A 144,179-nucleotide genomic window follows, 5' to 3' on the forward strand; every position below is an offset into this window, starting at 1 on the left:
GCAGCAAACCCCCCCCCGGTGCATCCAGAAAACCTGCTACAGCCATACCTTGCAATGCAGTAAACCTGCTGACAGCAATCCCTGGTGCATCCCGAAAACCTGCTACAGCAATACCTGGCACCAAGACGCCCTGTTACAGCAATGCCTGGCCTGTGCTCTGCTGCTAGCCTTACTCCTGGTTGGTCCCTGTCACCCTGTAAACCTGCATTGTGTCACCCTGCCTTTCTTCCTGCTGTGGATCAACTCCTGCTCATTTTACCTACGTACTAGCTCAATGAACCTAAATCCCAAACCTACCCATTCCTTCCTGAGCCTGTACTTCCCAATTATCCAATCCAGCCTGCACCTGAGTTCCAACCTTTGTCACAGCATTTCTGGATCACCCTGTTTAACCCTTGTCTCAGCATTAGCTGATTTCCCTTCAGCCATTGTCACGGTATTCCAGTCCAGAGTCAAGTTCCTGTCATATCAGTTTTATCCACGTTGTTCCATTCCTGAGTCAAGTTCCAAGCTCATCAGGGCAAGCCATGTAGTTCCAGTCCAGAGTCAAGTTCCTAGTTCATCAGTTCAACTCAACAAGTCTTCCTGCCGGTCCCAGTCCGGTTCCTCCACGTTCCTGTCATCTATCATCAAAGGCAGTTTTCACTGCTACACAAATCTTGCAAATAGAGCTATTTATGTCACCTGTGGTTAGTCATGCCGGTCTCCATTGAATCCCAATCACCACCTGAGACAGGTAACTCGCAGACACCATTTGTGACATGTGGTTTGTTTTTCCTCCAAGTTCCTTTTATTCATCCAGATACGACAATATCCTCCAGTGAGGCTCCCTCCATGGTCATCCCCATCTTTCATCCTAAGCCCGGCTCCCAGTGTCACCACATCTCACTCCTTACTCCCTGCTGTCTCTTCACTCCACTCATTGGACACTCTGACTCCCACTCTACATAATGGAGATGGGAAAGTCATTCACAATTGTATTTTAGATATGTCATTTTATAGTCCAATGTTTCTATGTATGACATGCAAATGTTAGCTACTAAAGTATTTTTTTTTAAATGTCAATAAAAACAAATATCAATTGGAAGCATTATTTTTTGGGACTGAAGTAATATAAATTTAAATCTGGTTTCTCAATTCACTAGAAACCACCACCTCATGCATATAACTTGAGGCACATATTTAAAATGTTATTTTAATGTGAATAATAGAAAAATAAATACAATCACAATATCACTAGTTCATTCAACATATTTAAAATCAGTAATGACTTTCAGGCATATGATCTGTTCATCAGTTGTGCTGGGTCGGTTGTGCTTTAGCATTAGATGAAATGAACCATTGGTAAATTTACCCTTCGTTATCAGAGTGCACAGTTCAATGAAGTTAAACGGCAAGAGACAAAATTGCTAAATTATCAGTGCCACAAGCTTTCATTTTTCATTATTGCTTAATCTGGTCTTAAATACTTGTTCCTTCACACAGTATTGCATTGTTACACTTTATAAAGGCATAATCCAGAGTTCAGGAATTGGGCTTCTTGGTCAATCATTGTATATTTGTTACTGTTGTTGTTTTCTTTGTGCCTAAAAGAGCAAAAATAAATAAAGAAATATTATCAAAATACATGGGACTTGCTAAAAGTCATATTTTAAAATTATATTACCACATCAAATTCTACTTATTACATTGACTTTTTTCTAATGCTGCCCATCCACTAGCCGACCATAGAAATGACAGCACAATTAGGACATTGTAATGGTGCTGTTGTTTCTATGTCTGTGATAAGCCTATACTGAATGAGCAGTCGTTCAGTGCATGCTCATCAATCATTTGGCAACATGCTGAACCTGACATTACCGTCAGGTTGACCAGCATGTTTGCTCGATGATTGATGTCAGAAACGACCAGCGGGCGCGTGCATCACTGGTTGTTTCCGACTATAAAGTGCCCGATTTGCAAGCGATTGCACAATGACAACGTCTTTATAGTGCAATTGCCTATCAAAATCGTCTAGCGGATGGGCAGCAAAACACTTTCAGTGCTATAGATTTGAAATTGCCTTCTGTGTTTTAATGCTTGCAGAGGGCCGCAAACATACATTTTCTTCCCTGCAGTGTTCTTAGGGCCTGATTCAGCACGGATCGCAGCTGCATAATCACATGCAATGAAGCTGCAAAAATATGCTACTGTCTGCCACCATTGAGCCAGCATAGAGACACCCAATACTGCCTTCTCACATCCTTAATACCTTGCAGTCCTGCATATACATCTGTAACATCGGAGAATATTGTCCCCTCACGCACAATTACAACAGGTCTGACCTGTCGCGGAATTTGTAAGTCTGGTCAAACGCAGTGAGATCTCAAGCTGCGAAGGCAATAGCACCGGCTAATTTATGCACGTCCATGCAACGGCTTTCAAATGCACGCCTGCGTTTCTGCAACCACTCCCGCATCACCACCCCCAAAAGCTCACTCACTCGGAAAGAGTGTATAGCACAGCCAAGAACCTTTTGCGCGATAGGCGTAGTAGGCTACTTTATAAAAGCGTGGAAAAACTGATGTTCATAAAAAAAGAAACTACATATTCTGAGGAAGACCTTTGCCACCAATTACAACAAAGTACAGAGTTCTGTAACAGTGGATTCCAGTGGGGATGAGCTACTGTAATATGGTGATGATATTATTAACAACACTGATGAGGGTGGAGGTAAGGAGAATGACATCTTCCAACTGTAGACATGATTAACAACATAGCCGCCCTAAGCCCAGTGGTAGCTTGTTTTGTGGTGGCCCAAACAAATCAAGCACTTCAACCACAAAAGTGACAGTAACTGTCACTAAAGTGTTCAGTTTAAATGTACATGTCCTTTTTAATATACAATACACCACTTTAAATTATGGGCTTTGCCAAGATTGTGTGTGTTTGACAGGCAGTGTTTATTACTGTACTTTACTGGGGCATTCATGTTTTTTTGTATATTGCAATGCCTGCCTTCACCAGCTTCTCATCCAGGCTTATAGGCCCCGTTTCCTGCAGCTTCTCAGCAGATACATATTATTATCATATAATCATATAATTAATTATTCAATTTGATTAAGTTGTTACTCTGGCTTGGATCCAGAGACCTGTGTTTGCAATTCAAATTTACTGTAGTTTCCACTTTAAAAATCTCCTTGGGATATTGGATGCTTGTTCTTTAGTATCGTTTTCCATTTCTCCTCATTTATTTTTTTATAATTAAATCTAACTTGGATTCTTGTTTTTTAATGGTTTGTTCCATTTATAATTTTTTATCTATTTATAGTTATCATGTAATCAGTCAACCTCATTGAGATTTTTGGACGCTTGTTTAGGAACAGTGTTTTCCATTTCTCTGATTTATTTATTCTTAATAGTTATTTTTAACACTATTCACTCAATTTATCAAGAAATCTCATTTGGATTCTTGTTTTGTAATGGTTTCTCCCAGATTATCAACATCTACTTATTTATAGTTATATTCTGTAATCAATCAATCAAATGCTTTACCTGGCTTCCACTAAGTACTACACCTCCATTTACCTGCCTGACCTCAGAGTTCTTGATTAACTAAAACATTCTATAGCATCATATAGTTTATATTAAACTGCCATTCTGTCTGCCAGTGCAGTGTCACTCTGTTTCCTACATGTGCTATATTCTTTTTTAAATTGCCTTGTGTTTGTGCAGCTGCACTTTTTTGCTTAGTTTAGCCAGTCAGCTTGCTACAGCCTTTGGCCAATATGGGTGAAAACTGAAAACAATTTGTGAGCTGAGGTGGACAAAATTGACTGGAAATTAATGTTATTGAGGTTTATAACACTGTAGGAACAAAATCAGATTTAAATTGTTTCTATCAATTTTTAAAGACATCCAAATCCAAAACCAAAGCACTTGAGGGTGTTTTTAGCAAAACCAAAACACAGGAACTGCACATTTGTAGTTCTCATGCAATCTGACAATAGTAAGGGTGCGTTCATGCATATGAGGCTTTTGCAGATCTGCACATAAATGAGTGCCTAAAGGCTAGAGCAAATATATTAGAAATTCTTTAAAAATAAGACACCATAACTAAATAAATTAATAAAAAATCCCAACAGTGATGATGAACAATTGGTTATAGCTTAGACTAGATTGACAATATTTAGGGGTCCCCCTGAAAAATGTGCTTATAAAACTTTTTATGACAGGCTGTGTTGAGGACAGTTTCACAGTGAAATCTGCAGTGTGGAGTCCCCCCATAATAATGTCAACCAGACCTAGTAAACATAAATAATCTATTATATTTCCTTAATAAGAGCCATTAACAATATTAGTTAACTGAAATATGGATATGTTTGCTCTCTGCTTTCTCAAGGAATAAATGTAGCCAGCGAAGGAAATGCTTGATAAATGGCAATGCTCAACTTGTGCAGAAATTTGTCACATAAACAAACAAAGAAGCATTCAATCACAGTACAAGTACCTGTAAGATTTCATTTAAATCATATTTTAAACACATTTGGACAATCTAGTCTACAGGGATTTATAAGAAAACACACATAAGAAATTATCAATATTGACCAGATGGGATTTACCCACAAAAGATGAGTCCTGATCTCATTGTCTTTCGGAATGAGGTCCTAGGAACATTTCACCTCATTCTGTTTAAAGGGATCCAGATAGCCTCATCTGCAGAGGGATTGGGTACAGGATGCCGACACTCAGGATCCCATCACTCAGACTCCTGACTGGGTTAGAATGCCGACATTTACAGGTAAGTACCCTAACCCTACCACCTAAACCTAACCTTCCCCCCCACAGCCTAAACCTCCCCCTTTGCAACTTAAATCTACCCCCCTTGTGCCTAACCCTCCCCCTTGTGCCTAATCCTAACTCCTAACCCTCCCCCTAACTATAATACTTACCGTTGGGATGTCCGTTGCCCCATACATAGACATACTCTTGCAATTTCATCATCCGCCTGTTCCTAAGAGGCAAAAAATTATCATCTCTTTATTGTATTAACAACTACTGTTGAACAGCAGTGTGGTATTGTAGAAAATGTGTTTATTACTCATAAAATGCCTTTTCAGGTAGATTATCAAAACATTTTTCATCATATAAACTGTGGTATTTTTTTCCCTCTACTTTTTGGGTTTCACATTACAAAATATCAACTAAGGACACTGACCCAAGTTACACATTTATTATCACCAAATCTTTCTAATACCAGTGGAACAGATTTATAAAGTGGAGAGAGATAATGTACCAACCATTCAGCTCCTGTCATTTTTTTTAATACAGCCTGTAAAATGACAGTTAGAAGCAGTTTGGCAAGTACTTTATCTCTCTTCTCTTTATCGATCTCCAAGCTTTGATAAATATCCCCCTGTATGTGAGTGGGCAAGATTGCCCCACCTCAGTGACATCCGGATCATACAACTGTCCAAGTCATGCCATATTTTTATATCTATAACTATCTAAAGCAGGCATGTCAAACTTGTGGCCTAATAAACATTTTCTGCGGCCCCAGAGTGTGGGCTCACAAATATATAATATGCAGCCCACATCCCTGCCATGATCGGAGCACAGCTCCGATCCGCACAATGTTTACTTTACAGGCTAGCAACGGTGGTCTCTGAAGTGATCAGAAGCATCTGATCACTTTAGAGGCCAGCGTCCCCAGCGATGTAGCGCGCGGATGACGTCATGACATCACCCGCGACGAGTGGAGCCTGCGTCTGCCGCTCTGCATCTAATTAGATCCAGTCAGCAGCAGCATCTATGTGGGATGGTGTGGACTGGAGTGGTACCCAGCAGCCGTCGTGAAGAAAGGTTTGTACTGCACAGACAGGTGAGTGGGGCCTGTTCTATACAAAGAGGGGGCTCAAAGCTTGGAGAGCGATAAAGTGAAGAGAAATAAAGTACTTGCAGAAACTGCTTCTGTCATTTTACAGGCTGTATTAAAAAAAATGACAGGAGCTGAATGGTTGGTACATTATCTCTCTCCACTTTATCGATCTCCAAACTTTGATAAATCTGTTTCATTGGTATTAGAAAGATAAGGGGTATTACTGGGGGCACAACTTAAGTGGAATTACTGGGGGCACTACTAAGGGCATTACTGGGGCTCTGCATAAAGGGGCTTACTGGGGGCACAACATAAGAGGCATTACTGGGGGCTCTTCATAAGGGGCATTACTGGGGGCTCTGCATATAGGGGAATTATGGGGGCTCTGCATAAGGGGCATTACTGGGGGCCACAACATATGAGGAATTACTGTGGGCTCTGCATAAGGGGCATTACTAAGGACATTACTGGGGGTTCTGCATAAGGGGCATTACTGGGGGCTCTGCATAAGGGGCATTACTGGGGCCACAACATAAGGAGCATTACCGGGGGCTCTGCATAAGGGGCATCACTGGGGGCACTACTAAGGACATTACTGGGCCTCTGCATAAGGGGAAATACTGGGGGCTCTGCATAAGGGGCATTACTGGGGGCTCTGCATAAGGGGCATTACTGGGGGTTCTACATAAGTGGCATTACTGGGGGCTCTGCATAAGGGGAATTACAAAGGACATTCATATGGGTTCTACATAAGGGGCTTTACTAGTGGCACAGCATAAGGGGCATTACTGGGGGCTCGGCATAAGGGGCACTACTAAGGACATTACTGGGGGTTCTGCATAATGGGCATTAATGTGGGCTCTGCATAAGGGGCATTACTGGGGCCACAACATAAGGGGCATTAATGGGGGCTCTGCATAAGGGGCATTACTGGAGGTTCTGCATAAGGTGCCCTACTAAGGACATTACTTGGGGCTCTGCATAAGGGGGATTACTGGGGGCACAACATAAGGGGCATTACTGGGGGCTCTGCATAAGGGGCATTACTGGGGGCACAACATAAGGGGCATTACTGGGGGCACAACATAAGGGGCACTACTAAGGACATTACTGGGGGTTCTGCATAAGGGGCATTACTGGGTCTATGCATAAGGGGCATTACTGGGGTCACAACATAAGGGGCATTACTGGGGTCTCTGCATAAGGGGCAATACTGAGGGCACTACTAAGTACATTACTGGGGGAACAACATAAGAGGCATTACTGGGGGCTCTGCATAAGAGGCATTACTGGGGGCACAGAATAAGGGGCATTACTGGGGTCTCTGCATAAGGGGCACTACTAAGGACATTACTGGGGGTTCTGCATAAGGGGCATTACTGGGTCTCTGCATAAGGGGCATTACTGGGGTCACAACATAAGGGCCATTACTGGGGTCTCTGCATAAGGGGCATTACTGAGGGCACTGTTAAGGGCATTACTTGGGGCTCTGTATAAAGGCGCATTACTGGGGGAACAACCTAAGGGACATTACTGGGGGCTCTGCATATGTGGCACTACTAAGAACATTACTGGGTTCTCCATAATTTACATTACTGGGGGCTCTGCATAAGGGGCATTACTGGGGCCACAACATAAGGGGCATTACTGGGGGCTCTGCATAAGGGGCATTACTAGAGGCTTTGCATAAGGTGCACTACTAAGTACATTATTAGCGACTCTGCATAAGGGGCATTACTGGGGGCTCTGCATAAGGGGCATTACTGGGGGTTCTGCATAAGGGGCATTACTGGGGGCTCAACATAAGGGGCACTTCTTAAGGACATTACTGGGGGTTCTGCCTAAGGGGCATTGCTAGGGGCTCTGCATAAGGGGCATTACTGGGGCCACAACATAAGGGGCATTACTGGGGGCTCTGCATAAGGGGCATTACTAGAGGCTTTGCATAAGGTGCACTACTAAGTGCATTATTAGCGACTCTGCATAAGGGGCATTACTGGGGGCTCTGCATAAGGGGCATTACTGGGGGTTCTGCATAAGGGGCATTACTGGGGGCTCAACATAAGGGGCACTTCTTAAGGACATTACTGGGGGTTCTGCCTAAGGGGCATTGCTAGGGGCTCTGCATAAGGGGTATTACTGGGGCCACAACATAAGGGGCATTACTGGGGTCTCTGCATAAGGGGCATTACTGAGGGCACTACTAAGGGCATTACTGGGGGCTCTGCATAAAGGTACATTGCTGGGGGCACAACATAAGGAACATTACTGGGGGCTCTGCATAAGGGGCATTACTGGGGGCTCTGCATAAGGGGCACTACTGAGAACATTACTGGGGGCTCTGCATAAGGGGCATTACTGGGGGCTCTGCATAAGGAGCATCACTGGGGGCACAACATAAGGGGCATTACTGGGGGCTCTGCATAACGGGCACTACTAAGGACATTCCTAGGGGCTCTGCATTAGGGGCATTACTTGGGGCTCTGCATAAGGGGCATTACTGAGGGCTCTGCATAAGGAGCATTACTGGGGGCACAACATAAGAGGCATTACTGGGGGCTCTGCATAAGGGGCACTAAAAAGGACATTCCTAGGGGATCTGCATTAGGGGCATTACTGGGGGCTCTGCATGAGGGGAATTACTGGGGCACTGCATAAGGTGCACTACTCAGGACATTACTGGGGGAACAACATGAGGGGCATTACTAGGGCACTGCATAATGGGCACTACTAGGGCACTGCATAAGGGGCATTGCATAATGGGCACAAATTTAGAGGGCATTGCAAAAGGGTTTCAAATACAAGGTGGAATTGCATAAGGGGCACTATTACAGGGGGCTTTGCATTGGTTTTTATTAATAGTAAACCTTGCAAAATTGCATATAAGACTTTTTTTTTGTTGCGGCCCACACACTCGGTTGGTATTTTGAGTTTGACATGCCTGATCTAAAGTGTGCAATCACAATATTTGTTTTGAACGAAGTTACAGAAATCATTCAACTGGCATGGGCAGTATATAAAGATACATTTTTAATTTATTATCTGAGCATGCTCAAGAAGTTCAGTTGTTGTTCTTGCCAAACACCAGTATAGGGAAGGTATGGGATCTTAGTGACTTTGACTGAGGAATTATTGCAGGTGCCAGACATTGTGGTTTGAGTACTGTATATCAGACACTGCGGATCTCTTCAGAATTTCCCTCACAACAGCTTCAAGAGTTTACAGACAGTGGAGAACAAAACAAAAAAATATCAAGTCAGTGGCAGGTTGTTAATGTACAGTAGCAGATAGAGGACAATGGCCAGACTAGATGGGGACCACACTGGTTTCCTCACCAGTCAGCTAAGAACAGGAAACTGATCCTGTAGTGGGCACAGGCTCACCAAACCTAGAAATTGGAAGAGTGGAAAATATTGCCTGGTCTGAGTAATCTCAGTTTCTGCTGTGATGAGTAGATAGTATTTGGTATAAACAACATAATCTGGTAGACTTCCGGTTCCGGGTTCATGAAGTAAGCAGCTCCGCTGTGAGAGCTCCGCTTAACTCCCGGCAACATTACCTTCTCAAGGCTATTATAGCCTCCATCCCAGCACCTACCTACACCTCCCGACTCACGGCTCCAGCAGAGAAATCGGCGGAGCTAACCGGCCCACTGGAAGAGACAGAACAGCCTTCACTAATAGCCGCAGGGCTGCAGGCCACGTGGGTGACGCCATCCGGTAACAGCAACAGTGTAAGATCCTACTATTACAGCCTCCCCCCCGGCACATGCCTGCTCCTCCTGAATCCGGGTTCAGTTAGTAAATCAGTTGAGCTGACTGGCTCGCTAGGAGAGACGGGCTCCCTCGCTAGTAGCCGCGCTACAGAAGGTAACACGGGAGATGCTGGGCATAGCCGAAAACAGAGACAGGCCTGCCATCACAACCTCTCCTCTGATATATACCTCTCCTGGCTATTCAGATAGAGAGCCAGCTGAACTATTCGCGGGACATGGAACACAGTGAGAGGTTTGCACAGTGTATTGCTCCTGCACTCATTCTCAGAAAGGGTTTGGGGTCCCTGGTACTGTACTTCTCTTGAGGTGTTCAGTCAATAGTCAGCCCTTTAGCAGGTGCCACTAATCATCTCCTGTATGCAGTATTATTACAGCTGACACATCCTGCCTTACTATTTACGGAGATGATGCAATTCAGTTCTACCCTTTCCCTGTCTCCCTGATTGGGCTTCCTGAGGCTGTGATATTCATGACAGAAATTTGGTGCTGTTTCACTCATGCATAAGTTTCCACAAGTGTCTTGTACTTTGCCTCAGTTTTGCAGCTTGATCCTGGATACCAGGTTTATAGTTAATACCCTATTATATCCATATGTTCCTGCACACGCAACGTGCAGAGCAGATTAATCTCAGTACATATATTGACAAAACTCAATTGTGCTTGTATGAAGAAAACCTGCAGACCCAGGCCTCAGCTATTCCCAAACCCTCATCACAAGAAATACATTGTGTGAATAACAGTATGGCACCTGGTGAGGAACCAGAGGTCACTCCACCAGCCCACAAAAAGGTTGTGGCTCATATTGAGGATCAGGCCCATAGTCCTGCAGATTCTATTACCTGTGGAGATGTAGTGGAAGCAATCAAAAGCACAATGACTCCTCTTCTACTCAAGCTGTATCTGACATCAAGGATCAAATTCAGCAATTATCAATAAGGGTCTCTGAAAAAACTAGGGGCCACGTTCCAGGATGTATTTGATATTAAAGGGCAAATGCAAGTTCTACAGATGGATAATTATTACCTGTGAAACAAGATAGATGACATTGAGAACCGTTCTCGACGCAACAACATAAGATTGGTTGGTCTTCCTGAATCGGTAAAAGGCCCGGAACATGCTCATTTCATTAGGAACACTCTCCCTTCTCTCCTAAAAATCACTGAGGTCTATACGGATTTAGTTATTGAACGAGTCCACAGAATAGGTCCCAATCCTAAACCAGCAGACTCGCGTCCCAGAGTGGTGTTGTTCATATGTCTCAATTATTTGCACAAGGTCGCCTTCTGGACAGCCTCACAAGCAAATAAATCCATCATTTGGGAAGGCAAACGGCTATATATTTTCCAAGACTTCTCGGTCGAATTATCCAGAGCACGTAAGGCATTCTTGCCAATTCTTCAAAAATAAGCACAAATTTGCACTTATCTACCCTGCTAGATTAAGGCTCTATGAAGGAGATTCCTACAAAGACTTCACAAATCCAGATGATGCGGCTGGCTACCTCAATGAAGAAATCCAAGCCTCAGCTGAAGATATTTCGGACTTCACTCCACCTTGATATCTTTTGTTGCTTGTAGTACTAAAAGATACGTAATGGTGATTGTTCTTTTCTATGCTTGTGCTTTCATCCAGCTCCACATTTTCAGTCTGGATTCTAGTATTTCTTTTAAGTATTATTTTCAAGTTTAATATTACGCTAGCAAGGTCTTCACATACTTTTTTTTGGTTTCACATATAATTAAGTGATTTCTCTTTCCCTTTTTCTTTAATACCTTCCGCATATATACCTTTCATGGTTGATACTTAGGTGCTAGTTATTATTACTGTTCTATATTACTGATACACATGTTGTCTGGGATGTTGTGGAGCCCTCCTCCCGACATTTCTTATAGATAATGTTGCTACATTTAGCAATATTTACTGTCTCAAATTTCATTCCCCTCATAATATTCAGAAGTTCTAGAGACTGGAGAGTCTCCCTAACCTCATCTGAGAATTTGGTGTCGGGATTCTCTCCTATCTCATTGTTACTTAATAGCTTGCTATTTATAGTTATGTGCATTTCTGTGTTTGATGTGTCCCCTCCTAGCCCTTGTGTTTCTGCCCTCACCCTCTTTTTTTTTTCATGGAGTTTAATGGATCTTCGCCTGAAAAGGCATGGGACAGACATTTCATTCGTTGTACTTAGAGTAGGCTCCTGGAACATTGGAGGTATCAATTCTCCAGCAAAACATCATAAGATATTTCTATATCTTTCTAAATTACACACTGACATTGCCTTCTTAATAGAAACCGATCTCACACCACAAGAAATGACCAAGTTAGAAATGCTGGGGTGGACAATCCTTGCAGCTGCCCCCTTTAATTCAAAAGCTAGAGGGGTTGTGATTTTATTCAAGAAAACTTGGCAGTTGGCTGTTTCCTCTACCTACTCAGACCCAGAAGGTAGTTATGTAATTGCTTCAATTTCCCTCTCAAATGATAATTTTACACTATGTAATATCTACGCTCCAAAACAGTATTCTAGGGCTTTTATTTAAAAATGATTAGCTGCATTGACGCCATATTCCCATACATCCTTAATCCTATGCGGAGATTTTAATTTAGTCTCTTCCACATTCCTCGATAAATCCACCTGAAATGCCCGCTCCACTTCTCTTTCTAAATTAGGAATACCCTTTCTCTCCAAACAGCTTTAGTTGGTAGATGCATGGAAAGCGCTTCACCCTACAGAAAGAGAATTTTCCTGTTTATCTGCAGCCCATCATACTTTTTCAAGGATTGATTACATATTGATCTCTTCCCCTTTACTCCCTAGGGTTAGTGTATCCGATATGGAACCTATAGCAGTGTCAGATCATGCTCTGGTATGGACTGCTCTGCATATATCCACTGACAGTAGCTGAACTCGCCAATGAAGATTCCCTGCCCACCTATCCAACTCTCTCACATTTCATAACCAATTAGAAGCAGCATGGGAGAATTACAAAATTAGTAATGCCTTGCACACTATATCCGATCCTTCCCTTTTTGGCAAGCTGCAAAAGCAGTATTGAGAGGATTTATTATCTCATATGATTCCTCCCATCGTAAACAAGCAGATAATTATATAAAATTACAAACAGAACTTTTGGACTCCTTCCAAAAGTATAAACTATCCCCTTCTCTTTCTAATATGCAGAAGTACTTTACTGCAAAGACTCATTTTGAAGAACACAAGTGTTATGGGTGATAGGCTGTTATTTTCGGTAAATTACCGTTTTCATAAATTTGGTAGCAAAACGGGTCATCTTCTAACCAATATTTGAAAAAGTAATAGATCCCCTATGGTAGTACATCCCCTCAGAACATTAAATGGTATACTAACGACTTCTAATTCCCAGATAGCCATTATAATGCACTCTTTCTATGAATCTTTATACTCCTCCCCATTACCTGAATAGGCCCCCTTAGACTCAACTTCTCCCTCAGATATGGTTGACTGGAGTTCACTACCCTACCCGCAAATCCCTACTGACTTAATCTCCTCATTAACAAACCCTATTTCTATAGCAGAGGTTACTGATGCGATTAAACATCTTAAACTGGCAAAGGCACCAGGGCCAGATGGACACAGTGGGGAATTTTATAAACTATTAGGTCCCAAAATATCTGACATCTCGACTTCCTTCTTTAACCATATATTATCACAAAACGCTATTCCCGTTCATTTTTATTCAGCTACAATTAAGGTCTTACCAAAATCGGGATAAGATTTAGCTTCACCAGGCTCTTACAGGCCAATATCTTTGCTGAATCAGGATTACAAAATTCTAAAAAAAATTCTAACTGATCGTGTTATATTAATTCTTCCACACATAATACATCCAGACCAGACTGGATTCATCCAAGGTCGTCATTCGGTTGTTAATGTCAGAAGAGTGATCTCAGTCCTTCACACATCATCTCAATCAAAATCGCAAATTCCAGGTGCTTTTATTTCTTTAGACCTTATCTCATGGCCTCATTTGTTTCACTCCCTTGCTAAATTTGGTTTCCCTGATTGCTTTATCCGCTATCTTAATCTTTTATATGCAAATTCACAGTCTCAAATCAGATATTAAACACCTTCACTCTCTTATGTCTCGCTTTTTGTGGCAAAATAAAATGCCCAGAGTCGCTACCTAAAAATTAATGACTCAACGCGATAGTGGAGGCATGGGTATCCCAGACCTTACGTCTTACTCCTTAGCAATTTTCTTTTGGTATATTCTAGATTGGCTAAAGGAATACTCTACACTACTCGGAATCCCAGTTGGATCCTGCTTTGTTTGCCCCTTACTCCCTGGGAGCTCTATTACACACTAAAGCATCAGATATTCCGCCTCATCTATTATCAATTATATGTTTCCGGGATACCTACTTCTCTTGGCTTAAGATAAACAAAAAATGGGATGAAACCAACGTATATCACCCTTTATCCCTATATGGGGGAACCCGGCGTTCCCTCCATCCCTATCTAACACACAATTTTCATCGTGGAGAGAAAAGGGAATACGGATCACAGCAAAGTTTTTGACCCTGGAGGCTCTATTATGCAGTTCTTGACCTTACAACATACTTACTAAGTGCCTAACCATCAGTTTTATATGTTTTTACAACTACATCATTATATTAATTGCTTACCCTCGGCAATGCCCTTAACATCTCAATCTGACCCATTTATCCCTCTTTTTAATTTTCTTTCACATAATCCAATCCATTTAAACCATATATATTCTGATTTAGTCAACAGTCCTTCTGAATCATATAAACAGCAGTTATTTAATTCATGGAAACAAGATATACATACTCTTGATTCAGCTGAATCACTTTTCATGTGATATAGTTCTACTTTTAAAATATTACAATCTTCTAATTTACAAGAGGTACATTTATGCACTACTTATCGAATGTATATTTCATCGGCACAACGTCGGCATATGATTTCCTCAGAATCGGGCTGTTGCCCCAAATGTCATGTCTCAACAGCCAAATTTCTACACTGCTTTTGGGAATGTGGCAAACTTAAAAAAATTTGGTATAAGCTACAATCATATTTAAACAAAACATTCTCTCTTTCTCTATTTACAGACAAGTTGGCTTGTCTTTTGGCTAACTTCTCTAGTTGGGACCTGGGTGGGCGGAGGAAGCAGCTAATTCCCTTGCTTACACTTTTTGTCACTATTGCAAAAAGATTATTTTAATCCATTGGGTATCAAGCTCATCACCCTCTTTAACAGAAGTTCATCAGAAAAGGCTCCAGTTGCTATATTTTGATAGAAGATCTACTATCCCCGATATCCATTCTGGAATAAAACGATTCCACCAGAAATGGGGTATTTATATTAGCAGCTTAGAGGAATCATCTCAGGCCAAAATATACAAAATATATGAATCAACAAACTGGTTCTTATTGAGAAATGTGCAGTGAGTTGATTGGTTGATTGGTAACCCAGTGTATTTCCTCTCTCTTCTATTGTTCTCATTTGTCAAGGTGATAACCGCACCACTAATTTGGTTTCGCATTTGTCTAGATTGTTGAGATACTCCAGTGTTACAAGCAAGATATATACGGCTTTTTATTTGCTTTGATTCTCCTTCACGTATAATAAGTCCTAGTCCTTACATCCAATATATTCCTTCATTCCTATCGGCTATCCTCTTGTGTTCTCCCGATGTACTACACCTTCCCTTGTCTTGTTGAGTCTCGGTCCGTCTTGTCTTGTCTATGTTTTATTTGTCTTTCTTTGTTCTTTTTTTGTTTTCTATTCAAACTTCGTGTTTCTCATTCATTTATTGAATTTTTTGAATTTGATGGGTTAGGTAAAGCTATAATGACAGAATATTCTGTATTATGGTCCTCTACACTATATTAGTTTTCTCTACTAAGATGTAAGACCATTATTATCTTCTAGTATATTTTATAAGCTGTTGATAGATATTTTTGTTCTTATCTAACAGTTGTCACTATTTTTTATGGATAACAAACTTTTACTTTATACGTAATACAAGATTTATATTGTATTCTCTGTTTTGTGATCTGCCTTTATAGATATTATTATATCATTGTTTGATTTAGTGAACAAGTTTTCTGTCTAATGTATAATCTGAAAAACCTAATAAAATGTATTTAAAAAAAAACCTACAACATAATCCATGGATCAATATCACCTTGTGTCATTGCTTCATACTGGTGGTGGTATAATGGTCAGGAATGTTTTTTTTGGCACATACAGTTTTAGACCACTTAATACCAATTGAGCATTAAATACTACAACCTACCTGAGAATTGTTGCTGATCATGTGCATTGCTTTATTGCCACAGTGCAAACATCTAAATGCTACTTCCAGCCGAATAATGCACCTTGGTTCAGTGTAGTCAAGTAATCGCACACATCAAGAGGAACCAAACTGAATGCATTAAAAATAAGCTTATAGTTACATAATGCAAATCTAATTCAGACCGACTTGTCTAAAACACTTTGTAAACACAATACCAATAAAATAAGACATAAAAATCAATTAAACATAAGTAGTAGCAGCTGTACACACTAATAAATATATATATATATATATATATATATATATATATATATGAGAGAGAGAGAAAAAGAGAGAGACTGATTTCAATCTTTTAAGACCTGCATTTAAATATTTGGTATACCATGTCTATCCAAGATCCATAACAATCATAGGGCCTGATTCAGAGCCGTTCGCTATTTGCGGTCGTTCGTTCAAAAACAAGGGGTGGCTATTCAAATGATCCGTTTGCAAATTGCAGTCTGTTCACACCTCTAAGTCTGAACGAGCGAGCAAAACATACGCTCGTTTATTTGATAAAAACTCCCCCTGGCCGCTCGCACCATACGTCATGTCCGCTATTTATTAAATTAATCGAGTACATCGTACAGCGTATGAACTGCTCGCTATTCTTGTGGTTGGTTTTTTCAACCGCTATTTTGCGAGCAGTTCTGAGTTAAAAAAAAACAAGTGCGTGGTCAATGACGCTGCTGTATTAATTATGCACTCCCTTAAAACGCCCGTTTTGACCTTTAAGCACGCCTGCATTCGAATTCCACTCCCCCGTTTTCAAGCACCTTCCCCTGTTACCACCCACATACGCCTCATTCTGTCACTCAAAATAGCAGGCACTCGCTATATAGCGTACAAACGATTTTCGGCCGCACTGACTGGTTCGCGCATGCGTACTAAAAACCGTACGCATGCGCAGATGTGCGAACATCGCTCGGAATGAGCGTACTGCCGCTAGCGAGCGGCTCTGAATGAGGGCCATAGTCTTAGGGCTGATTCAGAGGTGCACGCAAAACCACACTCAATGATTATGTTCACGTGCAGTGTAGTTGAGCAATTATTTGCTACTACGTATGCACAAAATATTCACAAAACCCCTACAACGCATGGAGTGTACACACAAAGATGCTGTTGTATATGGGACCTATGGTATGAGAAACCAAGAGGCAAAACAATGGACAGTGACCTGACGTGAATGCTAAAAACTAATGATGGGAATGTCATGGGCATGTCAGTGAAAGCACTTGTGTTCCCAGATGCATAGCCCCTTCCACAGAGTTCACTCTCTACAAACCATCTGACTGTTAACCCCACTGAGACCTACAGATTGGAACTTGATAGGATTCTCAAGAATGCAGTAGAAGACAGCATCCTTACCCCTGCCATTGCCAAATACCTATCGGAGGACCATCCAAGGGTCCCCATTTTTATACCATACCGAAAATACACAAAAGGATGGATAAACCGCCAAGGCGACCCATCACTTTGGCCAGGGGCTCACTCTTTTACAAAATTTCCCAATATTTAGACTATTTTCTGCAACCCATTGTCCAATCACAACCTACCTTCCTGCAAGACACCAGTGATTTTCTCAACAAATTACAGTTTCTCCAGTACTCCTCCATTGCTTCATATGCAGTATCGACGTTACAAGCCTGTATACCAACATCCCCCATGATGAAGGACTTGAAGCAGTGCACAATTTGTTGATAGACAACCATCTCTACCAGGGCCCGGATATTCCATTCTTTATATGTCTACTAGAACTTACTCTCGAGAGGAATTATTTCCTCTTTGATGACAAGTTTTATTTACAACTACTGGGACGCGCGTTGGGGTCGTGTGTGGCACCCTCATTTGCGAACATCTTTATAATCATGACTGAGAAGAAATTGTCTTTTGATGACACATGTCAACACATTTATTTCTACACCATATATATTGATGACCTGTTCATCATCTGGAAAGGGTCACATGAGAGCTTTACTACATTGATGGGCTGGATTAACCTGCTAAACCTGCACATCAAGTTCACTTGGGACATCCAATCCACACAGATTCACTACCTGGATATACTAGTGACCAAGTCTGACACTATCTTGAATACCACCATTTAAAAAAAACCAACAGACAGAAACACACTTCTATGAGCAGAAAGTAATCATCCGCATTCTCTTAAAGATGGGCTTCCTTTTTCCCCAACTACTTAGAGTACACTGAAAAATAGATGATCCAGAGGTATCGAACATAGAAATGGGCTTGATGATTGACCAGTTTGTGGCACAAGGATACCACAGAAGGAATCTATTGGACATCAAAAAGAGAGTGTTGAGGATTCCCTGAGAAGATACCTTGAAAGAAAAAACTGACAAGAAATCCGTGGACCCCAAGAGGATCATCTGGGTCAACCAATTTGGCCCTCTTAGTAGAGAGATTAGCAGGTCTGCCAAAAATCTTTGGCACATAGTAGTAGATACCCCACACTACCAGCCCTGAAGGGCACTATGTTATAAGAGACCCAAAAACATTAAGGACCTTGTTGTCAAAAACGATATCTCAGTGATGGACGCCCTGGTACCTGGTCACTTCCTTAGTAGAAAACCAGGTTGCTATAGATGCATTAATTACATGACCTGCAGTTATTTAGAAACAGGGAGCTCATTTGCGCACTCACACTCAGGAAGATGCTATCAATCATGTTCTTACATGCACCTCAAACATAAGAAAATGCTTGATAGTGTCTTCAAAGTTAGTTGTCTACATAATTAGATGTACTTGTGGCCTCCTGTATATTGGCAAGTCTTCCTGGCAATTCAAGGAGAGGATGGCCCTATACCTGTCCTCCATATGGGCAACCCTGGAGAGTAAAGACCAGGATCAGCCAGTTGCATGGCACTTTAAAGACCACCGACATGGCCTTTCTACATTGAAATACAAGATAATAGATTGTATTCCTCCCTCTCTGAGGGGAGGTGATAGGGCCAAAGCCCTTCTATGTCTCGAGGCCAAGTGGATTTTTAGACTCAACACCATGTCTCCGTTTGGCCTGAATGAGTTTCTCTCCATCCATTGCTGCTTATGATAATGTTTCCAGCTATATATTATATTGCTGTCCCTACTTAAGAGAAGATGTACGGGTTGCTCTGGTATTTTCATTATAGTACATATTCTTCAATTACAAGTATTATGTTGGCAGAATATACCCATGTCTGTTCTTTACAGTTCATTCTTTACACTACTTACAGTCTGAACATATATTTTATTTTCGACAGATTACTCTGCTGGAGTCATAGCTTGTACGCCACATATATTTCTGCCAGTGGCAAGTCCTGGTTGATAACCCTTGGTTTACAGATTGGCTGTATATTATACCCTTGTTGTTTGTAGGTGCTTGTTGTTGTTGTGTCACTGTTATATTGTTATTGTCACATATGTTCACTGCACATTATGTCACTATTGGTTATTTTGTCTGTGGTGCTGCCATGCACCGCTTCACAGCCGTCTCCATATGGCTGGTCAGCTGATGCCGGTGGCAGGTACTGTCCTGCATTGACATCATCAGGTACAGCCCCAGCAGTGCGCAACAGTGCCGCTGGTCTGTTCAGAGGGGTGATTGTCAGATATTTAAGGTAAGAGTTGATGTATGCTTATTTGATGCCTGATGACGGTTTTTAAATAAAAATGAAACGTTGCTCACATAAAGCCTGCTGTGATAAGTTATTTTTGAAGTTCCGGAGTGCCACCCTGTTCCTTTTACTACATGCACCTTTTTGGTAGTGCACCTGGGCCCATTGTGTATTGGTTAGGTGAGTGCCGGCTAAGTGCTGGAGTGTGTCTATATATATATATAGATATATATATATATATCTATATATATATATATATATATATATATATATATATAGATACTGATTTCAATCTTTTAAGACCTGCATTTAAATATTTTGTATACCATGTCTATCCAAGATCCATAACATTCATAGCCTTAGGACTGATTCAGCGGCGCATGCAAAACCACACTCAATGATGATGTTCACGTACAGTGTAGTTGAGCAATTATTTGCTACTACGTATGCACAAAATATTCAGAAAACCCCTACAACGCATGGAGTGTACACACAAATGCTGTTGTATATGGGACCTATGGTATCAGAATCCAAGAGGCAAAACAATGGGCTTTCCCGGACAGTGACCTTAAGTGAACGCCACATTCAGACGGAGAAACTGCAAGTAACGATTGCGCAATATATAATTGGAGAAAAATCAAGAGTTTGTTAAAGTGCAATTAATCAATATACAGTACCACAAGTAAGGTTATTTTACATATCTGTCATCCATACCTGTGGATTCTACCCAGTGCCAGATTAAGGTCCACGTGGGCCTGGAGCTGAAATTTATGAAGGGCCTGTTGTGTGTCACCGCAGGGGGTGTGTTCATTACTGCGGAGTTGTGACTAGTAGTGAGGGTGTTTGACTTGTGCCATAGCGTTCGTCTAGCGCACAGGTTCTCAAACTCTGTCATCAGGACCCTAAACAGTGCATGTTTTCCATGTCTCCTCACAGAATCAAAAGTTAAATAATTAGCTCCATCTGTGGATCTTTTAAAATGTGTCAGTGAGTAATGACTACACCTGTGCACCAGCTGGGTGACCTGGAAAACGTGACCTGTGTGGTGTCCTGAGGACCGAGTTTGAGAACCACTGGTCTAGCACCATGGATGACATATCTACCATCTACCTACAAACACTTCAATATCCTTACCATCTTCATTCACATGAAGCATGCACCATCTGTTATTTTATATAAAACAAAAAGAGCAGAAGAGGGTACCCGCAAATATTAAATATCTCTCAATTGTATCTACAGGGATCTAGAGCAGGTATAAGAGATATCTGTTACAGTCTCCCATTTAAGATCACAAAAGCCTTGATAAGATACTATGGGGGCTGCTTTATTGTCAAAGTTACCAAGCTACATAAATACCTTCTGAAGATGGAGTTAGCTAATGCAGCCTATGGGCGGAATTCAATTGATTACGCGGTCCGGATCTCCCGTCTAAAGTGACAGGAGATTGCGGGCCGCCATTCAATTGTTGCCGTTCGTGAAAAGTGATGTTTGGGCACCCAAACACGTTACTTTTCGCACATTTCAGCTCTCACCCCCCTGGGGCTGCGAGCTGAAATGTAGCGCTGGCAACTGATCGCGCCCGACAGGAGCAAGAATTGAATAGCTCCGTCGGGCGCATTGGGGGCTGGAATCAATTGAATTCCGCCCTATATGCTACAGTCCACAAAAAGTACAGAGAGAGAGACCTCTAGGATCCCTCTCAAGCATTCTCCACTCATGCATGCGCGGTCAACAGAACACACATGTGGAGTAGCGAGTCCACCTCCAGAAATTGAAAGTAAAGAGATCGCTTAAGCAACCACTTTACTTTTACACATTTCAGGGATGGCTCCTCTTAGAACCCCTGTCCCTACATATGACTCATACTGGCTGTACATAATTTCTCATTGCCGTGGTAAGCGGCGATAAGAAATTATAATTATTGGTTCTAAAACCCAATGCATTATATCCACATGTATGTATGTATGTATATATAAATTAAATACTTCGTGTTCACTCTAGGTCCGGCAGCAGGCAGGGCACCGAACCTAGAGCTAGGCCTTCGGCGCGCGCGCAACAGAATAGGCGGTGTCTCCAAAGAAAAGGGGGCGTGTCTTTATGACGCGTCCCCTTTTCTTGACTTCTGGGGGCATGCCCGGCACTTACAGACATGCCGGGCAGCCCCCAAGCGCATGCTCCCGGCATCCATTCACCGGTGGTGACCGCTTCGCTGCCGTATTGACCACCCTTGGGACACTGTGACCTGTGGGTGGAGACAGAACCCGCAGGCTGTCTCAGCGGCAGGGCCGGATTAATAATGGGGCTGATGGAGCTACAGCTCCAGGCCCACCATCTGAATAGGCCCACGGCCTTTTGATGTGTGTGCTGCTGTAGAAAGGAATTTTTATATCCTTCTACAGCAGCCTGAGGGCTGACCATGCCCTTCCCCCAGCCGCACATAACACCCCCCCACCCCGTCGCCGCCGAGGCTGTGACACCGGACCACCGGTGCATAAACATAAAGGCAGCACAATGGAGGGCTGGGCTTGTCTTGCCCTCCCAGCGCTGCTTACAGAGAAGTGGCAGCGGAGGAGCCTCCGCGTCGTGTGATGTCACAGCGTGTGACGTTACATAGGTGCCGCCCGCCGCCACCACCACACCGTGTCCTCCTCATGCAGCCCGTCCTAGGCTGTGCACCGACCACCACCTCAGTCACAGGCTCACAGCTCCTTCATGAAGGCTGGAGACTCCGTGACAGCAGCAGCAACTGTCTGTAGGATGTGATCTTTTGAGTCCCCCAAAAAGTGAGTTGCTGTTCAGTCCTTCTGGCCAGACTGCTGCTGTGTAGTAGGATATGTATTGATATACTGTAAATGCATATCAATCATATAAATATCTATACATAATATTAAATTATGAAATATTTAAAAATTATATATAACTTTATAAATATATATAATATGTGTATATATGGTAAATAAAAAGACCATGTATACAAACTGTGTGCATATATATATATATATATATATATATATACACACACACACTGTATATACAGTATAATATACAAACATATACACTATATATGTATCTATATTATATACTGTGTGTATATATATATATATATATATATATATATACATATATAATACAAACTGCGTGTGTGTGTGTGTATATATGTGTGTATATATATATATATGTATATATATATATATATATATATATATTAGGGGTGTGCACCGGACACTTTTCGTGTTTTGTGTTTTGGTTTTGGATCTGGATCTTTCTTCGTGTTTTGGATCTGGATTGGTTTTGCCAAAACCACCCTTCCGTGTTTTGGGTTCTGGGTTTTGTGTTTTGGATCTGGATTTTTTCTTAAAAAATAAAAAAAACCCGCTAAAATCACATAAATGGGCCTTTTTTTGTTCCTACGCTATTAATAACCCCAATAACATTAATTTCCACTCATTTCCACTCTATTCTGAACACCTCACACCTCACAATATTGTTTTTAGGCCAAAAGGTTGTACCGAGGAAGCTGGATGACTATGCTAAGCGACACAAGGGGGCGGCACAAACACGTGGCCCATCTAGGAGTGGCACTGCAGTGGCAGACAGGAAGCCAATCAGCGTTATGGTGCCCATTTGCATGTAGCACGAACCCGGGAGATCCGTGCTACATGCATCTGTGTGATTGGCACAGAGCAATGACAGGTCCGTGAGACCCGTCTGTGCTGCTGTGGTAAAAAAAAAAAAAAAAACCTGTGTAAAAAAAGAAAAAAATGGCGTGCACCCCCCCAAAAAAGAGCAACCAGCCCCGGGCATTAGTAACCCAGTGCTGGGTGTGCTTAAATACAGGGGACAAACGACGTAGGGGTCCCCTGTACTTAAGCACAACCAGCACCGGGCTAGTCAGAACCAGCGCTGGTTGCCAAAATACGGGGGACAAACGACGTAGGGGTCCCCTGTATTCTGCGCAACCAGCTCTGGGCTCTGATCCGGTCCTGGTTCTGGAAATATAGGGGACAAAAAATGAGTAGGGTTCCCCTGTATGTTCCAGAACCAGCACTGGACTTTTTCTAGCGGGGGGCTGATGCCACAGCCAGGGGAGCCCTTTCACCGGGCCCCCCAGCCGCAGCATCAACCCTGACCGCTAGTCAGCCCAGGCCGGGGATCCCTGGAGAGCTGGGGACCCCCCCAATAAAGGGGTCACCCTCTCCAGGGCACCCCAGGCCCAGGCTGATAGCCCGGGGCTATCCCCGCCACCCCTGGTGGCGGTGGGTGGCGGGTTGATTGTGTGGTGTGGTGTAAATAAAGAATATCAAACATTGTCTTTACAAGTAGAACTGCAAGTCCCAGCTAGCCTGCCCCGCATGCTGGTACTTGGAGAACCACAAGTACCAGCATGCAGGGCATTAAGGGCCCACTAGTACCTGTAGTTCACCTGTAAAAAAATTTTTTAAAAAAACACAGGACACACACACCGTGACAGTATAAGTTTATTAAACATACATACACACACACACACACACACACATGTACACATACTCACCTATGTAACCCTGTAGCATCGGTCCACTTGTCCGGTAAAGTATCCATAGGGGACCTGTGAAAAAAAACATACTCACCATCTCCTATGCGAGGTTCTGTCCTCTTCGTTCCAAAGTAGGCATCCCCGGACTTGGCAAAAAAACAAAACGAAAACGCGATCCACGAACTTAGTACCGTTCTATAGAACGGTACTTCCCGAATGAGAGCTTAGCGGCGGGGTATCACCATGGAAACCCCGCTGCTAAGCGTTCATTGGCTGAGAGAGGTCATCTCCCGTCTCTCAGCCAATGAACGGCTCCCTCCATTGTAGTCAATGGTGGGAACCGCAGGGTAAACTTTAATAACCTTGCGGCTCCCAGCATTGACTACAATGGAGGGAGCCGTTCATTGGCTGAGAGAGACGGGAGATGGCCTCTCTCAGCCAATGAACGCTTAGCAGCGGGGTTTCCATGGTGATACCCCGCCGCTAAGCTCTCATTCGGGAAGTACCGTTCTATAGAACGGTACTAAGTTCGTGGATCGCGTTTTCGTTTTGTTTTTTTGCCAAGTCCGGGGATGCCTACTTTGGAACGAAGAGGACAGAACCTCGCATAGGAGATGGTGAGTATGTTTTTTTTCACAGGTCCCCTATGGATACTTTACCGGACAAGTGGACCGATGCTACAGGTTACATAGGTGAGTATGTGTACATGTGTGTGTGTGTGTGTGTGTATGTATGTTTAATAAACTTATACTGTGACGGTGTGTGTGTCCTGTGTTTTTTTTAAACATTTTTTTACAGGTGAACTACAGGTACTAGTGGGCCCTTAATGCCCTGCATGCTGGTACTTGTGGTTCTCCAAGTACCAGCATGCGGGGCAGGCTTGCTGGGACTTGCAGTTCTACTTGTAAAGACAATGTTTGATATTCTTTATTTACACCACACCACACAATCAACCCGCCACCCACCGCCACCAGGGGTGGCGGGGATAGCCCCGGGCTATCAGCCTGGGCCTGGGGTGCCCTGGAGAGGGTGACCCCTTTATTGGGGGGGGTCCCCAGCTCTCCAGGGATCCCCGGCCTGGGCTGACTAGCGGTCAGGGCTGATGCTGCGGCTGGGGGGCCCGGTGAAAGGGCTCCCCTGGCTGTGGCATCAGCCCCCCGCTAGAAAAAGTCCAGTGCTGGTTCTGGAACATACAGGGGAACCCTACTCATTTTTTTCCCCTGTATTTCCAGAACCAGGACCGGATCAGAGCCCAGAGCTGGTTGCGCAGAATACGGGGGACCCCTACGTCATTTGTCCCCCGTATTTTGGCAACCAGCTCTGGTTCTGACTAGCCCGGTGCTGGTTGTGTTTAAGTACAGGGGACCCCTATGTCGTTTGTCCCCTGTATTTAAGCACACCCAGCACTGGGTCACTAATGCCCGGGGCTGGTTGCTCTTTTTTTGGGGGGGAGGACGCCATTTTTTTCTCTTTTTACACAGGTTTTTTTTTTTTTATTTACCACAGCAGCACAGACGGGTCTCACGGACCCATCAGTGCTCTGTGTCAATGACACAGATGCAAGTAGCACGGATCTCCTGGTCCGTGCGTGCATCTGTGTCATTGAAATACACAGCAGCACAGACGGGTCTCACTGACCCATCTGTGCTCTGTGTCACTGTCAATCACACAGATGCATGTAGCACGGATCTCACGAGTCCGTGCTACATGCAAATGAGCACCATAATGCTGATTGGCTGAGAGCCGTGACAGACGGCTCTGTCAGCCAATCAGCACTTTGCCCATTAAAGGCAAAGGCATTTTTTTTTAAATGGCCGCTCGAGGCAAAACCTCGAGATCCGACAGCAGATCTCGAGGTTTTGCCTCGGGAGAGGGATCCGGGGCAGACAGGGAGATCCGAGCTTGGGCTCGGATCGCCCCGGATCCCCGAAGTTCGGGTGGGTTCGGTTCTCAGGGAACCGAACCCGCTCATCCCTAATATATATATATAGAGGTTGGGTACATCAGTGTTTTTCACTTCTTCACACATGGCAGGTAGTTGCGGGCATCTGGGGTTGAGCCATTTGGGACAGCACACTGTTTTTCCTGTGTTTCACATGCAGTATTAGCTTTCCCGCTAGGCTGTTTTAGTGGGGCGCTGCGCCCTGCCCTATTTCTGAAGGGCAGAAAGCATCCTGCCCCCCAGTGCAGTGCCCCGCTGAGACAGCCTGCGGGTTCTGTCTCCACCCACAGGTCACAGTGTCCCACGGGTGGTCAATACGGCGGTGAAGCGGTCACCACCGGTGAATGGATGCCGGGAGCATGCGCTTGGGGGCTGCCCGGCATGTCTGTAAGTGCCGGGCATGCCCCCAGAAGTCACGAAAAGGGGACGCGTCATAAAGACACGCCCCCTTTTCTTTGGAGACACCGCCTATTCTGTTGCGCGCGCGCCGAAGGCCTAGCTCTAGGTTCGGTGCCCTGCCTGCTGCCGGACCTAGAGTGAACACGAAGTATTTAATTTATATATACATACATACATACATGTGGATATAATGCATTGGGTTTTAGAACCAATAATTATAATTTCTTATCGCCGCTTACCACGGCAATGAGAAATTATGTACAGCCAGTATGAGCCATATGTAGGGACAGGGGTTCTAAGAGGAGCCATCCCTGAAATGTGTAAAAGTAAAGTGGTTGCTTAAGCGATCTCTTTACTTTCAATTTCTGGAGGTGGACTCGCTACTCCACATGTGTGTTCTGTTGACCGCGCATGCATGAGTGGAGAATGCTTGAGAGGGATCCTAGAGGTCTCTCTCTGTACTTTTTGTGGACTGTAGCATATAGGGCGGAATTCAATTGATTCCAGCCCCCAATGCGCCCGACGGAGCTATTCAATTCTTGCTCCTGTCGGGCGCGATCAGTTGCCAGCGCTACATTTCAGCTCGCAGCCCCAGGGGGGTGAGAGCTGAAATGTGCGAAAAGTAACGTGTTTGGGTGCCCAAACATCACTTTTCGCGAACGGCAACAATTGAATGGCGGCCCGCAATCTCCTGTCACTTTAGACGGGAGATCCGGACCACGTAATCAATTGAATTCCGCCCATAGGCTGCATTAGCTAACTCCATCTTCAGAAGGTATTTATGTAGCTTGGTAACTTTGACAATAAAGCAGCCCCCATAGTATCTTATCAAGGCTTTTGTGATCTTAAATGGGAGACTGTAACAGATATCTCTTATACCTGCTCTAGATCCCTGTAGATACAATTGAGAGATATTTAATATTTGCGGGTACCCTCTTCTGCTCTTTTTGTTTTATATAAAATAACAGATGGTGCATGCTTCATGTGAATGAAGATGGTAAGGATATTGAAGTGTTTGTAGGTAGATGGTAGATATGTCATCCATGGTGCTAGACCAGTGGTTCTCAAACTCGGTCCTCAGGAAACCACACAGGTCACGTTTTCCAGGTCACCCAGCTGGTGCACAGGTGTAGTCATTACTCACTGACACATTTTAAAAGATCCACAGATGGAGCTAATTATTTCACTTTTGATTCTGTGAGGAGACATGGAAAACATGCACTGTTTAGGGTCCTGAGGACTGAGTTTGAGAACCTGTGCGCTAGACAAACGCTATGGCACAAGTCAAACACCCTCACTACTAGTCACAACTCCGCAGTAATGAACACACCCCCTGCGGTGACACACAACAGGCCCTTCATAAATTTCAGCTCCAGGCCCACGTGGACCTTAATCTGGCACTGCTCAGCGGGCACTGCGCTGGGGGGCAGGGTGCTTTCTGCCGTTCAGAAATAGGGCAGGGCGCAGCGCCCCACTAAAACAGCCTAGCGGGAAAGCTAATACTGCATGTGAAACACAGGAAAAACAGTGTGCTGTCCCAAATGGCTCAACCCCAGATGCCCGCAACTACCTGCCATGTGTGAAGAAGTGAAAAACACTGATGTACCCAACCTCTATATATATATATATATATATATATATATACACACATATATATATATATACACACATATATATATATATACACACATATATACACACACACACACGCAGTTTGTATTATATATGTATATATATATATATATATATATATATATATACACACACAGTATATAATATATATACATATATAGTGTATATGTTTGTATATTATACTGTATATACAGTGTGTGTGTGTGTATATATATATATATATATATATATATATATATATGCACACAGTTTGTATATATGGTCTTTTTATTTACCATATATACACATATTATATATATATTTATAAACTTATATATAATTTTTAAATATTTCATAATTTAATATTATGTATAGATATTTATATGATTGATATGCATTTACAGTATATCAATACATATCCTACTACACAGCAGCAGCCTGGCCAGAAGGACTGAACAGCAACTCACTTTTTGGGGGACTCAAAAGATCACATCCTACAGACAGTTGCTGCTGCTGTCACGGAGTCTCCAGCCTTCATGAAGGAGCTGTGAGCCTGTGACTGAGGTGGTGGTCGGTGCACAGCCTAGGACGGGCTGCATGAGGAGGACACGGTGCGGTGGTGGCGGCGTGCGGCACCTATGTAACGTCACACGCTGTGATGTCACATGACGCGGAGGCTCCTCCGCTGCCACTTCTCTGTAAGCAGCGCTGGGAGGGCAAGACAAGCCCAGCCCTCCATTGTGCTGCCTTTATGTTTATGCACCGGCGGTCCGGTGTCACAGCCTCGGCGGCGACGGGGTGGGGGGGTGTTATGTGCGGCTGGGGGGAGGGCATGGTCGGCCCTCAGGCTGCTGTAGAAGGATATAAAAATTCCTTTCTACAGCAGCACACACATCAAAAGGCCGTGGGCCTATTCAGATGGTGGGCCTGGAGCTGTAGCTCCATCAGCCCCATTATTAATCCGGCCCTGATTCTACCCCTTCTGGCAATAGGGCAAACACCTTCACTTCAGTATTTTATTGCATTACACTATTGTGTTTTATTGTTTACTTTTAACATGTCTTCTAAATGAAATTAAATACATCAAATATTATGATGGAAGGAAAACATTTTGAATTGTGCGTACTCACATAAAACTGCATTTGTGTATGCAGGGCCCATTATTTAAAGGAGGACATTTTATGAGACATTATGCACCACAACAATAAAAGATTGACAGGCAAAGGGAAAAGCACAGGATTGTTGGAGACATTTTATTTGAAGAAAGGACACAATAAGGGTGACTTAAAACAGTTACTATGCAAATGTTTCAGCTGAAAATTAAGCATTTAAAAGCAACTAGAGGAAAAAATATATTTTTACCAACATACTGTAGGGTTTATTTTTATAGAAAGAGCAGTCATGCTGTGGAATACTAAAGTAAGGGGAGTAGTGATAGCAGATGACTAAATGGTTTTATTAATGCAGTGGTTCTCAAACTCAGTCCTCAGGACCCCACACAGGTCACATTTTCCAGGTCACCCAGCAGGTGCACATGTGTATTCATTACTCACTGATACATTTTAAAAGATTCACAGGTGGAGGTAATTATTTCACTTGCGATTCTATGAGGAGACCTGGAAAACATGCACTGTTTGGGATCTGGAGGACAGAGTTTTAGAACCTGTGTATAAATGTGTTGAATGTCTTTCTTACAAGTATGACTTGTAAGCTATAATTAATCAGGTACACAGTTGGGGTGATTATTCATGCAATTAATGTGATTGCCATGCATGGGGTCAGGAAGAAAGTTTCCCTCTTTGGAGATTACATTGAATGATTATCTGTTGGTGTTTAGCATCCCCTGGGCCACCAAGGCTAGAATTCAGGAAAGTTGAGCTTTACAGACATTTCTTTAACTCCAATATGTTAATTTAATATTTCTGCTTCTAAACACACTTTTTACAGAAGATGCTACAATTGTTATCCTATTACCTTATGTATTACTTGTGTCCCACACGCATTAGATTTTTAACTCATTGTCATTATCATCTTTACCCTTTTCCTTTAATGTGCAAAGACACATTAAAATGCCAGCAGTTTATAAATGAAAGATAATAGATAATCAGAAAGTATAGTAATAATACAATTAATTACTGAATAATTAAATATAGTAGGTTAAAAATGTGTAGTTTTTGCGGTTATTTAGAACAACATAAAATCAATTTTAGCCCTATTACTGGTAAGGAACAAGTTACGGTAGTTATACTCCTTTTATACCGAGCTAAAAATCCCGGGTATATGCGCATCAACCCGGGATTTTTGTCAGTGTAAATGGACCCACCCTGGTCCAGGGACCCGGGAATCCAACTCGGGTATTTTGTAGGGATGTCCACGGGTTGTTCCCGTGCCACCCTGCAGTGTAAACGGCGTGAATCGGGTCACGATGACCCAGATCATGCTGCATGCTGGCCAAGTGCTTCAGTGGCACTTGAAGATTACGCCATCTCCAAGCATCCACTTCAACATGGTAAGAGCTGGGTCACGGCACACCCAGCTCCAGTGTGAATGGCACCAACTCTGGAATATCTGGGTCAGCGCTGGGGAAGTTCCGGGTCTGATCCGGATTGAAACCCTGTTCCAACCTCTGGGTCAGACCCGGAACTTTGGTATAAAAGCGTTATTATTTTGCTCACATAGCATGTCACAAGACAGTTATAGTACACTATGGGTAAATTCCATTTATTATAGTAGAAAGAAAGTGTTATAGAATAGTAGAAATAGGTCCAATCATTAGTAATTGGCATTCCATATCTAACCTTGAAACACAAAGTTTATTTTCCTGGACATCATCATATATTTATATAAATGCATGGATGAATGAACCTCTTTTTTAAAGTTCTTACACATGTCAGCACTAAAGCTGGCCACACACTAGACCAACTTTCATCCAACCATCCAACGAGTTGTCTGGTTGGAATGAAAATCTGGTAATATATGGGAGTAAATGATGATCGGTTTTTTGCTCCTAAATTCCAGAAAACAGATGAAAATGGTCGTTGAGACAAGTTTGTTAAATGTTTGATCTAAACAATTTGTTCAAACAACAGTTTTTGTCCATTTTCCAGTGTTTGGGAGCAAATTGCTGATTGTCATTTGTTTTCATACCTTACCAGATTTTCATTCCAACCAATCAACTAGTTGGCTGGTTGGATGTAAGTTTGTCTAGTGTGTGGCCAGCTTAAGTTTTGCAGAACTATGACATAAGTAATTGAAGCATACTTGCCAACTTTTACAAATTCCTCTACAGGAGAGTCTCATAGGAGGCGGCCATGTCCGAGGTGTGGGGAGGAGGAGTGCTGCATTTGTCTCATTGTGGCTCTGCCCCATGCTGTTCAAAGCTGTGATTCGCTGCATTTTAAAGCAGGAAGTGATTCCATAATGACAAACTTATCATTAGTGCTTCACACCTGGAACTAGCCCCCGAAATTCATGACTCGTCCAGATATTCCGGGAGAGTTGGCAGGCATGCACTGATGAAAAATACAAGACTGTATGCTGTGTACTTATCTACAGGTCACAGGAATTGAGGTAGCTTTAAATAGCCATATTCATTTATACATTAGTAGTGGTTACATTATTTCTAATAATACAAAGTTTTCCAAATGAAAAATGAAGCAATTTCTTTACAGCTTATTATTTACACAGATATTATTGAGTAGAGTTTATACATATATTAACAACTTTTGTGCATTTTGAAATACAGTATTGCCACAGAGATTCCTATCTTGCATATTGAAAAACAGTTTACAATACTACTGAGTATGAATAGCAACGGTCAAGGTCCCATTGTGAGAAATAGGCAAGCAATATTTTAAAATGTTCAAATAAGTCTAAACTGGCATAGTGACAGCTATCATAACCCACAGAGGAGCTGATCCTGACAAATTTAAACCTGAGGTGAACAATACTGACAGCAATATTTGTACAGGATTCACAGGGCAGGAAGATTCAGAGGTACAGCTAAGAATGTACACAATAAAATAATATCTTTTTTTATTATAGTTTCATTTTCGCACCAGAACATCATCAAGCAGCAGCAACATAACATTGTCATAAGATTATTTATATTAAAAGTCTCATAGTGCAGAATTGTAGCTATGTAGGAATAAAACTGCTACAAAGCAATATTTTAAAGAGAACCCAACCCTCTTTACTTCTACATACAGGTGTGCTCTTATAGGAGATTTCCTGTTGCCTAGAAATAAACCCAATATATGGGGGGTGTTTATGGGCAACAGGAAAATGCCCCTTAATTTTTAACTACAAAAACACTGCATTTACTATTTCATTACAGATTAGCCTCATGCATGTTTGCATGTGGTTAATCTGATAGCAGCACAGTTTAGAGTGCTCCAAAACATACTTTCCTACTCTCTTGGAAGCCGCAGTGTAGTGGGCAGGATGGGGAGATTTTACGTGGGATTTGCAGATCCGTAGGGAGGGGGCGGGGCTAAATGAGGAGAATCTATTCATTGTGGACACGCGAACAGCAGAGATTTCCCATAAAAGGGGTGGGCCTGATGACGCCTGCAGTCTGGCCCTGCCCCCTCCCCTGAAGCTGACAGCAGTGTCTCCTCTCTGGGCTGCTCCCATAGAGAAAATGATAGGAAAGTCGGTAAGTATGACAACAAACAGTGCTACAGATCAGTTAATTCTAATAGAATAAACATGCTCAGAGACAATGACAATGGGGGCTCAATATGTGTCTATTTCTGTGCATGTGACACTGGTCATTCAGTTCTAGAACCAGAAAGTGGTTTGGTCCCTGGTGGCATATGATAACGGAATGCCCCTCTCACTGCCTGGCATGACAGTTGTTGCACCCTTTGTAATGGCTATAATTCTATTGCACTCCTACTGCTCTCATGTTCACACTTCCTTTCTGAACAGCAGGTAAGCAGAAAGTGCAATAGACTGGTGGCAGAACATCCCAGAAAGAAATAAGTAGGGTGTATGGGTAGGTCAGTGAAGCATGGAAGGGATGAAGGCAGCACAGATGGTGTAATGGTTAGCGTTACTGCCTCACAGCACTGAGGTCGTGGGTTCAATTCCCTCCACAGCCCTAACTGTGTGGAGTTTGTATATTCTCCCTGTATTTGCGTGGGTTTTTTCCGGTTTCCTCCCACACTCCAAAAATATACTGGTAGATTAATTGGCTCCCAGCAAAAAGAAACCCTAGTGTGTATGTGTGTGAGCATGTGATAGGGAACATAGATTGTAAGCTCCACTGGGGCAGGGACTGATGTGAATGACCAAATATTCTATGAAAAGTGCTGCAGAATATGTGTCCACTATATAAATAGCTGGTAATAAATAAAATAAATAAAGTGTGAGAATGGTAATAAAGCATGAAGGGGCATTTCTTTGGCAATGAGAAAAAGGAGATGGGGCAGTAAAATATATGAGAACGTGCAATGAGAGAAATAACATTATTATGTTATGTTTTCATTGGAAATAAATATATGGAAGAAAATATTGCTGTACAAATCCTACATTTGCCCCTGCCACCTACCATCTTCTGTCTAGAAGCAGAACTACTGCAGGATCTACTAGAGCACAGGTTCTCAAACTCCTCAGGACCTCAAACAGTGCATGTTTTCAAAGTATCCTCACATAATCACAATAAAATAATTAGCTTCACCTGTGGATCTTTTAAAATGTGTCAGTGAGTAATGAATACACCTGTGCACCTGCTAGGTGACCTGGAAAACGTGAACTGTTTGGGGTCCTGAGGACCGAATTTGAGAACCACTGTAGAAGACTATAGCAAAGTTTATTTCTTGTACTGTGTATTAGAGTAACGTTTGCTTATCTTCAAGATTATATTTTTTGATGACTTGAGAAATATTACACTTATAAATAGTCTCTGAGATGGTGCCTCCAACTGAGTTGTATTTCAGAAGGTGTGTATAGAAATAGTAGAGTCGCTTAGGAAAAACTCCTATGTCCTAGAGTGTAGGATATTGAACCATTTCCTTTCTTTTCCCAAAACAATTGTCGCACAAATACTTGAATATCACACAGTAATCAACAAGGACCTAGAAATATATTTATTAAAGAAGAATTAGTAAATGCAAATTCATAAAAAATCTTTAGGCAAACAATAAATGAAACCATCATCCCCACTCTATAATTTAATCTGTATTACACAGAACGTAATACATCTACCACTAAGAATACATTTTTCCTCATACCCTATCGAGTGATGCCCAGATATTTTAAATGAAATAAATTAAATAACAAAGATTAATATTAGCCTTTCCCACTTTTAAAAGCTTATTAAAATTAGTTTACTACCACCCCTCTACCAGTGACATGTGGTGAGGTCAATGGCTTCGGAGGCACACATGAGATGGGTTAGAGTGCTGGGAGTCTGTCTTACCCTCTACTCAATGTAACTCTCCCCTCACTACACTAAGCTTCAGTGTCCATTGATTCTCCTACCTGCATCACTGTGTCTTCTCTTGTTGCTGATGACTGTATTCTGATCTCTAAACACTGCAGTGCACTTGCTGGTCACATGACACATCCAAGGTGTCCATCAGTTCTCAAGGCACACCCCCCATACACAGCAGCATTTGCTAGGCTGAGGAGACACAGGCTGCTACCACTGACAGGCAAGGGAAGGGATGGGCAGCAGACCCGGGCCCCCCTTGGTCCTTCCAAAAAGCCATGCCAGAGTAAGGTAAGAAGGTCATGGCAGGGGAGGGAGGGGAAGAAGCGCTGCTCACCTGCCCCAAAGAGCCAGGTTAGTGCTGACCCAGCTATGGTGTGAACAGTGCCGACCCGGGCTGCGGTGTAAAACGGGGTCTGTCCCAGGCCTGATCCTGGGCCGATGGCCAGCTGCCACTATTCAAGGTATTTGCCTTTTCTTATCCTAAGGGAAACTAAGCACCAGCATTGTGTTTAGTTCAACATGAAGGAATCTACTTATCCTGCAATCAACCTTGAATTAATGGACTGTGTTTACTAGCTGTCAGACTTATATTAGTTTATTAGTTTATGAACCCAGTGTCTGAAGAAAGTCTGTATGGGTGTCTTGAGGTGTGTATAGGAAGCTGGCAGGTCTAAGGAGACCTCCTGACATGAGATAGAGAATACCTCCCTGACCAGGAATCGAAACCGGATCTCAGTGGAGAGATACTAGACCACCAGGGACTTCAGTGTTGGAGACAGGTTGGTATGTGTTGCAGGGAAGAGTGGAACAGTAGTTTAACCAGGCTGGTACTGGATTATTACTGAAGATATTATATAATGACACTCTTCTTACTAGAGACTGTAACCGGAGATGCTGGAGTGATAGATCCTAGCAACGGATTAACCAGGCTGGAACTGGGTTGTCACTGTAGTAAAGGATCCGGGAGCACTCAGACGATAGCAGTACCGGAAGCAGACAAACACCGGAAAAGGTAGTGGAAACTGGTACCAGGAACAGAACATATGGAGAGGAACCAGCAGGCTTACTGGCAGCAGGCAGGATACTGGTTGGGGTAATTGGAACCAGCAGAGATTACCTGTGCAGCCAGTGGGATAGCTGACACAGGTGTAGACCACTCGCAGAGATCCATGCAGCATTCTGGAACAAAACTGCACAAACAAGAATGCAATAGGAGCACAGTTTAGCTTACCCAGCAAGGACTGAGGATAGACATTGTACTGAAATTATGTAGAGTCAGGGATGGCCCTAGCCCAAATTTTTTGGTAAGTGAGTATATTTTTTGGCGCCTCAGTCCATCCTCCTGGGCCGGATCACTCTGCATTATGGGAGAGATGTCATGACGTCTCTCCCATTACCCACTGCGGGAGCCGGAAGATGGAGCGGCTCCGGCAGTGGGCGCAGCAGCTAATGAGAGTCTGACAGACTCTCATTGGCTGCTAATTAAAACAAACACACACCTGCTGGTGCTGGCGGCTGTGCGTTTGTCACTGTGTAGTGCTGACCGAACTCCGTCCGGTCAGCGCTACACGCGCGGTGCAGCTGTGTCACAGAGACGCAGTCTGCCCGCGGCATGACTGGTCGCAGCTGAGGCGTCCTCCACTATGTTGTGCCCTACTCAGCTGCATACCATGCGTATGGGTAGAACTGGCCCTGGGTAGAGTCAGCAGCTGGGATTTATACCCCTGGGTTCACCAGGATAGGCTGAACCGAGTCAGGTGGTACAGGGAGGATCAGGCTGTCACTCAATTGGACGCTGCAGTCAGCTGACTTGTATCACAGAACTTTAGCACAGGCTTTGATGTTGTCTGAGGCCTAGCAGGCCGGGAAATACTGCAGCCTGTATGACCATAATGTGATAGAGAGTGCTGGCAGAATAGGTAAGTGACTCGGCAGCAAGGGAAACAGATCCGGGTTGAGACACTTGCCTAAAAGCATATGCTATCCCGCAATAAAGCTTTAATTTATAGATGTCTTTTCCAGCCTGGTAGGAGACTTCCTCTGCCATTATCCCTAGTATTTAAAGGGAAAGTATTTATCTACAGTTTCAGTTTCAAAAGTTTTAAAATATTATAGGGCAATTACGTCTATTTCCTAAATCACTACTACAGCCAAAAATACATTGAGGCTCGTGAGCAGTAACCTCCAGCCCTAAAAAATTTTTTTTCCAGGTACCCAAACACTAGCATAACAGAAATGTAGTAATTTGGCAAGGTAGCTACTTCAGTTCACAGCACAGGAGGACTCGATCTGTCTAATCTTTTCTGTAAGGCTGAATAGAGCATAATGAAGAGAACCTACTTGGTGACTATTGTGGAACTCAATATTATTTTTACTCCCTTCAATTCACATATTTTTAGTATGCAGATCACATTTCCCATACGTGTAATCAAAAATATGATCTGACTAAAATGTACTAAAATAAACTACAAAAAAAAAGTGGGAAAGCCCTGTGATAATAGCGCCATCTTCAGATGGTGTTATTAGGACTTTGGGCCTGATTCAGACCTGCTAGCAAGTGCTTGAGTGCTCTTGAGTGGGTCGATGGTGTGCTCTGCGCACATGCAGCGGCCGCAGTGTGCGTGCGCAAGCCCCGTAGCGAGAGAGAAAATCTCTCGCTCCGTGGTGGCTGTCGATGTTGATCGACAGCTTGCCCCATTTTGTAGGCGTGACGGGGTGGTGGCTTCACAAATGGAGGCGTACCCAAGTGAATGCCTGCCATTTGTGGGCGGCCCCAATGACATCACCAGCGATGTCAGTGAGAGAGCTTCCGGCTCTATTAGAGCCAGAAGCTCTCTGGGGCTTGTGGCCACGAGACCCTACCACAAGGGTCTCGTCGCAAGCCCGATGGTTGATGGTCTTGACCATCGCAACCATCATCATGGCTGCTCACATTAGCTGTGTGTGGTCACCAACAGCTATGCGAGCGGCCAGAAGGCCGCACAAAAAAAAAAATGCCCAGATTCAGAGCGAGCGCTCTTTCAGAGCATCTGTCTCTGAATCAGGGCCTTTGTCCCAGTTCCCAGACTCCTCCTCTGCTCTGACAGGCAGAGCAGAGATGGGAGCCAACCCCTGTGTTTAGCTTTGTGGTCTAAATAGACCACAAGCTGATCCCCGGAAAAAAATAGTTTTAAAAAAATACTTACCTGCACCAGGACCAGCAATCTGTGACCTCCTCTGACTGGATCAGCTGATAACTGCTGTCCAGCACTTTCCTGAATCTTACCTAACTGCAGCATCAGTTGATCCACTGGCAGAGCCGGACTGGGACTAAAAATAGGCCCTGGCATTTAAAGAGCAAACAGGCCCAACTCGCGACAGCATCTGGCTCCTGGCATAGACTTCTCCCCTTACTATTCCTGACCCCTCCCACTTCTTAGTATATGCTCTTACAAATATAATTAATATTAGAACAACATACAAGTACACATCATTCTCTGTATTAAAAATGTAATACCTACAACAGAGCTCATCCTGCAGGGGATTCAAATATGTGCCATAGTCAGACATTACTGGTGTAGGTCACACACAAAGAAAAGGGAAGGCATTTTCCCAAATGACCAAGCCCTAGCTTAGCAGTTGTACAGCATTATATAGTATTCACTGCAGGATTTTTTTAGGGCAGAGGTGCTGAATGCAGAAGACACATCTGTGCACACCAAAGCAAAGCTGTAACTACACATTTTAACAAAAGAGCATTTGTGCCGCAATCCACTGGTGAAGAAGGGAGAGCGCGTGCCTAAGGCACTCGCCAAAAAATCCAGGTGTGGTCTCGCTGGGAAGGTGCGTAACCACATAGTAGTACCCCCAATTCAAATTATGCCACACAGTAGTGCCTCTTAGTCACATTATTACTATTCTCTATTTCTATGGCACCACAAGTGTCCCTTAGTCACATTACACAACACGGTAGTGTCCCTTCGTCACACTAAACTGCAGAGTAGTGTCCCTTATTCACATTACGTCACACAGAAGTGTCCCCTTTTTACCTTACATCACACAGTAATGTCCCTTATTAACATTACACCACACATTAGACCTCATTCACATTATGCCACCCAGAGGCCATTTACGTTATGCCACACAGTAGTAGTGCCCCTTATAAATTGTGTCATGCAGTTGTAGTGCCCCTTATACATTATGCTACACAGTAATGCCCCTTATATATTTAAACACACACACAATAATGCTTCTTATAACACATTATGCCACTCACAGTAATACCCTGGCATCTGCAGATGGCGTCTGTCAGCAGATCATGAGGTGTCCGAAGATGGCATCCAGTCAGCTTCTCGCCTGCCCTTGCCACGCTTTTTATCCATCGGCCAGCCGTGTCATGACATCACTGCGGCCGCACATGACACTCCATTGACTCCACCATGTCCTCAGCATGGTGCCGCCAGGCAATCCTACTGGCAGCTCACAGGAGCTGTCAAAATGTTGTCCAGCCATTCCTCCCAGGTTACTCCCGGGCCCGACCCTACCGCGCATCTCATACCCGACCACGTCACTAAGTAATGATGTGGCCAAGGGCCAGATTAAGACTTGTGGGGGCCCCATCAATAAAATTCCCTGGTTGAAGAAAGGGGAAAGGGAGAGAGAAAAAGAGATTGAGGGAGGGGAGAGAGTAAGGGAGAGAGTGAGAGAGAGAGAGGAAGGACAGGGAGATAGAGAGAGAGGGACAGGGAGTGAAATACATAGCGGCCTATTCATCGTCACCTAATTTTTACAAAAGCAGAGGAAAATTAACATTTTCACCTGCAATTGTAGAAATTAGGTTTTTGGACCATTCATCAAGAAGGTAAAGCAGGAGATATCACATACACTCTTGTGCGCATGCGTGACCCATAGGTCACACATCCGCACTTGTCTCCTCTGAAAGGAACAGTGAAACACTTTGGGGAGACAGCTGATTTTCAGATCAGCTGTCTCCGTGCTGGAGCAATGATGAATTGCTCCGGCGCTCGCGTAACGTTAGAATGTTAATTATCAGGATCCGTTCCAACCCCGATAATTAACATCAAATAGACCCCTAAGAGAGGGAAAGGGGTGAGGGGGGGAGAGAGAGGGAGGAAGGGACAGGGATGGAGACAGGGTTATGGTGCGCACACAAGTTGCAGTTTAAAAGAACGTTTTAACGATAATGATATCATTACCATAATCTTTCAAATCGTTCTTTTAAATGGTCCCTACCAACTTACTGCCGACCAGCGATGCAGAGCCACATATGGATCATAGCGATATCGTCCATCGGGCGTGCTTGCCGGTCAACGCGCTCGATTTCGAGCAAGTTACTATAGGGACCCGCGATCGATGATCACGGATTGCTATAGTAGTCGGTAAGTTGGTGGTGTGCTGGATCATCGATATTGATCATCCAGCATACCAGGGAGGGTGCATAATGATCTGCCAGCAATATAGTATCTCTGGTAGATAGCTACTTGTGTACTGACCATAAGAGAGGGGGAAGAAAGTGAGAAAGATGGAGAGAGACAGAGAGGGGAATTCAATTGCAGGCGAAGGGTGCAAATTGCTGCTGCCACAGCATTTAAACACCGGCAACGGCAGCCCTTCTCGCACCCTTCGTACGGTCAGCCAAATGCCCAATTCTCTCAAAAGTGCTCATTACCGTATGGGCTAGCGAACACTTTTGAGCAAAATCCTGCTGCTGTAAAGTGCGGCAGCTGCAGCGCAGATTTGACCGGGCGAATGTATTCACTCCTAATTGAATTCCCCTTAGAGAGTGAGATAAAGGAAGAGAGAGGGAGGCATAAGGGAGGGGGCAGGAGTAGGGGACAGAGAGAGAAGTGGAGGGAGTGAGAAAAAGAGAGATTGAGAGGGAGGAAAGGAGTGTGTGCACGCTCTGTCATTACCTCAGGTACCAGCTTTTCTAAAGGGGACGGACACTTCATGTCATAAGGCCCTGCCCCCTGCTCACCCGTGAATCGCGGCATTATTTCATCAAAGGGGCAGGGCTTCCTAAGTCAGCCGTGATCATCATTTGGTTCCTGCTGCTGGCAGGCGGGACGCAGGAGCCAGCCAGGGGCGTGCCTATAATCCAGCCCTGACATGGCCGCCGGGCTTCCCTGTGCAGTGACAGCTCGCAGGAGCTATGTCACTAGCATCCACCTGCCTGGGTGGACGCGCTGCCCGGGAGGGGATTGGTGCCGAGAGCGTCATGATGCGGCTGCGTCATGGCGTCATTACGTAATGACGCGGCCGTGCAGTTTGGATCATGACGCTGCCGGGAGCATGGCGCCGCCCGGGAGGTTGTTCTCCCGGGTAAGGCTGCGCTCCTTCAAACCGGCCCTTGTGGCCTTCTGCCCTTCTGGCATTTGCCAGAAGTGCCCGATGGCCAGTCCGGCCCTGTCCACTGGTCAGCGGAGGTCACCCCTCAGCCCCAGGTGCAGGTAAGTGTTAACTTATTTTTTACAGAGGGGGTAAGGCAGATGTGGAGGGGAGGCAGTGTTGGTGTCAGTGGGGAGCAGTTTCGGCAGCGGCGAGGGGTTGTGTTGGTGTTGGGAGGCAGTAGTGACAGGGGGTTAGTGTTGGTGTATGTGAGGGGTAGCAGTGGGGAATGGGGGAAGCAGTGCCAGACAGCAGTAGGGGACCAGGGCAGGTACTGGTGGGGACAGGAGAGAAGGCAGCTGGCTGCAGTAACAACAGAGCCAGAGAAGACAGGAATGCAGCAGCAGGAGGAGCATGCGCAGACACCTTCTCACTGGATTTTTTGCAGAAAAATACAATGAGAAGTTTGCGAAAGGGATTCACCAGGACAGAGCTTTATTGCAGGCTCTGTCCTGGTGTGCGGATGATCATACATCCATGTGATAATTTAAAATACTATGTGATTATAATCGTTGTTTTAATTTTAAATTGCAGATTTTAATAAATAGGGCCCTTAAAGAGGGAGGTTGTCTAAAGTGGACACTTCTTGTAATTAATATTATAACATGAAGAGTCAATAAAAATGAGTATCTAATTTTTTCAAAGCTATGTCAATATGACAAATTGTATTCATAATCCAAGCATTCTTTAATCCTATACTGTATAAATACTAAGTTTGATTAGATACTGATAACTGTATATTTTTAATCAAATTTAAATAGATGAAACATATGTAACATTAAATAGACATATTTGTGCAGATTCTGATTTGGGAGCAAAGCAAAAAAAGAGCGAGTAACTGTGCACCTTGGCAAAACCATGTTGTACAGCAGGTGAGGCAGATATAAAATGTGCAGGGAGATTTACATTTGAAAGGGCTGTGTCCAAACTCAATCTTAATCATACTTGCCTACTTTTGAAAAAGCATTTCAGGGAGATTGTGAAAGCAGCACCTATGAGCACGGAGGTAAAGTGGGCGTGTACTGCTACATCTGAGAGGCGTGTCATAAAATTGATTTACATAAACATGAAAATGAGCCCCAAAGCAGTTAATAAGATATACTTGTTGATGAAAACACACTAATACTTCTCAGAAAATACATGTAACCATAGGGATCATTGTGCCTTATAACCAATGCAGGGACATTATACTAATGATCCCATTTGAATGTACAGTCAGGTGCATAAATATTGGGACATTGACAGAATTTTCAAATTTTGGCCTCTATTCACCACCACAATGGCTTTGAAATGAAACAAACAAGATGTGCTTTAACTGCAGACTTTCAGATTTAATTTGAGGGTAATTACATCCAAATCAGGTGAACGGTGTAGGAATTACAATGGTTTCTATATGTGCCTCCCACTTTTTAAGGGGCCAAAAGTAATGGGACAAACTAAACAATCCTAAATCTAACTTACACTTTTTAATACTTTGTTGCAAATCCTTTGCAGGCAATTACAGCCTGAAGTCTGGAACGCATAGACATCACCAGATGATGGGTTTCATCCCTGGTGATGCTCTGCCAGGCTTCTACTGCAAATGTCTTCAGTTCCTGCTTGTTCTTGGGGCATTTTCCCTTCAGATTTGTCTTCATCAAGTGAAATGCATGCTCAATTGGATTCAGGTCAGGGGATTGACTTGGCCATTGCATAACATTCCACTTTTTAGCCTTAAAAAACTCTTTGGTTGCTTTTGCAGTATGCTTCGGGTCATTGCCCATCTGCATTGTGAAGCGCCGTCTAATGAGTTCTGAAGCATTTGACTGAATATGAGCATATAATATTGCCCGAAACACTTCAGAATTAATTCTGCTGCTTTTGTCAGCAGTCACATCATCAATAAATACAAGGGAACCAGTTCCATTGGCAGCCATACATGCCCACGCCATGACACTACCACCACCATGCTTCACTGATGAGGTGGTATGTTTTGGATCATGAGCAGTTCCTTTCCTTCTCCATACTCTTCATTCCCATCACTCTGGTACAAGTTGATCTTTGTCTCATCTGTCCATAGGATGTTGTTCCAGAACTGTAATGGCTTTTTTAGATGTTGTTTGGCAAACTCTAATCTGGTCTTCCAGTTTTTGTGGCTCACCAATGGTTTACATCTTGTGGTGAACCCTCTATATTCACTCTTGTGAAGTCTTCTCTTGATTGTTGACTTTGACACATATACACCTAAATCCTGGAGAGTGTTCTTGATTTGGCCAACTGTTGTTAAGGGGTTTTTCTTCACCAGGGAAATAATTCTTCTGTCATCCACCACCGTTATTTTCTGTGGTCTTCTGGGTCTTTTGGTGTTGCTGAGCTCTCCGGTGTGTTCTTTCTTTTTAAGAATGTTCCAAAAAGTTGATTTGGCCACACCTAATGTTTTTGCTATCTCTCTGATGGGTTTGTTTTGATTTTTCAGCCTAATGATGGCTTGCTTCACTGATAGTGACAGCTCTTTGGATCTCATTTTGAGAGTCGACAGCAACTGATTCCAAATGCGAATGTCACACCTAGAATCAACTCCAGACCTTTTACCTGTGCTTAACTGATAATGAAATAAATAACGAGGGAATAGCCCACACCTGTCCATGAAATAGCTTTTGAGTTGATAGTCCCATTACTTTTGGCCCCTTAAAAAGTGGGAGGCACATATAGAAACCGTTGTAATTCCTACACCGTTCACCTGATTTGGATGTAATTACCCTCAAATTAAATCTGAAAGTCTACAGTTAAAGCACATCTTGTTTGTTTCATTTCAAAGCCATTGTGGTGGGGAATAGAGGCCAAAATATGAAAATTCTGTCAATGTCCCAATATTTATGCACCTGACTGTATATATCTCTGTTTTCTCTTTTATATAACAATGTCATAATGGGGGTAAGGTGAAATGAGGGAGATTGGTAGACTCTTCAGTGAGAGAGGGAGGTTGCTGCTGTTTCAGGGAGTCTCCCTGACAATGAGGGAGAGTTGGCAAGTATGGTCTAATCTCACTCGATCAAGGGTTACATGCAAAAGCAGCCAAAATTTACATTGTAAGCAAAGAATATATATAAATATATATGCACCCCTTGTGTTGCAACATGGTTTGCTCCAGGTATAAAATTACTTGCCTTTTAACGTTGGTCCCATTATAATTATTAGAAATCAGGCTGTTTCCATTGTATCTACCCCAACAGAATTAATCAATTCTATTATAACACTAATTCAGTTGTGTGCAGTGTGCTGTAGGTATAAACCCAATAAGACTTCTACATAGCTGATCAAAGATATCTTATAAACCTGTTGTGAGAAAGTTTGTAACCGACCAGAAATACTAGGAACAGACCATGTTTTTTAATGACTATTTGTGTTCTATATGCTTTATACATGATACTGAAGATTATTTAACAAGCAATAGTAGACAATAAACAAATGCAGTAAACATAACAGGGTGGGGATACTGCATGGTTATCAGAAACTGTGGGACTGATTCAGAGCCGCTCGTAAGCGGCCGCTCATTCGCTCCGAGTGATGTTTGCACATCTGCGCATGCGTATGGGTCGTAATGCGCATGCGCCAACCAGTCAGTGCGGTCGGAAATCGAGCGCTCGCAAAATAGTGAATGCCTGCTAATTTGAGTGACAGGATGAGGCGTTTGTGGGTGGTAACAGGGGAAGGTGCTTGAAAACGGGGAGTGGAGATCCGAACGCAGGTGTGCCAAATGGTCAAAACGGGCGTTTTAAGGGTGTGCATAATTAAAAAGCAGCGTCATCGACCACGTCACTTGGTTGTCTCTTAGCCTGAACTGTTCGCATGATTGCGGTAGGAAAATCCTACCACAAGCACTGCGAGCAGTTCAGACGCCTTTCGATGTACTCGATTAATCAAATAAATAGCGGAGATGACGTAGGATGCGAGCGGCCAGGGGGCGACTTTACAAAATAGCGAGCACATGTTTCTTTCTCGCTCAGACATAGAGACATCAACAGACCGCAAAGAGCGAGTGCTCAATTTAAATAGCCGGCCCCTTTTTCTGAACGAGCGAGCGCAAATAGCGTCCGGCTCTGAATCAGGCCCAGTATTCCCTGTATGCCTGTAGTGAGCTTGGATGTAATGCATCAGTAGGACAATGTTCCTGAAAAAGATGCACTTTAGTATATGGGCATATACGTTTTGATAGTACGTGTCACACTATTATGAAATTTCCCATAATGGTGGCGTATTGAAAATGTTATGTTTATTGTTAGGCTTGTGTTCCAAGGTTATGTACTGGGTATGAAAGATGTAAGTAAGTCTAGAAAGGTGTGTTGTCACATAGTTATATATATATATATATAACTAACTATCAGTTATATATAACAGTATATATATATATATAGATATAGATATATATCCGTTATATATAACAGTGTATGTATATATATATATATATATATATATATATACATACACAGATATACATACATATATTAGGGATTAGCCGGTTTGGATTTCTGAAAACCGAACCCCCCCGAGCCCCCCCCCCCCACGATCCGAGGCGGGAAGCAATTCAGGCTCGGGATTTCCCGCCTGACTCGGACCTGAAATTGAGGCAAAATGTCATCATCCCACTGTCGGATCTGGCGGATTTTGGATTCTATAAAAGGTCTCCGCGTCTGCGCCATTTTTCACTCAGGCTGTGAACAGTGAAGAGGGAGGGTGGGAGTTGTGCTGCTGTTGTCCATAGGGGCTGTGTCCACTCCAAAGTCCATAGGGGCTGGTTGGGCTGTGTTGTGCAGTATCCCATAAAGGCTGTAGTCCTAAAAGGGTGCTGTAGTGTTGTCCAGGGGGTGCTCTGTCCATCAGGGGTGCTCCCCCCAAGTGCAAAAAATATATATTTTTTTTCTGTCTGTGTGCACTGTAGCCACACGTGCATCAACAAAGTAGCAGCGCAAAGCATGCACCTGTGTCATAAATCAAGGGCCGGCTGGCTTGTCTGTTGAGGGGAGGTGTAACACCCAAAGTGCCTGAATAAAAAAATACAATAAATTTTTTTCTGTGTTTGTGACTTGTGTGCGCTGTAGCCGCACGCAGTGGCGGAACACCTGGAGACAATGAAGTAATTTGCCACCGGGCGTCAGCCCTGAAGGGGGCACCTGGCTCCATTGTCCCCGAGAGCTGCATGGAGAAGGAGCGCCGGTGATCAGTGCTCTACCTCCATTGGCGTAACTACGGAGGGTGCAAGGGGTGTGGTCACACCCCCTGCATCCTCCATTTTCCGGGCGCCCGCTGTGTGTTACCAGCGGGCACCCGGCTCCTATTCAAACCCCCGGCGGCAGCCGGAGGATGGGGCTCCCTCTGTCTTCCGGGTCCCGCAGTGTACTATGGGAGTGACTTCATAATGTCACTCCCATAGTGCCGAGGAGCGGACGCCGGGGATGGATGGCAGCAGCACTGGAGCGGGGATAAAGGTAAGTGTTTGTTTGTTTTGTTTGTGTGTGCGCGCGCGGTGGGGGCCATCACTACTGGGGGACAACTACAGGGGCTCACTACTGGGGGCTACTACAGGGGCCTCACTACTGGGGTAACTACAGGGGCCTCAGTACTGGGGGCAACTACAGGGGCTCACTACTGGGGGCAACTACAGGGTGCTCACTACTGGGGGCAACTACAGGGGTCTCACTACTGGGGGCAACTACTGGGGGCTCACTACTGGGGGCAACTACAGGGGGCTCACTACTGGGGATAACTACAGAGGTCTCACTACGATGGATAACTACAGGGTTCTCACTACTGGGGGTAACTACAGGAGCCTCACTACTGGGGGTAACTACAGGGGCTCACTACTGGGGGAACTAGAGGGTGCTCACTACTGGGGGCAACTACAGGGGGCTCACTACTGGGGGCAACTACAGGGGCTCACTACTGGGGGCAACTACAGGGGCCTCACTTCTGGGGGCAACTACAGGGGCCTCACTACTTGGGGCAACTACAGGGGCCTCACTACTGGGGTTCAACTACCAGGGGCTCACTACTGGAGGTACTGCATAGGGGGACCATTACTGGGGAGCACTACATAGGCGGGCACTGCATAGGGGGACCACTACTGGGGGAATTATATAAAAGGAACTGCATAAGGGGGGTGGCAGCAGCTGGGGCTGGCATAGGTGCTGGGAGATGGTACATTTTAGTTTGGGGGGGCACCAACATTTATCTTGCCTCCGGGCACCTGGGATGAAGTTACGCCACTGGCCACACGTGCATCAACAAAGTAGCAGCACCAAGCATGCACCTGTGTCATAAATCGAGGGCCGGCTGGCTTGTCTGTTGAAGGGTGGTGTAACCCCAAAGTGCTCCAAAAAATATATATTTTTTTTTTCTGTGTTTGTGACTTGTGTGCGCATTAGCTGCATGTGCATCAACAAAGTAGCAGTGCCAAGCATGCGCCTGTGTCATAAATCGAGGGCTGGCTGGCTCGTCTGTTGAAGGGTGGTGTAACCCCAAAGTGCTCAAAAAATATATATACTTTTTTTCTAATTGGGACTTGTGTGCGCATTAGCTGCACATGCATCAACAAAGTAGCAGTACCAAGCGTGCGCCTGTGTCATAAATCAAGGGCCAGCTGGCTCGTCTGTTGAAGGTTGTTGTAACCCCAATAGTGCCTGAATAAAAAATACAATTTATTTTTTTCTGTGTTTGTGACTTGTGTGTGCTGTAGGAGCAAGTGCATCAAGAAAGTAGCAGCACCAAGCATGCACCTGTGTCATAAATCAAGGGCCTGCAGGCTCGTCTGTTGAAGGGTGGTGTAACCCCAAAGTGCTCCAAAAAATAAAAAATATTTTTTTTCTGTGTTTGTGACTTGTGTGCGCATTAGCCGCATGTGCATCAACAAAGTAGCAGTGCCAAGCATGCGCCTGGCTGGCTGGATCATCTGTTGATAGGTGGTGTAACCCCCAAAGTGCCGGAAAAAAAAAAAAATATTTTTCTGTGTTCGTGTGCACCTTAGCCGCACGTGCATCAAGATCACATAAATGGAGGACAAAAATTTGTCCAATAAAAATAAAATTGGGAAAGATCAAGAACCATTTCCTCCTAGTGCTGAAGCTGCTGCCACTAGTCATGACATAAACAATGAAATGCAATTAATGTTGTCTGCCAATGCCAATGCTCAATGTCATAGTAGAGGGCATATAAAATCCCAAATGGCAAAGTTCAGGAAATTACCTTAAAAAATAAATTAATATCGTCTTAGGAGAAACGTATACTTGCCAATATGCCATTTACGACACAGAGTGGTAAGGAACGGCTAAGGTCCTCCCCTATGTTAATGACTAGTGGTTCAGCTTCACATGACGATGGAAGCCCTCCTCCCGCTACAAAAATCAAACGAGTTAAGCTGGCAAAAGCACAGCAAAGAACTGTGCTATCTAATTCTAAGAAGATATCACAAATCCCCATGGAGAGTCCAAGTGTGGCAACGGTTGCAATGCCTTCCCTTCCCAACACTGGACGGGGAGAGGTGGCACTTTCCACTATTTGCATGCCCTCTGCAAGTGTTGGAAGGAGCACCCACAGTCCACTTTCCGATATTCAAATTGAAGATGTCACTGTTGAAGTACAACAGGATGAGGATACTGGTGTAACTGGCGCTAAGGAGGAAGTTGATGAGGAGGATTCTGATGGTGAGGTGGTTTGTTTAAATCAGGCACCAGGGGAGACAGTTGTTGTCCGTGGGATGAAAAAGCCCATCACGGTCATGCCTGGGCAGAAGATCAAACATTTCACCTCTTTGGTCTGGAAATATTTCTATCCAAATCCGGACAACAACTGTCTTGCCATATGTACCATATGTAAAGGTTTAATAAGTAGGGGTAGGGATGTTAACCACCTAGGAACATCCTCCCTTATACATCACCTGCAGCGCGTTCATAAACAGTTACTATCAAGTTCAGAAACTGTGGCTAAGACTGTAAGCAGTCCAGGGACTCCTAAATCACTTTGTCCTGTTGTATCCAAATGCCTGCAAACCACACCGTCAACTCCCTCCTCGTCAATTTCCTCCTCAGTCAGGATCGGAAGTAGTCCTGCCGGCCACATCACTGGCATGACTGACTCTCCTATCTGGGATTCCTCGAGAGGATCCTGCATTGCTATGCCAATTGCTGCCACTACTGCTGTTGCTGCTGGGAGTCATTCATCATCCCAGAGAATATGTAGAAACACCACTACTTCTTTTACTAAGCAATTGACCCTTCAAAAGTCCTTAGCGAGGAGGATGAAGTACGACAGCAGTCATCCTGAAGCAGAAAAATTTCTGCCCACTTTCGCCATTCAGCGACTGCGTGCCAAAGACTGGAGCGCCAGCAAACAATCTTGAACCTGCCCAGCCATCACCTGAAGCAAGAGGTTGTGACGTGGTGGAACTCAACCCTCTATATGCTTCAGAGGATGGAGGAGCAGCAAAAGGCCATTCAAGCCTATACATCCACCTTTGACATAGGCAAAGGAGGGTGTACGCACCTGACTCAAGTGCAGTGGAGAATGATTTCCGGGTTGTTGAAGGTTCTCCTGCCCTTTGAACTTGCCACACGTGAAGTCAGTTCAGACACTGCCAGCTTGAGTCAGGACATTCCCCTCATCAGGCTTTGGCAGAAGCAGCTGGAGAAAGTGAAGGAGGAGCTAAGACAGAGCGATTCTGCTTGGCATGTGGGACTTGTGGATGAAGCCCTTCATTCGCTTTGCCAGGATTCGAGGGTGGTCAATCTGTTGAAATCAGACCGCTACATTTTGGCCACCAAACTCAATCCTAGGTTTAAAGCCTACATGGTGTCTCTCTTGCTGGCCGACACAAGCCTGCAGAGGTGCAAAGACCTGCTGGGCAAAACACTGTCAGATGAAGCGGAACATGACACGTCGACAGCTCCTTCATTTTCTCCCGCAACTGGGGCTGCCAGGAAACAACTTAAGTATCCTAAGCAACCTGCTGGCAGTGATGCAGGGCAGACAGGACCAAGTTTGGACATCTAGTCCGGACCTATACTGGCAGGAAAAAGAGGCAATTTGGAGGCCCCTGTACAAACTGGCTATATTTTACCTGATTGCCCTCCCTCCAGTGTGTACTCTGAAAGAGTGTTTAGTGCAGCCGGGAACCTTGTCAGTGAAAGGTGTAGGAGGTTGCTTCCACAAAATGTGGAGAAGATGATGTTCATCAAAATGAATTATCAATTCTTCCGAGAAGACCGGCATCCAGAAAGTACAGAGGGACCTACCTGTGGCGGTGGATTCCAGTGTGGACGAATTAATACTCAGTGAGGATGAGTACGTACACAACAGTGAAGAGGGTGAGGAATCGGTGGATGAGGACGACATCTTGCCTCCGTAGAGCCAGTTTGTGCAGGGACAGATTACTTGCCAGCTTGTTTTGTGGGGGCCTAAATGAACCAGCCACAGTCGTGTAGCAGACCCTGGCGCTGAAATGATTGGTTTGTTAAAGTGTGCATGTCCTGTTTATACAACATAAGGGTGGGTGGGAGGGCCCAAGGACAATTCCATCTTGCACCTCTTTTTTTTCTTTGCATTATGTACTGTTTGGGGCCTAGTTTTTCAAACTGCCATCCTGTCTGCCACTGTAGTGTCACTCCTAGATGGGCCACGTGTTTGTGCTGCCCACTTGTGTCACTTAGCAGAGTCATCCAGCTACATTGGTGCAACATTTTGGCCTAAAAACAATGGTGTGAGGTGTTCAGAATAGACTGGAAATGAGTGGAAATGAATGTTATTGAGGTTAATAATAGAACAGGAACAGAAAAACCCACAAATTCTGTGATTTTAGCTGTTTTTATGCATTTTTCCAAAAAAATACAGATCCAAAACACAAAACCCAGAACCCAAAACACAGAAGGGTGGTTTTGGCAAAACCAGGTCAGATCCAAAACACGAAGAAAGATCCAGATCCAAAACCAAAACCTGGCTGGCGCACAACCCTAATTATATATATATATATATATATATATATATATATATATATATATATTATTTGTTGCAGTGTGACAGACTTTCTTTTATTTTCACATACACTGTAGTCTAAATTGTTTTGACAGCTTTTTTCAAATATCTTTATTTATTTATGTGTATACACATTTCAATTATGTAAGTAGTGCACCTGAAGAATAGCACTGATGTCAGTTTTTATATACAATAGCATGTCAGTGTCCTAGTGCTTTAATTGTAGTGGATTGCATAAGGTCATGGTAATTAAGCATATCTTGTTTCTAAGGACCCACCGTGGTACAAATGATGCTTGGATGACTGTTGTTTATGTCAAAATCTAATCAAACCAATTAATTAGAATGTATTATTTATTAAATGCTAGCAAGTTTTTCTATTGTTTGCTAACATATTCTTAAGTTTTGACTTCTATGTAATTGTCAGTTGGTTATGATAGGTTTCATAACTAGGTTATACATTTCTTGGCCAATTTGCTTTCAGTATTTGATTAAAGTTGCCATGATGAAATGTATTTTGTGATCAATGATATTGTATTTTTCATTTTAAATCATGTATGCCCATTAAGCTTTTTATACTCTATTTGAATTGATCAAGTAAATCCTGTCTTGTTTTATAAGAAATTTTTTTACTGCTCATCCTAACAGATCAATTCTGCAAACATAAATTCATATTCACAACTAACAACTTTACATGCTCTCTGTGGAGATTAACTTTGCCAATGGTACAGAAATGAAGACATATTGGTGTATAAAACTTAATGGCATTGAAAAACAAACAGTCCCTTCAAAAAGTCAAATACATCACTAATAACAAGTAACATAATCCAAATTCATAAAGTGAATCAACTTTAAAACTCTTGTTGATGTTAAAAAAGTATATTATTTAATAAAAGCAGAAAAAGGTGTAGAAAAAAGTATAAAACATATAAATAAAAAGTATAGAACATATGCCCTAGTTATAACAGTGCAATATTAAGATCTGCATATGTTTATTGCTTTACACCATACACCTTATTGGCTTACTTAACTTAAGTAACTAAAGACATGGACAACCATAGCTTGGCTAAAAAAGGTCACAGCTTTTATTTATAAATCAGAATTAATCAACCTAACCAGGGTGGCAAAGAGATGCTGCAAGCTCAGTTCTAGCTTTGATCTTGCTCAACCAATAAATCTTTGAGGAATGACTAAACGTTCACCCTCAAGATGTACTAACGATGTGAGAGTCTCATTTCCCTCCTGGGCCAATCTGAGGTGCTTGCGCACATAAAAGCGCCCGGATCCCCCCGCGCAGAGATGGACAAATCAGCCAGGGGCATTGAGGGCAAGTGCCCACACAAAGTTTCCTTTCGCCACTTAAAGCCACTGAGCTGCAGCGTACTCTCGCTTGCTGTGCCTCCCCTAATTTGGAGAAAAAATACATTAGTGTGACACAACAAAATAACAGGTGGGATGGTGGGTTGTGAAGATCCAGCAAAAGAGGATGGATAGAAACTAACTGGCCAATATATACCACATTCAAACTTCTCCTCCAAAACATGCAATTGGCTAATCACACCAGCAACAAGGCTGTCATACACACCACATTCAGCAAAAAACCATCAGTCTTATTTATCCACAATTCCATTCAGAATTTTGTCTACATAAAGCAATCCCTCTTTGCTTTTGTGTTGGGGTAGAGTTTATACTGTGAATTCTAGCTTGTAGTCCCTTGGATCAACCCGCTGTAGCTTAATCTCTTTACATCATATCTTGTGGGTTAAAGTAGTTATACAGGTAACACAGATGCTGGATGTGTAGCAATACATAACGATAACTGATGGAAACAATGAGCATCAGACCAGGGGTGTATCTATAATGGGTGCATGGTGTGTTGTGCACACGGGTCCCTGGGTCCACGGGGGACCCACACCGCACACCCAGTATCCATATTTTCTAATACTCACCTTTCCAAAATCCTGCAACGGCTGTCGCAGCCCTGCAAAAAATGCCTGGAAAATTGGCATCGCTGCCATTTTTCCAGCATTTGTGCATGGGCAGTGGGGAATTTGCCTGGATAAAGGCGGCCGCGCATTTTTCTGGTGGCCTGCGCATGCGCAATAGACTCTGGGCACAGACTGTATATTGATTTACATATTTAGGGTGAAATAGCTCAGGAACACTTACGTACATTCCATATCTGCAGCAAAAATCACCTCATTGACATCCTATCCAGTATTCAACATTTTGGGCTATGACATTTCCCTTAAAGGTAAATTTACTAAAGTGAGAGTTTTTAGAAGTGGAAATGTTGCCCATAGCAACCAATCAGATTTTAACTATTATCTTCTAGAACAGCGGTTTTCAACCGCTGTGCCGCGGCACACCAGTGTGCCGCCGGCGGTTGTTTAGTGTGCTGCCAGCGGTTGTTTAGTGTGCCGCCTCCGATCAGATTGCTTCAGTGCAATCCATGCGGCCCGGGTAGCGCTGCCACTGAGCTCTTCTGGGAAACTCAGGCGCTTGGGCCATAACCTCTGTAGGCGCGGCGGCGTGACATCACAGGTCGCGCCTGCCCACTCAGCCAGCCAGTCATCCCGCCCACTCCGCCCTTGCGTTATTCTTGTGTGACTTGCTGTTTCTTTTTTTTTTTTTTTAGGGGGGGCAATGTGGGAGCATTGTGGGTTTTTTTCTGTAGGGGTCAGCCAGTGTTTTTTTTTGTGTGGGGAGCAATGTGGTTTATAATTATTCTGTGTGGAGAGCCAATGTAATTATTTTGCCTGTGGGGGCAATGGTTGTTTGCATTTTTCTGAGGGGGCTAGCCAATGTTATATTTTTCTGTGGTGGGCAATGTATGTGTTTTATTCCTGTGGGGGCCAATGTATGTGTGTTTTTATTCCTGCAGAGGCCAATGTAGTGTGATTTATTCCTACGGAGGCCAATGTATGTGTGTTTTATTCCTGTGGGGGCCAATGTAGTGTGTTTTATTCCTATGGAGGCCAATGTATGTGTGTTTTATTCCTGCGGAGGCCAATGTAGTGTGTTTTATTCCTGCGGAGGCCAATGTATGTGTGTGTTTTAATTCTCTGGAGCCAATGTGTGTGTTTTATTCCTGTGGAGGCCAATGTAGTATGTTTTTTTATGTGGGAGCCAATGTGTGTGTTTTTTCATCGGTTTGCGAACGCCGCATTGCCGGATGGTGTGCCTTGGCAATTTTAAAGTCTTGCCTCAAGTTTGAAAAGGTTGAAAATCACTGTTCTAGAAGGTTCTAATGTTAAGCCGATTCTGATTGGTTGTTATGGGCAACATTTCCACTTCTAAAAACTCTGACTTTAGTAAATATATCCCTTAGTCTCAATAGCGCATTTTGTTACTGTCACACTCACATTACTTCCCTTCTCTTGCACTGCAGCATTACAGTAACTGATTTCGGTACTCCCTAACTCTTACAGAACATAGCTGGAGTACCACACACCTTTCTGATGGCATCAAAAAATTCAGGAATAATATTACATTTTCATATCCTTTTTACCAGATACATAGTGTAGCTAATGTACTTGGTTACACCCAGGTAGACCTTAGATATTTACTGCTTCTATTTCCATCTCACCACTCCAATACCACATTAAACCTTCACCTTTGTAGTAATGCATCTCCTCCCTCACTGCAATAGTAAGACATTACCCTCCCCATCATGTGCACTAACACATTCCACTCCGATACCTCTGTAGTAACACATTTCCCTCCCTCGCCTGTATTGTAACACATTCGACATTCCCCTCCATCACCTGTGTACAAATACAATCCCACCCTCACACCTGTAGTAACACATTACCCTCACTCACACCTGTAGTAACCTATTCCCCTCCTTCACCTCTGGAGTAACACGTTCCTCTCCCTCACCTCTGTAGTAACACATTACCCCCACTCACCACAGTAGTAACACATTCCCCTCCCTCACCTCTGTAGTAACACATTAGCCCTGCTAACCCCTGTAGTAACACATTCCCACCTCTTGACCCATAGTAACACAGTTCACATTCCCCTCCCTCACATGTGTAGTAACACATTCCCCTACCTCACCTTTATAGTAACACATTACCCTCTCAGTGCAGTTGTAACAAACTTTCCTCTCTCACCTCTGTAGTTACACATTTCCCTCCCATACCAGTGTAGTAACACATTCCATTTTCTCACCTCTATAGTAACACATCCCCTTCCTTATCTGTGTAGTAAAACATTCCCCTTCCTCTCACTGCTTTTGTAACACATTTTCCTCTCTCACCTCTATAGTAACACATTCTCTTCCCTCACTATTCAAAAATGGGAGCCACACCACCACCAACTGCCAGTGATGTTTGGCAATAATTGGGATGACAGTTGGTGTTTGAATTCTGAACTGTGCTGCAGCCTGGCAGGACATTGCACAGGGGGAGGAAACATTTTAGCCCTTTTTACCCCCTTAGGAGTCAAATTTTGAAAAATACCTACTTAGTGGGCACCTACATCATGGAAGGAATAGGAATAGGTATGATATCCCGGCTGCCACATGGCCGGGAGTTTGAATCCCAGCAGCGGCAGTGCGACAAACCAGCAGAGCTTGGCAGTGGAAGCCCGACAGCGCTGGAAAACTGGAAATCCCGATCGTCCTAAGGTAAGTATCTACTAACCTAACCTAACCCACCTAACCCTAACCCTCCTTAGGGGTGCCTAACCCTAACCTCCCCCCTGTGCCTAACCCTAATCCCCCCTCTAAGTGCCTAACCCTAACCCCCCCTTCCCCGCTGCCTAAACCTAAGGCCCCCGGGGGGGTGCCTAACCCTAAGTCCCCCCCAGGGGTGCCTAACCCTAACCCTCCCTCCCCCTAGCCTAGCCCTAACCCTCCCTGCAATTGGGATGCCGGCACCTGTCCCCCAGAGTCGGGGAAATGACAGGCATCTAGATATAGACGCCTGGCATTTCACCCTCGCCGGGATATGACAGTCAGGAAGCCGGCTGCCAGTATTAAGGTATACCAAGGAATATACTCCCTGATTTTCATGTTTCTAGGTCCTTGGGTTGAGCTGGGCATTGATCAGTCAGTGAGTCAGTCAGTCAGTGAGTTAAGACATGTAACTTTATATATAGAGATGTTGTATCACAAATGCTCTTATTTATTTAGACATTTTTCAATCACAATGTCTCATTTGTATCATGTGCTCACTATCTAATTAACACAGCTGAGAGTAATGCATTACCTCTTGCTTTATAAATAACTAGCTGTTGTCCGCGGATATGATGAAAATTATAAAATCAGTTCTGGCAAAAAAAATGTATTTATTTGAAGTGTTCTAGTTGTATTGATTTGCATAGGGGCCCTGTTGCAGGAGTGGCCCACGTGATCAGCAGCGCTATACAGACTCAGATGGGTATATTTACTAAAGTACAGTTGGGGTGGAGTGGTTGAAAATAGCAACCAATAAGTCTCTATTATTTATCTAGTACGTTCTAGAAGATAATAGCTAGAATTTGATTGGTTGCTATGGGCAACAAGTCCACATCTAAAAACCCACACTTTAGTAAATACACCCCAGTATCGGACTTGGGCATGAAGGGACCACATGGGGAATGCAATGGTAGGGCCCATTGAAGGGAGTCGGCGTAAAGCTGAAGGTGTGGCTATCCGATTAAGGGTGTATAGCAGAAAACATTGCAATGACAATATTATACAGAGAGCATCACAATAACTGCCATTTAAAACAAACACAACGCAGTGACCACCATATAAACCAGAGAGCAGTGATTGCCATATAGAGTAATACAGGGAGCATCACAGTGAATGTCATGTAATGTAGAGACCATCACTGACCCATAATATAGCACACACACACAGCCCAAAGCGGTGATTGTGTGCCTGCTGCCGCCCAGACTCCCACTCTCAGTAATTCCTGGGCAGCTACTGTAGCTGTAGTGTGTGTGACTGTGGTGCAATGTGTGTCGCTATTTGTATACGGACATAGCTCTGGAAGTTGTAGTTCTTTTGTCCAGAAATCACTACTTCCCTGAAACTGTGGGTGGAGTATAGAAACACTACAACTCCCAGAATATCTTGCGCCTGTGTAACAGCAGAGTGGCGTCAATAGAGACAAGAATGCACTGGACTGTACAAAGTACCTGAACCAAGTCAGCCAATTGGACAGCAGTTGTGTAATAGTACACTCCATTCCAAGCATCTTTAGTCTCCTCTCCTCTGCCTGAGCACAGCAGATACAGCAGAGCAGCAGTGTGACCCACTGTGTGTCCAATAGCTGTCCCCTCTAGGCCCCATCGCTGCTCCTCTGTACCCAGTTACTGCTTTTGAAAGAAAAACATTGATGGTCTGAAAACATCATATTTCGATGTTCATCCCTACTACTCTCTGAACAGCACATACCGCTTGACCATATACAGGTCACAAAATTGTAGTGTGTACAACAGACAATACACAGGTCAACATATATATATATATATATATATATATATATATCTAAGAATGTACTGGGCACACTACATGGTGTGCAACATACATCTATAGCAATAGGCAGGTCACACTATAGAGCACACAATCACATATATAACAATGCAAAGGTCCTAGTGTACAATACATACAGTATAAACATATATAACAATATACGGGAGGTAGTCAGCATCCCGGCAGATGGGATGCCAACAGTCAAAACACTGACACCAGATTCCCGGCAGCAGTTGGGATCCCGGCTCCAGAATCCAGACCACTGGTATCCCAAAGGTAAGTATCAGTGGTTAGATGTAGGTATGTTTTAGGGTCAGGGTTAGGCACTAGGGGGAGGATTAGGGTTAGGCAGTAAGGGGGGAGGGTTAGGTTTAGGGTGTGGGGAAGGAGAGGGGCAGGTTAGGTTTAGGCACTAGGAGGGGAGATTAGGTTCAGGCACTGGGTAATGGTTAGTGTTAGGGTATTTACCTAATGGTGAGAAGGTATTTTTGCTATAAGCAAAAAAGAGGAAAGACAAATTATGTCTATATTGGGGCACCCTTTGATATAATCAATTAAGTATGATGTAGATATGATGGAAAAGAATAAACCTTAACTTTTAATAATGAACCTTAAAAAAGGAAAGGGGATTTGAATCCACTCAAAATATTGATAGTCGATTCGCTAAAAAAAGTATAAGTCAATCATTGATATGTACTTGACTTATACTTTTTATATGATTAGCGAATTGACTATCAATATTTAGAGTGGATTCAAATCCCCTTTCCCCTCTCCTTTTTAAAGGTTCAATATTGAAAGTTAAGGTTTTTTTTTCATCATATCTACATCATACTTAATTGATTATATCAAAGGGTGCCCCAATATAGACATAATTTGTCCTTCCTCTTTTTTGCCTAGAGCAAAAATACCTTCTCATGTGTACAGCACAAAGTCTATGGGTGCACCACCAACCAAAAGTTATCAGGATTGTCTAAGTGATAAACTACTATGTTGGTTTTCTCAATGATCTCATTATTACAGGTTCTCTTATATGCAGTAGCTGCCCTATACATTACTAATGCGGACTCAGGCCCTGATTCAGAGCCGGATGCTCTGACAGAGCGCTCGCTCTGAATCAGGGCCGCCCCTCTGAATTTAAGAGCGGCCCCCAGGCCGCTCGCATAGCTGTGGGTGACCACCCACAGCTATAGTGAGCGGCCAAAATGATGGTCGCGATGGTCAAGACCATTGCGACCATTAGGCTTGCGACGAGACCCTTGTGGTAGGGTCTCGTGGCCGCAAGCCCTGGAGTGCTTTTGGCTCTATCACTTGTGATGTCAGTGGGGCCGGCCCCAGATGGTAGGTGTTCTCACGGGAACGCCTCCGTCTGGGCAGCCACGCCCCCGGCACGCCCACCAAAGGGGGCGTGCTGTCACTCACCATCGACAGCACGCTCCCTTTGGTGCGAAACCCATAACGACGGCTTGGCCATCATTATTCGGGTCTCGCGCATGTGCACGATGGAGCCGCCTCCGTCGTGCGCATGCGCACTTGGCCAACATCGACCTGTTTGCGAGCGCTCAGCGCTCGCGAGTGGGTCTGAATTAGGCCCTCACTCCTCTTTTTCTTTTGACTTACCTAATGGTGTCAGGAATATGACTGCCGGGATGCTGCTGTAGGTATTCTGACTGCCGGCATCCCGATCACGGGGATCCCATACCCAACCTCAATATACAGGTCACACTAGACTATACACAACACAAACACCAATAGCAATGCATAGGTATCACTATGTAGTGTACAGCACACATACACATGTATAACACTACACAGTGTTTAACACACATTTACATGTATAACAGCATACAGGTCACAGCACACAGTGTACAACACAAACACATACAACAATACATCGGTCTCACTATACAGTGTACATAACATCTCAATTATACCCCTTCCCCACTCACCTCTTGCAGATTATCTTTCAGCTGCAGTCACTACACAGGCAGCAGGCGGCAACAGGTCCTGGAGCTGGAAGGAGGAGGAGGAGACATGAGACAAGACAGAGGCAGGGGCACAGCCAATGTGGATGTAGTGCTCACAGTGGGAATCAGATTACTAAGGGCTACTGGACAACATTGCTGGCTACCAGGACTGATGCAGGCAGTACAGGCTTTCTGTTTAGCCGCAAGGACTTCCCCAGCTGCACGCTCAGTATGTGTCTGATGTAACCACTGTGCATTACCTATTGCCAATATGCTATTGGGCAGTTTCACTGGTTTTGGAACTCTGCATAGATCTACTTTCTGTCTGCACTGTCTATGACACTATTCATTAGAGGCCCTACAACATCCTGTGCTGGGGACACTCCTCCTCCTGTGCTGAATGGCTGACATACAAGCCTATTTTTAATCTCTGCTGCTGACTGGACAAGAATGTACAAGCAGCAAACAAACATGTACAATTTATTAATTTACCTGTTCTACACTTTTGGCACTGCCAGGACACATGCTGTGCAGATACCCCCTACACCCCCCTTTCCCTGCCGGGGCAATCGTAGCCCACTAATCCCTGCTGCCTCACTAAACTGGGCGTGTCCTGGGCAGTGGCCTCGCTGGGCCCGTCTGAGCCTGTAAAGACTGGTTGCAGCAGCGCTTTCACCTCACAATAATGTCACTGTGAGCCCTGTGCACAAACTGTTCTGTAACATATCCTATTCACATAGACGCGGGCCCAAAGCACCTCCACCCACCCTTCACCAGCAGCATACATGGTGCCACACCTTTCTCTTGCATTAACGATGTCAATAAATGAGTTTTGATTTTTACTCAGCTTAACTTGATGAATCAAGATAAAACAAAGTGCAGGTTATTTCTAGGAGTTTCCACTCCAAAATGTAGTTTTAATGAAAATCAGTTCAGTAGTTTTTGTGCCAACTTGGAAAAAACAGACAGACACATTATTATAATATTAGCATATATGTACAGTACAACCTCATTGCTATAGCTGCATTTGCTCAGGTTTAACTCTTACTTTGACAATACACTGCTTATATTCATTGTATTAAGCAAATAACCAAACATTTCTAACAATATGGAAACAGGATATAAACTAACAAGACATTGCTACAAATAATATACATATCCATGTGTACACAATCACATAGGGCCTCCTTCAGTTAGGAGCTAATAAAAATAGAGCAATTTACACCTCGGAAAAATAATGGCAGTCAGACTTAAAATGTACACAGAGATTTAGTTCGGGAGGAGGGTGTCCCAACAAAGCTGCCCATAGTTTGTTTACTACATACAAAAAAATAAAAATAATAACTGCATTTCCAATCCTTGCATTGGTCTAAAATGTTTCCCTTTTATCATATATAATATTTTCACATTTCAAACCTAACTGCTCCTAGTACCTGCCAGCATTACTGGGAAGTATTATGCCTACTGGATGTGTTTCTTTTGTCAGCTTTATCAAAGGTTCTAATGTTAGATTTATCTTCTGTGAGCCTCGATTTTACAGCCCATAATGTGAGGCCCGTTACCTATAGCCATATGTATTTACAAAAATAACTTGAAAGTCGGGAGGATTTTGTATCATAGAGTTCATTTTAACAATGCACAATATCGCTAAAATAACCATAACAGCACACCACTCACAGAGCACTCAGAAAACTAGTTAGGGAGACCACGCAACTATGACTTGGTGAGGGCGAATCATCTGCTTGGCGGGAATGTGCGAACGGTCTTTAAATTCTGGATTAACCTCATATGTGGCACCTTAAAAAATAACAGATAATAATAATATATTTGTAAAAAAAATTCTGCAGTACAGTACATCTTCTCCCGCACATTACCAATAACCTTGGTAGCAAGTTAAATTAATACATTTATGCAATGAAAGAGACACCTACTTTTAATAACATATCAGTAGTCCTTTAAAACAAGCATTACAAGCTATAACAAACAAATATGACAACAAAGCAGGAAAGAGCTGGACTGCAAGTGAAGACTTGAAGGGCCACTTCACAATAAGTGGTGACACCAGATGCAGAATCTACCGACCCCTCACGCATGAAAAAGGGGATGTGGCCTGGTTGCCTGTGAGGCCACGTCCCCTGAGACAGGTTTAGGGGTTCAAGCTCTTAATATTTATCCAGTGCTGCACCAGGACACTATAGCTCACTGAGCAGGCCTTTATTTCTACACCCTTACCCCTGCTGGGTAACATGCCATTGGTGCCTGTCCAGGCCGCCAGGTGCTTGTCAAAGTGCCTCACAGGATGCACACACTGCCCTCTTTACAACCCTATAATATGCTTACCAATCAATGTACATATGCACACTGGCATCACAAGAGGGTTGCAGGGGGTGCAGACTGCACCGGGTGTCACCCTTCAAGGGGGTGACACAAAAATGCCAGTTCCTCAGTAACAGGGAGCTGGGTGCTGCACAATAACATCCACGCCTCCTCCTAGCAAATCCACACACCCTTTTCAGACATAGGGGGTTTCCTTGCCGCACTGGGTGTCACCAACCCCAGTGTCCGCCACTGCAAATGCTTGTATACCTTGCTGGGGTTACTGATAAATGACATGATGCTACTCCGCATGTACACACTCATAACTATATAAATCTGGTTCAGTGTAAAGCATATGGACTTGTATAGTTAATCAGCAGTTGCATTCCAGAAATAATGTAGAAAAATTATTTACAAATGGTCAAAAGCTTCAGGAGATGTGAAATGCCTAGTAAATTGTTATCTGTCATATTTGCAAACCAGAATTCAAAATGTGTAGTTTTCACACACCCTTATTCATTTACATAAGGTCAATAAACTTGTCACTGCAGATTAGCTATGATCTGTGGACAAATAAAAACAGAGCTATATTTCTAACAATACGTACAGTATGTGTATCTATGTGTAACTTTTTAACATTGTTTGCAAATAGGAAGTCATCAGTCAAGGAGCCATACCTTTTGAGACTTATCTACTTTATTTTGCTTGTATACGGAAAGATTGTTCAACTATTAATTCTTTAAAGTGCTTTTGGCTGTGTTTTCTTGGTTTATTCCTGTTTTTATTCCACCGAAATGGCAATATAAATTCTCAAAATGAATACAACATTGCATACAATAGTTTACCTCCTTTTCCACACACCCATGTTTATTCTCTTCCATAAAGAGACTCATGATAAATATTTTAGAAATATTTATCTTGAGTGTGTGATAGAATGTGTACAATATATAAAGTTTTGTTTACAATTTTGGACTGAGTAGACATTTTTGACGTATGTGTTCCTATTTGCAACATGATTCTCTGGGTTAGTGGTGCAGAAAACTAGATAAAAGTGGAATTTCAGGTGACTGTACAAGAAATAATTTGGCTGCTCCCAACACCATTCATCTGTGATCTCTCTGTCTCTGAATATGATTGAAACACTCCTACATGACTTACTGCCTCAAGTGGAAAAGCAACCAAGGATAGCTACAAACAAATGTAAGAGCTCCATTCTGGATTTCCTTGTTGAGAAGAGAACTCGTTTTGCAGTATTACAATATTCATGTTGACTTTAAATTTTGTTCTGCAAGTTTTGCCCCAGCTTTAGGAGAATAAAGAATTGGATTTAGATTGAGAGTAGTATCCTAGGCAGTTCTATCATTACTGGAAATATAGTTAGAAAACAAGAGAAAGGGAGGTAACTGCAAAACAGCTCTTTGTTTCATCTGGGCTAAAATACAAATATTAATATATATAATAATTCATCGTAACATTAAAATTACTAAATTAATTTCCTTCCTACTACTTAACTTAGTTCTATGGAAGTGTCCACTGACAATGTTTGTTTTATGTACCTTGCAGATGTGCAGCATGTTTAATTATTTGCAAATGTGCATGCTTGTTCTCCTAGCATAGTGTTTGGCAAAGTTTTTTATTTTTGCGTACCAGACATTTAATATTACAATGCAATATGAAATATCCTGAGGCATCCCACACTGCATGGAAAATCCCTGACTGTTTATAATGTCCGGAGAATTATCAGGCCACAGCAAGCAGTAAAAAATGCAGCCACGGCGAGCGGTACAAGGCGCAGCCACATCAAGTGGTAAAAGATGCAGCCACGGCGAGTGGTACAAGGCACAGCCAAAGCAAGTGGTAAAAGATGCAGCCACGGCGAGTGGTACAAGGCACAGCCACAGCAAGTGGTAAAAGATGCAGTCACGGCGAGCGGTACAAGGCACAGCCACAGCAAGTGGTAAAAGATGCAGCCACGGCGAGCGGTACAAGGCACAGCCACAGCAAGTGGTAAAAGATGCAGTCATGGCGAGCGGTACAAGGCACAGCCACAGCAAGTGGTAAAAGATGCAGCCACAGCAAGTGGTAAAAGATGCAGCCAGGCGAGCGGTATAAGGCACAGCCACATCAAGTGGTAAAAGATGCAGCACTAGACTACCTGGACCACAGAAAGGTGGTAAGATCTCCATAATTCTACTGCTTACCGTGCTAGTGTAAGGAAACAGCAGCACACTGGAGGATACCCCATGCACCTATTTTGGCTCTAAAGGCAAACCAGTTTAATGATCCACTTCAAAAAGTCAGGAGACTCACAACAGGAACCCTACATTTATTAGCACCTTTATATACGTAATTAAAATGTTTATCCTCATAACTGACTATTTAAACCAGTGCAGTCTTGTGACTAAGACACCTTTTTGGGTGAGAAAAGGACACAAAAAATATGCTTGGTGCAAGTCGAGTCACATAGGAATTGGAGGCTCACACACGCCATGAGTCTTGTGAAGCATGGCATATTGAGGCTAGGTGTCTAAGCTGTATGTTAATAGCTACTGTTATTGGTATTATAACAAGCCCTCTAACCGAACAATTTTGCAAATAGAAATCCTCAACCCAACTCCTTTAATTTTCAAATTATTTTTAATAATAAATGTAAAATGAGTAAAACACCTAAAATTTACCTCAAACTCAGTATTAAAAATTATACAGTTATATAAAATGTATTTACATTCCAGTTTAATCAAATAAATTGTAAACCAGGTAATTAACTGTTTATTGGTATCATTTTAAAACAAATACTGGATGAAATGCAAATCATTTAATAACAAAGTCAAAACATTTTAAAAATTGGACTTTTCATTAGTAAGTATTGTGGCTATTACTTATCATATGATATAATATTATGGAATAATATTTCTTATGATAAGAAATAGCAAGATCTTATTTTCCCAATTTGCTTCCATACGCTCATTGAGAACAACGTATGACCTATTTAAGTCTGCATCATCCACACTGACTGCACTGTGTCATTCACTATTGCTCTGGGATTTAAGTGTTAAAATATGGGAGGAGATTCTTAGGAAATGAGACATAAAGGGAAGTGGAAAAGGAAAATGTTATACATTAACAATTATGAGAAAAAAAACACCTCAAACATACAGTTATATTGGAAGTAGTTGAAGAAGCTTTAGTCAAAATATCTTGGCAATATATATTATAAAGTGATTTAGATGAGATAAGCTGATAGGTAGAGTTGATTTAAGCTTAAATGACATTCCAACTCCACGCCATAAATTAGTAATTCTAGACGGAAAAGGCTGATACCTGTAGTTCATGAAATCTTTTTTTATCTTAAATTATATTTTATTATAGTTTCATTTATGTAGTTTCTGGGATTGAACGGTTGAATAGGTCAGAGCAAATGACAGTACACAGTGTGATATTGAGAATCTAGGCATGACCAGAGGTCCAGAAGGTACTGGGAGGGCTGTTGCTGTGGATGGTAGGATTTTTCATGTGCTGTGATCCATTTAGTTATGCTGTTATTATGCCTCTTTATGTGTCATTTACCTCGAGCCAACAATACTGTACATGGCATAGAAGTGATAACACAACAGAATTACCTGAGGCCCTTAGGAACTTAATTTTGAAGTTGTATATTATTAAAGATCTCTGGATATAATTTGTACAGGCATTGTAACTGTTCTAGGAATGGTCCAAACTGTAGAAACAATTATTAAGTTTATATTCTGCTCTTTAGAGACTTGAAGTTAAATCACTGATTGATATGGGAGCACTGTGTCGGCTGGGCTCTAGGCAGGAAGAAGGCATAAGAGTCTAACTGTTAGAATATGGGAGAAGTATGGTTCAGCAGCTACTTGTCTGGTTAGCTCTAGTGGTTGTAATTAGTCTTCAATCAGGTGTGCAGATGAGTTCAGAACTTTTCTGGTTTCTGTACCTGTTATGATTGGCTGTTCAGCCTTTTTATTGATTTCCCTCCAACACTTTATTGTGGGTTGTAATCAGTCTGATCCTGTATTGGAATTTACTTGGAAATCTGCTTTATGCTGTTTCATAGAGTTCATTTATCTATGTTATTTTGATTTATCAGCATTTCTTCACAGTGCAATCAATGTGGGTTATTCAAAACATCTGCCTACTGTCTCTCTACAGTTTAATCATCTGTGCTATTTGGAAGATCTATCAACATTTCTTCACAGTGCAATCAATTTGGGATATTCAGAAGACCCCAGCCTCACCTACTGTGTAAATCATCTTGCTATTTGTAAGCTATATTAGCATTTACATACACTGCAATCAATCTGGGTTATTCAGACATTCTGCCCAGTGTCTCTCTACAGTTTAATCATTGGTGCTATTTGGAGATCTATCAGCATTTCTTCACAGTGCTATCAATCTTGGATATTCAGAAAATCTGCCCAGCCTCACTTACAGTGTAAATAATCTGTGCTGTTTGAAATATCTATTAGCATTTATTAATAGTGCAGTCAATCTGCATTATTCAGACAGTCTGTCCAGTTTCTCTCTGCAGCAGGGTTGGGGAACTTCAGGCCAAGGGGCCGTATAAGCCCCATGGAATCATTTGGTCTGGCACTCAGAGATTTTTTCTGCTAGCCTCATCTGGCTAGCAGGGTGCCTAAAATGGCACCCTGCAGCCAAAATCTATGGAGCATTGCCACCTGAAGCATCCTTAGGATGCTTCAGACAGTCACACTGCTGCCCTTACAGCTCCCTGGAGCATCCTCAGGATGCTCTGGGCATTGCAGTAATTACCGGCAATTGTTACCCTGGCCCTATGTGACATCAAATGGAGGGGGAGTGGCCTGCACTCGGGCTTGTGAATAGTGTTATATATATATCAAAATGGCCCTCAGCAGTAGAAATTTTCCCCACCCCTGCTCCACAGTGTAATCAGCTGTGCTATTTGGAAGATGATAATAATAATAATAATAATAATAATAATAATAATAATAAATACTTTTATTGTCATTGTAAAAAAAACAATGACATTACAAAAACCAGGTAACCACATACACCTGGATAAAAAAGAGAAAAAAGATGTGAGACTGTCGGGTGCACTCTCGGGTATTTGAGGGCAGGTGCTCAGCTCCAATATTGTTGATGTAACAGAAGCAACATAGAAAAAATAGTAAAAAATAACTTTTATTCAATACTTATTAAAATGGAAATTACTTCCATAACATTTATAATTAAAAGATAGAATATAGTGCAAAAAGTAAGAAAAGTGATAAATAAAATTTATAATGACGCCGCTGAGTCAGTAATTTATATTATCAGTATATATTCTGATTAAGCGCTGCATAAAGTACACATTGCTGCTCATTTATTATGTAACTTTAATGTTGCTGTTCGTCAGAGCAGAGCCAATTCACTGTTCATACTCTTTAACCACATACACCTCACAGCATGAAACAATTTACATTAGTTAAAATCACCAATCAAGTTCAATCTAACAATAATTGATGGGAAAGTTCTGGATTTGATACACCTGAAATGCCTTTTTGATGGTAAAAGGGAAAACATGCTATGTTCTGGATGCTGGCAAACTTTTATGATACTATTTCCTTTACATAACATGTTTTTAATATACAATTCTTCAGTAGAAGGCAACTCACTGCCAATAATATTTTCAGCTGTTTTAACAACTCGCTGTAACAATGTACAATCCGCTTTAGTACTATTCCTGTACTATACCGGTATACAATAGGTTAGCACACTCTCGATAATGCAGCGGTAAAAATTCACCAAATTTTTCCTAGATAGATTAACTGCCTTTAGTCTGCTCAAAAAATAAAGACTTTGCTGCTGCTTCTTTATCATGGCCACAACATTAGACTGTCAGGATAGATAGTCAGATATAATAATACCCAATAAAATTAAATCTTTTACCCTTTCCACCTCCAAGTTATCAATAGTAAGTGGCAATAGCATAGACATATTCATCCTCCTAAAATCAATAATTATTTATTTAATTTATTTAAAATCAAATAATTTTCCTTACACCATTTAATCAAATGCTCCACCTCACCACGATATGCCTTTCAACCCTGTCTAAGATAAGACCCGCTATTGTGGTGTCATCCACAAATTTCACAATAGAATTCGATTCAAACAAAAGGACACAGTAATATGTGAAGAAGGAAAATACGAGTGCTTAAAACGCACCCCTGAGGGGTACCAGTACTAATCCTAATGACCGATTACCTCAAATTACCCAGTTAAACCTGTTGTGGTCTGTTTATTAAAAAATCTAAAATCCAATTACATAAGGTAACTGAAAATCCCAGGTTCAGTAGTTTACTAATTAATGCAGTTGGGATGATGGATTAAACGCTGAGCTAAAATCAACGAAGAGAACTCTAACATACGTATTTGGCTTGTCCAAATGACTGCGCGAAGAATGTACCACATAAATCAAAGCATCCTCAGTTGACCTATAGGCAAATTGATGATTATCAAAGGTAGAATTACATTTCATACACGTCAAGACAAATTTCTCAAAACATTTCATAATTAACGAGGTCAACGCAATTGATCTAAAATTATTTAGGCCCATAACCTTAGAGTTCTTAGGGACCAGAATCACCATGTGTGATATAACCTGAATGAGCTTTGTGTTACATAAACTGTACAGTGACATATGACATCAGTATTTAACCAGCGATGGTTGATTATTTTGCAATGCTACAGTGTAGGCGGTATACCAAAGTAAGGATGGCCATCGACCATCAATGTTTTCAAAACATAGATGGTTACTGGCCAATGTTAACTAGTTTTGCTACTGATAACCTACTGAGGGCCATTACCATGGGCATAACTAAACGTTTGAAGGCCCCATAGAAAAAGTTCGTAAGGTCCCCTATATACCACTCACTGGTGAAAATGTATATATCACAAGGGCGATGGGCCCCCTCTAAGCTCTGGGCCCCATAGCAGCTGCACTTCTTGCACCTATGGTAGTTTTGCCCAAGCTGTGTGACATAATGTGAATAAAAGGCTCTACTACAGTATGTGACAAAGTGGTAGATGCATTATAGCAGATCAAGCCACTATATCTATTGTCCGCCGCAGCTGTGATGATAGGGCATAGACAGTTCCGGCTGTCAATATCGTTAGCTGCAGCTGTCGGAACCAATGGTTCACCACCATCAATGGCACAGAGTCAAACAATGTTTTTTTATTTCCTCTCCTTGTCCAGGGGCCATCGTGTACCCCTGCCCTGTCACAGATTGTGTATAATGAAAGGGCACTACTAATTGCCCTCCAGCACACTACAGCAAAATCAACAAAAAATACTTAAATCCTACATGATAATAGTGATTCAGAGGTATTAGTTACATACATTTGCAAATATATGAATAAGCGCCAGGCCATCGTCAAGGCTCCTCTATACTGGCGGCCCTAGCATTAACGGTTTCACGTCCGAGAAGCAAGGTACCCCAAAAAATTCCAGCCAAGGACCATCCCCAGGGCATCACACGAAAAGGGGAAAAAAGGTGATAGTGAAGTGTAAAGGATAGATGTGTAAAGATAAATCAATAAGTTTTGATGAAATGTGAAAGAATTAAAATAATATAAATAATAAACAATTAGAAAAGTGATAAAAAATATATATGTGAATTAAGTGGTGATGCTATGAAAAAGGTCCAGGGAGAACAACTTCGGGGGCCCCACTCCCAAACGCTCACCCCAAAATATTTATTGCTACATAATAGTAGCGCCCATTCTGGGTCATATAATTACAAATTGATGTACTGTGAATTAAGTGGTGATGCTCTGAAAAAGGTCCAGCGAGAAAAACTCCGGGGGCCCCACTCCCAAACACTCACCTCAAAATATTTATTGCTACATAATAGTAGCACCCACTATGGGTCATATAATTACAAATTGATGTACTGCATAATAACAGCACATGTGTAAGCTGAGAGCTAACTCACCTTGGAGGTACCCCAGAAATCTCCACATGGCACTTTAAGTACCAGCGCATCCTCCCAATGCTGGCTACCTTCATGCCTCTCAAGACTGCAAACAAAAAGTATGGTGGTCGCTCATATCAGGTTAATGACATAGCACAGGTGCTTGTAAAGGGCGGGGTTTACACTGAAAACAGAATAAAAGGGTAAACCCAGTCCTTTACAATCACCTGTGCTATGTCATTAAGCTGATATGAGCGACCACCATATTTTTCTTTATCTTTTGGTTACTGTAATGTACGCTTGTGGTGCCTTATACTGTAAATAAAGTGTAATAATAGTACAGTAAAGGTTTATTTATATATGTACATGTTAAAAAAAATTTGTCGATTAATTTTTCTTTTTATTGTTTACACAGGCCCAGAACCACGATACCACCATGAGGCAGAGAATGAGGCAACTGAGCCCAACAGGCTTCCCCAGCCAAGTAAGTTATGTACAGTAGAGTACATTGTGTTTTACTACTGTACTGTACTTTTCTTCCTTTTAAGAATGTCTCTGTTCCTCCTGTACTGAACCTCCTGTACTCCAAAGACTACATTGCTCCTTACATCTGCAACCTAGTCTCCTAACACACTGCCTCCCAAACTTGGCCAATGACCAGCACTTTGCCTCTCATTAAATGTGCACTGAAAACCCACTGGTATATCATAGCATACCCTTCCACCACATACTGCCACCTTGTCACCAGGGCAGTAACCCCATCCTGCTACTGTACCTCTGCCATCTCAACCTTGCTTACATTATACCATCAGGTCCCCATCTGCATGCTCAAGCCTTATGATTTCTCTCTGTCTGCCATCTCCCCTAGACTGTAATCCCCAAAATCAGAGTTCTCCTCCCTCCTGTTCTTACAGTCCTCTTATCTAACACTTAATTTTATCAGTGGACATTTACAGTAGCCCAGAGTTACCCTCACTCATGATCGTTAATCTCTCCCAACAGCTACTTCTGTTGCCTGTGCCATCACTATGTGAGTCAGGTCCTCGCTTCTCTGATTATTTCCTCGATTACTGTACCTTGCTTCCCAGCCGCATTGTGTCCTGAGAATCTAGGTACAGTACTTAGAATTAATTGTGCTCTTTTTATGTTTCTGTTACTGTAATGAACGCTTGGGGTGCCTTATACTGTAAATAAAGTGTAATAATAATAGTACAGTCAGGGTTTATTTACTGTACAGTACATACATGTTCAAATATTTTTTTAGACCAAATTATATATTTTTTTTACACAGGCCCAGAACCATGCCACTGCCATGAGGTGGAGGAAGCGGCGATAGAGGTGGAGATGGAGGTGGAGGCAGAGCACGAAAGCCCTCCCCAGCCAATTAAGTACTATACATTGTGTTTTACTACTGTACTTATCATCCTTTTAAGAATGTCTTTCTCCCTCCTGTATTGTACAGTACATCCTGTACTCTAAAAGACCATTTGCCAATTACTCCCTTGCTCACCTTGCTTCCAAGTTGTATTGTGTCCTGAGATATATGGAACTAACTGTTTCTTGTGCTATTTTTATGTTTTGGGTACTGTAATGTAGTTTACAGTAATGTTATGTTTATCCTGTACTTTCCCATTGAGCACATTAATGTGTTTTTCTTTTCTTTACACAGAAAACATCCAGATCATAGTTATGGAGTCGGAGAGTGCAGAGGAAAGTAGTGATTCTGGTAAGCTTTAACCTTGCATTTTTTATATCAGTGCATCCACCCAAGAATTGATATCAGAATTGGTACAGTACAGTGGGGGAGATGAAGCAGCGTTACAAGGAAAAGTGGCATACAGATGTGTCATACCCGTTTCCTTTTATGCTTCATTTGCCATAAAATGCCAGCACGGCTAAGACACTCCACGACGAGTAGCAATTGTATTGATCCTAGTTTTATTTTTGCTGCAAAGTATTTGTATAAAGTAGCAGATTAAAGTAGCACATTTTGAGTAAAATCCCAAAACGTGGTTAATTTGCAGATTCAAAGGCATGGCAAATGTATCCATATGGCTCGATTTTAGGAAAGGTGTATGTGGACACATCTGTAAATGCACATTTAGGGGGAGATGTATTATAGCGGCACAGATCTTCCTGCTTTGCCTCTTTACCAAGGCGAAGCAGGAATCACTTTCGATGAGATGTAAAAACATCTCATCTGCTGGAGTGGGGGAGCATAGCGCCCCTGTCATTTACCACCCAACCCCTTAATAATACATGGGGGAGAAGTGGTATCAGTGCACAAAGCATGCACTGATACCACTTCTTCCCCATATCACCATTTAGTACATCTACCCCTATGTGTGATGATACCGCTTCTCCCCCATGTTGTAATGTGGAGACAATAAAAGTACTTGATTATGCAAAGCAGCTATTTTTCTTTTACACACAGAATGGCTAATCATTGACTAGTCAGCTGTGGAGTCAGGTTGTTACTCAGCCAATGAGATGGAACAGTCACATTTAGGTAATGTACTGTAGGTTCATCTAGTGCACCTCTAGACTCCCAGATTTGGTCCAATGCTCCACAGAGCATTTTAAAATGGTGCCCTAAAATATATCATGCTCTGGAAATACATGTGATCTTCCTATTATCCTCCATAATGTGGCATAATGTGAAGTAGTTGCACTTCAAGTGGCATAATGTCACTTGTGGGCACTACAATGTGTCAATGTGAAGTGGCAACACTATAATTCAACATATTGTTACGTGGCAGCTCTACAATGTAGTATAATGTAAAGGGTATAAGCCACCAACATATCTTTTTTTTAAAAAACAGAGCTAATTCCTCTATGACCCTTTAACCCCCAGTACCAAAGGGGCCCATGCAGCTCACGAGGGCCACAAGCAAATTTTCAAGGGGCTACACTTGAGGTAAAATACATCAGTGCTTACTGCTACAGTATACAGCAGTGTACTACTTACAGTACATGATGGATGACAAGGTTTTCAATATACTGTACTGTACAGTACTGTAGATTAGTGTTATAATACTGTGCCTTTTTCTTTTTTTTCCACAGAGCAAGTTTTTCGAATATTAGGGCTCTTTAGGGTGATTGTTTTTTTTTATTTTGTAATGCGTTTTGCTTAATTTTTTTATTTATTTAAATTAAAAAACATTGTTGAACACCATGTTTTGTATTTTTCAATTTAACAGTTTACAGTGAAGAAAGTTCAATGTGCCTTTAATGGTAAAGAGGTAAAGTGTAGGGCACAACGGGCTTCATTCATAGATGTACCGTAATGCAATCGCATCTGTGATTTCGCATGAAACGCAGCTGCGAAAGTATGCTAATGTTTCCAAACCTACTGCGACGCCGACCCGTGTGCAGTGTGAATGGCGTCAATCAGGGAATAATCCTGATCGGCGCCGCAGTAGAAAAGGTCTGTCCGGGATCTGACCCGTTTTGGAACTGTGTTCCAAATCTTAGGTCAGACCCAGGATTTAGGTGTAAAAGCAGTAATATTGTGCACCCAAGGTTTGTCACATTTCATGTTCTCATTTCACATTTGCAGTTTGATTACATTGGTAAACATACATGTGTATCATAAGTAAACACTCATGTAAATCATAATTGAACAAACAGTGTGCTTCATTGGGATGTACCAGTTCATTCCCCTGTATTAATCAACCACTATAGCATGAGACAACTGTTAAATTCATAAAATTTTCAATTAATGATTGTATTAGAGTGATTACACAAACATAGTATATTACAGGAATTGGTTTCCTAACAAAAGTATTATGAAGAAGGTCCAGCAGGTAAAATAGATTTGCACAAAAAAGAGTGTCTCTTTTTTTGTAAAGTTGTTGCAAGATGAGAGTCTGTCTCTTTTTTTGTAAACTTGTTGATCTATACTATCAGGGGTTCACCTCCACTTGAGTTATTTGTTCTTCCTACAAGGAGACTTATTATCTGATAGTGGAACTATACATTAGTCTAAAAAAATTCACTTGTGCTCTGGTACTCTCTCCCATTTTTTTCCCCTTTCCCTTGGTAATTTATAGTGTCAGTGGCGGAACTCCGGGGAACAATGGAGTCATTTGCCGCCGGGCGCCTGCCCTGAAGGGGGCACCTGACTCCATTGTCATCCGGGCTGGCCACTGCTGAGGAGCTACATGGAGAAGGAGCGCCACTGATCGGCGCTCCACCTCCAGTGGCGTAACTATGGGGGGTGGAGGGGGTGGGTTGCACACTCTGCTCCCTCCATTTGCCGGGCGCCCACTGAGTGTGTTACCAGCGGGTGCCCATCTCCTTCTCTCCCCCTCCCCAGGCGCCAGCGGCAGCCGGAGCTCACTCCTGAGCTCCGGGTCCCACAGTCACTCCCATAGTTCCGAGGAGTGGGCGCTGAGGATGGAAGGCAGCAGCACTGGAGTGGGGATTAAGTTAAGTGTTGTTTATTTATTTTTTTTTGTGTGTGTGCACGTGTGGTGGGGTGCTCACTCCAGGGCTTACTACAGGGGGCATTACTGGGGGTGTGCTCACTACCGGGGCTTACTTCAGGGTGTATTACTGGGGGGGGTCACTACAGGGGCTTACTACAGGGGGCATTACTGGGTGGTGCTCACTACAGGGGCTTACTAAAAGGGGCATTACTGGGGGTGTGCTCACTACAGGGGGCATTACTGGGGGAGTGCTCTCTATAGGGGCTTACTACAGGGGGCATTACTGGGGGGTGTTCATTACATGGGCTTTCTACAGGGGGCATTACTAGGGGGTGCTCACTACAGGGCTTACTAAAGGGGGCATTACTGGGGGGTGTGCTCACTACAGGGGGCATTACTGGGGGTGCTCACTGCAGGGACTTACTACAGGGGGCATTCCTGGGGGGTTGCTCACTACAGGGGGCTTACTACTGGGGGCACTACTGGGGCTTACTATTGGGGGCCCTACAGGTGGCTTACTACTGGGGGCATTACAGGGGGCTTACTACTGGGGGCATTACAGGGGCATTACTGGGGGGGCTCTATAGTGGGCTTATTACTGGGGGCACTATGGGGGCTTACTACTGGGGGGCTTCAGGGGGCTTACTACTGGGGGAATTACAGGGGGCTTACTACTGGGGGCATTACAGGGGGATTACTACTGGGGGCACTACAGGGTACTTACTACTGGGGTCATTACAGGAGGCTTACTACTGGGGGCATTACAGGGGGCATTACTGGGGGGGCTCTATAGGGGGCTTATTACTGGGGGCACTATGGGGGCTTACTACTGGGGGGGCTTCAGGGGGCTTACTACTGGGGGCATTACAGGTGGCTTACTACTGGGGGCATTACAGGGGGATTACTACTGGGGGCACTACAGGGTAATTACTACTGGGGGCATTACAGGAGGCTTACTACTGGGGGCATTACAGGGGGCATTACTGGGGGGGCTCTATAGAGGGCTTATTACTGGGGGCACTATGGGGGCTTACTACTGGGGGGGCTTCAGGGGGCTTACTACTGGGGGCATTACAGGGGACTTACTACTGGGGGCATTACAGGGGGATTACTACTGGGTGCACTATTGGGAGCACTACAACTGGGGGCACTACAGGAGCCCTTACTACTAGGGGCACTTCAAGGGACATTATTATTGGGGCACTACAAGGGCATTACAACTGGGGGCACTGCATAGGGGGACAACTACTGGAGGTACCGCATAGGGGGACCATTACTGGGGGGCACTACATAGGCGGCACTGCATAGGGTGACCTCTACAGAGGGAACTGCACAGGGGGACCACTACTGGGGGAACTGCATAGGGGGTGGCGGCAGCTGGGGCTGGGATAGGTGCTGGGGGCTTGGTTAACTTTAATTGGGGGGGACCAACATTTATCTTGCCTATGAGCACCTGGGATGAAGGTACACCACTGTATAGCATCCTTGTTTATGTTAATGAAATGCTCTTGCTTGCTTTGTGGGAAGGGACCTAAAGGGCACACCAAGTTTGTAATGTGATCACAGCACCCGCTCCAAAGATTTCAAAGTACCACATTGACCAGCACTTACTACTATGTACAGTTTAGCGACATGTTGTACAAGATCCTAGTGGCACAGCAGTGCTGACATTGCCACAGGAATGTGGCATAAAATGCACAGTCAATTTGCAATCTAAATATACCTCTTTCTACACTGAGATTTGTGGTTCCTTGATAATTTCATACAGCGCTGCTAAACCCCACTACTAATTTCTAAGGCATGCCATCGCTTTGTGAGTGCCGCACACCACCATACTGTATTAAAGACACAGGCCCTGATTCAGATCCGGACGCTGTAACAGAGCACTCGCTCTGAATCAGGGCCGTCCTTCTCTTTTTTTAGAGCGGCCTCCTGGCCGCTCGCATAGCTGTGGGTGACCACCCACAGCTATAGCGAGTGGCCAAAAAGATGGTCACGATGGTCAAGACCATCACGACCATCGGGCTTGTGATGAGACCCTTGTGGTAGGGTCTCATTGCCGCAAGCCCTGGAGTGCATTTGGCTCTATCAGAGCCGAAAGTACTCCCACTGATATCACTTGTGATGTCAGTGGGGCCGGCCCCAGATGGTAGGTGTTCCCATGGGAACGCCTTCCTCTGGCCAGTCACGCCCCCGGCAAGCCCACCAAAGGGGGCGTGCTGTCACTCACCATCAACAGCATGCCCCCTTTGTAGTGAAACCCTGAGCGACGGCTTGCCCGTCGCTATGCGGGTCTCTCGCATGTGCACGATGGAGTCGGGTCCATCGTGTGCATGTGCACTGGGCCAACATCGACTCACTTGCGAGCGCTCAGCGCTCATGAGCGGGTCTGAATCAGGCCCACTGTTTATACTGTACAGTATGTGATTAGTTTGCCTGTCAGGGCTTACTGATCTATTGTATTCTGTAGTGCCATACTGTATTCATCCACTGCTGTATTATTCACCACTAATACCCCTTTTACACCAGAGCCAAAACTTGGGTTACTGCTGGTTCTACCTGGGTCGCAGCTCAGTGTAAAAGGGTCCCAGAAAAATAACCCAGGTCAAGTGACCTGTCAATCCAACCCAGGTAGCTACCAGTGTCAGACCCAGGATGGACCTTGGTAATGGTGCAATGTAAATGGCACAACCTGGGTTATCTGACCTAGGTCATGCCTAAAATGAGCTAATTGGTGGTTGTGGAGCAGTCATCTCCCACTTTTTATGACTTCACAAGTTTAGCAGGGCAGACCCAGATTCATTGTGAACAGGGCTGACCTGAGAATAACCCAGATTGATCCTGCTGTGTAAACAGTGTCTGACCTGGGTCTGACCAGGGTTGGAACCATAAAGAAAAAATACAGGTGCACAACTCCAAATTAACTGATTATATATAAATAAATACATTTTGCAGTAAATACAATAGAGGTTTTTGGCATTATCTTGGCCAAGCTTATGGGCCTGCCCACCATATCCGGGTAACCTCTTGTCGGGCAGGTCCCTAACATACTAAGGCTCAAATCCAGAGCGCAGGACACCCCCAAACTAGCCCAGCCAGTCCACCCCAAAGCACCACTCTAATAAGAAAAGTGAAGTGTTAAGAGCAGCCGCTGGCTGCATATAAAGCATAAAAATAAAAAAGTGAAATACATATATATAAAGGAAACAGACAGTGCAGTATTAAAATGTGTTAAAGGAAAATGTGTTATACTGCGGTGCCCTGAAGCAGATCAGCAAAGCAATCTAGGGGGACCCACACCCCAAAAATGAACCAAAGCTGCACTACACAGTCTAAATATTAGCAGGACTTACCTATTATTGTGCCTCTGACTGGTGTGCATATTACATTGCCAGACTCCATGCTGTAACCAATGTAGTAGAAGTGCTAGTCTGAGTGGGAAGTGGCTCAGGCTTCCCAGGTGTGCAAATCAATGCACTAATTAGTTTACAAAGAAAATAGATCTCAGACTGCACATTCTGGACATATATATATATATATGTATATATATATATAATTGGAGGTGCTACCTGTGGAGACCATTGATATATACACAAAGAAAAAATACAGGTGCACAACTCCTAATTAACTGATTATATATAAAAAAATACATTTTGCAGTAAATACAATAGAGGTTTTTGGCATAATCTTGGCCAAGCTTATGGGCCTGCCCACCATATCCGGGTAACCTCTTGTCGGGCAGGTCCCTAACATACTAAGGCTCAAATCCAGAGCGCAGGACACCCCCAAACTAGCCCAGCCAGTCCACCCCAAAGCACCGCTCTAATAAGAAAAGTGGTGTTAAGAACCATGTCTGAAAACCCAGGTCGGACCTGGGTTTTTGGTGGAAAAGAGGTATTATTCACACTTATTCGGTGGAGCACTGGGCACCCAGCAGTGAAGCTGTGTATTGCATGTCATGTATGTTGTCAAGTCTCACTGCACCTTACCGTACTATACTACACTATACTGTACTATACTGCACTATACTGCACTATTCTCATGTTGCAACTTAGAAGCCTGTATGGTGAGCTATGAGCAAAGATGTGGCCGAACACATCTGTATACATTATGTAATAAGGGAATTTATCTTATAGTGCTTCAGTAGGTTAATAGCTGCCCCTTACTGGCCCTGGTTATGTTCAATAAGCAATGGATATGCAGTGACTAGATAAAGACAGAGCGCTAACCTTTATACAGATGGTTTCTAATATGTTTCAATCACAGGTAATAGTCATAAACAGTTTGATGGTAAACACATATGTTATATTATAAATAAGATTAAAAAAATATGAACAATCACTCCCCTTGGAATGACAGTTGATGTCTCATGTCACTTGATGGCCTCATATATGCATATAAGATTCTCAATATTCTGGTGTAATACATTCTAAAAAATGTATTACTTCACACAACAACACCATAAATAAAAACATATAAGAAGTCACAAAGGTAAAAGAAAGGAGGTTTTACCAGATCCATGTGACAAAGAAGCATATAGATGGAATAAAGATGGAGGCTCCGGGACCTCTACCTGGCTTTGCTGTGTTACAGTTATGGATTAGACTCCATACATCTTAGGTCTTTGGAAACTCCTGTTACCAGCCACTGACACATTTTGAATCCAAGCTCTTTGTCCAGGCAGTGTAACAAGAGTGTGTAGAAAACAATCATATATATGTACTATGGAGGCTAATAGCTTCCAGGTCAAAGGTTGTAAGATAAAACATATCCATATATTGTTTAAAACATGGGCAATAAAATATATGAACTCATAAAAGAGATAATAATGAGGAAATTACTGCTTACATAATAAAAACATACATCAAGATCGTTCATAGCCCATACCGGATGTACCTGATATTTTATCCTTCCCTGGGTCTATAATACAATGTTCATATATAAAGGTTCAATTTTGTCCATACAAGTTCTATATATAGTCCATGGAGAAGACTGATAAGGTAGTTCTGCTTTAAAACTAAAAATGTATTCCCTTTTCAGTTCCTTTCCAGTAACTTCCATTAAGTGGAATGCAAGTGGATTGCAGGAGATTTCTGGGTGTGACATCAACTTCCTCTGGCGCTTGAAGCACAAGTGAACTGCAGAGGATGTATGATGTCAACTACTCTAGTGGTTCTTTCTGAATCCACCTTTAAATAGACACTAATTGAATCCTTAGAATTCTTATTTATGGTGGCCAGAAGTGTGGATTTGATCATCTCCTGTACTGTAATGGAACGCATCTGAACTGTAGCCTAGAATTGTCAGTCTTTTTTTTTTTACATTTTAATAGGATGATGAAACAAAGTAAGTAAGCAAACTTAAATCTGTGCAATCTGTATAATCCCTGTTATATGATATATAAATTAAATGATGGGGAGGGGGGACTAATGTGGAATTATTAGTGGAATGTAAAATGTACATTTGAATAACCTTATTATGTACTGTATGCATAAAAGAGGGGACTAACACAGGATAACTAGTGGAGGATGAAAGGTACATAGAAAAGAAATATCTCTTCACTAAAGAAACCATTTTAACGCAAAATCTTGGTTAAAACCAAAAGGATTGAGATTATACAATCTATAGATCCAACGCATCTCTGCTTTGACTATATTGGCCTCTTCATTTATATCCCTCTTTCTATATTGCCAAAAACCTTTTTCATTGGTGTAACAGTAATGGTTTATTTTAAAATGATTCAAAAGGGAATGTGTAGTCATTCCTTTCTTAATAATCTGAAGGTGCTCATTTAAATGAATCTTAAGCCGCTACTTGTCCTTCCAATGTATACTAGATTGCAGCTGCATTCTACCAGGTATACCATGTTAGTGGAATGGCATGCAGTGAATTTATTTAGTTTGTGAGTATGTCCATTTACTGTAACTTTGGTTTACAGTATTTTGTTTAAGTCAATTTGACTTTCTTGCAGACCTGACAATTTGTTTTTTTGATGTTTATTATAACCAGTAATGAAAGACCACTGTTGTTATTTTCCATCCATTGTTTGTTTCCTTTCATTTCTCAATATAGTATTTTTATCTGTTTTCATTACTTCTTCTTTAATTGTTTTTTCTATTATATCCCTTTTCAATAAATCTTATTTCCATTAGCTCAGTTTCTTTCTTACATTTACCATTCTTACGTCAATTGCATTTTAATCTAAGAAATTGGCTTTTTGGTACACCATTAAGTAAATTTTGTGGTGTTTGCTTATTATAGCATTCAGTCTCCAGTTTTCCATCTTCTACATAAATTTCTAGATCTAGAAAATTAATCTCTTGTTGGCTAATGTCAAAACTCAATGTAAAGTTGGACTTATTATTATTATTGAGACTCTCAAAGAAATTGTTAAGATCATCTTTAGTCCCATTCCAAAAAAACTAAATATCGTCAGTACAGTATAACGATATTATGCTGTTAAGCTCTTACCCCAAGCTACATTGCTCCAAATATGAATTCTATCTCAAATGGCCATAAACAAGTTGGCGTAACTTGTGGTGAGTTTAGTGCCCGTTGCTGTACCCACTTGTTGAAGGAAATAATGCCCATCGAAAAATAAATAATAATTTTTTAAAATTAATTCAATGCTTTCAATAATTAATTCCTTCTTATTCTCTGTGTATTCCATTTGATCTAAAAAACATTTATTTGCTTCAATTTTTTTATAAGTTTGTATAAAGGGCAGATACATTGGCTGTAACTAGAGTCATGTCCTGTTCCCATTTAATGTTATGTGTCTTCAACAGAGTGTTGCATCTTTCAAATTGGATTTGTTTTAAGTTACAAGTGGTTGCAATTGTGCATCAATATATTGGGATGAATTCATTTTAAGGTTTCCTTCTTTTGCCGTGATTGGCCTTCCAAGTGGTCTCAATTAATTTTTATGTATTGATTAATGTGTAGATTGTGGGGATAATGGGATTTGTAATTTCAAAGTAATCATATTCCTCTTTAGTCATTGTACATATTTTCAAATGTTTGTTAAATCGTTTATTAAAATTTGTTTTAATCCTTGCTATTCGGACACTTTTTGGTGTCATGTATGTAATGCCATCATTCAGCTGTCGGTACATTTCTTCTTTGTATTCTTCTTTATCCACGACAGCAATGACTCTTCATTTACTGCAAGGTTTTAAAACAATTGTTTCACTCTTCTTCAATGTTTTAAAGGTCACTCTTTCCTTTATTGTTAGATACTGTCCTCTTATTTACTTCTCTTCTAATTTCTCCACATCCTAAAGTACTGATTTTTTAAGCTATCAATAAAGCTACCTGTCAGATTTTTAGGATAGAATGTTGATTTTTTTTCTTAAACCTTTCCTCATTTTCCTTTTCTTCATAATTGGACAGACTACCGTTTTCCATTTCCTTCACTCTGAAGATTTAATTTCACCATAATTTTCCTAATAAACTTCTCAACATCAATAGAGGTATTTAATGGATTAACTTGTATTCAACTCAGTCCCATAGTCTGTGCCAATTACAGCTAATGCAGTGTCAGGGGCAAATACAGGAGTTTTTTAAGGGGGATAGCTAATATATATATATATATATATATATATATATATATACAGAGAAATTAATCGGCACTCACCAGATATATGAAAAAAACTTGTTTATATAAGCAAAAAACAGGATTTGAAATACCCATAGCAGCAAGATACAAGGGTTCAGTCCAGTCGACGTTTCGATCCCAATCCAGGATCTTTATCAAGACCTCAGCAACCATGCAACAACAGATTCTGATAAACAGCCAAGTGCAGATATTCTTAAGAATTCTTAAAATTCTTAAGAAATACCCTACCCTTGATTACGTGTCAGATTTGAGAAATTTACTTTTAGAAGGACTTAGAAAAGGTGTTTTAAACAAAGAAGAGTTTACATTTTTGATCATCAATAATACTACTATTCCAATTTTTTATTTCCTGCCAAAAATACATAAAAGCTTAAAAAAAATGCCAAGTAGACTGATCATTGCTGGTTATTAATTCTGTTACAGCCCACATATCGGAATATGTGGAGGTCTTTCTAAATAAATATGTTAAGAACTTAGACTCATATGTGAAAGATACTACAGTAATTCTACAAAAATTAGAAGGTTTTTATTGGCAGGATGATTTAACTGGGTCACCATCGATGAGCAATCTTTATATACTTTGATAGTGCATACTAAAGGAATTGAATCTAGTTTGGAATTTATGAGGATGGATCAAGAATTGGAAGAAGAACATAGGAATTTTATTAACCAACCTATGAATTTTATTTTCATGCATAATTAGTTTAGTTGTTTAGATGACTGTTATCTTCAAATGTGTGGCACTGCTATGGGGACAGTATTTGCACCCAGCTTTGCGAACTTACACATGGGCAGTTGGGAAAATAAAAATATATACACTAATAATCCGTTTATAGAACATATAGCATTGTACCATAGATATATAGACGATATCCTTATTGTCTGGAAAGGAGATTAATAAACCTTTAAGAGCTTTGTCCAGTACATCAGTAACAACCTATATAATCTTGCCTTCACATATAAATTTAGCAAAGAAAAAATTGAATACCTAGACTTAGTATTGATAGCTAAGCATAATACAATAGAAACCAAGAACTACATTAAACTGGTTGACAAAAACAGTTACCTACACTTTAATAGTGGTCATCAAAAAGGCTGGAAAACAAATATTCCTTATTCATAGTTTTGTAGAATAAAAAGAAATTGCAGTAGTCACAACAAATGGATACATATGCATCTAGTTTCATGGAAAGAAGTTATCCTAAAGATTTAGTAAATCTAGCTGTGAATAAAACTGACTCCACTAATAGATCAGACTTGTTACTATATAAGAAGAAAGAGAATCATACTAAGAAAGATAATCTCAGCTTTATAACGACTTTCAGTGAGGGAGAAAAAAAAGATAAGAGCCTCATTCCATAAACATTGGAACGTTCTTAAAATGGACCTAGTTCTTAATAAGATATTACCTCCTAAACCAGAGATAATTTTCAAGAAAGCTAGGAAATTGAAAGATATTTTAGCCCCTGGTATGCTTAGTATTGTGCCCAGTATAAACAACCAAGGATGGCTAGCTAAACCTAAAGGGTTTCATAAATGTAATCACTGCTGTATCTGTAAATTTGCCAATCGGGATACAAAAAGTTTCTACAATAACAAAGGTAAAGAGTTTAAGATTAAAGATATGATTAACTGTTCCACCATGTATGTAGTTTAGATGATTGAATGTACCTGTGGTTATAAATATATAGAGAAAACCAAAAGGCCCTTAAGAATCAGAATTCATGAACATGTAAGGAGCATTTGTAACAAGCTGGAATCCCACTCAATACCCAGACATTTCAACAGATTCCATAACTCTAATTTAGATCAGATCTGTTTTAAAGGTATTGAGCATGTAGAATTGGGTAAGAGGGGTGGAGATCTTGATAACGTATTGGCGAAACGAGAGATGTATTGGATTTATATGTTGGATACCATCACCCCTAATGGCCTCAAAGGGGGATAAGAGACTGCTCCTTTTTTATAATTTTTTATATTTCTGCCTTTACTGATTTTCTGATAATGTTATTATTTTAATGTCATTTTTAGATCAGCGTCACTTTTTAGTCCTATTTTTAATGTTTTAACAAGCCATGTAGTCCTTAATCATTATTAGCTTGTTATTAACATACTTTTTTATGCATTTTATTATTTTGGATCTTATTCTATTTTATTTATTTTTTAGGGATTTAATTCTATTAATATGTGTGCTTTGATATATACATATGTGTTTTTTATTATATTTATGTATCATTTTTTAGACTGTTGGTCTTATAGTTGCTGCTTATATTGTTAATTTATTGAATTATGCACTTTGTTAACCCATAACCAATAGCTTGTATTACTAATCTATTTGTCTTAGCTAGCCACGTTGCCTAGCAACGATTCGGAATCCTTGATATTCCAAAACTGGCAGCCATCTATGTCTCTGGAAATATGGCCACCGCTTATATAAATATAGTTATGCGGGCTAACAGGACTTAGAGCTACTAGAGCCAAAAGTACTGTCTTGAAGTATATGTATAACATAATCATATGTTAATAGCACTGAAACCCAGTACACAAACGCGGCTGCGATGTGGATGATGAGGCATGCGTGCTTCATCACCACATCCCCAAGCCGTCAAATAGCTGGGAATTCCTGCGCGTGTGCCCATGCGCAACCACGAACACTCTGCTAGTTCCAGTAGCAACGAATTAAGCTAATTGCTATGGGTATAAATATTAGTGCTCCAAATCAACTATCCCTACTGCTGTATCCACTCCTGAAGAAGTCCCCAGAGACCACAGAGGGACGAAATGCATTGAGCAGGACTTCCTGTCACACTTCCATGATATTGGACAGATAAGCTCTTTTATTCTGATTATTTTGTACGATTCTTTATTTTATTCTTCATTAAAGTGTATGTTTATTTAAAATGTATTACAGTATTGTAGGCTCTTTTTTTGATATATCCATATGTACATGTGGACTGGATTCCTGGATCAGGAATAAGCTGAAAAGGAAAGATCCTTCTGACACTGACATATGACATATTTTAGCTGAATATTCCGTGGGGAGTACACGAAGACTGTTGCAAGGAACTACATTTAGACTTTATGGACCTGGTCAAAATACTACAGTTGTAGATTTCATTATTCAGAAAATATATACACTGAAGGCACCGTTCCTTCATCTTTTGTAAACCATATATATATATATATATATATATACACACATATATATATATATATATATATATATATACACAAAAATCCTTATGGTCCAGCACTACTCTATCAGTGGTCGACTGGCTTCGGCAAAAAGTGAATTCAAAGTGAGCAAATCAAGCTGTGGCACTTGGAGACTGGTTTTATATAAATATATTAAACAGTGTGACAAGGTAATTCCAATGTTTCAGAGCACTGAGCTCCTTTGTCAAGGTGCTTGGCTTGACTTCAAAGTTGGTCACATCGGCATGAATGATGGTGTCTTGTATGTTTTTGGCTCTGGTGTAGCAGGCCATCGGTCTCTTATTTTTAAAGCAGGATAGGAATAATTTGTTTTTTATCTCTCATCTTTGGTTGTAACAACGAGTTTCTCAGTAGGGACATGACCTCCTCTTTTTGAATTCTCAACTGTTTCAAATTATATACCTGTTGTAGAAATGTGTCCACTATTTTTTCAAATTCTACATTTAGAGTGGAAGGGTTACTGTTGATCTGAGCTATGCGTATCATTTGGGACTTTGGTAAGCCCTTTATTAATTCATTGCAGTATTTGTCACACTGCGCTTGCAGCTTATGTATCCAGTCCTGGGATAGGTCTTGTTGTACTGTAATAATGTTCTCTTCCACAAATTTTTTGTTTTTGTCTCTAGTGTTGTTGAGTTCCCAGCCAACTTCCTCCACTACCAGGAGGATAAGGTCCATGCTACACTTATTTAGGATGCCTATCCACTTTTTAAAAAATTCTGGGTTGTATCTTCCCAGTATGGGAACATTCCTGATCCTAAAACCCCATGGTACCATTTTCTCTCTATGGTAGTCTGATAATAAGATGCCGTGAAGAAGATTATCAGTTTCTTTTTTCTTTAATTTAAGTAACTGGTGATAAATGTCCTCAATATCTGACTGTTTATCTGTCGGTGGTAGATGCTCCTTAAAAAGTAAGTGATCTGCATCATCCTTAATATAGCTGTACAGATCTCCCTTAGAGATATTGATGCCCCTGCAACCTGTGTGTTCCTCGGTGGTAGGCCATGATGTAGATGAATTCATGGTGAAAAAGACTTTTAGAACTTACTTTAAAAATAAATTATTTCCTGTTTAATGGCCGCTTTTACCAACAGTGCTCAGGTTGCGCCATGCGGAGTAATGTGGCACCTTCTTTTGCCAACATCTTTATGTTCAAGGAGGAGAAGAAATTATTTTTTGATGATCCAACAGTGTCAACTCACATTTTAGCCTATGCTCGGTTCATAGCTGATCTTTTCCTTTTGTGGACAGGAGGTGAGGCGGCCTTCAAAAACTTTATGTGAAAAATAAACAGTCAAGCATCATCCATTAACTTTACTTACCAGTGCAGTATGGAGTCCATTAATTATCTTGATGTACAAGTTTCACTGATAGAAAACAAACTTTGCACAGCACCATATTCCAAACCAACAGACAAAAATACCCTTTTGAGAGCCAATAGTCAACACCCTAAAGCATTAATAAAGGGCTTACCAAAGCCCCAAATGATATGCATAGCTCGGATCAACAGTAACCCTTCCATTCTAAGTGTAGAATTGGAAAAAAATAGTGGACACATTTCTACAATGGGGATATAATTTGAAATAGTTGAGAATTCAAAAAGAGGAGGTCATGTCCCTCCTGAGAAACTTGTTGTTACAACCAAAGATGAGAGATAAAAAACAAATTATTCCTTGGAAGAATAAATATAATACATCCAGTCCGGTCATCCAAAGAAAAACCAGAGCATTATGGTCTATAGTAATAACTGATAAGGAACTACCCTGCTTTAAAAATATGAGAACTATGGCCTGCTACACCATAACCAAAAACATACAAGACACCATCGTTCATGCCGATGTGACCAACTTTGAAGTCAAGCCAAGCATTAATTTTCTCACTAAAACACCAGGGTGTTACAAGTGTTTAGGATGTGTAACGTGTCAACATATGCCCACAGGACCATCTTTTCATCATCCACATACCGGACGAACAATCATGTTTTCAATTGCATCTCCAACCACGTCATCTACATTATCACTTGTCCCTGCATCTTGAATTATGTGGGTAAAACCACCAGGACTATGAAGGAACAAATGGTTCTTCATCATTCAGTGATTAAAGCAGCATTAGCAGGCAACACATTATACCAACCGGTGGCCAGTCATTTCACCCAAAAAAATAGTTTGCTTACGTCTTTAAAGCACATGGCCATGGATCATATACCATCTATCATCAAAGGAGGAGACAGAGGAAACAAATTATTGCAACTGGAAGCCCGATGGATATACAAACTAAACACCATACAACCCCATGGATTGAAAAAGAAGATCTCGTGGAACATTTTCAGATGATTTTTTCTGGATATCAATTTTTTTCATGATAATTTTTTCTATTCTTTTTCCCTTTTCCCTCTTTCTTCCCCTCATTGTCTTTTTTCTTTTTTCTTTTCCCTTTTTCTTTGTTTAGTATCTTTTCTGTTTCCAATCCTCTTTTTTCATTTTATTTTTCATTTTATTTTTTATATTTTATTTTTTATTTTTCAATTATTGTCTACTCATTCTTTTCTTTTGCCATTTCTTTAGTTCTTCACATTTTTATCTTTAGAAGCCCCGGGGAATGGACCGAAATGGAGAAGCTGGTCTCGTTTCTGCACACAGCGGGTGGTCACCTCTCACTATTTTTTGCACTTGTTCGCACCTTGACAAAGGAACTCAGTGCTCTGAAATGTTGGAATTACCTTGTGACTTTGTTTAATATATTTATGTAAAACCAGTCTCCGAGTGCCGCAGCTTGATTTGCTCATATATATATATACTGTGCAATGGCCTGCACTCACCTGCTATCATACCTCGATGGACACACCGGTGTAATATAGCAGGATGAAGCGGCACTCAGATGGCTTTCACAAAACTTCATCAGATCCAGTTGTAAATCAACGATTCAGAATCTTTATTGATTCTTTCGTCAGGATAAGGACACAGATACAAAGACAGACCTTATACTGTATACATAACACCACGTGACATAGCTGGAAGTGCTAATTAACAGTGGAAAACTACCCAAACCTAACTACAAAAAAGGCATGATTCAAATGCAGTAGTATAACCATTGCATATAAATGGAACCAGAGCTGCAGATGATATATTATATACAGATACATTTGAAACAGGCAAAGCAACATAATAACACATAATGTGATATCATCACAGGAGCTTACAAGGAATGCATAACACATAACAAATCCTCAATAAGTGTGAGATCAAGCCCTAAATAGCTACATATCCTCAACATCAAATTGTTGCCAATCATTACAAAAATGCATGTGATCCCAATGATTCATTTAACCCAAAAGGAGACATAGGGCTTGATTCAGACCCGCTCGCAAGCGGGTCGATGGTGCCCTAGTGAGCATGCGCACGATGGAGGCTGCTCCGTCGTGCGCATGCGCGAGACCTGGCTAGCGACGTGGAAGCCGTCGCTCCGGGTCTCGCACCAAAGGGGGCATGCTGTTGATGTTGATTGACAGCATGCCCCCTTTGGTGGGTGTGCCGGGGGCATGGCTGCCAGACAGAGGCATTCCCATGGGAACGCCTACCATCTGGGTCCGGCCCCACTGACATCACTAGTGATGTCAGTGGGAGTGATTTTGGCTCTGATAGAGCCAAAATCACTCCAGGGCTTGCGGTCACCGAGACCCTACCGCAGGGTCTCATCGCAAGCCCGATGGTCGCGATGGTCTTGAATATCGCGACCATCTTTTTGGCCGCTCGCATATGCTGTGGGTGGTCACCCACAGCTATGCGAGCAGCCAGGAGGTCGCTCCAAGTTTAGGTAGGAGGCCCCTGATTCAGAGCGAGCACTCTGGTCAGAGCGTCTGGCTCTGAATCAGGCCCAGAGGTCCTAAACGCAAGGTCCATTTGGATTTTAAATGAAGTAACTTACATGATCTATCAACTCCCCTGATCCATGCTGGATGCCAAACTGTGATTCACGTCTAAAAAATGCCAGCGACTGGCTGATCACTAGACTTTTTCAACACGGCTATCCTGTACAGCGCCATCTGCTCCTTAAACATGCGTTCCATTTTGCCAATATAATTCTTACTACAAGGGCAAGTAATTATAAAGATTACAAACTTGGAACTGCATGTAACAAAATGTTTGATCATAATAGATTTACCAGTAGTGGGATGTCTAAAGGAATTGCCACTGAGCATATAATTGGAAGTCGTTTATTTAGGACACCTAAAGCACACTGTTTTCTTGTTAGGCAAAAAGCCTAACAAGAAAACACATCCTTAGGTTCTGTCACATCAGATTTAACTAACAAATCCCTGCGGTTACTACCCCTGGTATAACAAGGCATTATGCGAAAGTCCTCGAGGAACTTTAATTTTGGATCGCTTGTCACAATCGGCCAGTATTGTTTTCTCTGTTTACGTACCACATCACTGGAGTAGTTGAAGTGGTTGACCCATGGGATCACTGGTCTCTTTACTTTAGGTTTACAGGAAGACAGGGACTCATCTCTGGTGAGACCCAAAATTTTGCTCCTTTGAATGAGAAGCTGTTTGTTTACAGCAGAGGAGTGCCGGCCATTGCACAGTTTCAACTTTGCTTTGGGTCCAGTTTCCAGTACTGGTCTGATCTGCAAGGCAACCAGCTCAAGACTTTTTCACATATTCATCCGGCGGACATTCGTCATTTGCTTTCACGTGGTGTTAACATTAACTACATTGGCTGCAGTTCGAGCAGACATGGTTGATACCAAAGGCAATGCTACATGGATTCAGCTCAATGTGGGTGACAAATTCAGTTTTTCGGAGAGTGATGCAGAATCTATCGTATTTGCACAATGCATCCCAGACAACACTGTCACCTCCAATGAGGAACTTTTCAGGGAATGGATTAAATTAAAAAAGCGAGAAACAGACTTTTTGTAACACGGCATCACCCTCTCTGATTATTTCAAGTGCAAAAAAATTCAGAGGGGGTTTAGGATTAAGAATGTCCCAACCATTGAACGCCATAACATCACATTGTGCAAGAAATGGGTGGCAATATTGAATAAGTGTTCTCTTGACCTCGTTTTATTGGTTATCAATGAGGCCAAGAGGGAATTGAACATCATGGGAGACAAATTAAGTGATTTTGAGACCACTCATTTTGGAGACAGATAAAGACACGAAATGGCTGGACAAACTTAATTCACAGGTGGAGCAATACACCGCAGAGCTGATCAAGTTCAATAAAACAAATTTAAGTAAGTAAATGAGGATTATGAGAAACAACATGTGTATGGGTGGCTGACTGGTTCTACTCAATATTCTACATGGTCTTAACGTACAAGATACCAACTTAAACGTACTCCGTTCAATACTGCCTCACCAGGTAGTTCTTCTGCACTTTTGAGTGACAGTGACAGTCATTCTTATTCCTCACTCTTTGCTGCTAACCCTTTAGGAGCTCGCACAAGGGCACATCCCTCAGGCCAAGGAGAACCCGGACGAGGAGGTCGGGGCAGTACAAGAGGCAGAAGGGCAGGCTCTCGCCCCTCTTACCAGCACAGGACTTAGTGTTTAATCTTTCTGATCGTACATTGACCAGTGATGAAATTAAGGTCCTCAATTGTGGTCTCTCCTTTGCTCCATCTGTGAGTTTTGGTCATTTTCAATGGCAGGTTGAGAGCTTCAATCTAAACAGAACATTACGTTTGAAAGAATTCTTCAAGGAGGACAGACCTCCATGCTCTGACAACATTGAGTTCTTCTTACCTGACAAAGTTAGAGCACTTCAATCTAGATCCTCCCTCTACCAACAGTTCCATTGAAACCTTTTCTCATTTTCTTAATGATGCTGTACTCACTGATGTGTCTAAGAATTGTGGACAGCGGTTTAAACATCCTAATTAATCTTATCATGAAAGGAAAGCTTTGCATGATGTATGTAAATATGAGGATATTGTTATTCGTCCCTCAGATAACGGGGCTTCGATTACTATTTTGAATAAATCAGATTATAATTTGGAGGTTTATCATCAATTTGCAGATGCTGACACCTATGAGAATTTGAGGTTGAACCCAACCATGAGATTTAAATGTGAGTTAGATGACTTATTATCCATGTGGGTACAGGAGACACTGCACAAACCTCCATTGTGCTTCCTTGATCCTCTGGTGTAAGCATTGAAAGCTATATATTTCTGGAAGAAACATCCACTAGGGTCACAGTAGCAGGATTCTCTATTCCCATGAGTAGCAGTCACCTAATCAAAGGACCACGACCTGCCAACTGGGTGCAGCTAAAACCCATATCCCGCTTGGATGGGTCACTGGAGAACACCTCCTGGCTGGTTTGACTCCACACCTTTAGTCAGGTCTTGCTGACTGGTACTCATGGATGAGGAGAGCTTGTGTACAGGCCCCATGCCTCTGACTTCCTCTTAGCTCTAAAACTCAGCTTGCACCCCTCAGCAGGGGATTCCATACAGCCAGTCGTGACAGTTTGCTTAGGCCCCAAAAATATGCAAGCAGCCGGGTTGGAGGATAAGGTAGGGGTTTTCAAGTTGCTCTCTCGAGTGGAGGCTCATGAAACATTTCTGTGGGTTGTGGGGCAACATCTGCAAGAATTTTCAGAGATATTCAAAGAACTTTTTTTGCTTCTTCTGTATCGTCTCCAGCTACCTTTTGAGTACAAACAATGAAATCTCCTGTGCCTGGTTCTTCTAAGACTCTCAGTTCACTCTCCTCTATGGCAGGTGAAAGCTTTAAGTCTTCGAGTCTATCTTCTGGGGATCCCCTGTCTACACTGGCAACTGTTTCCAGTTAGCATTACCTCCTTATATGTTTTGGAACAACTCCAATGCTTCCTCCCCAGGATATTCCAAATTATTTCTAAGTTCTCTGGTGCCACCCCTGATGTATCTAACATTACCGTCAGGGAGGCTGAAGCAAGACAAACTTTCGGAGAGCGACCATCAGCACCGCCTGGAACTACATCTATGCCTGTATTGCGATTATGATGACCATTTTTTAGAGAGTGTGGACCTGATTCAGACCTGCTCGCTAGCAAGTGTTCACTCGTTGCTGGCGATGTTTGCAAATGTGTGCATGCATACAGTTCGCAGTGCATGTGCGCAAACTAGTATGAGCGATCGGGATGCACTCGCTCACCCTGCAAAGATAGCCCAGTGGAATGAGTGACAGGAGAAGCCGTTTGTTGGTGGTAACAGGGGAAGGGCAGTAGTAATGGGGGAGCGGAGTTGCGGATGCAGGCGTGCCTGAGTGATTCAACACCATTTCTGAGGTGAGCATAATTAACTGACAGCATCATAGTACACGTTACCTGGTTGAATTATACACTGAAGTGCTTGCAGTGCTTGCGGTAGGGTACAGTCAACCCGCAAGCGCTGGGGTCAGATCCTATGAAACCCAATGTACCGATGGTTGCATATACTTCCTGGAGATGATGTATGCTAGTGGGCGGTTAAAGACAGGCTAGTGTGCATCTGAAAACACAAAGTGATTGCTCGCCAATACATAGTGGGCGTGCTTAAACCTTGCTGTGCAAGTGCCTGCTTTGATGTCACTTAGCTGAATTTCCATACGCTTGGAGCGAGCGGCCGCATCTAGCAAGCGGGTCTGAATCAGGCCCCGTACTCTTCATCCTTCAAGAGATGGGAACAAGGGTGTGTTCCTTGAAGACGAAGCTTCCAGTTCTTCCCCGTCATCACTGGTGATCTCTACTCCTGTAGTTTCAAACAACAAGGGAATGCTTTTCAAGCAAAAAGAAGTTTATAACTGGGGCCTGGCTACAAGATACTTCTTCCCTCATCAATGGAAGGTAGGAGGTATTCAGTCAGTTGTTCCTAAAGAGTTATTCAGTAAACTAGACTTAAACTAGTCTAGTTTCAAGTCCTGTACCCCAGGAGGGGGTTACGAGTCTCTCACCCCGAGAGGAAAATTCAAGTGACACACCCCAAGGAGGGGTCTTAGGTAGTACTCCCCAGAAGGGAATTTCAAGTGCTACACCCCAAGAAAAGGTTACAGTTTGTGCATCCCAGGAGGAGGTCAACATTTCAATTTTCATACCCCTAGAGGGGGTTTTGGGTCTACCATCCCAGGAGGGAGTCTCTGATCTTACACTCCAAAAGGGGATTTCACGTTTGGTACCCCAGGTGAAAAAGTCAAATGAACTTCTCCGGGAAGGGGTTCTGAGTCACATACCCCAGCCAGGGTTTTCAAGTATTACACCCCAAGAGGGGGTTACAGGTCTTATACCCCAGGAGAGGGTACCAAGTTATGAGCCTCAGAAGGGGAATTCGAGTCACAGACCCCTAGTGAGGAATTCAAGTCTCATTCCCCAGGAGGGGATTATTGGTGTTGTGCCCCAGGAGGGGGTTTCTAGCCTCACACTCCAAGAGGTGGTTTCAGATCTCATACACCAGGAGGGGGTTAGAAGTTTCACACAGCAGGAGGGGGCTTGTGTTTCAAGTTTCTCACTCCAGGAGGGTGCCTTCATTTCGAGTCTTATGCTTCACGAGGGGGCATTAGTTTTGAGTTTCACACCCCAAGAAAAGATTTCAAGTTTTGTTCCCCAGAAGTAATCTTCTGGTGTTATACCCCAAGGAGGGGTTTTCTAGTTTTATACCCAGGGAGGGGTTTTCAAGTTTCATACCCCAAGAGGAGGTTTTGAGTCACTCACCCCAAGATGGAGTCTCTGTACTTGCATTCCAAGAAGGGGGTTCAAGTCTCATACTTCAAGAGGAGGTTACCAGTCTCATTCCCCAGGAGGGGGTTTCAAGTCCCACACCCCAGGAGGGGGTTTAAAGTATCATACCTCCGGAGGAGATTATTAATTGTGTACCCTAGGAGGGGGTCTCAAGTCTCACACACCAGAAGTGGGTTTCTAGTCTCACCTCAAGATGGGGTTTCACATCTCATACCCCAGCAAAGGGTTTTCAAGTGTTGAAGTCTCAGGTCTCACATCCCAAAATGGGGTTTCAAGTTCCATATGCCAGGGGGGACTCTCGAGTCTCACACCTCAGGAGGGGGTTTCAAGTTTCTCAATTATCTCATTCCAAGAAGGGATTCCAAGTTTGATATTTCAAGAGGGGGTCTCCAATTCTAGTTGCACACCTCAGGTGGAGCTTTCAAGTGTGTTATTTCAAGAGAAATCTTATGGTGTTTCTCTCCAGAGAGAAGTTTCAAGTGACTTATCCCTCTAAGTAGCTCTTTCTCCTGAAGACAAAAATATTTCTACAATTAAAGCTTCCAATGTCAAGCAGAATCTCCTAGATATAAATAAATGCCTGAAAGGTCAAACTTTCACTTTTTCGGGGGTTTTGGAGTCCATAAGCAAGAATGAGGCAAAAACATTAATAGAAAGATATGGAGGCAAAGTTTTCGAAAATATTAGTAATAGAATTAAATATTTAATCATAGGATGTGATGGTGGTGAATCTAAACAAAAGAAAGCAAAGGGTTTAGGATTTTAAATTATTGATAAAGATGGCCTTTATTAATTAAAACGAAATCCAATACTTCTGAGTTTCATTTGGGTTCTTCTGTCGATTTTAGTGAGGAACTTCAATCAACTTTACTTGAAACACCCAATATGCAGTCTAAAGTGATCTGGTCTTCAAGGGAAATTCTGTAACTCTGGAATCATCTGACACATTGATGCCCATAATCTTTAATGGGGAAGTGCCCCAAAATACGGCGTTGCTAATGCACATGGGGTTTCACATCTCATACCCCAGCAAAGGGTTTTCAAGTGTTGAAGTCTCAGGTCTCACATCCCAAAATGGGGTTTCAAGTTCCATATGCCAGGGTGGACTCTTGATACACTAATAAAAACTTATCCGTCTTGTGGTATCACCCCTACCAATCTTGTTAAATTTCTTATTATGAATTTCAGAGGGAAAGCTTTGGAGTGGGCTAACCCACTTTTGGAGTCCAAGGATCCAATTCTACTAGATGTGGGAGCTTTCAGTACAGCTCTGATTACAGAATTTACTCCTGTGGATCCTTCCTCAAGTTCGTTTTCTGATAAAGGTTTTAGTTTTGTTTCTCCACGTTCTGATATCAAACTCAGATGTACCACCTTACTTCCTTGTCAAAACAATATGGTCCTGGAGCCATCTGTACAGAAGTAGAAAACATCATTCCATAACAAATATCAGCTCAAGCTTGGTAAAGCTGCAAAGTCCTCATAGTGATTCTGGAAGTTGTTTTTCAAGTTGATGGGACTCTAATTTTTTCTTATATCTTCAACAAATTTTTTCTGAGTCAAATGTTTTGATTTTCCATGTCTCAAGTAGAAATCTTTCTGGGTTCATGAAGTTTGCTTCTTGTGAAGATTTCTTCAAGTATTTGGAAGTCTCCTTATATTCCTGGAAGCTTTTCTGGAGTGAGTTCATGTTTTAGAGTTCGGGGTCCACCCTGAAAGGAGGGGGTACTGTCAGGTTGCGGCCTAGGATTGGCCATTACTCACATTTGCGCTGGCTTCCCCTGATCTCCCGTGGAGTCAGCTGTCAGGTGCAGTGGGGGGTACGCACTGAGTATTCTACCTAGTGCCATGTGAACTGCCTTGGACTATGCCGTGCCTGGTTTCTGCAGTTGCCATAATGGACGTGGCCATGACAGTTTGCATCAGCTGACTATTCCATACCCAATGGTAGCATGACAGTGGTCAGCTGATGCTGTCCACCAATGATCTACTACTGCAGGGGATAAATCCAGACTGCAGACCACAGGAAGTTGCCTGAGCAATGTTGCTTTTTTCCAGTGTCTGCTGATGCTACTTCATTCCAGGTCTGTCCTTGTGTTACTCCTGTGATTACCAGTGCTGAATCTTGTGCACCAGTGTGTTCAGAATATCTCTCCTGTGCTTGCAGCAATTTCCCAATCATTGTGCTCCAGTGTGTTCAGAATATCTCTTCTGTGTTGCAGCAATTACCAAAGCATTGTGCTCCAGTGTGTTCAGAATTTCTCTGCTGTGCTTGCAGCAATTACCCAATCATTGTGCTCCAGTGTATTCAGAAGATCTCTCCTGTGCTTGCAGCAATTACCAAAGCATTGTGCTACAGTGTTCCAGCCTCAGTACCACTGTCACTACAGCATTTAGCCACAATACCACTGTCACAACAGTGTCCAGCCTCAGACCTGCTGTTACCACAGCATCCAACTTCAGTGCCGCTGTCACTACAGCATTCAATCCTCAGTGCCATTGTGCTTCCTTGATCCTCTGGCATAAACATTGGAAGCTATACAGAGGTATAGCATATTTCTGGAAGTAACATCCACTAGGGCCACAGTAGCAGGATTCTCTATTCCCATGAGTAGCAGTCACCTGATCAAAGGACCATGACCTGCCAGCTGGGTGCAGCTAAAACCCATATGCTGCTTGGAGGAGTCACTGGAGAACACCTACCAGCTGGTTAGACTCTGCACCTTTAGTCAGGTCTCACCAATGACTGGTACTCATGGATGAGGAGAGCTTGTGTACAGGCCCCACGCCTCTGACTTCCTCTTAACCCTAGAACTCAGCTTGCACCCCTCAGAAGGGGATTCCATACGGCCGGTCATGACAGTTTGCTTAGGCCCCAAAAATATGCAAGCCGCCGGGTTAGAGGATAAGGTGGGGGTTTTCAAGTTGCTCTCTCGAGTGGAGGCTCATGAAACATTTCTGCGGAATGTGGGGCAACACTTGCAAGAATTTTGGGGGATATTCAAAGAACATTTTTTTGCTTCTTCTGTATCCAGCTACCTTTTGAGTGCCACCAACGAAATCTCCAGGATTCCATATAGCCGGTCATGACAGCCTTGTTATACCAAGGGTAGCAACCTCAGGGATTTGTTAGTTAAATCTGATGTGACAGATCCCAAGAATGTACCTACAGGCTTTTTGCCTAACAAGAAAACAGGCTGCTTTAGATGTCCTAATTGCACGACTTGCAATTATATGGTTAGTGGCAATTCCTTTAGACATCCCCTACTGGTAAATTTATTATGATCAAACATTTTGTTACATGCAGTTCCAAGTTTGTCATCTATATGATTACTTGTAGTAAGAATTATATTGGCAAAACAGAACGCATGTTTAAGGAGAGGATGGCGCTGCACTGCAGCACCATCAGGATAGCCCTGTTGAAAAAGTCTAGCGATCAGCCTGTTGCTAGGCATTTTTTAGGCACGATTCACAGTCTGCTCTCCTAACGCTACCACATCATTGACCAAATCCCGGCATGGATCAGGGGAGGAGATAGATTGCGTAAGTTACTTCAATTAGAATCCAAATGATCTTGCATTTAGGAACTTTGGGCCTGATTCAGACCCGCAAAAAGCGCTCGCTCCAGGACTCACTACAAAAGGGGCGGCTGTCGATGTTGATCGACAGCTTGCCCCATTTTGTAGGCATGGCGGGGAGGTGGCTTCACAAATGGAGGCATTCCCATGCAGCCCCACTAACATTACCAGTGATGTCAGTGAGAGAGCTTCCAGCTCTATTTGAGCGAGAAGCTCTCTGGGGCTTGCGGCCACAAGACCCTACCACAAGGGTCTCTTTGCTAGCCCGATGGTCACGATGGTCTTGACCATTGCAACCATCATCACGGCTGCTCGCAATAGCTGTGGGTGGTAACCCACAGCTATGCGATCGGCCAAGAGGCCGCAACTAAAAAAACCTGCACCTGCCCTGATTCAGAGAGAACGCTCGCTTCTTGCGAACACCTCTGAATCAGGCCCTCTGTCTCCTGCAGTGTTAAATGAATCGTTGGGATTACATGCATTTTTGTAATGATTGGCAACAATTTGATGTTGAAGATATGTAGCTATTTAGGGCTTGATCTCACACTTATTGAAGATTTGTTATGTGTTATGCATTCCTCGTAAGCTCCTGTGATGATATCACATTATGTGTTATTATGTTGCTTTGCCTGTTTCAAATGTATCTGTTTGTAATATATCATCTTCAGCTCTGGTTCCATTTATATGCAAGGGTTAAACTGCTGAATTCGAATCATGCCTTTTTTTGTAGTTAGGTATTTATGAGTTTGGGTATTTTCTCATTGTTAATTAGTGCTGTCAAGCTGTGTTGCACACAGACTTCCAGTGATGTCACGCGGTGTTATGAAATGTTGACTTACAATTGGTCTGACTTATGCTGGCCATACACACTACAATTATCGGGGCGATCCACCTGATATCGGCGGATTGGCCCGATAATTGTAGCGTGTGTGCGGGCGACCGCGGGTTAAATATTGCTCGGTCGGGCATGCAGGATTGTCCAGCATGCCCATCCGATGCGATATTTACCCGGTAACTGTCGGCCGCATCGGGCAGTGTATGCCCAGCGCGGCCGACAGACAGACATTTCCTGTGTTCCTTCCTACGGAAGGAACAGGGAAATGTCTCCTCCCCCGGGGGCAGAGCGCGGATGTCGGGCTATACACTGTGAGATTTCTCTCACAGTGTATGCCGGCGACATCTGCGGCTGGTAGCCGGCCAGATAAAATGTCTGTCGGTCTGACAGACATTTTATCTGGCTGTGTATGCCCAGCATAAGTTTTGTGAAAGCCGTCTGAGTGCTGCCTCATCCTGCTATATTATATATATATATATATATATATATATATATATATATATATCAGAGCCGTAACTAGACTTTTTGGTGCCCTGTGCCAGAAAGAGCATTGGCGCCCCCCTCATTTTTCAAAGGGACATAATGCACGCAGAAAAAGGGACATGGCTTCATGGGGAAGGACCAGGGAAGAGATAGGAGAGGCCAGGAGATGCTGGGGATGAAATAAGACTAAGTTACAAGCAAGAATGATAATAAACATAAATTTGACAGGCCCAAACAGCGCCCCCTGACCTGTGGTGCTCTGTGCGATGGCACCGGCCGCACTACCCTAGCTACGGCCCTGATATATATATATATGTGTCCATGATGGCGGCACTCAGGAAAGAAGACAGACTCGCAAGGTGAGTGACCAACGTTTCAATGCTGTATTGCGTCGTGCACTTTCGTCAGGATGCAAGATACAAGTGAATACAAATAATTTCCCTAAATACCTGTAGGACCGTACATGACGCCGCCCACCGCTCACAACAGCGCCAAACAATGACGTCATAGTGATGTATCTGGCCAGGACACAGAGAGAACTGTGCCATGTGACAAAGCTGGCCAATGGTGGAGATGCTAGTTGCTAGGCAGCCAGAATGACTGGATAAACAAACGAAGAAACAAGAAAACAGATCACATGTAGTGAAAGGTGAGGCTGGTTGCTAAGCCACCAAATCAGCAGCATAAATAAACAAAGGAACAACAGAGCTAATCACATATAATGGTGCTGGTTGCTAAGCAATCAAATCAGCTGTATAAACAAACAAAGAATCCACAGGACTGGTCGCATATAATGATGGAAATTGTATCAGGCCAACTGCACTAGTCAGGTACATGTCACTGGAAGATCACAATACTGTAAATCTATAAGTCTACTAATAACTAATAATTGATAAATAATAAATGAATAATAAACCGATGTCTAAATTATTAAGAGTGCATAAATACCTCAAAAAAGGCAAGTGTTGAAAACTAAATGTGAAATGAATGGAATTATTAAAAAAACTAATTGTGCGATGAAATAATGATAATAATGATGACTATATGTGTGGGGTGTAAATAATATGAATGTGTTAAGTGTATGAAAAAATACAAAAAAATGTTATGGTGATGAACACAGAAAAAAAATTGAAAAAAATGTAATATAAATGTGTAAGTTGAAGAATACATTTTTTTTAAAAATATTTTGAAAAAAATAAAACATTTTTGGGAAAAACAAATATACTATTACTTATTATAAAAAACAAGATAAACCAGAGTGTACATTAATGTATCGAGGTGATGTATCCACCGACATTCTGCTTGTAATAACAAAAGGGAGTGGTCGCCCCCTCTAGATGTAATAGGGATGTGTCAATAATCCGATATCGAAGGGTTGCCAAGCTGTGTTTTGCTTCACAGAAATGCCTGGCAACTGGCTATTCACTTGTTCCTGAAGACAGGGCTGCCTTGATTGTAGACCGATGGACAGCCATGCATTCTTTAAACATCCTCTCCGTTTTGTCGACGTAATGTCAGCCACACAGACAGCTAATAAGGTACACTACAAATTTTGTAGTGCACGTTACACTTTGTCGGAACTTGAATTTCTTGCCAGAATATGGGTGAAAGAAGGAATCACAGGTGACCATATATCTGCACTTGGTGCAGTTAACACACTAATAACAGCCAGGATGTGTTGACCCCAAAAAGGTTTCTGGTGGACGATTATTGTTGCTTAATGAAATGTCATTTCATACCAAGTAATCTCTCAAATTTCTGCCACGTTTGTATGCTGGCATGATCTCTTTATTATTCAAAGATTTGAGTGCTGGATCAGAGTCAAACAGCGACCAATGTCACTTCACGCTTCTGCTGATATCAGCGCTAGCTTCATTGAATGTATTGACCCAAATTAATTTATCTTGTGATTTATCTTGTGTACCAAAACCTTGTAAGATCTTCTGTCTCTGAAGCTGTAAAACTTTTTGTTTGACAGCTAGCAGATGTTCTAAATCGTAACCACGTGTTTGAAACTTTGCTACCATATCAGAAAGTGCACCATCAAGTTTAAACAGGTCCCTGGTGATTCTGTGAACCCGCAGCATTTGTGAGCCTTGTTTTAATGGTAAAGGATGATCGCTATGTGCCAATAGAAGATTGTTGTGGTCTATAGGTTTTACATAGAGCGAGGTTGGTATTTGTCTATTTTTGATCTCAATACATACATCCAAATAATGCTCTTAGTGTAGATCTGTATCAAAGGTAAGTTTGGCCGGAGATGTAGATTTGTTATGCTTTTCAATTATTCTTTGCACAATAATTTTTTTAATAATTCCATTACTTTCACATTTAGTTTTCCACACTTGCCTTTTTTGAGGTATTTATGCACTCTTAGTAATTTAGACATTGGTTTTGTTGTTTCTTTGTTTGTTTACCCAGCCGTTCTGGCTGCCTAGCAACTAGCATCTCCACCATTGGCCAGCTTTGTCACATGGTGCAGTTCTCCCCATGTACTGGCCAGACGCATCACTATGACATCATTGTTTGGCGCCATTGTGAGCGGTGGCCGGCGACATGGACGGTCCTACAGATATTTAAATAAGTTAATTTGTATTCACTTGTATCTTGCACCCTGAAAAAAATGCATGATTGAATACAGCATTGAAATGTTGGTCACTCACCTTGCGGGTCTGTCTTCTTTCCTGAGTGCCGCCACCATGGACGTATTATAATTTCTCTGCACCTTGTGTTCAGCAGACTGGAAGGCATCGTATTTTAGGTATTTATTGCAGTGTTTGCACAAGTTGAGGAGAGCCGCTTCTTTGAAGTTCCTACATTAATCAGTTGAGACACAAAACAACTGATTTTAGCTGGCACCCTCTATACCATTATTTATAGTATACTGCTCAGGACTGTAAGTTCAATTGCACTTTTTACCCCTTTTTTTGCACAGCACCCCAGCACTTTTTATATACAGTATTATACACTGAAGATAGGATTGGTTTCAGTGTCTTCAATAATCAAATAAGAATTAAAATACTATTTATTACACAAGAACTTTTAGCTGTGGTGGAGAGAAATACAAGTTCTAGGCATCATGTTGCATGAAGCTGAGGACTGCAGTGGTGGTTTACAGACTAGAGATCAGCTAACACATGGAGCAACTTATAGCTTTTCTGATTCTGATCGTGACAATATTCTTTTCAAAGATAATTTAAACAGTTTAAACCTCTATCATGAGTTGTTGAAACTTAAACACCGTGAAACCGATTATTATTACCACGGGGTAACTCTATCAGATTATTTTAGAGATTAAAAATACTGAGGGGATTTCAGATTAAAAATGTTCCAACTATCGGTCATTTTAATATACCTTTCTGTAAAAAGTGGACATCTATATTGAACAAGTGTTCATTCGATTTCATGTTAGCTGTCATTGAAGAAGTCACATGTGAATTAACTGACATCAGATCTAAAATTAATCTTTTGAGCTCCTACATAAACCTTAACTATTGCTGACACCACCATCAACTGGCAAGACAAACTCACTCAGCAAATTAAAAAATATAAAAAAGATCTGATCATATATAAATGGAATAAAATGGAGAAAGTTAACATTGATTATGAATGACATCTAGTTTATCCGTGGTTAACAGGTGGTGAACAAACACGCCCAATTTTCAGAAAACGCCCATTTTCTAAATTCAATCGTTCTGGGCTTGAAACTGAGACCTCCAAAGATGAAACATCATCAGCCAGTGAAACAGAAAGTGTATATCTTTCCCACTGTCATATTCCTTTAGGCACACAAACAGGTGCACAAACAGCACATACCGCAGGGGATACACCAGTAGGGTTGGGCAATGGAAGAGGTTGAGGTGGCAGGCGTTACTGAAGCGCAAATAGGTGATCAAGTTTTCAATTTATCATCTAGACAACTTTTGGACATTGAAAAGAAGGTTCTCTCCAAGGGCTTAAATTTTGTCCCCACTTCCAGATTTGATTCATTCCAATTGAAAGTTGAACAATACAAGTTAGGCAGACAGTTACGTCTGAGAGAATTTTCCAGGATAAAAAGATGGTACCCTTTGAAACAACAGGATCTTCATTACCTGCCATACTACGCAAAAAGTCTAAATTCGACCTCCCATCCATAAATGCATCTATTAAAACATATTGCCGGGTGGTTGACATGGACATTAAAACATCTGTCAAAAATAAACAGGACTCGCATTCAAATTTTTCTCAATGTGAGTGACAGGGACTAAAAATTCTGAGCCAGGTTTCAGATATCCTCATTAGGTCGGCAGGATTGTAGTTCAATATTGTAACGACTACATTTCGGAAATCAACAGACAACTTAGTGATGCAACAACTTATAGAAGTCTGGAGACAGACTCCATCAATACATTCAAGGGTGAATTGGATGCTATTCTCAAAATTGCTTTGCAAAAAAATGTCATTACCTCTGAAGTAAAAGAGGCTTTAACCACCGCTCATCCCAGTGCTATATTCTATCTCCAAAATCCACAAGGACAGTTTACACCCTCCCGGCAGGCCTATCATCTCGGCCAGAGGGTCACTCTTTCAACCAGTCACCATATATCTTGATAATATACTTCAACCATGTGTACAGGCACAGGCGAGTTACCTAAAAGATACCAATATGCTGTTGTGTAAATTGAAAGACATCCGAGTAATTCCAGATGATTGTTGTGTACCATCGATGTCAAAGATCTATATACCTGTACACCTAACAGGTAATCATTTATACAAAGGTCCTGACATAGAATTTTTTCTAGCCCTATTAACACTAACCTTGAAATGCAATTATTTTTGTTTAATGGTACATATTACCTACATTTAAGGGGATGTGCAATGGGGTCACCAGTGGCCCCCTCATTTGTCAATTGTTTTATGTTTACTGTGGAGAATAATCTATTTTTCAGTCGGCCAGATGTCAGTACTAAAATTTTAATGTACACTCATTACATAGACGACTTACTCCTTCTGTGGACAGACTCTTTGGACAAGTTTTCGTCAATAACTGAAAAGCCTAACAAATCTATGTCTATGGCCAAACTTACCTTTTATGCAGATCTACACCAAGTGCATTATTTGGATGTATGTATTGATATCAAAATTAGACAAATATCAACTTTGCTCTATGTAAAACCTACAGACCGCAACAATCTTCTATTGGCACATAGCCATCATCCTGTACTATTAAAACAAGGCCTCCCATACTCACAAATGCTGCAGGTTCACAGAATCAACAGTGACCCATCTAAACTTGATGGCGCACTTTCTGATAAGGCAGCAAAGTTTCAAACATGTGGTTACAATTGAGAACATCTGCTAGCTGTCAAACAAAAAGTTTTACAGCTTCCGAGTGAGAAGATCTTACAAGGTTCTGGTACACAAGATAAATCACAAAATAAATTAATTTGGGTCAATACATTCAATGAAGCTAGCGCTGATATCAGCAGAAGCGTGAAACTACATTGGTCGCTGATTAACTCTGATCCAGCACTCAAATCTTTGAATAATAAAAAGATCATGCCAGCATACAAACATGGCAGAAATTTGTGAGAATACTTGGTACAAAATGACATTTCATTAAGCAACAATAATCATCCACCAGAAACCTTTTTGGGGTCAACACGTCCTGGGTGTTATTAGTGTGTTAACTGCACCACGTGCAGATATATGGTCACCTGTGATTCCTTCTTTCACCCATATTCTGGCAAGAAATTCAAGATCCGACAAAGAGTAATGTCCACTTCAAAATTTGTAATGTACCTTATTAGCTGTCCGTGTGGCCGACATTACGTCAGCAAAACGGAAAGGATGTTTAAAGAATGCATGGCTGTCCATCGGTTTACAATCAAGGCAGCCCTATCTTCAGGAACAAGTGAACAGCCAGTTGCCAGACATTTCTGTGAAGCTAAAAACAGCTTGGCAACCCTTCGATATCGGATTATTGAACACATCCCTGTTCCACCTAGAGGGGGCGACCGCTCCGTTTTGTTATTACAAGCAGAATGTCAGTGGATACATCACCTCAATACATTGTCCCCTAAAGGACTTAATGAACACTCTGGTTTATCTTGATTTTTATAATAAGTAATAGTATATTTGTTTTTCCCAAAAAAATTAAATTTTTTCCAAATATGTTTTTTTTTTTTAAATATTCTTCAACTTACACACTTATATTATATTTTTTCAGATTTTTTCTGTGTTCGTTACCATAAATATTTTTGTATTTTTCCATACACTTCACACATTCATATTATTTACAACCCACACATATGTTCATCATTATGATTATACACTTATGATATATATATATATATATATATATGTATATATATATATACATTTAATTGCACAATTAGTTTCTTTAATAATTCCATTACTTTCACATTTAGTTTTCGACACTTGCCTTTTTTTGAGGTATTTATGCCCTCTTAGTAATTTAGAAATCAGTTTATTATTAATTTATTATTTATCAATTATTAGTCAGTAGTAGACTTATAGATTTACAGTATTTTGATCTTCTAGTGACATGTATCTGACTAGTGCAGTTGGCCTGATACAATTTCCATCATTATATGTGACCAGTCCTGTGGCTTCTTTGTTTATACAGCTGATTTGGTTGCTTAGCAACCAGCACCATTATATGTGATTAGCTCTGCTGTTCCTTTGTTTATTTATGCTGCTGATTTGATGGCTTAGCAACCATCGTCACATTTCACTACACGTGATCTGTTTTGTATATATATAGCAAATAAAGGATAGTGGCACTCCACGACTAATGATAAGAAGTTTATTCTCTGTTCATCTGGGATACAAACAAAGTACAAAACATAAAACAGATTAAAAATGACCTCATTCATGTGGTCCGATGCAGCGGTGTCCACCCCAGCCAGTCACGCCAGACACACGGCCGCCAAGTCAGGACGCGGCCAGAGTGATGTCACACAGTGGGACGCTCAGAGCAGTCAGAGCACCTGAATCACCCACGTTGTCATGGCAACAACAAATCATGTTGCCGAAAGTGAACCAAACATTTATATGACATTTATAACATATAAACAGTCGATGCTTTATGGTTTGTACTATGTTTGTATCCCAGACGAAGGGCATGTGCCTGAAATGTTGGAACAGAGATTAAACTTCTTATCATTAATCGTGGAGTGCCACTATCCTTTATTTGCTATACGGGACCTGGTGGTCCATGGAGGGCACCCACGCCATTATTCACCTTACCAGAGCGAGTGCCAGGACTGCTTTTGTATTATATATATATATATATATATATATATATAGGCAAGCGTAGCACTACCCGCCTCTGCCAATCAGAGCTTTTTATCTAAGTAGTGACCGTTCCATTGCACCCGTCACAGGTGACTCACGGCCAGTGCATGGCTGCATGCAGAGACTCAGACAATGCTGTCTCTGTCTCCATGAAACAAATTTAGTCCATTAGGGGAGGTTTCTGGGTACTCAGAACCCCCCCCCTGCGTGGACGTATGAGTGTGATGATAACATACCTCCCAACATTTGGGAGAGGGGACTCAGGACAAAGGGCACGCAGTATCACATAATTTTGTCAGGTTGGGAGCTTGCACAGTGCTTTCTGACTCTCTCTTTTCAGTGTTTGGATGTCACGTGGCAGAGCAGTAGTGAGAGTTTGACTTCCCCAACTTGCCAGGTAATATATGTTTGTGTAAAATATGCACAATATTTAAAATGTTTGAAGTAATTTTTACTGTGTTTCACTACAGGTTCCAGCAAACCCCAGTAGCTTTAGATTTAACTTGATGCAGCCACATTCTTACACACTATAATATATGCTAATGCTCAACATTTTAAGAGCGCAATTTTGAAACCTCCAATATATGTGTATGTTTGGGCTACAAATTTGTGCTCTAAATGAGGCCCTTACTTGGTAACCCTTACATAATGGATAAGTAACCAAGGCAAAGAATAGCAGAGACAGAATTCATACCTACAAATCCTAGGGCTTATCCTTACATCCGGTGTATACTGTATGTGTGGCAAATTTATCCTCACCACAAGAAGCAGAGTAATTGTCATGCAGCAAGATTGCCTACTGCGGAAAAAAACATAATTAACACCATTTATACCTTATTTAATATGTTATTTCTGATACAAAAAAATAGTTGTGTTTTAATAATATTATACAAGACACATTGTTTCCATTACAGCTAAAGATTAAATCACTAGTACTAAAATATTTATGTGCATAGTAAAATGTGTTGTCTATATATCAAATGCTCAGCTTTTACCCCTGATGTTAATAAAAGAATCTGCAGTAAAAAAAATATCTGTCTAGGAGGATTTAAACCATTCTCAGATTTGTTACATTCCGAACAAAATTATTTCTTATTGTCTGGTTTCTTATCACATAAAGTCACTTTGCAAGGAAAACGTAGTGAATACCTAAATATGATAATAATGTAGCAGAAACTGTAGTTAACAGACTGCAGAATTACAATGGTATACATTTACTTTAATTATACTATATGGAGAAAATATGGTTTTATTCCATGAGAAAATGTGATTCTGTTATTATTCTACTATCTAAGATTTTTCTCTGAATTATTTCAGTCACTACCTGATGATGCCTGCATGGAAATAGCAGCTCATAAAGTAGAAATTGCAGCTAATGAGTCTGCAGTGGACTAACAAAGAAAGATGTGCTTGGGAGACACAATTTCAGTTATCAGATCATGCCCATCGGTCAGTGTAATTAAACTTCATAAAAGTAGAGAGGTGTAGAAACGTACCTGAGAAATTGGCATTTTTAGCTTATTAGCTGCAGATTCTCCTAAGAATAGGAAGACTTAAAATTTGGCTTAAATTATAAATATAGTTTTGTGAACAGTCATACTGGCATTGACTGCTGCATAAGACCAGTACCTGCAGTGTCCCTAAATGTTTCTCCTTATGCACCTTTGTACCAATTGTAATGATATTATGTATATAATGATGCTAATTTATAATTGGACACATTTATGCTTTGAACTTACCTAAGAAAATACTATTAGACTTCTAAGATATGTCCATGTCAAGCAGTAGTCTTTGTGTCAGGCATGCTTTGGTATATTTAGGTGTATATATTTATGCACCATGCTAGCATAGATATGTGGCCTGGAAGTATTAGTAGTAAATGCTAAAGCATCATTACACTATATGTAAAGAATGAAATAGGAATGATTGGGACCAGGTCTAACATCCGCACTGGTATAAAAAGATGTCTAATTATAAACCTAGATTAAGATAGATATATCTAGTAGAGATGAACAGTCCAGATGTAATTCTGTTTTAGCTCTGATTTTCCAGTTTTAGCTCTGATTTTCCCACCAAGTTCAGCCAAAATCTCATCTTTCAGGGACAAGTATTTTGTCTTGTTCTGAAATCTGAACTTGGTGGGAAGATTTGAGCCAAAAGCGAACCGCTCATCTCTAGTATTAAGTGTAACAAAAATACTGGAAAGGTTGCCAAGGGGAGATCTATTTGCCAGGGTTTTATCTGTCTGGTAGACAGAAGATGATTAGCAGCCTTAAATACCAAACCAACTGTGAGAGGCTGATAAAGGGTGTGTCAGTCTTTACCTTGGGAAAAGGTCAGAGGCTTTTTGAGAGACACTGTAATTACTGAATGTAAGTGCTGCGCTAATGACTTCTGTATTGTGAGTAGTTTGGTCCTTCTCTAAGAGAGGGAATCTTTTTGTTTAGTTAGAGCTGGACAGGCCAGGATTTTTTTTTAGGTTTTGTTTATTTTTGTGCTGCTGATAAAACTAGCTGCTGATACTTCTACCACACCCTGGTCTGCTGTACTACTACTTGTCTGCTGCATGAAAAGTGCAACTGTTTACCCCAAGAGACGGCACCTATACCCTGATCTTGCCACGTTAGGTATTCAATAATTTTATGCAGCTAGAATGCTCATCTGGCTAAAATGTTCAACTGAAGAAAAACAGGGAAAGACAAATAGTTATCATATTTACTGTAAAGTATAGAGACACTCCTATTCCTATGTAGGAAAGTAAATATATGACTATATGTTAGACATATAGAAATATAAAAAATATAAAAAGATGTCTAATTATAAACCTAGATTAAGATAGATATATCTAGTAGAGATGAACAGTCCAGATGTAACTCTGTTTTAGCTCTGATTTTCCCTCCAAGTTCAGCCAAAATGTCATCTTTCAGGGACAAATATTTTGTCTTGTTCTGAAATCTGAACTTGGTAGGAAGATTTGAGCCAAAAGCGAACCGTTGATCTCTAGTATTCTGTGACAAAAATATGGAGAAAGGAAATGTAAGATGATAATGCATAAAGCAGGGGATAAATGTAAAAAAGTTTATTTCTCCTTTCCCGGAGATGTTTTTTTGAGCCATTCCACTATGCGGCCCTAATGCCTATTGTGATTTTAACGGCTTGATTACCCAGGCCTCCAGTGTCATCCTGACTGCAAGGTGACCATAGACAACAGTGTTGAGCATGGTCTGTGCGGGACTCAGAGATTGCTTCTGCTGGGACATCCTATCATCACCATCCATGGCCACCTGCACTCTACCGTATGTACCCAGAGACCTCCCACAATGCACTATCCAGGATCTTTTCTCGGTATGTCCATCTGGATCCCTTGCCTGGTCACACATGTTGGAACTTTCCCGATTTACACCCATCAAGACGTCCCCACCTGCACCCACCGGGGCCTTTCTTTCTTCTTTTTCCGGGATTCCCGACTTTGCCACATCTGTGGGGACCTCCCACCTGATACCTGTCAGGCTCTCCCACTTGCAGCTCTCCAGCTTACCTGTGGGCTGCCGCTGCTCTACCCTGACTTAAATGCCAGCATGCTAGATTGTATATGGTGCTAATTCTATATAAAAGGTTCAAATTAAGAAAAACAAGGAAAGACAAATGGCTATACTATTTATAGAGGCACTCATATTCCTGGGGAGGCTGCTGGCTATTTGTGCTACAGTAGCTCTCTGGTTTCACAAACACCTCCACTCAGTGTCTACCCTTTCAGCTGTCTGTGCATTGAAGATGCATGCAGTTAAAATAAATTTAAAAATCCTTGCCATTCATTAACATCACTATGTACAGATGTGCCCAGCTAGTTGTTGCTCATTGTGTGCCATTTAGGCCTCTGTGTCACACCATGGAACATTACATGATGGCTGTACTGTGGCGTACCGTGGTACTCTACAACAAAAGATAAGCAATGGCATGTAATACACCGCTTAACCTCTGGGTGGTGAGTGCTCCACTGATGAAATTTGTACTACTGAATACCATACTGTTAGAGTAAATGGATATCACTGACGAGCGGGCCAATCATATTAACTCAGTGTATTTGCATATTGCATGTTCACACAACCAATCTTTTTAATGAGATAATATAAGCTCTTAGAATGGGATGCAAATCTGTATACATACATATAATTGTACATTAGTGTAATTGCTGTGTTCTTATGACGGTAAAACTGATACTGAGACGCAGGCACAGCTTTCAATAAAACGGGATGAATTATTCTCTAATCATGGGGTACTGTGTTTACATGTACTAGTATAATATTTTGAAAGGAAGACACATTTTTTTATTATTGAAAACAACAGTGGGTGGGTGGAGTGCACACGGATGAGCCTGCTATTGACATTGTACACATTGCCTGCTTTAATTCGCAAACTTCACATCACATACATGACCAGTGCAGTTCTCCACATGGCTGGTATGTGGGCTAGAGGTTTGGGTGCACATCTTGGAGAGTGGGTGTCCCAGGTTTGAGACATGGAAGGGGAGAATTTTTTTTTTTTTGTTTTGAAATCTTCACTATAGGATAAAAATAAATCACTTGGGGTTGTGTGAATTCTGTCATCTATACAAATACATATACAGATGGGTCCTCATACATCCAGCCTCCTTGCACATTAAACATGCCTTCTAGTCGCACCATGCCATGACGTGACTCGGTAGGGCTAGCATCTTGTATGTGACTTTGTACCTCCAAATGTGTCTGAGTCACACAGTGATGCGAATTGCTAGCACAAGCAGATTCTGCTGTGTAAAAAGTCGCATAAAAGATGCTCGCACCACAGAGTCATGCCATATTAGTACAGTACATGTAAACATTACATCACATCTCACAGTGAAAGCTGTGCATGCCTGTGACCCCTGTCTGAGCATTTGAGATAAAAATATATATTTTTTTCTTAAAGTACAGGACTCACACACCTACTATACTGTAATTATTTAATTCTTTATTACACATTCTTCTACAGCCCTGATTCCGTGACCAAAATGCTGTACTATAGTGCACCGAATCACAGCTTCTGTCAGTCAATCATCAGGTGGTGATACTGAAATCTGACGCATGCGCTGTGTAGTTTAGGAAAAGTGACACCTGGTGGACAAAAAGTTGTATTACACGCTATGACTTTTCAAGTGCTACACTACGTTCCGTAATGAAACATTCTGTGTGGCGCGACAAAAGGCGTACTGTGTGGAGTGAGATGCAAGGCGCACTACATGGCATATGGAGCAACAAACTAGCTGGGCACATCTGTAAGTGAAGGTGATGAGAACTTGCCTCTGTGGCTTACATAGCATAGTGGTATCGCCGATGGTTACCATGCTTTTTTTCCAAGCATTCCTGCTGAGGTTGCTTTGTGTACACTTTTTAAAAATCATGCAGAATTCTGCTCTGTTATTCATTTTACACTTCAATGTACATACTGTATGATTTACACTGCAAACCTAATGTAATTACACATACTGTACAGCTGCTGAGCGTCATTTTCTGCAGTGCACTCACACAATGTTGGGAACTCCAGTTGCTTTATAAAGTCCTCAGTGCCCACATTAAAAATATGAACTTACAAAACAATATGCCTGCACTCAGCTGTTTGTGCTTAGATGATGTACGCAGCTAAAAAAAAACTATGGCGGTACCCCCTATCGCTTTATAAAGTTCTCAGCACCAGCATTAAAATTTGTACGGTACAGGTGCTGAGCATCATTTTCTGCAGTGTGCTCACACAATGCCTGGAACCCCAATCGCTTTATATAGTCCTCAGCGCCCCCATTAAAAATATGATTTTTTTATTATAGAAGATGACATTTTTAACACTAGCGCTAAGGACTTCATAAAGCAATCAGGGGTACCGGCATTGTATTTTAAATTTTTTACTGCTTGCATCTTCTAAGCACAAACAGCTGAGTGCAGGCATATTTTTTGCAAGTTCATATTTTTAATACTGGTGCTGAGGACTTTATAAAGCGATGGGGGTCCCAGCATTGTGTGAGTGCACTGCATAAAATACAGTACTGTATGTGTAATCATGGTAAGCATTGGCAATAATGTACCACTAGTTTCCATTAGTGGAGCAATCACCACCCAGCGGTGAAGCTATTTAATTGCATGCTGTGGATTCTCTTGTGCCTTAGTGCACCTTAGTACGCCTTATCGTAATAACCTGCACTATTTTTATGGTGTGACTAGGCTGCCTGTATGGTGTGATTGCAGCAACGATGAGTGTGGCTACATCTGTATCTTTGCTTATGCCCTGCCAATATGACACCCATGCACTGGTGGAAAGATATGTCTAAATGTACCCAAAGACTGTGCAATCTGAAAATGAACATAGGACAAAAGAACCAATTTTCAGATAATGATCATCTAAAAAAAATACATGGAAAATGTGTTTAGAAGATGCATGACAAACAGCCTGCATCTGTGGCCATTTTCAAGCCACACTTAAAAGCCATCAATGAATGGTTTCATTGGCTAAATACAAACAGATTAGATAAGACTTCTGTGGACAATGGCCCTGATTCAGAGCCGGACGCTCTGACCAGAGCGCTCGCTCTGAATCAGGGCCCACCTCCAAAAATATGAAGCGTCCTCCTGGACGCTCGTATAGCTGTGGGTCACCACCCACAGCATATACGAGCGTGCAGGATGAAGACCATCGCGACCATCGCCACTGCGAGCAAAAGCCTGCGGTTGAGTTTTTCAACCGCAAGGCCAGGAGTGATTTTGGCTCCGTCTGGCAGGAACGCCCCCGGCACGCCCACCAAAGGGGGCGTGCTGTCAGTCAACATCGACAGCACGCCCCCTTTGATGAGACACTATGAGCGAAAGAAAGTCCTTCGCTCGTCGCGTCTCGCGCATGCGCACGACGGAGCGCCCTCCGTCGTGCGCATGCGCAGTGCAGACCATCGACCCACTTGCGAGCGGACAGCCGCTCGCGAGTGGGTCTGAATGAGGGCCAATGTTTCCATCTGACTAATTGATATCTTGTCTTCCTTGCAATAGATTTTTTTTAGGATATTTTATGCACAGTTCCAGTTATGTTTGTATTATATTATTATCATACTCTATTCATATATTTGCAGAACTGTACAGTAGTGAAAAAAACTAAGTAGATTAAGAAGAATGAATTTTTTTGGGCTAATAAGTTATTCGGGTAAGACCATCTGAAATAGAAAGTTACTATGAATTCGAATTTAAAACCTAAACGTTTCAAATTCTGAATATGAAAATAAAAGTCAACACCAGCGGTAGGTAATACACACTTATAGTAATGCAAAAAACAAAACAGCTGAAACACAAGCATCTGGATGCAATTAAAACATTGAATAACCATAGCACAAAACATTATTGGAATGCAAATTGGCATTCTATTACAGTACACATAATGCTAGACCTTCACTGTATAATTATACAGTAGAACAAACTCTAAAGTATAGTGCATAACAGCATCACAAAATATTTAATAAAACAATGAAAATCAAAACTGACTGTAAGCTAAACATACAATCAAATACTGATCAGGTACATTTACAGAGTATAAAACAAAATTGCAAACAAAGCAGTCGATACAAAAAAAGAAATAACATTATCATAAATATGTTGATTTTCTTCATTAGAGACATAACCAAGAATAACCATATTAAATTATAATAAATCCCATATTTTACATAGATAGCATTTGCCTATTGACCTTGGATATAAAAGGCGAGCCGTTTTAAGGAATAAATTACTGAAAATATGCCAGATGCAATGGCTTAAACTAGATTGATTCTTACTGAATGCATTTCATGTCTAGAATTGAGTACTTGAGTACAAAACCTTGTGACTGAATCAAGGGCCTGATTCAGAGCTGAACGCTCTGACCAGATCGCTCGCTCTGAATCAGGGCCCTCCTCCATGAAAATGGAGCGGCCTCCTGGCCGCTCGTATAGCTGTGGGTGACCACCGACAGCATATGCGAGCGGCCAAAAAGATGGTCGGGATGGTCTTGACCATCGCGACCATCGGACTTGCGACGGAGACCCTGCGGTAGGGTCTCCCTGCCACAAGCCCTGGAGTGATTTTGGCTCTATCAGAGCCAAAATCACTCCCACTGACATCACTAGTGATGTCAGTGGGGCCGGCTTCAGACGGTAGGTGTTCCCATGGGAACGCCTCCGTCTGGCAGGCACGCCCCCAGCACGCCCACCAAAGGGGGCGTGCTGTTAATCAACATTGACAGCATGCCCCCTTTGGTGCGAGACCCGGAGCGATGGAAAGCCCGTCGCTCCCCGGGTCTCCCGCATGCGCACGACGGAGCTCCCTCCGTCGTGCGCATGCGCAGTGGAGAACATCGACCCACTTGCGAGCGTGCTGCTGCTCACGAGTGGGTCTGAATGACCCCCCAAAATTCACAGTATCACTGCTGTACTGATATAAATAATTAGGTCTGGACTCTATAGACTAAGTAATTAGCTATCTTTACCTTTGACATTATGGACCTCATTCAGAGGTGGTCGTTAGTTGCAAGCGGTCGCACTGAATCAGGGTGGCCGCTTGCATCCTGAACAGCCGTCTCCTTGTCAATCGTTAAGCTGTGGGCTTAACAACCGACCAGGTTGATGGTTGCGATGGTGATCACCATCGCGTCCATCGGGGCTTACGACCAGACCCTAAGTTTGGGTCTGGGCACTCGTAAGCCCCTGGGAGCTTTCTGCTCTGGTGGAGCAGGAAGCTCCCCACTGATATCACTGATTATGTCAGTGTGGCCGCCCACGCATTAAGGAACGCCTCCGTTTTGGAAACCACCCCATCACTAGTGATGTCAGTGGGGCCGGCTTCAGACGGTAGGTGTTCCCATGGGAACGCCTCCGTCTGGCAGGCACGCCCCCAGCACGCCCACCAAAGGGGGCGTGCTGTCAATCAACATTGACAGCATGCCCCCTTTGGTGCGAGACCCGGAGCGATGGAAAGCCCGTCGCTCCCCGGGTCTCCCGCATGCGCACGACGGAGCTCCCTCTGTCGTGCGCATGCGCAGTGGAGAACATCGACCCACTTGCGAGCGTGCTGCTGCTCACGAGTGGGTCTGAATGACCCCCCAAAATTCACAGTATCACTGCTGTACTGATATAAATAATTAGGTCTGGACTCTATAGACTAAGTAATTAGCTATCTTTACCTTTGACATTATGGACCTCATTCAGAGGTGGTCGTTAGTTGCAAGCGGTCGCACTGAATCAGGGTGGCTGCTTGCATCCTGAACAGCCGTCTCCTTGTCAATCGTTAAGCTGTGGGCTTAACAACCGACCAGGTTGATGGTCGCGATGGTGATCACCATCGCGTCCATCGGGGCTTACGACCAGACCCTAAGTTTGGGTCTGGGCACTCGTAAGCCCCTGGGAGCTTTCTGCTCTGGTGGAGCAGGAAGCTCCCCACTGATATCACTGATTATGTCAGTGTGGCCGCCCACGCATTAAGGAACGCCTCCGTTTTGGAAACCACCCCCCCGGCCCACCTACTAAATGGGGGCAGCTGTCAATCAACAACGACAGCTGCCCTTTTGGTAACGAGCTCCAAAGTGACAGAGTTTCTCTGTCGATCCGGTTACTTGCGCATGCGCAGTGCGACCGCTGTGCGTGCGCAGGCCAAACCATCGAGTCGGTTACGTGCACATCGGTGCTCGCGACCGACTCTGAATGAGGTCCTATATGCTTTATATTAAGCCTAACATATTCATAATGTGGAAAGTATGTTGAATGAACACGTGTAAAATAGTAAAATAACCAGGAAATAACTAGCCACTGAACATTTATAAATCAATGATACATTAAGAACAACTACAATCTCTTTGTAGTATGAAATCCATAGGAAATAGTTATATCTAATGCTGGGCATACACTGCCAGATAAAATGTCTGTCAGACCTACAGACATTTTATCTGGCCGGCTGCCAGCCGCAGATGTCCGCGGCATACACTGTGAGAGAAATCTCACAGTGTATAGCCCGACATCCGCGGTCCGCCCCCGGGGGAGGAGACATTTCCCTATTCCTTCCGTAGGAAGGAACACAGGAAATGTCTATCTGTCGGCTGCGCTGGGCATACACTGCCCGATGCGGCCGACAGTTTACCGGGTAATATTGCATCGGACGGGCATGCTGGACAATCTATTTTTGTTATATATGTTTCTGCCAATCTCGCAGCTCAGAAGGTTGAAAGTTTGAAAAGTCAGTTTGGCAGAGAGTTTGCTCCAATCTCACCCGAGCTTGGCATCCTGATTCTTGGTAAATTTGAGAGATGTATATTTTAGGTGAAAAGTACTTCCGAGTTGGCCCAATGTTGAGTTGATTTGAGTTTGCGATCTCACCCGAGTTTTACGAGTTAAAAGAGAAATCCCTCTCTAACTCACCCGAGTTTGGCTTTAGTAAATTTGCAAGATGAAAATCATGCCTAAACTCTCCTGAGATTGTCATCTCGACCAATCTCGATTCTTAGTAAATTTACCCCCTGCTGTTTGCAACATATTTTTTTTGAGGTACCTACAAAATAAGTGGTCTATGTACTGAGCCTTAGATGGAGATAAAGTGAACGGAGATAAAGTACAAACCAGTCAGTTCCTGTCATTTTTCAAACACAGCCTGTGACATGGCAGTTAGGAGCTGATTGGCTGGTACTTTATCTCCATCCATGGCTTATTAAATAGACCCCTAAGGCTGTTTGTGTTTCTGAATTTTCATAAAATACCATTAATCTTTTCACAGGTGATCACCAGACAATAACTACTAATGGGCGGTATCATTTGAAAGAGGGGACCAGTGGGGAAGAAGTGATTTTATTTTTTCTTTAAATCCCTGCCATTGCTTTCAGGATGAGTGGGGGCCAACCTCTGCAGTCTTCAGGTATATGTGGAGGATGTTTCATGGTTGTCCCCTGCAGTAATGGGTATATATAACATAATTGGATACCTCAGAAATAAATAATTTGTAACTTTTATACTTCTAATGCTGGCCATACACGCTACAATTATCGGGACGATCCGCCTGATATTGACGGATCGCCGCGATAATTTTAGCATGGGGGGGCGACCGAGGGTTAAATATGGGGAGACTATGGCATTTTGCCCTTGAAAAAGTCTCATAATGAGATGAAACGCGTTGGAAAATTCACCTATACCTAATTGTGATTTTAATAATCAATCCCTGTTTGAAGGGTATTTCTTTGTTATACTGTTGAATAAACAGTCATTGTATTATTGATTACCTAGTCATCCTTACAACATAGTCTCCCCATGCACACCCACATGCAGTGATTGTGGACACAGGACCAGTAGACTTCAAGGTCAGGTAAGTCACCATATTCCTACCTTATGATATTGCATTCTGGTGTACCTGTCACTCTGATACTGCGTTCCTCTCCTGAGGTGGTGAGGAAAGTGGAGGAGAAAGAGACTGTGTTCACAAACATCCAGACTACGTTTCGTTCAAAACAACAACCTGCCCAAAGTTTTGCTGACCTAATTGTATACACGCAAAAGTCTGCACATGCGAATACTCTGCCGACAGATGTTGCCCACCCGATTTACATATATCGTCTGCCGGTAATACCCAGCCTCAAGTTGTTGCCTACCAGTGTGGTATCACGATTAGACTGCTTCATCCTCATTTGGGATAAATATACATTACCTTACTATTGGGGACTTTAAACCTGGCTACTGGATTGTTTCTATACCAATAGGACTCCAGTCCTGAACATCCAGCCTCAAGTTCTTGCCTACCAGTACAGCATTTAGACTGTTATATAGATTTATTTAGAAATAACTATTATACCAAGACACCAATACCACGGAGCGCTTTATCTATTTTTGTTATATCAGTTTAAGGAATTGAGGATAATTCCTGAGAGAGCAGCTAGTGGTTAGACACTCTCCCTATGAGCGCCGACTGCTCTATTTATCTTCTTGGCAGAAACATACACAAATCATTGTGATTTGCATATGTTTTTGCCTGTAACTAGTTAAAATAAGGTTAATTTTTTTACAAAATATGACATAGGGTCCCACTCAAAAGCATAACCAACCCCCGACTTGACAGCCAGTCCTGGTTCTGAAAATTATAGGGAACAAAATGAGTAGGGTTCCACTGTAATTTAGGAACCAGCACCAGGCTGCATGGCCAATCCTGGTTTTAAATATAGGGGGAATAAAAATGTGTATGGGTCTCCCAATATTTAAAACCAGCACCGGACCTTAACCGACTGGGGTGCCAAAGCATTGTCACCCCAAGCCTTGCAGTTCAGGGGAGTTGGGGACTCTATAAATGAGTCTTCCCCCTCTCCCGAAACCCCAGGCTTGGTCTGAAGCCCGGGGCTCTACCCCACACCCCTGGGCTGTGGGTACAGGGGAAATAAAGTATAATATAGAAGTAAACTATTGTATTTTACAGTGGAACTACAGGTGCCAGCATGACTGCCCTTTGGCACTTGTGGAACTACAAGTGCCAGCAGGCATCTGGCACCTGTACCTCCACTGTAAAATAAATAGTTAAATAAAACACAACACACACACCGTAGATAGTATAAATGTATTACACACATACCTCAATCACACATACTTACCTGTATCAGCCGGTCGGTCCACTTGTCTATTCTTTTGTAGTCATGGTGTGTGTCTGGGGGACGGGGGTTTCCAGGCAGATGGGAACCCCCCTGCGTTTGCCTATGACTCGGGGGAGATATCTTGATCTGCATCACCATCGGAAAACTCTCTTTCAGCTAACTCACTTCTTAGTAAATTTGAGAGATGAAAAATGGGAAAATCACCCAAGATTCGGTGATGCAAATCGAGATTAAAAAAACAAAACTCGACCAATCTCAATTCTTAGTAAATTTACCCCCAAGAGTGGGCTCAGCACAGGACTGAAAGAACCTTGAGCAGCAATAGGTTTATATGCGCTGGTAGGAAAAATTCTATGAGAAAACTTGAATGATCCATGAAATCATTAATATAATATGTGTAAACATGTGCTTAAATGATTGTAACATTGAAATGTTTTTCAGATTGTGGCAAGGTTGTCCTCTACAGTACTTTTATACAGAAATGTAAGCCTAATTATGTTAAACGGCTGTTAAAATAATTACAACCTGGAAACTAAAGCAAAAAATTTAGTGCAAACAAAATCATTGCTCTCATATATATTGTGGAATTTCTAGTTTTTGCAAAAATGTGTAATTCTTATTTCATAAGAAGTCAGTTTTCAGATGTGCATACATTATATTAATAGAAAATGTGAAATAATTAATATGACTGTTTTAAGTTATGTGAAAGAGGTATACCAGTTTTTTACTTTCAGAGTATGGGTGTTCTGTGTAACAAAAAAAACAGTCCTAATAATGTATTATTATTGTTGTCCACAATGGCAACATCTAGTAAATTACAAACTATTTTTTCAGTTTTCCACATTTTCATAATTTCCAATCACCTGTGTTCTGACATTTTTTCGAAAGGATAAATTGCCTAGGATAATAAAACTTAAGACTAAACAATTGCAAAAATGTAAATAATAATGATATTACTACTACTACTACTACTACTACTACTACTAATAATAATAATAATAATGCTAATAATCTAAAAAAATATATATTTTAATTATTTCATACTTATTCTCCCTGACACACAAATTCCCATTATTCTCCTTTCTAATCTCACTTGGTCTTCCTAGGTGGCGTCCTGTGGAGATTATTGCCCATACAGTACCATCCTAATATGTCACTAAATTAGATACTAAAATTGTCCTGTTTAAATCTTCTAAAAATTAAAAGAACATACATGTAACTTTATTATTTGCAAATATAGCTAAAAAGAAGCGCAAGTTTCTTACAGTACCTGAAAATATTCAGAAAATCACTTTCTCAATTGTAAATACAAGTCCACATGCATTTGAACTGTTGATGTTCCAAAGAAACCAAACAGTGAAGCATATTCTGTGATTCAGTAAAATGTAACAGTGAGTATATAGTAATATAGCAGCTACTGTACATAAACATGCCATTTGTAAGCATTTATCTCTTGAGGGAAAGATTGCACATCAGAATTCAGGGCCTGATTCAGAGCCGAACTCTCTGACCAGAGCACTCGCTCTGAATCAGGGCCCTCCTCCATGAAAATGGAGCATCCTCCTGGACGCTCGCATAGCTGTGGGTGACCACCCACAGCTTATGCGAGCGTCCATGATGATGGTCGCGATGGTCAAGACCATCGTGACCATCGGGCTTGCGACAGAGACCCTGCGGTAGGGTCTCACTGCCGCAAGCCCTGGAGAGATTTTGGCTCTATCAGAGCCAAAATCACTCCCACTGACATCACTAGTGATGTCAGTGGGGCCGGCTTCAGACGGTAGGGGTTCCCATGGGAACGCCTCCATCTGGCAGGCACGCCCCGGCACGCCCACCAAAGGGGGCATGCTGTCAATCAACATCGACAGCACGCCACCTTTGGTGCGAGACCCGGAGCGATGGAGAGCCCGTCGCTATCCAGGTCTCGCGCATGCGCATGACGGAGCTCCCTCCGTCGTGCGCATTCGCAGTGGGGCAACATGAACCCACTTGCGAGCGTCCTGTGCTCTCGAGCGGGTCTGAATGACCCCCTCAGTTCAAAAAGTTTAACTAGAATTTTAATTTTTACAGAATGTAATCAAAAACAAATAAGCTTGTAATGGGGAAATTCAGAAGGCAAGAATTATTAGAACAAATACACAGTGAAGCATTAAAGATTAAAGATAATGTTCAGCACAATGTTTTTATATAAATATTTCACAAAAAGGTTCCAACACAGTAGCTGCACAATGCAGGACTGTGAAGGAGTATGTGCTTTTTTATAAATGGTAAAAAAATTTTAAAAAATAAAAAATTGCTATCCCTTTTAAGCATAGGTTATTTTCAGGCACATCATGCAAGTTTCTCTAATCCATTGACTGTTTTCAATAGGCCAAAAAGTTAATTTAATGCCTGCTTGTATTTTTTATAAATATCATTTTAAACCCATAATTTTTTTGGTTTGCTTCTAGCAATTCATTGCAGGGTTTTTTCCTTTATATTCACTTACTTTTCCATCTGTTTTCCCCACCTACCGCCAATCCCTTTCTTTCCCATTTCTCCCATCTTCCTCACTTCTCTCTCTCTCTCCCCTTGTGGGAGAAGAGAGACTGTGTGTGTCAGGCAGCCAGTGAGAGCTGTGTGGGGAGTAGGAGGGCTCCCTCCAGGTGAGACTGTGTATCTGCTAGATTGATAGATAAGCTTGCTATAGAATAAATTCAAGCACTGTGACAGGGAAATGTTGTATTTCTTTCTAACACAAAACATCAAAGTTTGCTTAAAGAGAAAGTTTTTTTTTCTTTACTATGTTCAGCCTCGCAAATTCCTTTTTATTTTATTTTTTTGGTGTAACATTAAATAATGTTTTTCTAAATCATATTAAATGCATTATACAAACAAAAAAAGCAGAAAAAATATACTGTACTTTTAAAAATAAACTTTTTCATATCCCCCTATACATAATTTTACCCAACTAGTATAACCTCAAAAATGTAACCAATATTGTGATTGACATATATTTACAAGTATGATATAGTTATGTTTATGTTATAAGATTTTACAGTTATACTGCCTCTAATGAAATGTTAGTTTATTTTTACAGTCATTTTAATTTTTATTTTTTTACTTCTTTTTTGAAGCTTTGTTTTACTTTTTTTTTATCATTTTTAACTAGTTAGCCTGTAACTGACAAGAAGCACTGACAAGCCGGGAAGATCTAAAGATAGATCTGTGAGATGTCCCTGGGCATACTTACACTGAGGGAAATTGCTGATGCCATCAGTGACATCATGGGATTTCTATTTATTATTTCTGAATTTACAGATTTCTCATTGAACTGTTCACAATATTTACCTAGAATTCTATGTTTAGTACTTAAAATGTGGTTATTAGAATTGGGCCATGTCCTGCAATTCGGGACATAGCTCAATTGCTAATTAATAATAGGCTGAGATGATCCAATTTAAATTCAGTATTGTTATAATTATCATAATTTATTGATATAGCACCACCAATTTATACAGCGCTGTACAAAGAAAATACGTAATTCAATATCAATCTCTGCACCAGTGAAGTTTACAGGTGTGTGCACACAGACACAAATCCCTACATACACGTGTTTGTACTACTATTGTTTTGGAGTGTGGGGGGACGCCAGAGCGCTTGGAGAAAATTCATGTAATTACTGAGAGAACATACAGACTCCACAAAATGGATCTCCTGACCTCTTACTCCTCCTGACCATTTTTTCGGAATCATCCCCGTAGTGAAACCACTAAAATACATGTAAAAGTCCTTTGGCTTGTCTGATTTCCTGTGCTCCAGTTTCTGGACTTATACTTAATCTGCATTTCAGCGTTAATATTTGCATTTATTTCATATTTACTGATACATCATGGTAATATACTACTTGGTGTTTTCACATCCAACCACTACAGTTTGCATCTATTCCATTGTTATATTTTGGCCTTCGCACAATCAGCTAGGCTATGGAAGTATCAGGGCACTAGGCCATGATTCCCAACCCTGCTCTTCTGTTATTAAGGGTGCTAAACAATAGGCCTACTTCCCCCCCTAAGGTGTTAGCCCTGCCTTGTTAGCAGTTGGTCCTTACATAGGCCGGAGGAGGACTTACAGTGTGGTAGCACCAGTTCTGTTTTCCTAGCAACTTGTTTCCCCAAAAATATTTCAATTGTGTTGAGTAGAGAACTTTTATGTTTATATTGGACTATGATTGCAGTGTGTGTGTAGCACTGCTTCATGCTCAGTAATTCTGTTTTTCAACAGTAAGAATGGATTTATTTAGTTTAGGGCCCATTGTTGTTGTAAAATTAAGGGTTAGTACACAATAAATTAAAAGAACAGGACTAGACCTGTTTTGATGGATGTGCTTTATTGTAAAGCACTAAGTAGTGGAACACCAAGCAAGAAGATAAGTGTCTCTTTGGTGAATGTTACTGTTTCATGGTTGTTGTTATCTTTGTTGTTTTGTTTTGTCTTATGTTCTACCTCTCCCACGTGCTGTTGACTGTCAGCCATGTGGGTCACAGCCAATCAGCGGCCGCTAACTGTAGAATGTTCTTTCATTGGCTGATGGCCCTGGAGAATGACAGAAGCCTGCTGGACTCTGTCATTCTCTACTGTATAGATGTATGTGATAAGACATACATTTATACATGTCCAAGCTGGTACGGGGACTAGGTTTAGTTTTTTGGCAAGACCCATGGAGACTATGGGAGAAAGGGACCGACCTGCGCCAGGAGATAGGTGAGTATTGTATCTTGTTTTCACAGGTAAACCATGGCAATTTTGCTTGGACAAGGGGACCGAACTTCTGACAGAAAGTAAGTATGTGTGAGTGTGTTAGGTGTGTAATAAACTTTTAAAATGTATGTGTGTACTGCGTTTTTTTGACTATTTTGTTTACAGTAAGGGTACAGGTGCAGGCCGCCTTCTGACACTTGTAGTTCCACAAGTGCCAAAGGGCAGACATGCTGGCACCTATAGTTCCGCTGTAAAAAACAATAATATTAATCTATTCTCTACACCAATACCCTTGCACCCACCGGCCAGGGGTGCAGTGAAGAGGCCCAGGCTTCAGAGTTAGCCTGGGGTGCTTCGGAGAGGGGGGACCCCTTTATTGGGAGGTCTCCACCTCCCCTGACATCCCTGGCTTGGGCTGACTAGCTTGGGGTGTTAATGCTTTAGCCAGTGTGACCCAGTGAAAGGGTCCTCAGGCTGTGGCATTGCACCCCGGCTAGAATTGAGTCCGGCGCTGCTTTTAAAAATAGGGGGTACCCCAAGCATTTCTTTCCCCTATTTTGAAAACCAGGACTGGCTCAGGGATCCCAGTGATGATTCATAAAATACGGGGGAACCCTACTTGTTTTTTTCCCTGTATTTTAAGAACCAGGACTGGCTAAGGAGCCCGTGGCTGGTTATGCTTTTTGGGGAGGGACCATATGTAATCTTTTTACATTAACCATTTAAATTATTTTAAAACACACAAGCAGCCTGCACATATCTCACTGATATATGCAGGCTACTTGTTCAAGAGAGTTTAGCTGCAGTCAGACTCAGGGAACTCGGGTGAGAAATCTTGATCACATACACCATCGGAAACTATGATCTCTACAAATTACAATTCTTTGTAAATTTTTAGAGTTTCAGCAGGCTAAAAGCACCCGAGTTTCAGCAATGCAATTCGAGTTTCTACTTAGGTAATCTCGATCAGAAATTATTCTTAGTAAATTTACCCCTAGTAATTACACAGATCTTCTACACAGACTATCCTTTTCTCATGGGATGAGGTCTCCTAGTTCATAGGCTTAAATAGACAGAACTTCCCCTAAGCATATTAATGAGCACCTGGGGAAATACTTGGCAAGTAGCTATAAATTGATATGCTTGGGGGAGGTTCTGTCTGTAATTCCTAGTGGCAGATGAGTTCTCATGTTTTTGTGAGTCAGTGTAGGAAGTGGCCAGAGGATATGTCTTTGATGGAGTTGCTCGACTTAATTTATTGTAATATTTTGGAACCAACATTCCTTGATTTTTAATGAAATACAGTTTGGAGTGTAATTAGGTGAGTGCAGAGCATGCATGATTTTTTTAATTTAAATGGTGTGGTCACATACCTCAGTCATGGTTGATTGCTGAAGATTATAGCCTATTATTTATATGCATACTGTATAATTGCACATATAAAAAATCATTACACATTCCCATTATGCAATATTTGTTCTACTGGGATTTTTAATATGAGATTACTGAATGGATAATTGATGTATTGACTTATTGGACTGTGTGAACATCAGGAGCTCTTCTGTATAAAAGCAAAAAATATTTGCAAGTGTATTCATCCTGACAAGTTAACAGCAGTTAACGCTAGACTGAGCCCCTTAATCGGAGTGTAGTGAATCATTATATTAGATATTCTGCTGCTAGGTGTAGACATGGAAATAAATATGTTTACTAACCCTTGAAATTGGTAGTCAACAGTAAATAATAAACCTCATTAAGGTCTCTATGGCAGTGTATTTTGTACTGGCTTGGCCGTAAATGGTATAAGATATTTGGAAATATTACAAGAAAAGGAAATGTAGAATAACTTACAATGTTCAGAAAATAGTTGATATTCCAATTTCAAAGTAAGACAGATGAACTACAAAAGATACTGTAACATCAATTATAAAATAGAGTGTCTTTCTAATCAATAACTAGCCTTACTGTAGATTGACATTTGTTTTAAACAATTTGGGTTTGGAATTGAATGTAAGATTTTGTATGTTTATGCTCTGTGTATGCTCCAGAAAGTATGGACATTGCAGTTGTACACATTTCAGTCACATTTCTACTTCGGAAAAGAGAAGGAGCAACTGGGCAGTCAATTAGCTGTAACTGAGTGTTTTCACATAGGCAAAGTTCAGTTGTAATAGTTAGTTAGAATTTCGGACTATGCAGAGTTGGATGGAAAAAAAAGTACATATTGTTAGGCCCACCATGTGCACCAAGTACTGTATAGGGTCCGCACAGATGACAGGTAGAAAAACAAGCATATAGTTAGAGGACGTATGCATCACAAAAATGCCTACAACTCTGCACACGGGAAAATGTGCACATTTAGTTCCATGCACACAATGCAGGAACATTTACAGATGATTTACAGTCAACTCAGCATGCAACCCTTGACATTTCTCACATCAAAAACTTTTCCTTTCCTGTCTCCAAACATCGTCTCCTCTCTTTTAGTCTCTCTCTCCCATGTCACGTCCTCTCCATCCCAATGATACTCTCATCAAATGCAATGTCAGTGCTATAGCTATTGTTGTCAGTGCACATTTCTTCAGGTATATTACCTACTCTCGTTACCTTGGTCATTAAATGGCTGACATTTTGCGACATGCGATATATAGGGCTTGTCTGTGTGCTTATTTCTGTAGATTATTTATGGAGATTTTCAAGCTGTTGGTTTTGGTGTTGCCCCCAGGTGTCCAAAACCGTTCTTCAGCTATTTCATGTTGTGTTCTTGGGGATGGTGGTGGTGTGTGGCGTGCTTCAGGTATTGGCAGAAATACTTGGTGTGTATCACACAGCATTGGCGGTGTGGCAGGCTTACTGACAACTGTTAATTGTAATGTAAATGTCTCTTCTTCAACATTAGGTGGAGACCTATCTGCCTGCTGATCTTGGCTGTTGTCCTTCTGTGAGGCTGCAGATGTAAAATGTGTAAGTATAGTACTTTGAAAAGTATTTTTTGCCCTGTTTTACATTCCTAAGAATGAGAAAGTAAATCACAAATACTGTGGCCAGATAATTGTCATTATTAAAATAGTGTGTAAGTAATTATTTGCCTCGACTTTGGAAGTAATATTAATATTTAAAACCACTATTTTTATATTTTTAATTTTGTGAGTAATTTACTTTAAAAAAAAAACCCTCATCATATAAATAACATCACTGAAACATTAAAACACATTGTACATTTATATTATGCTACACCATATGTTCTGATAATGCACAACACAGTAATTTGACAATGGTGGTGTGCACATTGTTTTATTCCAGGCCTTTTCTTTTTATTAATATAATTTAAGTAACAGTTTGTAAAGGCTTTGTTTTTTTAGGTATAGGGTTAAAGAACCACAGTTCCTGTGTCCATAGCTTCTCAACTTCTTTCATGATGTAATGTCTTAATTGTTTTGGAATATAAAAAAACAATGTGGTTGACTTTAATATGCCAAGATATATACAGGCCTTTTATAGTCATTTCTTTTTTGTGTGCTTTGTGATAAATTGCGTTAATACAACCTTTACTTGTATATTTTGACCCTTTAAAGCAACTAAACGCAGTTTAACCACTATGAGGTATATTTACTAAAATGTGTTTTTAGAAATGGAGGTGTTGCCCATAGCAACCAATCAGATTCTAGCTATTATCTTCTAAAAGTTGCTAAATAAATGTTACATAGAATCTGATTGTTTACTATGAGCAGCATCTCCACTTCTAAAAACCTGCACTTTAGTAAATATACCCCTATTTGTTAAAAATCTTGCTTTGATAAAAAAAAATGGCTTACCCATTAAGAATAAAATATATATTGGTAAGTTTGTTTTTTTGGTGTGTGGTGCAATGTATAATTGTGTCTTTCAATGTGCAACAGACTAACCAATAATCGGTGGTGAATAAAGCTCCATGTCTTCAGTTGAAGCAAGGTTCATGGGTGGTGTACTTTAAACAACGGAAATCCTCAGCCGAGGGAGTGGCTTTGGAGCCGAAGATGGTCCTAGAACGAATCAAGAATATTTTTTGCAGTAGAGATGTTTTTTGGATAACATATTAAATAGACATTGTTACAATTTGTACCAGTGACCTCATCAGCCTCCACAAAATGTTTGTGACACTGCTCGCCTTGGTGTTGCAGTATTTCTTGCTATGTTGTAAACTAGGGGTCAGGGAAATTTTTTACCTTTTACCCCAAAATATATTTAGATACGCCGACATTACCCCCTTGATTTGAAAGGAAGTGCCCCCATATAATGCTCCTGTAGTACTGCGACCATAGTTATGACCCTGTAGTAGTGCCCCCATATAATGCCCCTGTAGTGCCGCTGGTACAAAAAAAAACACTTACCTTAATCCCCGCTCCTGCATCCGCCACCGTCCTATCTGCCCGGCTGCTGTCTCTCCCATAGTGCGCATGGAGAGTGCCAGAAGCTGGAGTTCAAAAGAGAACTCCAGCCTCCGGCTAATGTGGCACTGCAGGGAAGGAGCCGGGCGCCCGCTGGTAATAACATCTCAGCGGGTGTCCGGCTTACAGCCTCCCTGCGGCACAGCCGGGCATGCATATGAATCATTCTATATTATAGAATGATTCATATGCATGCCCGGCTGTCCATCCATTACCCCCAGGAATTTCATTTTTACCCCATTTTGGGTAATTTACCCCTGTTCCCTGACCACTGTTGTAAACTGTGTGAAAAAAAAAAATAATGTTTCTAAAAACTTTGTTGGATTCTTAACAGGATCATAAGCATTAGCATTAAACATTTATAGCAATCTCCCCGTGGCAAAAAACATGATATATGACAGGCGTTTTTTGCAGATACTGTATCTATGGTCCTACGCACATGACCCTCAGCATTAACTGTGCCAACACATTCTGTCATATGGCATATTTTTTACGGGTAGATACCCATGCAGCCTCGTGCCCAAAAAGCTGACAGTGATACTACATGACCTCCGTTACCAAGGCCATGTTTTCACCAAAAGAAAATTTGACCAAGCAACCAGTCTTTGTCCTGGTGCATCTCCTTGGCGCAGCAGCACTACCCTCATCAGAAGGCTGAGGATCCTGGCCTAAAACCCCCTCCACCTCACTAACTTCAGACCCTGACATATTAACACAGACAAATTTACAAATAACACTGAAAATTAAAGATAAACACACTCCAAAACTCCCACCACACTACAAGCACGCACACACACACGCGCACACACACAAAGAATGACAAAAGACTTTAAATTAAATGAACAAAGACAATAAAATAAGACAGACTATTAAATAACAAAACATCAAAAAGCACAAGACAACCAACACACACAATACTACTCTCAAAAATCGCAAAAGAGAACCAATTCACCAACTACTCAATAAAGACCAATTACACCTCCTCCTACTCCACTGACTGAACCCACTTCCCACTTTCAACCAATCAGAAACGTCTGAGGGCTTGATTCAGCAAGGAATGCACGGATGCAGACACATGCACCCAGCCGCTGCAAGAATATGCTAATGAATGCATACACGCGGCAATCGCAGCAGAATAAGCAGATGCCCAGCACTACATAATACCACCCACTTCCCTTTACTTGCGTCCTCTATAAATGGCAAGACAGCGGTAACATCAAGAACCATCGGACCCATATGCACAATAATGGTTGACCTAACCCTCCCGCAGACATAGCAAGACTTTCTGTATGCAACTAGACCTCAGGCTGCGTCCGTCGCTGCAAGGGCTTAATAATGCACGCCTCTGAAATGCCATCCAAATGCACAGGCATGCCTGTGTTTGCCCGATCAATCCCCCTGCACCACTCAGAAATGGCACTTCCTGTCAATCACATGTCCCTGGAGCTGCGGACTCCCTGCATATACATACTCCGTCGCCCTGGCCAGATCACGCACGCGCACTGCGATGCATACTTATGCGCAGAGCAAAACCATTGACCAATTGCATTCATCTGCATCCGTGCGTTCCTTGCTGAATCAGACCCTAAGTAGATGCACTCCTGTATTTACATTAATGCTGTCATTAATAACAAAAACAGCTGTATTAGTCATTTCACCAGCAAAATAATGTAAACTAAAATGGATACATGCACCATAATTTTGAAAATATGGTAGCATAGTAAATGCTCGTATATATTTTTAAAATAAACTCCCGTGTTCATCCATACCCATCCGTGTTTACATACGGTCAAACAAGGACAAAAAAATATTTCTTAGTAAATTTACCCCTTAGATTCTCCACTTCTCTTCTAACCTTGAAACGGGCTCTCAAGACCCACTTCTTCTTTAAAGCCTTCCATCCTAACCCACTGCTCCATGATTCTTCCTCACTGTCTACCCCATCTGAATCACCCCGTCTGGCTGCCCCTCCCATTTAGGATGTATGCTCTCACAAGCAGGACCCTCTACCCTCATGCACTTCTCCAAAGCTTACTTATACTATTGTTTACTGCTAATTCCTCACAACAGCACCAAACACTTGGTTGCCGATGCCCTGCTGTTTACTTAAGTGTTAAGATCACTAATACAGCAAAGTGTATAAACTATGTACAGTACTTGTCTTGCAGGAGCACAAACTCTTACTGCTACTGCTACTTTCGAACTTGGTTTTATGCAGGCTCACAAAGCATCAGTTTCCAACGGAAGAAGCCAAGCAGCACCGGATAGATCCAAATGGATCCCTCTTTGCAACCCTGGACTTGGTGCAGGAGCAAATGCCATCTGAAGATGGCGAATGTTCCCGCTGTCAAGCTCCAAAATGATTGTATTTTCGGAGCTTGATGAATTTAGATCCCCATACTAGTGTATGGGGACAGTGTGCAAAGTGGGGCTAAAAGGTAAGCAGGAGATATCAGTGATATCTACTGAATTACATCTATGATGACATTTTACCTGCTTTTTTTATAAATTAATAATGAATAGACCCCTTAGAATCTTAAAATGTTGAAGACCCTTCCTTTTTACTTGTTGTATAAAGCTTGTAAATTGGTAAGACTCGACCAGCTTGCCATCTTCCCATAGTGCATTCTGGTGCCATCTCTACCCCAGGTAAATGATGCAAACACACAGGAAAATGTGATACATCGACCAGGCCACCTTTTTTCATTGCTCCATGGTCTAGTTCTGAGGCACATGTGCCCATTGCAGGCACATTAGGTGGTGGAGAAAGGTTAGTATGTGAACTGTGACTGTTCTGCGTCTACGCAGCCTCATACGCAGCAAGCTGCAATGCACTGCGTGTTCTGACACATTTCTATCATAGCCAGCATTAGCTTTTTTAGAAAGATGCGCTAGCTAGACGAACTAGCCTTCACTTCCCATTCACATCAAATAGCCATGTGTGACCATGACCCTGTCATCTGTGCACTGGTAGTCCTTACTTGGACAACTTTTGGTAGGTACTAACTACTGCATACAGGTAACACCACACAAGACTTGTTGTTTTGGAGATGCTCTGACCCAGTCGTCTAGCCATCAGAATTTGATCCATGTCAAAGTCGCTCAGAACACATCACTGTTCACTTGCTGCCTAATAAAGTTCACTGTACACTGAAGTACCAAAAGTCATTGGAAAGATGCCTAGAATGATGTAGGGCCCTGTCTAGCCTGGCAAAGTGCAGCAACTCGACATAGCATTGATTTCACAAGTGGACAGGAATGTTGACCCATGTCATCTGGATAGCTTCCCACAGCTCCCTGATATCTTGGGTGCAAATGGACCTCTCCACCATGTCCATTAAATCTTGATTGGGTTCATTTTGGGCGAAAGTGGTGGCCACACCATTCATTGGGACTCTCAGGAATGCTCTTTGAGTCAATTCTGGACAACTAGGGACTGTTAACATATGGTGCACTATTCTGCTGGAATATTCCATCATTGTGGGGGTACATGAAGTCCATGAAGGGCTGCAATTTGTCATCAGGCAATTCAACATAGCGGGTTACCAGTCAATGATGTGTTCATGCAGACCAGCTGACCCAACCCCTGCCACGTGAACACACTCCACACCATTATGGGACCACCAGCAGCCTGCATGGTGCCTTGTTGACAACCGGTGTCCATGGCCACATGGGTTTAGTGCTAGATCCGAACCCTACCTTTAGCCCAAAACAACTGGAACTGTGACACATTAGACCATGCCACATGTTGCCAGTTCTCCAGGGTCCAATTAATCACAAGCGCAGATGAGGTGCTGTGTCCAGTGTCAAAGTGTTAACAGGGGGGGTCTTTTGCTCCTTATCTAATGGAAGCTAAAGAACGCTGCAATGACCTGCTGGATTTGCATCTGGTACCTCCTGTATTGAATGTGGATGTGTTTTGAGTCAGTATAGTTTGTCTGTTACCACCTACAATTCTGACCAGATGCCGCTTGTCACAATCACAAAGCTCCCATGGTCGGCCACTGCACTGTCCATAGGGGTTGTTAATTCATACCAGAAGCTATTCCCGGTACACACGTGACACACCGTAGATCGAGGAATGTTGATTGTCTGCATAACTTTGGATATGGAATGTCCCAACCATTGTGTACCCACTATCATACCCTGTTTGCCGTTCATACTAGCCAGTGTTCAAACTGACTCACGAGATGTCAGATTACAACTGTTGCCGGTCTGGGCATTTAAAAAATGTTAGAGACTTAGGGATGTGCAGGCTCGGTTCTACTCGGTTCCGTTCGTTTTTTTTTTACCGAATCTTATTGGCTATCCAAAACTCGTGACAGCTGAAACCCAATAAGATTCGGGAAAAAAAAACGAACGGAACCGAGTAGAACTGAGCCTGCACATATGGTGATGCCACCTACCATTATCTTTACATATTGCTATTCCATGACTTTTGGCAATTCAGTTTACTATAGTTTATGGTTAGAAAGGGCATTTTTTTTCAATAATAATTAAAACATTTTTTAGATTACTTTGAAATTGATGTCTAATAAAAGTTCATTACACTCTATTATGTCAGTAGTTCTCAACTAAGTCTTTAAAGTACCCCAAACAGGACATGTTTTGCAGATTTTTTTACTCATGCACAGGTGAGTTAAACTACAGTACTTTACTGGTTCAGTATTTAGCCCTCCTGTTTCCACACACAAAATTCCAGAAAACATGACCTGTTGGGTGTATTTGATAAACTGCTTTGGAAAGCCACTGTATTATCTTGTTTGTTTTATTTCAGCTGTTGACATGCTCTTTCTATTGCATTATTTCTTTTTCTACCTCCATTTGAACATTGATGCACTCTACATATTTCAGAGCCATAACTAGACATCAGCACCACCCCATACCTAATTATTCTTTAAAGGGTGTGGTCTTGTGGGGAAGGTGCAATGGCCTTGTAGCGCTCCCCTGTAATACATACCGAATTAGAAACTAAAGACATTTTACCTAAGGACCTCATCTACCAATATTATTCACATTGAAACACCAACACTTGCCCATTTGACCATCATGTCTGTATACCCATAACGTTCTATATCTCCAGCACCCTCATGTCTTCAGCCCCAGTACCTGTACCCTGTCTGTGTCCCCTAGCACCCACACATCCATGTCTATATTCCTAGCACCTATACCCTCATGTCTGTATCCCCAGCACCAGCACTTTCTTGTCTGTATCCCCAACACCTGCAACATTATGTCTGTATCCCCAGCACCTGTATCCTCATATCTGTATCCCCAGCACCCTCTTGTCTGTATCTCCAGCACCCTCATGTCTATATTCTCAGCATCCACACCCTAATGTCTGTATCCCCAGCACCTGAACCCTCATCAAACGATAAAAAAACAACAGTGCTGTGGAACACTAAAGACCTAAGTCAATAATTCAACTCACGGTGCCGTGAGGCTGATGGAGCCTGAGGTTTGCCGATGAGTGGCAGGATACTACACTCCTTGTGGGACATCAGAGTCCTAGGACATTAATCATCTTTTACCTATATGACAGTACAGCATTTTACCCCTACAATTCAGTGGAGATAACTGTAACTAATCCCTCACTGGATTCAGTCTAAGGACTATTGCCAATAACATATGTACTATATGCATAAAACATCTAAAAGGTACTTTATATCATTTTTTTTAGCTGCATGCATTTCCTATGTTGTATACATATGGAAAGAAGTATACTATATAGAATTCTTCATGATAAGTATTAACAAAAAACCAGCAATCAAATCTCCAGTGGATACAAATTATTGTGGTGATCTACACAAACTAATTTCATTGTTACTTTGTCAGTCATTGGCAACTTTTTTGTTACATATTTTTTAGACATATTGTAAATTTAAATCCTCGTGTGTGTGTTTCATTGACCAATGATGTGTGTTTTATATTAAATTTATTATACATTTTTAATAAAGAGATTCAATCTATTTTTGGCATAGCTGATATATACTTATTTTCATTCATTATTATTATATATATTAATTTAGGTCTTTAGTGTTGCACAGCGCTGTTGTTTTCTTATCATTTTGTGTTTTTTCTTTTGGTCAGCAACCATAACAGCTGCGTAGAATATCATTTAGAACAATTTCATTATTACATGTATTGAGCATTTTCTTTTGCAGCACCTGTGGCTTTATATTTATATTGATTTTACAGTACCTGTACCCTTATGTCTGTAACCCCAGCGCCATCTTGTCTGTATCTCCAGCACCCTCATGTCTATATCCCCAGCACCTGTACCCTCATGTCTGTATCCCCAGCACCTGTACCCTCATGACTGTATCCCCAGCACCCACACCCTCATGACTGTATCCCCAGCTCCTGCACCCTGTGTATCAACAACACCTGTTCTCTCATGTCTATATCCTCAGCACCCTCAGCACTCACACCCTCAGGCCTATATCCCCAGTACCTGCACCCTCATGTATGTATTCCCACCACCCACACCCTGATGTCTGTATCCCCAGCACCCACACCCTCATGTCAGTATCCCCAGCTCCTGCACCCTGTGTATCTACCACATCTGTTCTCTCATGTCTATATATCCAGCACCCTCAGCACTCACACCCTCAAGCCTATATCCCCAGTACCTGCACCCTCATGTCTGTTTTCCCAGGCATACCGTGAACTGACACAGGGAGGCGAAGGAAGTGGCAGCAGCACGGAGAGGAGGAGAAGGAGATGGCATGGGGAGAAGGCACTGTAGGAGAGACATCATGATGCCTCTGCCCATACACAGTGCAGAAGCTGGGAGGTGGAGCTCCAGAGTGAGAAAAGGAGGTACCTGGGTGCTCCACTGCATAACATACATCACAGCGGGGGCCCGACATTGAGAGATTGTGGTGTTGGTCAGTTCCACCTTTGGGCATTGCGCACTATATCTGACGGCACCCCCCTATATATCGCATTGCTCTATTTTACCATGTCCAGTGCCGTCCATACATACTGTATATTTTATTTGTTTATGATTTATAGATTCAGCTTGTCTAATACTACAGACTATAATTTTGGACTTCCTTATTTAAAACCCCAGTACCCTGATTATGCATTTTGAAGGTATTGCTTCTGTGATAAACATGTAGAGTTTTCATCTTATACTCAACAACATTTACAGGAGCTTTGATTAAGAACCCCCAGGATACAGCTAATGCTCTACAAGTTAAGATGAAAATACATTTTTAAGAAGATTGGAGGCTTTGAGCAGACAAGTGATTTCTCTTTCTGTAAATCAGCAGAGTCTGGAAACATGACAGTTGAAAATAAAATCCATGCTAAAAAAGCATTTATAGATAAAAGAAATGGAAATTTTACAGTATATTACATAAACACAATTTAAAGATCAAAAGACAAACACAAGAAAAAATTACAATTAGTATTAAAATTGCACTTTTAAAATATGAACCAACACTCATCTCTAAAATGTAACGTCATACAATTTGTAATATCTGCTATCCATAAATCTGTTGGTGGGAAAAATATTGGAGCCCTAAAATAAATGCTACACCAAAATATCATCTTTCATAATGTCATAAAATGGACAGTCAATATATCATCAAAATATCAACATTTAACAAATAAATGTATGCAGTCAAAACATAGACAAGTTAAAATATAGACAAATCATAAAGTTGACAACCACAAATGTAAACATAGTTAAAATGTTGACAGTCATAATGTCGACATAACTAAAATAATAACTAGTGGTGACCATTTGTGGATTTTGCTTAAGGGCTGAAGGGCTTCAGCCCGCCTGGAAAAATCCGGCACCGCGGTGAGTTAGTGCAATCTATGACTGTAGTGGCTACATTGTGACTGGCAGTGACTTCCCATTGGAAGCGGTACCTGCCGGTCACACACAGGACAGCCAGTCTCAGGGGAGGTGTTCTCTCTCTCTGCGACTGCCAGTCTGGGCTATGATTTCTGTGCTTTCAATGGGAAGCTGCTCCTCTGCCTATTGAGCAACCCTTTCTGGCTTCTAGGGGCTGCAGCCAATGACGTCCCTAGAAGCTAGTATTATGTGCATGTCTGGCACCACCACCACTTGTGCGCATGCGCCTGTCCTAGCACCTGCCAGATCCATTGTGCAGGTGTCGGGCCTGGCCACCTGTTGAGGGACAGCAGTCCCAGACTGCTGTGTCTCCTCCAGGCCTCCTCTCCTAGGTCCGGTAGTGGCATCCCCTTTCTCTAAGAGGGTAGGAGTCACTGCTGCTAGTGACCAGTAAGCAGTGAGACTGTCATGTCAGACTGATTGCAATAAAACTGTTGTTTTGATGGTTGATCTAAACACCATATTACTTGTTTATTTTCAAGCAATACAGACTACAGTATATTGTAATAAGAGCTGCATTTATGTTGTAATTGCAATCACTCTCATTGTAATTAGCATAATGCCATAATTCCAATAGAGAGTGTTCCACTGGAAGCTGCTGTGGATCCATGTCCTGCCACAGATTTGCTGTTAGGGCCTGTTGAAACTGTTGCAGGGTATGCTGGCATAGATTAACTGCCATGGCCATAATTGCCATGAACGTTAAACCTTATCACAGTAGCGCTGCTGTTACAGCATGCAAAATTTGTGGCAGAGCATGTTGTCAAGTGTAGTTCCACAGCAACATACATTAATTGCAACAGCTGCAATTTCCACAACCACTAATTCATTGATAGTAACTCAAAATAAATTAAAAGAACAGTTGCGCTCATCCCCTGCTTAGATGCACTAAATAAATAACGAGCCAAGCATGCACACCTGCCTATATTTTGACTGCAGGTTACAGTATGTGCAGTGACCTATATTATACATGTCGAGATTTTGACTATCTATATTTTGATTTGGTCAAAATGTTGACTGTATGTGCAGTTAACTATATTGTTACTGGCACCTTCAAACTGCAATACTAACTTGATATTCATTTAATATGCCAACAGCAGTATTAGTGCTGTAGTAGTTGCTGTCTGTCATTACTAGAAATGAGCCGTTCCGGTTCTATGAGAACCTGACCCACACGAACTTTCAGATGCGAGGTGAGAACCGAGCCAGGCTCAAGGTTTCGCTCGTGACTCGGATCTCAAATCGAGGCAAAACGTCATCCTCCCGCTGTCGTATTTCTTGCGGGTTTTGGATTATATAAAGGTCCCTGCGATCGGCCCCATTTTTACTCTGGCTGCAGCGAGAGAAGCTAGCAGACGTAGTCAGTCACTGTCAGTCACTCAGTGTGTGTCTCCAGTCGGGGTCTTGGCCTGAACTGCTCTGTTGTCCATAAAGGGGCTTAGGCTGCAGTATATAAAAAGGGTCTTCCTTCAGTGGGTACTGCAGCTGCTATGTCACTTGTCCTGTCAATTAACTGTGGCTGCTGCTGTGTTTTTGTCCTGTCTATCAGACTAGGGCTGCAGTCCATAAAGGGGTTCTGTGTTGTCCAGGGCGTGGTGCTCTGTCAATTAGGGGTGCTCCTCCCCAGTTTAAAAAAAAATAAAGTTTTTTTTGTGTGCATTAGCAACTTAGCTGCGCGATTATTGTATGGTGACATAGCCACAGTTTATTGGCCACGTATTTGTGACTCTTCAGGTGGTCTCTCTGCACTCAGCAGGGGTGTTTTGTTGTCCATCAAAAAGGGGTGCTGTCTGTTTGTTCATCAAGTCACTGTTGCCTCATTCAGAGGTGCTCTTCCATAGTGTTAAAAAATAAAAGTGAAATTAAATTATTATATATATATTTATTTCTGTGTGTTTAGCAACTTAGCTGCTCTATTATTGTTTGGTGACACTGCTGGCCAAACCGCAGTTTATCGTCCACGAATTTGTGACTCTGCAGGTGGTCTGTTCACTTTTGGCAGGGGTGGTTTGTTGTCCATAAAAAAGGGGTGCTGTCTGTGTTGTTCATCAAGGAGCTGCTGCCTCATTCAGGGGTGCTCTTCCCCAGTGTAAAAAAAATATTGTTCAGTGACACTGCCAGTCATGCCACAATGTAAGCTTGTTGATATGGAGGATGATCAAATGAGAGGAGAGTAGGAACCACATACCAGTCTTGCATCTGCTGCCAGCAGTCACGATGATGATGCAAGGCCATCAACATCATCTACGAAGGCCATGCCAAAGGGCTTGAGTCAGGCAAACTCAAAATCAGTCAGGGTAAAATCAAACAAGCAATGTTTTACAGTGTTAAAGAAAAAAAAGTAAAAGCTAAGTTAGCTGCATAGAAACAAAAAATTGGCAAATTGCCACTTACTACACAAAGTGGCAAGGAAAGGATAAGGCCATGGCCTTTATTTATGACTGGTGGTTCTGTATCTTATGATGATGTAAGCTTTTCTCCCTGTAGAAGTGTAAAAAAAATTAAAAACGTTAAGGCAAAGGAACCAAATGTGTGCTCAGAAAAGTCACAGATCCCCAAGGAGAGTCCAAGTGTGTCCACAGTTGCCATGTGTGAGCCTGAAATTTCTAATACTGTACTTATGAGCTGCACAAGTCAACATGCTGACATAGAAATCGAGGATGCTTCTGTGAAATTGCACCAGGAGCATGAGGAGGATACTTCTGTAGTTGGCGCTAAGAAGGATGATGAGGATGTTGATGATGAGGATGTTGATGCAAGTGATGTTGTTTGTGTAAATCAGGTAACAGTTGTTACCCATGGTATGAAAAAGCCCTTTGTCATGATGGGGCAATAGACAAACAATCCACTTCTCATGTGTGGAATTATTTCCACCCAAATCTGGAAAATAGTTGTCAAGCCATCTGTAAAGTTTGCCAAGCAAGAGTGAGTAGAGGTAAGGACCATAACCATCTAGGATCATCCTCCCTGTTATGTCACTTGCAGTGCATTCATCAAATTCCAAAGTGTTTGCAAAATTCTGAAACTTTGCATAAAAACATAACAATCAGTCAAGCTTCACCTAGCTGCTCTCTTCTCTCTGTTAGATCCAAGCACCTGCAATCTCCACCACCAACACCTGTATCATCAACATCCTCAATCAAGAGTGAAAGTAGTCCTGCTGCATAAGTATGTTGATGATTAGTATGTTGTTTGCGTAAATAAGCCACCAGTGGCAGTAGTTCTCACTCATGATAAAAAGAAAGCCAGAAAAGCCACGTCTTGGGTGTGGAATTATTTCAATCTAAATTCTGACAACAGTTGAGAAGGCTGTTGAAAAAGAAAATTGTGGAAGGTTTGGCCGACCACAAAAAGACTCTATAATGAGAGCACTCAAATTAGCATTATGTCACCTTAAATAAAGCTTAACCTTTAATGGGTATATACTAGACAGAGTAAAATAACTCACAAGTACACATAACAAATACTAAATAGTTATAGACAGATTATATAAGACTGAAATATATTAAGATCACTCTAGTTGTCTTAACATATATAAGGCGAAATAACACAGAATTTACAACAATACATCACTAACATATACGTTAAAATTATAATTAAAAAAAATCAGGTTCCAGTGATTTGTCAATAATTGGTCCTACAATAGGACATGAGATGACCACCGTCACTATTTAGATCTACAAATAAAGAAACCTAAAATTAAAGAAAATAGATAAAGTTGGGTGTCTCCAATGTGCAACTAGGCTTTGCTGTTCCCTCTCATACAGTGTAGAGGAGAGGGAATGAGATATCTGCTAGTGCAAGCGCCCCTTGAAAAAAGTCTACAGTGATCCACTTCATCAGCCCCAATCTCTGCTATTGGTTATTGTGCGATCCACATTGTATAACCAATGAGAGGATTCTCAGGTTGGTATGAGGGTCACTGGGAAAAAGATTGCTAGAAAATCAAAACCTCAAAAGAAGTGTGAGAAAAACTCTGGGATAAAGATTCTGATCACATGCTCTGCTGCTCCTTCTCATGTATAAGGATGGATTTGGGTGCCCCGTAACTGCGCAGTGCGGTACACCCCAACATCAGGTTCAGTTACACCATTCACACTCTGCACTCCATACACAGAGCTTCTAGTAGCTATAGAAACACGCATTTTCTTGCAGTAAGCAGCATACAAGATGCACACTTCTCAGTGATTAATAACCAGATGTATCTCTTTTGTTATTAACATACATATGTTCCATTCTACATAGAGCAACATAGTTTATATCCTTGATGTATTTTATATGCTTATGTTTCTACTATATCTAGAGCAACATAGCTAATACTGTTGTACTCCCATATCTAACCCATTGAGCGCTCCATATACAGAGCTTAGTTTATCCACGGTGATACTTGATTCTCTGTTGAAGCAATACATGGTACATATGCTTCTCTATGGTTAATAACCAATTGTATTCTATATGTATAGAATTTATCTGAGTTTTCATTTACTCTGAGTGACATAATAATTGCTAGAACAACAATTTGGGGCATTGCCAACTAACATTATTATAGTTTATTAAACTGCCATCCTGTCTGCCTCTCTTGTGTGGAAATGTTTCATAGATGTTATATATTTTTTTAAACTGCCGTGCGTTTGTGCTACTGCTCTGTCGCTTACTTTAGCCAGCCAGTCAGCTCGCTGCAGCCTTTCACCTATATTGGTGAAAGATAGTGAAATCAATTTTGTGAGCTGTGAGGTGGTGAAAAATGCCTAGAAATGCCTGAAAATGATTGTTATTAAAGTTGATAATACTGTAGGAACAAAAACAGTCCCAAATTATTTGGTTTTAGCTGTTTATATAATTTTTTGGAAAAAAATACAGATCCAAAACCAAAACACACAAGGGTGGTTTTGTACAACCAAATCCTGATCCGAAACCTTGAAAGAGATACAGATCCAAAACCAAAACCAAAACACGGGGGTCGGCGCACATCCCTAGTCATTATAAACTACAGTACATAGCAGTACTGCTAGCTTCTACTTGTAGAATATACTTGCATAATCATGGCAGGCATGGTAATAAAGGAATAGCAATAATAGAGGGTCCAAGCGCTCTACCTTAAAAAGGTACAATAAAACCCAATTTAATGGGTGAGAATCAGTGGTCGAAGTGGGGCGGTATACGGCAGTATGACATACCGCCACTTCCCGGCCCCACTTCATTTTAGATGTAGAAAAGATTGCACCAGCGCTGGGATCCAGTATGGGATCCCAGCGCTGGAACAGCAGCGGCAATGTGTTAAGATGTGTCCCGCAGGGGACACATCTCAATCGGGGCAGTGGAGGCGCTGGTATGTAGCCGGGACAAAGTACCTGGTCCCGGCTGCACTGTAAGCACCACGTACTGGACGGCTGCCAGCCAATCACGAGGCTCGCAGCCGCCAGCCAATCGCGGGACTTGTGGCCACCAGCCAATTGCAGGGCTCACAGCCGCCAGCCAATGAGAAGCTGCCAAATGGCAGCTTCTCATTGGCTTGCAGCGGAGCCAGATAAACTGGAGGGAAGACCCGAGGATCCCGGTGGCTCGACTCCAGCAGCGCAGGTAAGAGAGAATTAGAGAGATGGGAGGGTGTGAGAGAGGGAATAGAGAGAGTGGCAGACAGAGGCAGGCTAGCTATTGTAGGGGGTGAAAGAGAGAGGGAATCAGTAAGGGTAGGGTGTGAGAGAGGGGAGCAGGCAGGGAGAAGTGTGTGTGTGTGGGGGGGGTTAGAAGTACAATGGAGTGATATGGAAGCAGGGGCCCATAGGGGGGGAGATTCAATCTCCATACCCCCACCTCTAAATTACCACTTCGAGCACTGGTGAGAATCATAAATCAGGTGCATCCAAAATTCCTGATGCACATATAGAATAAAAGGAAGGTTAATATTATAAATAAATAATAATAGTTGTTAAATAGTCACATGATTTGAGGAGGAACATTTCCTCTGGATGGTCTTCACGATGATGATTTAAACAATAGTTCCAAATAAAGAAGTCCAATAATAATCCTGTCCTGAATCCTTTGATGTAAGTAAAGTTTTTTCAACACTATGTGTCCCTCAATGTCCTATTGTTCCTTGTGAGGATATCATAAAAAACATAAGAGGAACACAACCAAAGTGTAAAATAGTAAAGTATTTATTATGAAAAAAAACACACATAACAAATGGCTGCGTACCATATAAGTCCTTGTATGGAAAAGTTATAGTATAATGCATATAGGGAAACTTAATATTTTTAATTGAGCAGTTATGTTTTTTGGCAAAATGACTAGAAAGGGAATGGTTGAAAATGCCTTTTTTAATATTTCACAGATGTTCTGCCCATCTGTCTCTGATTCTCCTTGTGGTTTTCCCAATATATTGGAGGCCACAAGAGCACTCAATTAAATAAATACAATTGCTACTGTTGCAGGTCATAAAATCATAGATTTTAAAAGATTGTTTAGTGGCTTAAGAAGTGAAATCTTCAATTTTTATAGCTTGATTACTATGAGAAATACAAACATTACATGACCCACAATGGTGGTATCCCTTAGTTTTTATTCTACCTGTTTTCTTTTCAGGTCTTGCACTTTTCACTACTTTATTCTTCACATTTGTTGCCTTTCTGCTAAAATGGGGTCCTGTCTCAACAAATGTCATTTTTTTCGAATTATGTGTTCCACTGCTTATATTGACTAATGTAGGTGGTGATAATTGAAATATTGGGTTTGGCATCGGTTTTTTCTTATATTTCAAAAGTTCTTCTTGATAAATATCACTCATTTCCTTAATGGTATTAACATTTTTTTTCTCATTGTAACCCTTGTTCATTAAATTAAAAAAAAAATTTTGTTGCTAAAGCTCCCTTATCTTTATAAATAAGAAGATCTAAAAAACTAACTTCTTCTTGTTTAATATTGTATAATAAAACAATATTAAATTCATTATTATTTAAAATACCACAAAAAATATCTAAATCTTCTTTGCTCCCTTCCCAAATAAAAAAATATATAATCAATAAAACAAATCCACAGAGGAATATGTTCTTTATAGTCATTGTTATTCCAAATGACTAGATCTTCCCACCATCCCATAAAAAGATTTGCATAGGAAGGAGCAAATTGTGTGCCCATAGCGGTGCATTTTTTCTGTAAATAAATTGGTTATTAAACCAGAAAAAATTATTCATTAAAATAAAGCCAATAGATTCCTTAATAAAAACTAGTTTATCTTCATCAATTTGATCATTGTTTTTTCTAAAAGCATAGTCAAAAGCATTTATTCCTAGATGATGTTCAATAATCGTATATAACGATGCAACATCCGCTGTCACTAAAAAATTATTGATGTGATACTTTTATCTGTTTGAGGTGTCTAGGTATCAATAGTATCTTTTATGTATGACTTAATCTTGAACACTTCTGGTTGTAAATAATGGTCGATGAAATGGGATAAATTAGACTTGATTTAATCTGTACCCACTATTATAGGACGACTTGGGGATTTGATAATTCTTTGTGCACTTTAGGTAAAATATAAATAACAGGCAGTACAGGATGTTTGTTCATTAGGTACTTCTTTTCTTGCGGAGTTATAGTCCCTTTCTATTCATATTTGTTAATGAGTAGACTGAAGTTTTTTCTATCCTGTCCATGGGATTTCCTTTAAGTAAACTATATTTAGTTTTATCATTCAACTGATGGAAGATTTACTGATTATATTTATCTGTGTCCATTATCACAATTGCCCCCCCCCCATTTGTCAGCTGGCTCAATAGTAATTTTCAGATTTTCTTCAAGACTCTTTAGTGCTTGATTTTCTTTTTTCGTAATATTGAAAGATAAATTTCCTTTCGTTTTAATCTCTTCCTCTTCTCCACATACGATCCTATTAAAGCTTTCTAGAAAACAGCCTCTGTTGAACGTGGGATTGAATGTAGACTTTGGTTTAAAAAATTTTCTTCCCTCTTTTCTGTTAGTTTTTGTCCCACAAAGTACCTTTTGAAAGACATATTCCTTACGAATTTCTGAATGTCGACATACTGTATGTATGAAATTTGTTTAGTTTTTTAGCCGGAGAAAATGTCAGTCCCTTTTTCAGAATTTTCTTTTCACCTTCATTTAAGGTATAAGTACTAAGATTATAAATTTTAGTAGAATTTCCTTTATCTTCTCCTTCTACAATTGCTTTTCCATTTAAGGTATCACTACTTTTTTCCTTATCACTATTCTTACAAATTTTGAGTTTGCCATTTTCCCTGTGTTCTTTTGAAATGGGTTATCAAATCCAATTGTTCCTCCTCCATCCTTTCCCCAAAAAAGATTCTCTTTCAAAAACATCAAAATGATTAGAAGTAGACACGATATATATCACCGGGGGAGGGAATTCTCCCTATGTTCCCTGTAATATCTTGTATATTGGTGAAATTCCCCTCTATTATCTCTATTTAAATTTCTTCTTCCTCTCCTTTGATACAAATAGTTTATTTTTGGTAATTATTCCTTTCATGTATTTTATCTACATCTTTTAGTATACGTTTAGTTTTCACAGGATATTTAGACCTAAAATTCCTAATTCGAGGTGTCTGAGGACTGAGACCTGGGGTTCTTAAATTACAATTAAAACCAGGTGTATGTATGGGACAGTTTTGGGGGGAATTGCAGTACTCATTACTTATCGTACTATTGACACTCTGTTGATCAAAATCTTCCATTTCTTATGTTCTCATTAAAACTTGTCTATCGC

Source organism: Taudactylus pleione, unplaced genomic scaffold (genome assembly GCF_031769625.1).
Source record: "Taudactylus pleione unplaced genomic scaffold, aTauple2 ptg000728l, whole genome shotgun sequence".
Lineage (NCBI taxonomy): Eukaryota > Metazoa > Chordata > Amphibia > Anura > Myobatrachidae > Taudactylus > Taudactylus pleione.